Source organism: Notechis scutatus, chromosome 4 (assembly GCF_049901735.1).
Source record: "Notechis scutatus isolate UNSWTSFEM ecotype Mainland chromosome 4, rNotScu1.2, whole genome shotgun sequence".
NCBI classification, from domain to species: Eukaryota; Metazoa; Chordata; class Lepidosauria; order Squamata; family Elapidae; genus Notechis; species Notechis scutatus.
The window spans coordinates 130,440,301-130,584,479 of record NC_142012.1 but is presented as its reverse complement, the minus strand read 5'-3'; the positions used below and the strand labels follow the sequence as shown (position 1 = coordinate 130,584,479).

Here is a 144,179-nt window from a genome sequence, read left to right as displayed (position 1 = left end):
AGTAATAAGCTATATTCCATTTAATTTAATTTTGAATTCTAATAATTGAGAATTAAATGTCTGACTATAGACCTCAATAACATTCAACTTACTGAAAAATTGTGTTATTCTTTCCTGTTACCAAATTCAAATATTAACCATTTACCAACTTGCCTTGCTTTAATTTTTCAATCCCTTTTTGCAGTGTTATGTGGGGGATGGTAGGGGGAAAGAGTTATAACCAGGTGAATGTTGAGCTAAGCTGCCCCCAGCATGAATGTGGGCATGGCAAACCCTCCCTAGTTTCTTGGGCTGTACTTTCAGACTTTCAAGATTCTGATAATGTTAACCTTACAATAATTTGTTTATCTAGGTGTGCTTCTTGTCTTAATTACCTCACAAGGCTCATAGGTTTTCAGTAATTTGGTTTTATCTTTAAAAATGTTCTCTTTTTATAAAATACCCTGGAGAAAGAAAATGGGATGGGATAATCTGCTTCTGGGATGTGTGTAACTAGGACTTCAAAATAGTCTATTTGCTTTAAAACAATTGTGTTTTCAATGGTGAAATGAAAAAAGCATTGTCGGACCAAATATATCCACAGCAAGAATGCACCTCAAAACAACTGGGCAATAGCACTTAATCCTATCTTCCCATTACTGCACCCCCTCCCCCCCCCTTTTTTTATTTTGCAATGGTGAGCAGCACTGCAGAAACAGCTATGCTTCGTTCTGGTAATTTGCAAAAGGATGCCTTCATGGTTGTTGGATGGGAAGCCCGATTGATTTTGCTTCTCAGCATCTGGTCACTCAGAATAAGGGGGTAAAACATAGGTATTATGATGCTGGGGGAGGAAATGATGTCTCTTTTACTGAAAAGGAATGCATTTTTCATCACAAATGGAGTGAGGTGATACTAAGTTATGGCCAGTGGCTTGTTGTGGTGTATTTGACTGCTTACTTGCTAGTAAAAGCATAATCTGATTGGCTGCCAGTTTTCAGCATATACTGCAGCTTTGCAGTGCAGAAGTCACTGTAACATCCAGCTAACTAAAATGGTATGTGACCATTCAAACCTTGCTTCATTTCATTCATAGAATTAGAATCTGGAATGGCTGATCAAATATGATACTACTCAAAATTCCTGTTAAAAACCTGAATGTTATTTTTTATAACCAATTCTGAAGACAAAGCAGAAAACAAGTGTGACAACCATAAAGCGAAAATAGCAGTGCAGATAATAAGCTGCCTTTGCTAGTGGTAAGTGAATGAAGCAATACATGAGGCAGGGAAGTCACAGAGGTGCTTGCAAAAACGACAATATCCAGGAGAAATCAGCAAGGAAATTAATAGGTCAATGGATTTGAGAAGGAAAGAAAACTTGAGACAGATGATCAATAGCTTTGGCTACTATTAGACAAACTGAATTGTGCACGGGGTAAATGCTTATGTAAGACAACAAGTAAGCAGAAGTAATTTCCAAAGCATATAACTGAAATGTTTTGGCTGTACAAAACTGAGACTGAAAAATATTATTCCATAATGAAAAACCCACATTGTAATTAATCTCAGTGACACTTTCTGTAGTTTTAACTAAAATGAGACGTCAGAAATTAACTTTCTCAACAGTGCATCCAGAATGTGACTACATGGACTATCAACACATTGACTGACAACATCTGGAGATATGTCTTTGTGTAAGTTTTTTTTTTCTAGTTTCACATGTATCTGAGTTTCGTTTATTGAAGACATTGACAAATCACACTTTTCCCCAACAATTAACAAAGACTTTCTAGACCCACGCAGTGCAGCAACTATAATTTTTTACAATGATTGTTGGCTGCATTCTCAACTGTAATAGTGGGTGAAACCAAGCATCTATATTGTGCTTGGATGTGTATACATACACCTCTACACAGCTGTGTGTGTTAATGTATGTTTTATGTCACTATGAGACATGCATACACATGTACACCAAAATTACATACATTATCGCTTCGTCATTGCCAAGGTAAATTTATGGAGACAGACCATTTATTCTCTCTCAACCTTTGTTCGTTCATGCAGAAATTACTATCACTCATAATAATAAACCACCTTGAATAGTCCTGTTGGTTAAAAATGGTGATCTTACAGGGTAATTTTTTTTGAAGTTATAGTAATTAACAATCTGTTTGAAATTTGGCAACTGGTTTGAATGTTTTCATTAGAAGAATCTACGTTAAACAATTGAAAGCATTGCATAAAGATATTTGGGGAATGGGAAGGAGAAATATATGTTTTTCAACCTAAATTTAATGGTACTCTTACTGATAATGATTTATGCAGGGAATAAAGACTAACTCAGAGTTCCCTGATCCAAACGATGCTTGTAAATAGCAGCTTGGTTTCCCATATACATTCAATTATACATTTGTTCTAGGGCTTCCATTAAAGTTTCAAAAAGTCACACACCTGGACTATGTGACATACTTTAAACCATTTTTGATATTAAAATAGGATTGTGGAAGCTGTACATGCACCATAGATGTGCCAAGATGTTCTTTTTGAGAATGGGGTGTACTATGCAGAAAGACTGCCACTGTCATGAATTAGAATTCACTTATAGCTTTCTCTTCCTCCTCTTTATAGCTATAGAATCAGAGACCTGTATTATGTTATAACAGTTGCAATGGGATTGACTATGCTGTCTCTGGTGTATAAATGGTAATGCTCAGTGAACTGATCAGTATTAGGTTACTACAAGATGCAGCTATAGCTAACATGTTAAACTTTGAAATTAGACAGCCTGTATAATCTTGGGGTTTTTCTTTGTAAATTTTAGCTCAAGTTGATGGAGACTTGACTTTTATTTTTTACAAATATACAGTTTTAAAAAAAAGTGCCCCCAAAAGGATAAAAGTCCCCATGGCTGAAAGTTGTATACACACGATTAAAGTGTCTTGTGGAAAATTCTGAATTGTTTTGGCATTTTTAATAAAGTACATTATATTACAACTAAATAAAACAAAAAAGAAAAGGCTAGAGCCAGCTGTTGATTTGTGTTGAGCCTCCCCACCCTAGAGAGGTCTTGAGAGAGAAAAAATCCTCCCCAACCAATAACCCAATTTGTATTTTGAGGAAGCTAACCAATAGGAAGCAACACAACAAGCGTGGTGTCAAATGAAGCTGACAGATCCTGCATTCTGCATTAACAAGAACATCCACCTTCACTCGCTGGTGGTTCCTGTGGTTTGTCCAACTTTATGTCTATCACTGAAAAAAAGAGTTAAGGGAGATAAGCGAAAAAGTTATTCCTTTGGTCATTATGAAATAAGTGTATTTTTTGAGAGAACAAAATTTTGTTACATATTCCAGTAACGTGAAAACAGATAGTCCTTGACTTATGACCACAATTGAGCACAAAATTTATGTTGCTACGTCAGAAATTTGTTAAGTTAGTTTCTTCCCATTTTATGACTATTCTTGCCACATTTTAGTGAATCACTGTAGTAACATGGTTGTTAAGTTAATCTGGTTTCCCCATTAACTTTGCTTGTCAGAAGATTGCAAAAGCTGATCACGTGACCCTGGGACACTGCAACCATCATAAATGTGAGACAGTTGTCAAGCATCTGAATGTAAATTATGAGGATGCTGCAATGGTCATAAGTGTGAAAAATGGTCATGTCACTTTTTTCAGTGCTGTTGAAGGTGCACTATAGACATAGTGATGATTAAAAAACACTGCTAAGAATATTTATAGCAAAGTTCAGATGGACTAATCAGTTATCTTTTTCTTTATCCTGAAAATCTTAAGAGTGCCATTTCCATTTATCCTGTTCCCTTTAGAACCAATCCTTCACCAATCAGTTGGCAATCTATGATGGAGTTAGGAAATGGAGTTAGGAAATATAACTGATTATTACATTTGATATTCAGTTAAGCAGTGGTAGTAGTTAAAATGAAGAACCAGGACATAAAAGGAGACTTAAATCGTGCCACTATCCATCTAATGACTAAATCAGTGGAACTCAAAGTGAACATACTGTATATATTCAGGGAAGTCCTCTAAATATAAATAGTCCTATAAAAATAGGTGGAATTTCTTCCTGAACCACTCTGAAGGACAGATACTCACTTTAAAAAGCAATGCAAGTGACATTGTTAGCAATGTCCAGGTCATGCTTTCTGTATGTGCTACTAACATATTGGAATTAGAATTCTTTTTATTTGTCAAGTGTGATTGGACACACAAGGAATTTGTCTTGGTGCAAATACTCTCAGTATACATAAAAGAAAAGAGTCAAGAGTCAAGAATCATAAGGTACAACACTTAACGATAGTCATATGGTACAATAAGCAATTAAATCATACTAGGATATATTACTAGGATATATTTTTAACATATATTACTACACCACCTAAATGAGCTACCCTTTCCCAAAACAAAAAGTAGGAATTAGATTAGAAGACAGACATAGCGCTTTTTTTTTTTTTTTGCTACAAGGACTTAAAGCATGTGCCTTTTTTTCTGCCCAAAGAAATATTTGCTAGTCTGGGTTGTTTTTAGGCTTTTTGGATAAGTGAAAATTAGGCCCAGTGTACCTTCCTCTCTTCCGTGACTACAAAAGTAGACTGTATGGAAAATGCAAAAACTGCAACTTTCAAAACCTTGACTGTGGCCTCTATTGTTGCTGAAAACCACAAAGGTAAATGGAGCAATTTATGCGTGCTGTGGGCACTGTAACAAACCAAGGTCTTCCAGGTATGATGGGATAGGGAGCAGGCTTGGGTCTCCAGGATCACAGCAGCTTCCAAGCATGCTGTTGGGCCAGTTGGGCAGCTAAGATGGGGGGACAAGATAGGCAGGTAAGGGCAGTTGCAGCATTCCTGCAGTCAATCGTAAGAGTCAGCCAACTGCCAAACACTTGAATTTTCATTACATGACCACAAGGGTGCTGCAATGGCTGTAACTTTGGGTATAGGTTGTAAGTCAGCATGGTTTGTTCAGCAGAGTTATAATTTCAAAAGGTTGCTGAACAAACAGTTGTTAAGGGAGGACTACCTATAACTCATTTAATAAGATAGACTGAATGGCAAGATGTATATCATGTAAAGCCCAGGTAGAAAAAAGAATAATCCAGGCACATCATTCACACTGTATAAAAGGCACATGAATGAGCTGACACTTGATCAGAGAGCTTTCAATTTCTGATAACTCATTTGTACAAAATTAAGATTTTCAATTATTAAAAGAACTTGAAATATGACGAATGCCTCAGGAAAATAACCCAGCAGCAGACACTGCGAAAAGTTCAAATTATGTTTGTGATTACTGTGAAAGCAAATAAAATGGAAATGGAAGAAGGGAAAACAATTCCTAAATTGAACATTGAAATTTAGCAAAGGCACAACTGTTGTTCTGATTTGGAAGCTACTGAAGTGACTGACTATTTTTACAAAGTGAAGGCATGACATAAGGTCAACAAAAGAAATACATTTCACATTTGTTATCACTAAATGAACTAAAATTCAGATAGGAATGCTGAAATAAGATGTTTTTAACACTCTTTTAAAGTAGTGTTCATGTAATCACTCAGCATATTAGAGTCTGCTCGAGTTAATTTCTAAATCACATTTATTTGTTAAGATCAGCACTTCGAGGAGAAGGAGGACTTACACAGTCCTCTTGCATAACTTACAGAAAGAATGTTAACGTGGTATAAATTGCCATTATTTGGCCACTATCCATATGTATTCTCTATTTCCTGCCAGCCTCAGGGACAGAAGGAAGTCATTATTGCTGGGTTTCATTTATCTCAAATAAATAACAGTTAATTGAACAATATTCATTATTGCTGTTCTGTGCTAATGCTTTCCTTTGGTGTATTCATCCCATAACGGGAGAAATGAGATTCTGAGTTCATTTAATAAGGTCATTTTGTGTGTCTGAGGAATTTACAATAGGAAGTGGTTAGCCGATTCTTCATCTGCCTTCTGATACCTTACAATCTAGTGGTGGTATTCAATTTTTTTTTACTACCGGTTCTGTAGGCGTGGCTTGGTGGGCATGGCAGGGGAAGGATACTGTAAAATCTCCAGTCAGAGGGGGTATTTGCCAGTTCTCTGAACTATTCAAAATTTCTGCTACCGGTTCTCCAGAACTGGTCAGAACATGCTGAATACCACCTCTGCTTACAATACAAAGCTGAATGTTACCAAGACACAAAATTGTTGGCTTATACATTCAGTCTTTCCCAGTAGGAACAGCCAAAACAACATGAACCATTTTCTACACAACTGTGATTAAAAATTCTCGAGATATACAATTCTTGAAGGATTTAAAACAAATATAGAATTAGAATGTTGGTTTCTGACATTTTTCAAAACAATTGCCTTTTGAAATCCACATAGATGGAAAACTATATAGTGATGTTAAATTAAACTAAAAATGTTTGAACTTAAATAGCATTTTTTCTTGATATATGCTTACATTAAAATATATGGAGAGTTGTATTTCCCTATGATAATAAGCACCAAAAGTTCTTCACCAAGAAATGCTGAATTCTAAATGAGTGCATTCTTATGAGTTTGCTCGTTGTCCCTTCTATATTCTATGTTGACTGAACATAAAGGGAGAGACAAAGAAAAGTGCAAAACTTAATTTTGTGGGTACTGATACCGTGTTTCTCATATAATAAGGCCGGGTCTTATTTTTTTTTTGAGCCCCGAAAAAATGGCTAGGCTGTCTTTTCGGGGGTGACTTAATTCCCCCTACTTGCATCTTCGGGCGGGCGGGCGGCGACGGCTTGGATGTTGACCTCGGCGTTGGTGGGGCACTTCGTATCGGGGTCAACGCAGGCAGCACCATATCCGGGTGTGCAACAAAAGTACTTCCTAACAGCAAGCCCCCCGCCATTTCCCCCCATTTCGCATGTTTTAATATAGGCCTTAATATGGGGGGAGGGGCTTAATTTCATTTCATGCCTATAAAACATGCTGGGACTTCCTAATGGGGGAGGCCGTATTGTTGGAGAAACAAGGTAATTATAATCAGCCTGATATATTTCTCACTTTCAAGTCCTTCATGCCAACCACTAAGAACTACTTTTTATTTAAAAACACATCAGCATCATCCCAAATTTAATTTTAATGTAAACTAAAGAAAATTCTGGGGGTGCTGAGTTTGTATTGAGGCAATCCAGATAATTCTCGATTTACAACCATTTGTTTAATGACTGTTCGAAGTTACAAAGGCACTGTAAAAAGTGACTTATGACTGGTTTTCACACTTACAACCATTGCAGCATCCCCATGGTCACATGATCAACATTTGGGTTCTTGGCAACTGGCATTTATTTAACACAATTACACTGTCTTGAGGTCATGTGATCACCATTTGTAACCTTCCCAGCTGGCTTCCAACATAAAACCAATGGGGGAAATCAGATTCACGTAATGACCACATAATTCACTTAACAACTGCAATGATTCACAACAACTGCGGCAAAAACAGTTGTAAAATGATTCTTAACAACTGCCTTGCTTAGCAACTGAAAGTTTGAGCTCAATTGTGGTCAAGGGTTGAGATTACCTACATTACAAATGGCCTAAACCAGTTTTCTAGGCTACAGAACTTGATTTAATTATATTATGCTTAATGCATTAACTAAATTATTCCTCAGGTTTGATATAACAATTTGCATTTCTTTTAACTTCTGCATTCTGTCAGTCCAAAGGATACAGTATATTGCCCATGGCAAGAGACAGACCTTAGATTAGAACTAATATTCATTTTTGGACCTTTAGAGAACTTAGATATTTGTATTATTTTGGGTGGACCTATTAATTATTTCACACTTTAGATATTGGATTATACTGATTTAATAGGTAAAATATTTCTTGTTGCTCAACTGAGCCAACAAGTTCTGAGTTCTGTGGAACAGTGCCATATTATGCGATCCAGGTGACATGCCTTCTTCTGTGATAGTACCTGCCCAGCCTTCCCTAAGGTCTGCTTTGCCCAAATTTTGCCGGCCTTATGAAAGGATGTGAAGACCTGGCTGTTACCTGACATGTTAGGGCAAAGCTGCTAGAGAAGCTCAACATATAATTTCAAGGTGTGTGACTTGCTTTAAAGATGCCTCAGACTTTATATTCTGTTACAACTACTTTTAGAGAAATTGTACTTTCCTGTTCTGCATTTATATTAGTTTCCAAACTATGATTTGCCTCTCTGAGTTATTTGCTTAAGTAGCAAAGCCGTATACATTTTTAAAAATAAACAAATAATATTTCCCCAATTCCAACCATTAATAAAAGGGGTGGTGGTGGTATCAATGGAATAGCAGAGAAAAACTCTTCAAAGTTAAATTAATTTGGAGGAAGATATGTAACACATATAAAGTACATGTTACATATAAGACAACATACAGTCTTATCTCCACAATCACAAACCAACTTACTTGCCACTTTAGACATCCCATTTGTTATTTATTCGAATTGCCTCTGAGTTCCTAAATGGGAAATTCCCTTTGTGAAACTGCTGTTCTTAATTAATAAAGGATACTCCCTTCTTTACTCTTCTCTTGAACACTCTCCATCCCTGGTAGGGCTGATGCAACACGTCGGAAGAGCTAGAGATACCAAGGCCAATGGGAGATGGGATTAAACAACAAGAGAAAAAAAACAATCAGGACCTTTGCATCCATAATGAAATTGAAACTAGCAATAATACTGTGCATGTGACATTTATAAAAAAAGAACTCCAAACTGTCTTCCACCAATATGTTAGCTGAAGGTTACAAAAATGAGTGCTCTTCAGTTTAGTATCACAGGGAAAGCCCTTCTACTGAGCCACATGTTTCCAAGAGGTATCATTTCAATTTCTGGCATAGGAAGTAATATGCGTGGAGAGCCAACTGATTGCAAGTCAGGGATGAATTAAATAAAAATGATTTTTGTATAAAGGCTATTAAGCGATGGCATCTTGAAAATGCTCAGGTCACGAAGGCCTATTTGCTATAAACACTTTTTACCAACAAAATAACCTGGTCTCTGTATATTCTCTCCCCCAATAGCAGTAGCACTCAGACTTATATACCACTTTATAGTGCTTAGTGCCCTCTCTAAGCGGTTTACAGAGTCAGCATATTGCCCCCAACAATTCGGGTCCTCATTTTACAGACCTCTGAAAGATAGAAGGCTGAGTCAACCTTGAGCCTGGTGAGATTCGATCTGCCAAACTGCAGGCAGCCAGCAGTCAGCAAAAGTAGCCTGCAGTACTGCACTCTAACCACTGCGCCACCCCATCCTTTGTTATGTATCCTTTCTCATGTATGAAAAATGCAATTTCTTATGTGTACCCAAACATGTATTACCTGTTTTACATTGTATCCTGTTTTTGCGCTTGTTTCAATAAACATGACATTCAGTTCTTTAGCTCTCTGTTCCCCTTCTTCAATGGTGATTTGCCTAGAGTCAGACAAAGAGAAAATGGTAGCTGATTCAATGCAGCTGGGAAAGTGGTGAAAACAAGATGATATCTTGGAATTAGGGGCCACCTACTCCCATAACAAATGCAAGAAGAAATACCACCCTAGGGAATGTCTTCCTTTGACAAAGAGACCTTAGATGTCTTCCACTGTATAAGACTGACTGCCTTTTCTTCAACTTTTCTGTATACAGTATAAACAAATTAAGAGACACGTTCTGTACCTGCAATACTTCCTTTTCATTCTGATAGTGGGTATTTACCTTTTATCTGCAAGGTCAGTTTTGTTGCCCACTAACATAATGATGACATCACTTCCTCTTTCTGTTCTGACATCATCAATCCATTTGGAAGTTTGTTGGAATGAATTGAGATCTGTGAAGAAAAACCAGAAATTAGGTACAGGGCAAATGCCAATCTTTCCAACAGATAATAGAAATGGTTTATCCAAAGGATTTGAAGAATCTTTATGATTTTTGACAAGTCACAGTGCTGAGTGAATTTGAGAAAATCCACTTAGACTCAGGGAATGGAGAAACTCTGGTCCCCAAATGTTTTTGAACCACAACTCATATATTTAGCCAGTTACTCCACCTATATCTGGGTTCCTCCTCCTAGATTAATCAATTCAGAATAGCTGAATATTGAACATAGGCTAAAATTATTTATTTACATGTGAAAATTTAAGAGGGATTTTGCACCAATTACTAAAGCTATCTCATAGGATTATTTGGAAATTAAAGAGAAGCTGGATAGCTGACTAAATTTTCTTATAGAGAATCTCATTTCCTTAGAAAAAGGGTGAAATAGATAAAAGTGTACAAAGAAATTGTACAGTAGAGAAGCAATATCAACTTTTCTGCCTATGTTATGAGACTAAAGGAAGGAAGAAATAAAAGTGATTCAATGAAATCAAAAGTACAATGTTGGATACAAATTTCAGGACAGTTAAAGACAAAAGAGAAAAGATTTGAATAACAAAAATTACACAAGATAAGGAATTTTTACAAGGACAAGAATGGACAGGAAATGAGCAGAAGGTTGAAGACTTGTTGCTTTTTAATGCAACTATAGCAACCAAAGCAGTCCTCTCAGTTCTTCCAAAGCAATCCATTAGAAAAGGAGCATTTATATTGAGTCACTTCTGTCTGTTCGCTCCTCAGCTGCCTTGGCCAGCTGGAGCCACCAGAGGGAAGCAGATCCTCCTTTCTGTCACTTTCTGATCCAATTCCTTTCAATAGGAACAATACAATGGCGAGAAATGGCTTCAGAAAAAAGCGAGTGTTTCCACGCCAGAGCCTGGATCCAGGATTATAAGATCAAAATTATTTCATCTTGGTAACTCCTTCAGCATGGAGTCAGGTTTCATAGAAGGGAAAAAAATGAGTGCTATCTGAAAATCATCGGTCATTGAGGGAACTAAACTATGGAATTTGCCCCCAGGTTTGTGGATGGCCACTAACTGAAATGGCTTACAAATGGGAGTAGACAAATTCATGGGAGGATAACCAGTAGTACAGGTTAAGTAAGTTTATGAATAATTTATTTAGATGGTTGTGGTTATTTCAGATAAATCTTTCTCCAAACTACTATATCTTGATTTACAACCACTTTTTACAGACAAGGAAAAGATGCCATTGCTGATATTTAAAAAAATGTGCTTATGCAATATCAACCAGTATAGTTACAGACATCAAATATAACGTTAAATATTGTTTCCTGAGAAAATAGTACTGCATCTTTGTAGGGAAAAATAGTTCATTTTTTAAGTCAAAGTAATAACAAACACCTGTAAACACAAATATTTATCTGTCTTGATTGTAGTATATTTTTTAAACCACAGGCATGGGAAAAAAGTCAGCCTAATGGGCTCCTCTAGGAGTAGGTCAGCCAACCTTATCAGGCCCCCTAACATCTCTGTCTCTCTGAGTGATCATGTGGAAATATTCCTGCACTAGGCACTGGACTTTCGCTCTCAAGCTGGAGATTAAGACTTCAAGCCACCTTGGGCCAGAGAAATATCACAGTGATAGATACTGGAAAGGAAAACCGGAGTGCAATCGAAAGTACTATCACTCTAGATCAGGGGTGGGCAAACTTTTTGGCTCGGGGGCCGCATTGACTTTTAAAATTTGACGGACGGGCCGGATCAGCACAAGATACGATACATATAAAAAACTGCATTTGTTAACAGTTCCCCTTTTCAAAGCGAGGGGAGGAAAGAGTTTTGTTTTTTAAGTGGAAGAGACGCCTGCCGTACTCAGGGTAGGAAAAATAACTATTTTTTTCTCCGAGACACCCTCCAAAACTCAAGTTTGGCGTCATAGTTAAATTTGCACAACATAGATAGATAGATAGATAGATAGATAGATAGATAGATAGATAGATAAAGTGGCCGCGGTTACATACGGACCAATCTTCGGCGGGCCGCATAAAAAAGACCAACGGGCCGGATGTGGCCCACGGGCCATAGTTTGCCCACCCCTGCTCTAGATGCAAACATATTAAAGGGAAGTAAATTAATGTATCATTTAAAAAAACAAAGAACCACAAAAATTTAAACAGTCTATTTATAAAAATACTGATCAGAAGATATTCCAGTGTTTTCCTTGTTTATAAGTTTCACTCAGCCCATAAATCAGTTCAACTTTACCATATGGGCAAACAGTATTATATACACAAAAGGAAATAATGTACTCTTAACAAGATTTAAAAAGCATTAATTTAATTTCTCAGGAAGAAACCAGTGTATAGTTAAAGGATTCCTGCTTTACTGTACTTAGCATGAGACTTCCCAGTGGTATCAGGTCTAATAATAGTGGAAACGGAATTTGGGATTTGAGGATACATGTGGACTATCAAGCTACTTCTTAAAAGGCAGTTATTCTCAACTTTAGCAGCGTTAAAATGTGTGGACTCAGCACCTGACTAGGAATTTAAGGTATGTCTCTTAATATTCATTGAACCTCTTAAGAATTAGCCTTCGCCAATGTAGATGTACACAGCCAGTTTAGTGTAATGGCTATGGCATTGGGCTAGAAGCTGAGGAACTGTGAGTTCTAGTTCCACCTTAGGCCAGTTGCTTTCTCTTTCACCATAGGAAAGAGGCAATGGTAAACCTTGCTAAGAAAACCACAGGGTTTGTCCAGGCAATCTCCAAAAATTGATATGATTAAATGGAAGGAAAAAAAACCTTGGATTACAATTATCTACATAAGGGAAGCTCTACTTCAACAAGACTGATCGGTGCTGGAAGCTGCTAACAAGAACATTTAGAATTCCTGTATCCTACTGCGGCTTAAAATATTGTGGTAGCATAAAGGAGAACAGAGCCAAGTTCTCCAGTGTTACATCTCATATCCTTTCAGTACAATCAGAATAACAGGGTTGGAAGGGACCTTGTAGGTCATCTAGTCCAACCCTCTGCCCAAGTAGGAGACCCTACCTCATTTCTGACAGATAGTAGTCAGAAATCTTTCTAATGTAATCATTTGTTTCACTTTATATTGATCAATGTGATGTACTATGTTAATAGAGAGCACTGATACTGAACTAAAAAGTGCCTTCACGGTGTATTTCTATTTAGATAACTACATCCAAACTTAACTCACTTGTGATATCATAAACCACCACAGCTACTGTAGAGTCACGAATGTAACTGGGAATCAAACTTCGGAATCTCTCTTGGCCTGCTGTGTCCCAGAGCTGCAACCGTACCTGCCAGGGCCAGGGGAGGAGAGTAGCAAAGAGAAAAGCATATACATATACACACAGAGAATTAGGAAGAGCAACAGATATAAACAACAGGAAGAAAAGAAAAGTGAGAAAGAATTAAACAGAAGAGGCTTCTAGCCGTGTGTTTTAAATTGATCGTTTAATGCAGGGGTGCCCAACCTTGGCAACTTTAAGACTTTTGGACTTCAACTCCCAGAATTCCTCAGCCAGCAAAGCTGGCTGAGGAATTCTGGGAGTTGAAGTCCACAAGTCTTAAAGTTGCCAAGGTTGGACACCCCTGGTTTAATGTTTTATCCATGTGTGTTAGTTATTCAAAGTATTATTTGTAATCTTATGTAATGCCCAGACAAGATTACAAACATATAATTTTGTGTATTTATAATCTATAGAATATGGATGGGGAGAAAGAATTTCTATGTATATCTTGTACATTGGTTTTCCCCAACCTGATTTCCTTAAAATATGTTGGCCTTTGGAGGACACCAGACAGAAGAAAATCTGCTGCTTGTTAAAATTTTGGACATGCATATTATCTGCGTTGATATAGTTGTACCCCTTCTTCATGGAATCTTTGATCCAGAAAAGGTTGTACAGTATGTTTTAAAGTATGAGGTTGAAATATCTAAAAATTCTTATTTTAAAAATTTGGCATCTTAAAAACATAGTTACAAATGATATAACTATGAAAGTTTGATATAAGGAACAAAAAGGGGCCACTGAGATAGAAATTTGAAGGAGAGATACTGTAATAATTGGTTTTAAAAAGCAATTGGGATCAGGCGACAATAGTATCACAAAAGACACAGCCAGGTTTCATTGAAAGGAAGGCATGGGCAATAGACATTTGCATTGATTCATGAGATTTGCAACATAGTCTGTAGCTATCTGCATTATTAGAGGGATCAGAAGGATCAATACACCAGGAATATGTCATCATAAAGTACAACTGGGCACCAAGAGTTTTACACATATACAAAATACAAACTGACTCAGGAATATTTGTCAAAGAAATGCTTCACTAAATCTAGTCTGAATACAGGCAACCTACCCTATAATACATTTGATTTTGCTTCCCCTAGGGAAACAACTAGCTGGCATCTTCTGATGAAAGGACAGTAGAAACAAGAAAGCTACAGTATTCATCTTCCAGCCCCTAGATCATAGAGTCTGTGGGGCAGCGTAGGGAAATTTACCAGTACTTTTCCTCTTGCATTTCTATTATACTCAGCCTGTCATGTTCATAAAAGCAATTGGAAAGCCTTGGAAACAATCCATTAGGACTAAGATGAATGTTGAGATTGCATTAACACTGCACGAGATGCTACTGATTAATGCAGTGCCGTTGCCACTGCTTCTCTCTTATCATAGCTGACACCCATCTGTGTTGACATTGGATTATCTTTACACAAAGGTCCTCCCCAAATTATAAATTGTTTTTTTAAAGTAGGGACAATGACATTTCTAAGAAAATGTAGAAATCTCAAAACATAGGCTCTTAAGGAAAGCTTCCTAGTTAAGAGGCCATGTGTCCCTCTTTATAAAAATTGCATGCTCCATCTCATCGCAGAGATGGCAAGCAATCATGCTAGCAGCAAATAAGAAAATGAAGCCCTTGGATGGGAGACTTCCAAGAAATATAGCAATATTCTACACTAGAAAGTGAAAAATACATCCAGAAGAAAGTAATGACAAACTATTCTGGTACTTTTGCCAAGCAAACAATGTGAAGCCCTCTGCAATTAAGGTCACTTCACAGGTAACTTTATTTATTGCCATGGAAGGAATGCAATGAAGTTGCTAATCCCTAAACAAGATTCAGCAAAAATCCCTGATAAATGTTTTTTGGGGGGTTTTATTCATGGGATTTGTGGTCATTATTTATGGAAGGTGATAATTGCTAGATTGAATTCTGTTCATTTGTCCTACTTCTGCATCGCAAGGAGCAACAGCAGAATCTTGTGAAAAGCAAAAAGCGGCCACGTGGAAAAAGTGTGACTCCAATTTTTTTAGGATATCACTTTCTTAACAGGGTCCAGGGCAATATAACAAAAACAATCCTCTACTAGGTATGACATACTGTCAGTGGACAAATTAATTATCAGTTTGAGCATACAGGAGGGGTTTAGAATGGAAACTTGTTGTTTGTCCACTATTTCTTTCTGAACACAGAGCTTCATAATCTCAGCAGTTCAGCACTTCCTGCTACTTACTGTCCGATCTTCCAAATACATAGTTTTAGAAAGGAAGTCAATTCCAATTGTAGCCTGTGAGAAAGAGGGAAAATGGAAGAAATGTCAGTAGCTATTTTGATTCAAAATTCCTTTTGCATTATACTGCTTCAACGAAACAAGTTGAAACATTTCAACAACATCAATATTCAAGTATTGCAGCATATATATTGTTTGTTAAGTTTATTTGCCGTCTATCTCGCCATGGGGCTACTCTAGGCAGCTTACAACAGTAAAAAGAAATGAAAAGAGTATAAAGAGAACAGAAATAAGTTAATAAACAAAGAAAAAGAACACAATGAGAATACATCAATGCAATAACCAAAACGGATGTGTAGAGAGCAGAGAACAAAGGTGGGGGGAGGGTTAGTAAGATAATAAGAGAAACAGTAAGATTGTTCCCCTGTGCCGCGCGCCCCCCTTGAATGTCAAACTCCCATAGATTTTATAAACAAAATGTCAGAAAAAAAAATCTCAATTTGAAAAGTAAAATGGAAGGCTATTGTCGTTAAAATAAGCCCCCAATCCTCCTTGAACATCAAAGTAGATGCAGACTTCTTAGGATATAATTTACATAACGATGTTCTACATACACTATTCACAATCAATCACCTTCCCCAATCTAGCATCATTTACATTGCATCATCACTATACCTGCTGTGCTCCTTGGAAGTCTTTTTGATTTTTAAATATGGCTCCGGCTGAAAAATAATTACATCTACTTGATGTAATATATACAAATATTAGTTATTTTGTATTACTTGATTTCAAATTTGTTTTCCCAGCCAAATACGCACATTATAGCGGAGTACATGACAAAGGAGCTCTCCCACCTCATGACTACAAAGCTGACCAGGGTAGTTAAAAGGGGCTGTGTAGCAGAGCTCAGGTGGAGAAGTTTGGATTTCAAGTCACATCTGCTTCTGAGTTTAGCTGATTAATCAAACAGTGTGTGCTGCAGTCTGCAACGGCATTCTCTCCAGAGGCAGCTGGCCAATATTTACCAAGCCAACGCAGCAGCGACTCCATATGGTTAGCACTCAACAATGAGTTGCATTTATTCAGGAGTTTATTTTAGAAATGCAAAAAATTTTTGGAAAATAAGATGACAAAAATCCATCTTCTACTGCTGAACTCAGATGGCTGTTCTAACTACCGAGTGATATAGTTCAGACATCAAAGAGAGTCTTTCCAGTTACAGCAGAGAAAGAAATAGATGGAATTTCATTTGCACATTTTCATGCCCCTGGCAGATTAGTTTATTCTGCCCTGCCTATTATTGCTGTGAAAAGCAACAATAAATTGTAGTGAAGGAAAAATAAGGAAATACTCTCATGGCCAAAGCCATTCAATACTTATTTAGAACTTCTGGTTGCTGAAATTCTAACATCTCACTAAAATAATTGCATTTCAGAGGGATTAGTGTTTGCCTTCATCAGACTTCCATGGCAACTGGTAGTCTGGGTGAGCATGAATTCTGAGTAGCTGTCCTCCCACCTAAATATTAATGCCACCTTGTTTTTAAATTGCTCTCTATTGTATCCATACCATAATGGTACAAATATTTGATATATGATTCCTAATAAATGTAATAGTGAAGACCAAAAAGCAACAAAGAAGACATATACAAATGGCAGTCACCCAAAAACTCACAAGGGAGAAATGACTGGGGACAGAGGCAGGTGGGGCATCATCCACCCATCTCTGTACACTTCCTTAGTTCAGATTGGCTTAGCCTTATCTGGTGTTCACTTACATAACTGCTCTGAGAAATGCAGAAAGTGATGACTGAATTTAGATTTCAGTCTTTTAGGTTTCTTAGAATCCTGACTTTATGGTTTAATAATAGTTTAATTTCGTATTTTTGGGGAATGTTCTATATTCAGATGATGGAGAAAATGTCCTCCTACTTTTATTGATTTGCTTTGTAGCTGCAGCTGTCAGAAGGGGATAGAGTGGGATGAAAGAAAGAAAAGCAGTAGGGTCTGGAAGCTAATTAAGCTCCAGAACCTGATATATACAGTTCCTATCAGAAAAACAAGTAATCTTTTGAGTTTCAAGGCCTTTGAATCTCAGGAGTAAAAAGGCATTTGAGAAGAAAGTCAGACAGAACAACAAAAAAGGTTGGGAGGGCCACTGGGGGATGACTAGAAATGGCACCAAATCATTTCTCTGCAAGGGTCACATTGGAGGCGAGATCAGAGAAAAAAATGATGAAGGAGAGCCAGAAAATCTTTGCCAGACATCACTTTTAATACAGCAGAATTTAAATAAGTATGTAAGGGAATTGCAAAAGCAGGCCATCATCTTCTGAACGTTCTTGAAAAAATAAATACAGAAAAAAGTATATTATTAAAAAAAACCAGTAATAAATTCAAGACTCCTTCTCTTTTAGGATAATGATATATCTTCATGACACAAAGTTCACCCTGCTGTTGAGGTTAAGTACCTCCTTGTTGGTTCTAATTTTATACAAAATGTTACAGAACCTTACAAATTAAATTAAAAGGAATGTTATATCTAAAGAACATGCATTTTTTTGTATCCATAGGTCCTTCCATTGAGACAATACTAATAATTTAGAGTATCAAAAATCCAGTGTTGAAATTTCTATCTCTTTATTTCTAAATAACAATAATTCCTGCATAAACCTAATATCTGTATTCTTAATATTTCCATTTTCTTCTCTGAACAAGGATAAAATGCATATTTTAATATTGTTTGAGCTAATAAAACAGATGTTTACCTCCTAAAGATTGTCCACTAAAATTGTTAGGTCTTTGGGCAACGTTACTACTGTCTTTTCGTGTGGCCATATTCTTTCTTCTGTCCATAGATATGTATTTTAAATTTTTTGCTAAAACATTGGGATACAATACCAGTGCTGCATTAATTTCAAAATATTTTTTCCAACTCTACTAGAAATATAGTGTGTGTGTGCGCGCTCTCTCTCTTATGTATAATTCCATTTATCTTCAATATTTATATCAAGTTTCATTCTTGTAATTGTTTTACAGCATTGGTATACATTTCAGAGGTCCTTGATAATATACATTTTGAGACACTACCGTTTTAGGATATCCCTCTCATTTACTTCAAGACAACTTCCATTAAGTCACACCTGGATCTCCACTCACGCATAAATTGTTTCAACCCCATCCCCAGTTCCTGCTATTTCAAGTAATCTCTTTGGAATGGAAAAAATGCAGTTACTTTTCCTTGGTCAAGCTGGGAAAACCTATGTTACCCAGAAATTAAGAACATTACAAACAAAAACACTCACAGCAATCTTATTGCAATGCTTGATGAGCGCATGGATTCATCATATATTGTATACCAGATGCTCATAGTAAAAGCAAGAGAGAAAAATCTTTCTGCATTCTAGGAATATTGTCTTGCTTTTGCTTATGGAACATGCATGCTGCATTAAATGGAGCAGTATGACAATTCTTGTGTGAAATCCCTGCCACATGAGATCAATGTCAAAATCAGTTTGAAGCCAGAGCTGTTTGAAAGCATCACTTAGGCATTCCCCCGCCCCTTAAGATAGGAGGAGTGGACTTTTTCATGCACAAAGCTTAAAGCAGCTCTTTTTTCAATTGGGTTCTAATACACAATGTGCTTTTGGGTTGCAATGGCTGTTATTTGCCAGGAGACTCATTCAAATTGTAGATGACTCCCTTGTTTTTTCTTTCACGTTAATTCATTTATATCACCCATATTTCAGGGCAAGCTTTCCCAAGATTTCACAAGCAATAGCTGATTTAAAATATGTTTAACACAAGCCATATTACACATCAAATGAAGAATGAAGATTTAATCTCCAGACATAAATATTTTCAAGTGAAAAACAAGGAAAACCAAGAGTTTGCATTGCTTTTGCAGAAGAGAAGGAAATAGTATTTTGGAAATATGATTTAAATTAAATCCCCAAGGACAATATATTATGCAAAAATTGGTCACTTTCTAGTCAACAGCAAGAGAACCATGGTGGGATTCAATTTTTTTTACTATGGGTTCTGTGGGCGTGGCTTGGTGGGAGTGGCAGGGGAAGGATACTGCAAAATCCCCATTCCCTCCCCACCCCACTACCCTGCTTTCCAGCTCAGTTCCCCTGTGCAGGGCAACAAAAGAAGACCCAGCCAATCAGCTGGAACTCAGGAGGCAGAGAATAGATGGCGGCGGGGCCAGTCAGAGGTAGTATTTGCAGGTTCTCCGAACAACTCAAAATTTCTGCTACTGGTTCTCCAGAACTGGTCAGAACCTGCTGAATACCACATCTGAAGAGAACCAATAGAACAGAAACAAGTTAGGAACCTGTAGTCACTTTAGAGGCTTCTTGGCTGGTATGAGAAATAGCCATGTTGGTGGACAACAAGTTTTGAGAGGTAGCAACATCTGTAAAGCATTTTGTAAAGTGGGGCCATGAGCTAAACCAGGGGTCGCCAACCTTTGGACCTCAGGGACCACCAAACTCATAATTTTAAATCCCAGGGACCACTAACCGGTTCTGTGTGGCCCAAAGTGTAGGTGTGGTTTGGTGGTCATGTGACTGGCTGGGCATGGCTTGTATGTAAATATTATAAATATATATATAAATATTGGATATTTTTTAATAAAAAAAGAGCAACTTTTACCCAGAATCAGGCAAAGCAGGCAGGCAGATTGAGTTGCTCACAGAATCACAGATTCATTCAGTGATCTATCTATCTGCCATTGGATAGCTCAGTCTCTCAAATTTGCTTGCCGTGAGTCTGCATTGAGTCTGCAATAATAGAACCTTCAGTCCTAAGGGAGATTCGGCTGTACTTAAAAGCAGAGCCGAAGATCTAAAGACTAGCTAGAAAGCAAGAAATCCAACCATTTCCTGCTTCCTAGCTAATCTAAATCTCCCAACACAGCAGAACAGATGATGGTCAGAAAAAGGAAAAATAGCAATTTAGCAGGCAAGTTTGCCAGGTAAGGAGTGAGTGGGTGGGGAGGGTTCTCGCGAGGCATGTGGGCGGCACAGCCTTGTGTTTCTGCACAGCCTGGATTAATTGCTTTGGGGGGGGGTGCTATGGGGGTGAGATTTCTCTGCAGCCCACCAAAATTTTCTCACGGCCCATCAGTGATCTTTGGCCCACCGGTTGGGGACCGCTGAGCTAAACAATATTTCCCTCAACCCTTGATTTTCATATGTGCTGTTCCTGATAGCTTTCCTCACCCAGTTTCAGTTTAGCTGCTTCATGCATCTGCTTTATTTGCAAGATGTAGAAATTAAATGCAATTAGATGTGATTTTTTTTTTCTGAATACAGATGAACCTGCTTTCATTTCTGCATATCAGAACTGATGTCATTTTGTCTGCAGACCCTGAAAATGGCAAGGCTAAAATCATATATCACAAATCAAAAAGTTGTCCTACCTTATAGTCTAAATCAGGATGACAATGCTAACTGTGTTGTGCTGTTATACTAATTTCTTAGCCATTAAGGGAAGCAAGTTTTATGATCAGAATAACACATTTTTCCCTAGAACACATGACTTCCTCCTCTGCGATGAAAAGCCATAGAAGGAGAAAGAACAAGGACAAAGGCACATAACAAAAGAAGCCAGTCAAAAGATTAGTTGTATCTCTACAAATCCATGAGAAAACCTAACACAATGAAACATAGAGTGTAGCAAGCCCAGGAGTATATCACATCAGATGTATTGTACTTGGTGGATATATGAAAATTACAACATGTCCATTATATGCAGTTTTTAAATTTTGTAATAAGGAATAGTCACTCTGAAGTTACAACCCTTGAACATGCTACCTCTATTTTGCATGTTATAAAATATTCCAAGTTCATTTATCAAATCTGATTATGAAAATGTATGCTAAAATCTATGCAACTTTAGTTTACAATGTAGCCTGATCTATCCTGCTTTTAAACAAGTTCAGTAACACAATACATTTTTACAAATTCTTTTCATGATCAAATTCAAGTAGCCAGAAAGGAGTGTGAAAAATATTGTGAGAAAAGATACGACTCTGCAAAGCCCTGCAAAGCTATTCTGGAAATTGAAGCAGGGCTTAACAAGAAAATCAATCTACTAAGTTCACTCAAGCAATGCTCCTGCGATGCATTTTAAATTGCCTGACAAAAGGGGAAAGGGGAGTTTGTTTACCACATTAAATTGCCACCATGATTGAGTCAGGTGGCTCTTTAAACCTAGGATGGCAGAGAAAATCATAGCTGAAGGCCAACCGTCTTTTAGGCTTGTTGAAACCTGTTTCAAATTGTAAACTGTGAACACATGGTCATAGAAAGAGTCTTCCTAACTAGAAGCTATGTACTGGCTCTGTAGTTTAAGGGAAAATGATTAGCACAGCAGTTGGTTAACATATAAGGCACAATTAGAACTGCTTTTCTCACTCCTTCTGATTTCTTACTCTTGATCTGGATTAGAGGAACTTTTGCTTATTTTTGATTTTCAGTTCTTTTAATTTAGAGAGGCTACTTACCATTCAATAGAAGCCTTATCTATAGCAGGAAGTACCACTGGTTTATAGCATATTAACTTCTAAGAAACCATTATTTGCTATAACCTCTAACAATCTCCAGGGAAAAGAAAGTAATTAAAAGACAGAAGTGTATTGAACATGACTAACACCAATAACTGGCATTCTGGGCAAGACATGTTAGCTAGTTTGAGCAACACTAAACAATTAATTAGCTATCGTTTAACTTCCATAATGTTCCTGACCTTCAAATCTGCTTCAATTTGCTTGGATCCCTCCAATAGACTGCGGGTTGGGTGTCACAGAACACTAATTATCCAATCAGAACCAACATGGTTTGTGTGTGGCCTTCAAACACAACTGAATTTAATATGTTTTTAAAAACTTCCTTATGAGCCTCTAAAACAAGGGTGTTATACTCATGTTGTCACGTGACATATTGGGACGTTTTCCCTCTTTGCTAAACTGGGGGTGGGCATGGCCTAAACTGGGGGTGGGCATGGTGCATCTGGCCTGAGGGCCATGAATTTGACACCTCTGCTCCATCGCAAGAAAAATGCTGGAACCCAATAAGACCCAGCATCATAGGTATGTGTGTATGCTGATAATGTTCAGTTATATTTATTTTCTCAATGTACTTTTCCTATGGACTTAGAACTGGCTGTAGCATACTCTCCAATTTATCCAGGCATAAAAGAGTGAATGGGCGTTGGTACCTACCTGACACGCCCGTTCTCGTCGAGCTGCGTAGAGCATCCAGAGAGTGGGAGGTGCTCCAGTCTTCACTCTTACAGGCTGAGCTATAATTGAGGAACGCTCCTCCTCCTCCACGTGACTCCTCCATAGCGTTCCCCAGTTTTACGAAGACGAGAAGACAAACAGCTATCCTCTCATCTTAACTATTATACAATTCTCAACTATAACTGTTTGAATCATTGGCCGAAACAGGATTCCCCACCAGACGGATCAATTAGGGTGGGGCTGGATGCTCTACGCAGCTCGACAAGAACGGGCGTGTCAGGTAGGTACCAACGCCCATTCTCCGTAGAGCTGCTGCGAGCATCCAGAGAGTGGGACATACCAAAGCATGGCCTGTCCTACGAGAGGGACTCCGTCTGGCTCGGAATCTCCTCTGGTTCTCTCACCACTTGTTGAAGGACTCGCCTGCCAAAGGATGCTTCTGCCGAAGCAAATACATCGATTTTATAATGGTGAATAAAGGGTGATGGAGACGCCCAGGTAGCCGCTCGACAGATATCAAGTATCGATGCCTGAGTAGCCCAGGCTGCTGAGGTAGCCGCACTCCTTGTAGAATGAGCGGTTATTCCACTAGGAACAGGAAGCGCCTGGGATAAATAGGCCTTGGATATTGTAGCTCTGATCCAACGGCCAACAGTAGACGGGGATACTTTGAAACCCAGCGTCTTTGGTTGAAATGACAAGAACAATGACTCTGACTTCCTGATAGGTTGAGTGCGATTGATATAGATACGAAGTGCCCGACGGACATCGAGAGTGTGCCACTGCCTTTCCCTTTCTCGAGAAGGTCTGGGGCAAAAATTAGGAAGAATAAGTTCCTGTGATCTGTGAAAAACCGAGTTGATCTTGGGTAGGAAGGAAGGATCTGGTCGCAAGACCACTCGATCAGTGTGGAAAATGCATAGATCCTTTCTAACGGACAGAGCTGCTATTTCAGATATCCGCCGAGCAGATGTGACTGCTACGAGAAACACCACTTTGAACGTAAGGATTTGAAGTGACGCCTCCCTTAGAGGCTCAAAGGGAGGCTTAGTCAGCGCTGTGAGTACCTTATTAAGGTCCCAGGTCGGGTACCTGTGAACTACTGGCGGGTGCAGATTGGTGGCACCTCTAAGGAATGCTCGGTCATTTACAGAATATGTTCCAGGTGGCATTATATATGCGGGTGGTCGAAGGCCGTCTTGCTGCCAGGATGGTATTGATGACCTGATTAGACATGCCTTCATTTCTTAGACGGTCCCGCTCAACCTCAAAACGGCTAACTGAAGCCATTGCGGATTTGGCTGCTGAAGAGGTCCCTGAGATAGTGAAATCCTGTCTGGTGGAATCCTCCAAGGAGGGGCCACTGACAGGTTGCGAAGATCCGCAAACCACGGTCTCCTGGGCCAATATGGGGCCACCAGAAGAACTTCCGCCCTCTCGAGGATCAACCTTTGGATCACCTTGGGAATCAACGGGAGGGGGGGAAAGGCGTATAGGAGCCCTGTGGGCCAGGGACAACGTAGGGCATCGTGGTTCTCTGCCCCCTTGGTGGGGTATCGTGAGAAGAATCTCGGTGTCTGGGCATTGAGCGGTGATGCGAACAGGTCCACCAGCAGTTGAGCGAATCTCGCTGAGGCCTCCTTGAACAGGGAGGGGTGCAGGCGCCATTCCGACTGGTCTAAGGTGGCCCTGCTCAACCAGTCTGCCTGAACGTTTGAGACCCCCGAGATGTGTTCTGCCCTGATGGAGAGGAGGTTGGCCTCTGCCCAGCGACAGAGCCGCTCGGCCTCCTTCATGAGGCTGATGGAATGAGTGCCCCCTTGATGGTTGATGTGAGCCTTGGTCGTAGTGTTGTCCGTCAAGACCAGTACGTGGCGCCCTCGCACTTGAGGGAGGAAGGTGCGTAAGGCCAGGTATACTGTGTGGAGCTCCAACCAGTTGATGCTGCAGCGTCGCTCGGTTGCTGACCAAGTTCCCTGAGCTGAAAGTGACTGAATGTGGGGCCCCCATCCGGTTAGACTGGTGTCTGTTGTGAGGGTGACCCTTTGGGGCTCCTTGAAAAGATGTCCCTTGTTGGTCACGGTTCTGGTCCACCAGAGGAGCGAGGCGAGAACCTTTGGAGGAACCTTCACCATGGCTCTTGAATTGCTCCTTCCGGAACGCTGATAAGGTAGCAGGGACCACTGCAGGGATCTGGAATGTAGCCGGGCCCAGGGAACAATGGATATGCATGAGACCAATTTGCCAAGTACTTTGGATAAGTCCAACAATGAAGCTTTTCTTGCCCGTCTAATGTCCTTGATCGATTTCTGGATGCTGTGGAACCTTTCAGTAGAAAGGAAAACCCTCCCTTGGACTGAGTCAATCACGGCCCCTAAGTGAGCTATTCGGGTGGAAGGGGTAAGCTGACTCTTCTCCCAGTTTACGAGGAAACCATGAGCCTGAAGCACCGAGAGGGTGGTTTTAGTGTCCCTCTCGGCTTGACTCTGGGCGGGGGATAGTATGAGGATGTCGTCTAGATAGCAGTGAATGCGGATAGGGAAGTGTCTGAGGTGAGCCGCTAGAGCTGCCAATACCTTGGTGAAGGTCCTCGGAGCCGAGGCTAAACCAAAGGGAAGGGCCACGTATTGAAAATGTTGGCCGTTGTAGCAAAATCTCAAATATTTGAAAAATGAAGGATGAATGGGAATGTGAAGGTATGCTTCTGAGAGGTCAATGGAGGTGAGCCAGTCTCCTTTCCTGGTGCCCTGCAAAATGGACTGAAGTGTATGCATCTTGAACTTATGACGGACAATGTAGCGATTGAGCCTCTTCAAGTCTAAAATGGGTCTCCAACCCCCGGAATGTTTAGGAACTAGGAAGAGGAGGGAGTAGAACCCCTCTCCTCGCTGCGAAGGTGGCACGGGCTGTATGGCCTTGATTTCAGAGAGGTGTTTGATAGCGGATTCTATGAGACCACGCTTGGTACGGTCTCTGGAAAGAGGAGAAACCATGAAGTGCTCCGGAGGGGGGAACCGAAACTGAAGGGAGAGGCCAAATTTGACAGTGTCCCTAACCCAGCAATCAGAAGTGGATGATTCCCATTGGTCGGCAAAATATTTGAGGCGACCACCAATGGGATAAGTGGCTGAGGTCCTATCTGGGATGCCGGGACGTTTTACTTCCTGCACCCCGGAAGGGCCTCCTGTAGCTGACCCCCTCCTGTTCCTGTCCCCCGTGTCACCCCGGTCCTGATAGGCCGGCCGAAATGGCGGGGATCTCTGAAATCTGGGGGTGAAGGGTGTCTGAAAGGAGGCATGAAAGGAGCCCCTTCGAAAGGGTTGAGACACTCTGGACTCTTGCCTGCGAAAAAGAGACGGGAAGAATTTCTTTTTATTCCGGCTCTCCATCAGCAATGGTTCCAAGGCCGGGCCAAACAATTTGCCTCCCGAGATGGGAGCAGAAGCCAATTTAGCTTTATTCCTAATGTCGGCCTGCCAGTATTTAAGCCAAAGCAGACGCCGGGCTGTAACATGCGAGGAGATAGCCCGAGAGGAAAATTTCACAGAGTGAAAAGTAGCGTCGGCCGCAAATTCCGCTGCGGCCGTGAGCTTGGCAATGTCCTGATGGGCCCTGGTGTTAGATGGGGGACATGCTGTTTCAACTGTCGGATCCATCTGATGGAAGATCGAGTGAAAAAGGATGCGGCCGTGGCAGATCGAATGGCCCAAGCATCATATTGGTGCGCTCGCCGTAGCGCCATCTCAGCCCGTTTGTCCTCTGGCTTCAGCGCTTCCAGAGCATCAGTGGGGTTAGAGGATGATGCTAGCCTCACTATGGGGTCGTCCACCTCGGGAGTGTCTAACATGGCAGAGAAATCCGTATCGAGATTAAAAAATCTCTTATCCTGACTGGAAGGAGCGGGTGGGGGGGGGGGGGGCTATGAGGCCAACTGTCTCGCTACTAAGTCGGAGAAAATTGGTGGAGTAGGAATGACCTCGGTCTCTACGACCGGCTGCTTGAAAATAGAATCTTCTGGGTCCCCAGAGGCTGCTGGAGAGGGCTCAGAAGGTGACTGGAAAATGAGACCCGAAATATTTTTCGCCTTAAATAGCAAGGACTTGAACAAATGAGGCTTGAACAGGCCTACAAAAGCGGGTTGGTCAGGAGATATGCCCTCGTCCTCTGACATCTCTCCTTCCATTGGATCTACCTCGGAAAGGGGTTCAGAGTAGTGTAGGGACCCCCTATCTGACCCTTCCTCTTCCCTGAAGGGTTCAAAGCCCATTTCCTCTTCCTCCTCCTCTTCCTCCCCTTCTGGGAAGGGGAGCTCCCTTTGGGAAGGTACCTGACCATGGTGAGACTCCGGTCTGGAGAGGGATCGTCCGGAAACAGATTCGACCTCGGGTGCCATCGTTTGAGAACCTGGTCTGGACAACTGTTGGATACCTTCCGCGATCCCTTGGCGGATGGCCAGCTGCATCCATTCTCTAATACTGTCAGGGATGACGTCTGTGGAAGGACCCTCTGGGCGTAGACCTGCAGCGGTCGGTGTTAATGTCGCTTCAGGTGCTCGAGTGGCTTGTAGGCTCCGGGTGGGTGAACTGCACCTGGAAAGAGAAGGCTGTTCTGGCAGAGGGGGAGGTTGAGTAGAGGTAGAGGGGGTGGGAAGAGCTGGGGTTACAGAATGAGAGTCCCTGGAGCGTTTGTCAAACTCCTTCTCCAAAGCTTTGTGGCACCTTAAGGCGGCCCTTTGAGAAGCTTTGGATGAATCCTTGGCCCGTTTGCGCAAATGGTGCGTCTTTGACTTAGCCTTCAAAGAAGGTCCTCTGGGATTGTCCTCTGCCATAATAAAGAGCCAGATACAGAATGATATTAATCAAAAAGGCGGTTGGCACGCCTAGGAGTTCGACCTACAACGAAGGCCGGATGTCTTATAGTTGAGCCGTGCCCCCCTTTTGGAAAATTTTTTGGTTGTATTGTAATTTATTTATAATTTTATTTTATTTTATTTTATTTTTGGAGAGGGAGGAGACCAAAAAGGGCCTAACCACACTGAAGTGCTGGGGGGGGGGGGTATGCCAATTGAAAGAAAAAAATATTATTTTATTTTATTTTATTCTATTTTTTTGAAATAAATAACCAAATTAAGGAATATTTCTAATTAGCCAATAGACCAAATGAATGCTGAGGCCAGAAACAACAACAAGACAAAAAAACGAAAGGCCTCCTGAGGCAGCCTCCCAAACAAAATGGGAAGTAGGTGCCTAGCCTTCGCCTCTGAGTGGGCTGCGGAAAAATAGCCAACGGATGTTAATAACGGGGCAACAGGGCACAGAACCACAATACCCCCTAGAGAATTAGGCTCCAAACAGGCCTGCCGGTCCTGCTATGGGCCTTCAGAGTCGTCGCAGCAAGATCGTAAACAATCAAAATGGCGCCGGCCACGAGGCGCGCCCAAAATGGCCGCCGGAACCGGCGCGAAGACTCAGAGACGGAAAAAGCCCCTCAAACAACAACAAAAAGTAGCCTGAATGCAGGCGAAAGAGGGGCTGAAGAGAAGAAAGCTTGCCTTCTCTCAAATGCGTTCGTGGGGGGAAGGCACAACGGAGCACAATGGAAAAGCGCAACTACGAGACGCTGCTTAAGGGCAGGACGGCTTAATCACGGCAGAGACCAGGATGGGGGGGTGGGGGGAGCGAAAGGCTCTTAAAACCCCCGTATCTCCCCCCGAGGGGCAAAAAATCTCTCCTTTAGCTATTCCAAGACAAGCCAAATGCGCAGGGACCAAGGAGGAAAATAAGGGAAAGATCAAACCTGAGATTTATAGATAAAGAATCCTAAATCGGCCAAGGAAGAACTGCTAGTGCTGCCTGTCTCTTGCGAGGCTGAGCTAAAACTGGGGAACGCTATGGAGGAGTCACGTGGAGGAGGAGGAGCATTCCTCAATTATAGCTCAGCCTGTAAGAGTGAAGACTGAAGCACCTCCCACTCTCTGGATGCTCGCAGCAGCTCTACGGAGAATATGAGAAAATAAACATGAAACTGAATCCAAGTTAGATGAAGCTATAACGGGGAGCAGGGTTTGGACATTTTGGGGAATACACTATTTTGACGGAGCTGTAATTCTCCATTAAGTTATACAATTGTACCCTAAGGGTTGTCCAGGGTCCATCATTGATGCTGGATGGCTGCATATTATTAGTGGCAAGAGTGGTCTTTTAAAAGTTCTGACTGAAGAAAGCAGATTAGCTTTGGTAATTCATATACTTGTTTATGGAAAGGTTGGCTTACTGCGATGAGCTTTTTATTTGAAGATGATTAGGAAATTTCAGGCTTCATATGGTTAATAATAATAAACAAAAGACAAAAAAAGTCTGGATAGTGGACTAGCAGTACCTGGAGACAGCAGAAGAGAAGAGAAAGAACTGGAGAAGATAACAAAATACAAAGACCTGCAAATAGAAATAGAACTACTGTAGCAAAAGAAAGCAAAGGTAGTACCAAAAGTAATAGGTGCCTTGGTGCAATTCCAAAACAACTGGAGCGTTACTTGAATACCATCGACACTGACAAAATCACCATTAGTCAATTGCAAAAGGCAGTTAATGTTACTTGGAACAAATGAAATTAGAAAAATAAACATTCTTCTTATATCAATCCAAGCTTTCACGCCCACAATCTATTATCCCAAAAATATTCATCTTCATTTGCATACCTGATTGAAAATAAATGATTGAAAATAAAACAGCTAACCTGATATGTGTTGTCAAAACTGTCATACATGAATCTTGTGATCAGGGATGTCTTCCCAACTGTAAAGGAAAACAATAATTAGAGATTGAATAGTAGCCATGAATGTTGAGAGATCAGTCACAATCCTGTATATCCCATTCAACCCATAAGTAGGTACTGTAATTTAGAAGCATAATACTTATTCAAATCAGATGTGAAAATGAGGGTCCCTAAATTTATTTTCTATTTTTGAAAATTATTCACAAATGATCTGAGGATCAAAGAGAAAAAAATAACATTAAACATTATTGAAAAACATTCAACAAGGTTCCTCAAACCTGTAACTGTAAAGGATGATGGGAACAGCCTGCATATACAGACATTCCTAAGAACTGCATATTTTAGTCACAGTGAAATGGTTGCCAAAACAGTAGATGAAGGCCATCCACCTTTCCTTTTGAAATAGCCACCTTATTCCATCAATTGGCAGGTTCATCATAGTAAACAGGAAATGTTTTAAGCAAATATCCATTCTCTTTAAACCCCCAGAGTTCAAATACCTAAGTATATACTTGATCATTTTATAATAATGTAAAGCACACCAAAATATGCAGGAATTTTAAACGTCTAAGGTAGTTTAAGTTAAAGAAGTTGAAACTTTAGTAAAATTATTTTATGTTACTCCATCATAGATTGGGAAAAAATAAGATTAGAACCAACATAAAGAGTAGTATGAGAAGGAAAATAAGATGATAAAAAAACAAGATTAAATTTTGTTTTATCATGTAACTTGACTGACTCAAAAATGATTTAGTTTTCTCCTCTGTTATCTCCTCAAGAAACTCAAAGTGACATTTTAATTCTCTAGATACTGATGTCATAGGTATATTTTTCATAACTTCTTATTTTATGGACAGATTCTAATAATTACAGGCATTTTCCAACAAGACAAGTCATAACAATATATATAGGATGATCTGTAGTTTACTGTATTACTATAAATTATTTTGTTAAAGTAATTCTTAAAAATTTGTCTTCGTTGCATTCAAAGTCATTTTTTAGGGAATTAAAAATCTATCTAAGCAGAAGAAATGTTGAATCAAAGGCAGTTTACTGATCTTGCATTTAGTAAGGGAGAAATCACAAGATTAGAGCTGGTGTGTGTAATTCTGAGAAAACATGGAACATAAGATTTAAACCAAAAACATCTAAATGCCAGATATATGACTGATCTGAAGCTCTGCAAATTACCATTATGCCATATCTCAGGCCTATACCATACACTTCACTCAGGGGTGGGATTCAAATTTTTAAACAACCGGTTCTGTGGGTGTGGCTTAGTTGATGGGCATGGCTTGGTGGTCATGTGACTGGGTGGACATGGCTTGGTGGTCATGTTATTGGCTGGGCGTGGCCAACTCAATATCACTCACATCGAGGCATGCATCTCCTCACCTGGCTTTTCATGACTGTGGGGATGCTGCAACAGTCGTAAGTGTGAAAAATGGTCATAAGTCATTTTTTTCAGTGCCATTGTAACTTTGAATGGTCACTCCACACAAGCAAAGTACCAGCAAAGGAGAGAAAAATAACTCCAGAGACATTCCTGAGACAGGAAGTCTAATCCTGCCAAGAATGTAATAAGGGTTAACAGAGAGGCAGTTTCTATAAGCAAGACCAGAATGTTTCTTTCCTGCCTTCCTTACAGGATTAGGCCAGTAATTTCTCCTAACAACCAGTTCTCCGAACTGCTTAGAATGTTAACAACTGGTTCTAGCAAATAGGTGCGAACTGGTAGAATCCCACCCCTGACTTCACTTTCATCTTCTCTGGATGTGCTGGTATTTTCTAAAGAAAATCTGGTTCTTGGTGACCGGTATATTGTAGGCATATTATTGAACCATTGCTTACCCTACAGGACTGCAAAATTAGATATTCATCTTATTGGGCAATACTGATTTCTTTATCTAGATTCCTGATGGAGGGCCCTAAATCATACAAAACTGAAAATCAGGTATAATTGGTTTCAGACAGTATGGATTTAAATTTCTAGCCTTTATACCTTTAAGAAAATGATTTAATGTTTTCGGTGTGCTTCAATGTGGTCATTGATATAAGGAATAAGAAGCATACAGAGTCTACAGAGCAATGAGCTATGAAAATCTGGAAACAAAAAGCTACCAAATCAGAGAATCTCTAAGCAAACTAGTTTTTCATTTTGGAAGTAGCAGTTATATTGAAAAGTTTCTATTATTTAACAGAAAATCTAAAACCGCTCCCCCTTTAGCATATATAGTACTGATAAAATACACTGTTGGGTTTAATGTATTGATTTATTAATAGTTTTTGCATAATATTATAGGATGTGTTGTACTGTTTACCATTTAGAGCCATCCACATTAAAATATATACATTTTATAAATAAACAAATCCTTAGTCCCATCAGAGAACTGAGACAATAAAAAGTGCTAAGAAATTGGCCCCAATCTTCAATTCTTTATTCAGTAATCTAGTAGGATATTACTTATATTTTTTGTGGAATCCTTGGTGGTCTCTGACCTGGGCTGATTGCTTGCAGATGTTTCATTATTTAACTCAGTAATATAATTAGTGGTATAGTTATGTCAGCTTTGGAAATCATTTTCTTACTAGCCAACCAGTACAGGGGCTATGATGGTTAGACTGAAAAAAATAAAAATAAAGTACCATTTCCATCACACAAATACAAGTTATTTTATTATCAAGGCAGATGTTATTATTCTGTCAAAAACGGCTACTGCATTATTTTCAATTATTCTCATTACATTTGATAAGGTTGCATTCTTTGCAGTTTCAAAGTTTCCAGCATTTGTTTAGTTTTAAGATAGGTGAGTGACTTGTTTCTCACTAGGCAATTAATTACCTTTCTATAGCCTGCAGCTTCCTATGCTAACTCAAGAGAAGACATGATGGGGTCTGATCTATCTTTCTCGTGACATGCTTCCAAACGTAAAGCGCATCTCAAAAAAAATATATCAACCTTTCTACACACAACAATGAAAAAATCAGCACTTCTGATTATGCTAATTAAATGCATAAAAAGGAAAACATTTTAACTCAACCTTGGTTTAACACCATCTCCCCCCTAGGAGACATTGGTTAATTAAGAAACTTTACAGAACCATTTATCAAGAGCCTTAATTAAGTATGCTAATTCCCTCTGTTGTGCCTGCTGTAAAGATAGGAGTTCTCTTTAGGTTTAATGAGCATCCTATGCTGAGGGCACACCAGCAGGAGTGCAACAGCAAGGATCTTTATTAGCTGGAATTTTTTCACACATTTCCATTCCATCAAAACTCCTGTCGGAAAAAAAAGGAAAATACCATATTTTGCTTCAACACTACATTCAGTGAATAAGGCTTAATGTCAGCTAATTTAGCATCACAGAATTCTAGAGGTATATGATTCGCTTGTGGAAAAGAAGATAATTATTGTTTATAGGAATGATACAACCATTTAGCACTTATTTTAAAAAAACAAAAGTATGGCAAGATGGGGAAATACAGCAGAATGGTTTTCCTTTAATGGAAAAGGAGAGAATAAACAATATTGCCTCCAGCAGCCATTGCTATGGATGCCAGAGTCAATTTCATTTTAACACTAACAGGGACAACAGGAGGAATGATTCCTTGTACAATTGACTATTGTCTTGTCTGTTTCCATACTTCTAAAACAGGGGTATCCTAGAGAGGTTCTAAAAAGATGGAATTTCTCTGGATACTCATTTAAGAATTTTTGACTCACCTTTTTATTTTTATAAATAAGACAGCAAACATATCTAATACTTCTTTTCTCATATTTTCTTCACAAGAACACTCTTGTGAAATGGGTTGGGCTAAGACAGAGTGACAAGCACTCATCCTGCTTACATATCTAAGGCAAGACTAGAACTTACAGTTTCCTGGTATCTAGCCTGGTGCCTCAACTACTACACCAAACTAAGTTACTACTTAGTCTCCTTTTTATGTTTGCCACCATCTGCCATTGTAAAGAGATGAAAAACAGGATGGAGATATCTTACTGCTCCTCCTTTCATGATGTGATCGTCTTCTAGATTCCTTCAGAGTAGCTAGGAGCTTCAATTATTGCAACAAGACTGATTGAATTCTTGTCATCTTTTATCTTTATTTTTACTGATTTTATTGTAATTCTTCGTTGTGAATGGGTCAAAGTTGTTCAGAGTCAGGTGGCATATTAATTATTATTAATAATAATTAATCATTATTAATTATTGATTTAGCCTCATGTATCACCAGTGCATAATAATTAATAATTATGCACTGGTGATACATGAGACTAAATCAATACTCCAAGAGAGAAGCTGGCTAAGTTGGTCATGTTGTCTAAACACAGCCACTGAATCTTCAATACCTAAAACAGCCAACAGTTTTGTGGCATTTAAAATAAGAAAGATCCTTCATTCTAGCACATGAGTTATAAGATAAAGTTCCTAAGAGTATCAGATAAAGTTCCTAAGAGTTGCAAAGAGTATCATCTTCAAATGGGGGTAGAGATTCTTATCCTTGTTAAAGAATAGGTATTTGCGGACAAAGTGTGAGTCATGGTCTGGTTGGGCCAGGTAGTAGAAAATGAGAAGTTAGTTTACCTGATACTCTTAGGAACTTTATCTTATAACTCATGTGCTAGAATGAAGGATCTTTCTTATTTTAAATGCCACAAAATTGTTGGCTGTTTTAGGTATTGAAGATTCAGTGGCTGTGTTTAGACAACATGACCAACTTAGCCAGCTTCTCTCTTGGAGTATTGATTTAGTCTCATGTATCACCAGTGCATAATTATTAATTATTATGCACTGTTGTCAATTCTGCTTTTTCTTACCTTTTGTAGGTTCTTGTTAGTATGAAGTGGTTTACAATGCAAACCACTTCAATTTGAATGCAAACTCTATGTTAAAAAGTATAAAATAATATTTAGTTAAATAGTAATGTTAAGATGCAAAAGGAAAACAAAAAGAAATAATATCCATTCATATAGGGAAGTCTTGAGGTGCCAGTTTTGAGGTGCTAGAGGAATATCACTATTTGTCTGTCTTCTTGATCACCATGAAAGCCATTTTGGAAAACCAGCCCCATTCTCTCAAAATTCCAAACATGTCTTAAAGGTTGCTTGTCTCTGCCCTACATTGCAACTACTTCCTCCAATTTAACATAATGTTATTTCATATCCTTGCTGCAAGGCAAAAGCATGTCCAGGTATTTTTTAAATAAAAGTTTATCTTCTTTTAATATTATTTTGCCTAACCCAATCACATTTATTTTGTCTAAGAACTTTATGTAGGAATACTGGCATTGCATACTGCATCCCTTACACTCATATGGCACACATCCAGCACAGGATCCATGCACAGAATCCAAGAAAAAGACAAATATTCTGCTAACAATTTATTTAACACTTGCATCCACCAATCCAGTTCTTCAAAGTCCAGTCAGTCAAAAGAAAAGGTGAAACCTGCTTCATACATGCATTGCCTGAAAAACTGATGAACAGTTACTCAGCAAACCCTAAAGAGGCAAGCTATTTGTATTCCAGGCGCATGCACCAGCCAGAACTCATGCAAGAACACCAGAATCTTTCAAAAACTCACAAGAGGTTTTCTCTCTTAAGAATCTTTTATGAAAAGTGAAATAGATGCATAATGAAACAAGAGGAAAAAATTCAGTTCCAAGGGAAACCTAAATATGCAACAGTTTATCATACATCAGTTTACAGAGATTTGGAGATCTGATTTTATACTATTAAAATCTAGCTTATCTGGAACTCCAGATGATAATTTAGTATACTGCAACCAACCCAGATGTTTTATTCACAGGCTAGTGTACCCATGATTAATTTCAATAAGCCATTTTGGGGGCTTCATGGGATACACTAAATTATTGACTAGCAACAAGATCTAAGTTCAGTCAACACACAGGACTAAAATGGGTTAACTTCTTTATTATTCAGTGTGTCATGCAAGCAGGGACAGAGAGAATTGCCACTTCACTGCTCTTCTTGGGAAGATATCGAAGATAGGGAAAGAAAAAGAACAATTTTTATCCATTAGCCAGGCAGCCTAGCCAAATCAATACTAGATCAAAGGTGTCTAGCACAAAACTGTCTCAGCAATTCATCATGGAGGTCACAGGCCTCTGACATTATCCGTGGAACGCAGGAAAAATCTGTCCTGACTGAGCTACACTGACTAGAGGAGAAAAAAAGATATTGTGACTTTGAACAAATAACTGTTTTATGGTTTGTCTAGAGACAACTGTCTGCTTGTGATAGGCTGCTGATTTTGAACAGAGAACTACTCTTCTTCATCACATATTTAAATGGTGAAAATTTACAACAGGCTCTAGTATTCTCTGCAGCAGTGGAAATGGGGCTAATGGTTAGGTGCCTCTAAATAAAAGATACCAGCATACATGCCATTTTTGCAAATCTGCAAATCAAACAAAGCATTAAATCTTACAGCAATTTTAGATGAAATGATTGGGGACTGTCCAACTTCTTTTTTTTTTTCAAGCTCAAATTCCATTTGAAATGTATGACAATGGGTATTCCAAGTTTCCAATTTCCTGTTGGCAGGAACTAATGCCAATCTCTGCCTTGGAGGTTGTTTGTTGTCTTTTCCCACAAGCCATTAAGCTGCTTCAACGCCCCAGGGTCCTTACACAGGCTTTTAGGATGATGTTGAACTAGTCACCTAGATTTCTGGAGGTTTATATTACAAACACAAACATGAAATGAAGAAACAAGGGCGGGGATAGGTGATGGGTACCACTGGAGGCTGATTTTGATTCCTCCTTCTTGGTCAGTTGCTGCTGATTAGCACATTCTGAGTTCCTGTACAGTGAGAAAAAGCCTTGGGCCATTGCAATATTGTCTTTGAATATTTCTGACATTTCAGCTCAGTGCAGGAAGGGAGAGAATGGAATGGCCAGGAACAAAGATGTGATACTTGGTGTACCCTTTACATCCTCATCAGTTCTATAAATGTTCCAAATTCAAAATTATTATTTGGATGGAAAAGCATAAGGTATCAAGTATCTTGATAGCACCATTGAAGGATAATATTTATATGCAACTAAGAGAGATACTTCCAATTTATATTCATAACTACAAAGCAGCATATTTCTCCCATTAGAAGTCCTTGGGATCTTTTACTTTCAGTGTTCCAGAAAGCATTCTAATTTTTTATCTCTATGGTTGTGCTGGTCTGAAAATATTGTTCTGAGTTCACCTGAGAACTTATATTAAAACATTAAAGCATAAGCAGATGACACTTAACTATCCCCTTCTCACTGCATATGCTACAAAGCTTTCGGAGTCAACAGTCCAAATGAGAGCTCGTAACCAGAAGTTCGACAAGATGAGCATGATTTGAGACTTGCAAAAAACATAACTTGTTCAGAATAGGATGCCATTCATCAAGGATTATTTTCATGATTTAAAGATGCTCTTAAATGTTAAATTTATTTATTTAAATTGAAATCTTTTTTTATTATACTGCCTGAAATAGTTTTATATAGCTATATTGTTTCATTTACTGATTGATCTTGTAAAGTGCTCTGCAAATCCCTTGGTGCCCAAAGAATTGAATATTAAATTATTACATTAATTTGTGTATTATTCAGAGCATACACATGTAAGAAGAAATAACAAAAAATGTTACAGGAGTTCATAAAAGTGATAAAATACAGAGCAAGACCATTAGGATGATATGCTTAGTATCTTTTGGTAACAAATGGTTTTCCCATGTCATACCTAGAATTCCTACCAATTAATTCTGTGGTCCTTTAACTTGAAGATGTGCACCATTAACAGGTTTTTTTATGCAACTACACTTGCAGCTTCATTTCTCAGAATAGTCTTTCAGAGGTACATGGAAAAGGGAGTATCCAGGTGAGCTTTCTCCAATTTAGCAACCTCCAGAAATTGTGGGCAATGTCAAGTTGGGGCAAAATGTTTTAAACATCTGTCCCGAAGATCTCTCTTCTATTTAGAAACCTTCAATGTGATTCTTTCCAATAAAAAACAATTTCTGCTATATTTAATTAATGGGCTTTTTGTAATTTAGTTGAATTTTATTTATTTTTATACTATGGAACTACCATCTCTGACCTGCTGTCCTGCAGCTTTATTGGACTAAAATGCATATCATTTCCCAGCCAGGAACCCCAATTGCAGGGAAGATAAAGAAGGCTAAATGTTTCCCCGCTGCAGAATGGGAACATTTATCTGTGTGTAGGCCTGTCCATGTTGAGAGAGATTAATATCAAGAGAAGAATCTTTCAAGAACACTCACTATAACCATTACTATTTGTTATTGCTCTGGCAGCAACATCTGCCTATTAACATCATCCACCCTATCCCCAAGCTTAGTTTAGTTTACTTTATTGTCATTGCACCTCGTACAATGAAACCAAACACCACCTTCAGTGTCCTTGGGAAGGACTCAATCAGTGGATAAAAATGCCAAATCTGCTCTAAACATCTGGCTTAGTGTGTGACCCACCATAATTGCTTTGGTTGGTCACACAGTTAGCCAGATGTTTAGAGTGGTACCATGGTTAGAGGTACCATCATGGGATGTAAGCTGTTCCAAGTAAACTTGTTTTTTGCTTTTGACTGATGGTGAATTTGTCAGTGCTGATGTTGTTCAGGTGGTGCTCCTGAAGTTTTGGGATTGCACCCAAGGTGCCTATTACTATTGATATTATATTTGCTTTATTTTTCTACTGTCATTCTACTTCCACTTTCAAGTCTTTATATTTTGCGATTTTCTCCATCTTTTTTCTCTTTTGTTCTGGTTATGTTGGTTCATTGCACAGTCAGCCAGATGTTCACATTGGATTTTATTATCATTATATTATTTATTTTATTATTAATACTGTTGCTTTAGGAAATAGCAAAACCAAAATGGAACATCTACACTTTTGTCCTAAGCATTGAGTTCCAAAGATTATAAGGAACAGGGAAATAGAAGATCCAGTCAGGAAGAAGAAAAGAATTTGTGCAGTATGTGAATGCATGAATGAAAGAGTTAAACCATAAACTGACTATTGAGAAAGCAGCAGATGACAAGAGCTATGAAGGGAAACACAGAACTCACGAGAGATAAGCAGTGGTACTGCCAAATGTCCTGATGCATAATTAAAGCCCATCCTGATGTCTTATGGAGTGGAAACCACTCTTCCCATGTCTGCTCTCTCAATTAGTCATGCTTGGGCAGCAAAAGCATCTGTCATGATGAACAGGGCTCCTGGGATGGGAAGGTTATTCCGACACGCATTGGCAAGGGTGCAACAGCAAGCCATCCCATTTCTACGGCAGCACAGAATCTGGGGTGAAGAGCAGGCATCACTTCTGGCTGCTTACTCTGGCAGTTCCACAAGTAGCTGCTCTCCATGCAGTGGGCTGGAACAAATAACATTAAAGTATATGCCATTCATAGCAAACTGTACACCTTCTTCTCATCATACCAGCCAGCATTGCAGCCTCTTTAGCTGCACTTCAACTTCATCACAGTGGGAGAGAAATTCTTCCATTCACTTTGTGTAAACCACTGGCCTTTGGAAAAATGTGATCCTGACAGCAGGTACACAGATACAGAATGCTGCTATTCAGTTGCCAGGCAACAAGCGGTGAAGTGAGCAAGAAAGCGTTGAGAGGTCCGGGGGAGCCCTGCTGGTTGGTGATGAGCTTCAGGCCACTTCCCTGACATATGGGCAAAAACACCCAATTAATGTGCGATTCAGGCATGAAAATGCTCAGAGATAAATCTCACCCAGACTCAAATAGGACTCATTCGTATGCAAGAGAACAAGGCCTTACAACCCACTGCAATTCATTCACACTTATTAAGGAGAAAGATCTATTGAGCACCATGGGACTTTAAACAGTACAGAACACTTGTTTAGTTATCCTCTTGAAACTATTGAATAGGACTAAAATACTGAACTAAATTCAGTTCAGGGAAGTGTGACTTTCTCAATTAATAACTTTCTCGAAACATTGTAAGATTTGCCCAAGGGTGTAATAATGTTACCAAAGGGCTTCTTCAATCATGGAGACCAGGATGGGGAAGAGGTGAGAAGTCTTTATGTGGTAATCTGGAAAAAAAGAAAGGTACCCAGTTTCTCAGGCAAAACACTTCATGGTTGGGTATTAGAAAGATAATTCTTTGGCTAGTTCTGGAAAATATAAACTGTAAAGGTTTTTTTTATCAAGAATAGGAAGTGGTTTGCTATTTCCACCATCCCCAGATGTTCTTTGAACTTTCCAACTTATCTATGACTATGAGATTTCCTGATGTATCCTCATCCAAGGACAACCAGGTCTGACAATGCTTAATTTTTTTTTCAGATCAGCAAAGTTCACCATTTCCTATGGACCACAATCAACAGTGATATTTGCTGAACTTTCAGTAAGCTTTCATGTATGGACTACAACTTTCAGAAATCCACACATCTTAAAGTTCACAAGGTTGAGAAATACTGCATTAATATCTATTGCTTTAACGTTTGATTAAGTTTCAAAAATGATTAATATTAGCAATTCAGTTTTCCTTAAAAACTGAAAAGAATGATTTTTCCTCCTTAAATTCATCCTGACAAGAAAAAAAAATTTAAACAAATTGATTTACTGAGCTTCCAAATGCATGATCTTCTAAACATACTTTATTTGCAACAACCCATTGAGCAAGATACCACTAAAAGCAAAAATCTTAAAATGCATGAAAATTCAGTGATACCATTCAGAATCTGCACTACTCACATTATTATAAACAGAAATGACAAACTGAAAAGAATCTTGTATGAATATAGCTGCTATATAGAAGTGTAAAAAACAAACAAAAACAACAGCATAGAAAAACTTGTTCTGCTTTGTTGCAAATCAGTTGGTTCAGTTCAAACCCAGGCCTACTGAAACAGGGAGTTTAAAGTAGCCTCATGTCTTTGCCTTGGAAACTCATTTAAAACCGAAGTTTCTTAAATTTTCTTTAACAATTTCTGATAACCATTTACATTTGCCACCTAATATAGTACAAATAACTTTTTAGATGAATAGGATGGCTACCTAACTGAACAGTTCCTGATGATTTTTAAACATCTGGATGCTTGGATAAAGCTCTCAGCAAATCCTATATTGTTAGAGAAGATAATAAAGTTGATAAAAGACACCAGGAAGTGACACCGGCGACCGATTTCAGCATTTCTACCAAGAAAACTATCCAGCTATTCCCTTGTAGCCATCAGCATCTGAAGGTAATTTAAAGAAGACATTACGTTTTTAAGAGAGGATATAAGCCATCTATCTATTCAGACAAAGTAGATAAGAAAGAATAGTGGATAAGAAAAGTGGATAAGAAAGAATGCCAGATTTTTAAAGGGAAGTTTTTTAAATTATGAAGTTTAAAAAAATCATCCTTTTCATCCATTGGTAATCTTATGTTAGAAATTAATGGTACTGACAAAAAAGAACACTTTCAATTCACTAAAACTTTCATTATTCCCAATGGCCACAAATAACCAGGCCAGCCACTATTTCTTTACTAATCCCATTTTTCAGCTATTTAACTATATTTTAGTTTTTAATTCACTTAATCACATCCTCTAACCTAACTGAATAGCTGCAATGTGTCATGCAGGTTCTTCCAAGCCTGCTTTTGTCCCAAGGGATGCAGTTTGGGTTTGTTTCTTTGTTTTGTTTTCTTTTTGCCTGTTTTGCCTAAGCCTATCATGTTACAGAAAAAGGAAACTAGGAATAATGCTTAAAAACAAAGAAGCACGTTCTTTTATTGTATTATTTAACATTTTCCCTGATTCAGATTCAGAGCATGCATTGCTACACCACTGCAATTGTCTATCTGCCTTAAGAACTACAACAAAATTAAAAGGCCATCTCCTTCCACTTTTGGCCTCAGACAGCAATCCATGCCAACAACTTATTTCCCCCCCCCATGGGTCAAGAATATACAGTTGACAAGGAAATCAAAGCATGACACAATCAGGAGAGTTGGAGAAGAACAGGAAATATACCAAAGCTATTAATTTAGGGATTTCATCCCGAGGATAAGGAGGACTAGCAAACGCCAATAAAGGAAATATTTTTTGTTCAATATAAAGTCATATAATTATTTGAAATATAGCAGCCTATTTGATGCATGGGTGCAGGCAGCCAACCAAGGTCATCTGGCTTACCCTCTTCTGCTCTAACACAATTTTGAATGTAACACTTTCAAAATGCAATTAACATTCCTTCTGTCTCTGAGTAAGGACAGCTCAAAGAATTTTGCTGCTCAAGGCAGAGTGACGAAGGCGACCTCAGTGTTCTGCAGATCAAGATGCATAATATCCAAGGAGAAGAAGAACCCAGCGCACCCCTCCCTACCAGGCAGCAAATGCTTATAATTATGGTGGTAATAATGATCTTTCATGACACATTTGGTGACTGTACAAATTACCTTTCCTATAGTGTGATGGTTTGAGTAGATGCCACAAAATGCCTTCTGATGGGGCTGGCCCTGAAGAAAGGAGGTACTTGCTGATCCACACATCAGCAAAAAATAAATAAATAACCTCCTAATGTTTACATAGCCAATATAAGTACAGTGAAACAGGATAGCCTCTTACTGTGATTAAACACTTCATATATCACCATTATTGTGTTCACTAGTGAGACAAATTATTTTCCTAATTCTGGAATTAAAAAATGGAATGCAAAAATGCTTGATCACTCTGTGAAAAAAGATGGATTAAGATGGTCCAAGATGTCCTGTTTTTTCAATCTTCTCCAATCTGGAGATCCTCCAAATTCTGGCATTTCAGCTCTCTGAATCGCCTACTATACTTGCATGCAAGTTGGAATAAACTTGGAAAATAGCCAGGACTGGACCATGGCTAGCATCATATTGTAGCCAGCAAAACCAAGAGCTACATCAGATGGTAGCTGTGGACACTAAAGTCTAGTGTTTCTCTCTGTCTATGTTTCTACTGCAAGCTGTTGTGTTTAAAAATTATAGTTTGGCCTGAAGGTATATGAGTTTGCTATACAACAGAAAGCAGCCCTTAAATACTATTCTTTCCATTTTCAACACACTGCCTTCAATGGCACTTAAGATGGCTGCTGCCTTTCACTAAGCCCATTATTGTGCTTTCAACAGCATCAGAAATTTGGCAACGAAGAGGTCATCACACAGAAAAACAGAGGAAGTTCACCTGAGTAATTTTGTCCAGTCGGCTATTAAAAGCAGTAAGGAACAGGCACAAAAACAATGTGACAGACTTGTTAAGATGATTAGTTAAAGAATAATTGAAAATGAAAGTAATGCTATAGAGCAGGGCTGTCAAATTCCTGGCCCACTGGCCGGATGTATCACGTGCTGACCACGCCCATGTCTGGTTTAGCGTACGGGAAAAAAAGTCCTGATACATCATGTGATGCTGCCATGATGTGAGTTTGACATCCTTGCTGTAGAGTACAGTTGCATTTCTCAGCACCCTGCACTCTCTAGCTCAGGTTTCCAAGTTGATTTGGAGCACAAGGAGTGTCGATGTGGCACCTGTCTCCAATTTCTTAAAACATCGTACATTTTGAAGGAATCATACTGGAATACTGGAGCAACTTGAATAGAAATGAGAAATCCTCAGAGTTTCTGTGGTCCAGATACCATTCAGGGAGTTCCAGGCTATAGAAATTACTCTGGATATGGATTTGAAAGCACTGGAAACAGCTTCTGAAAATGAAATATATTATTTACTAAAGCTTTCTTATGAAGAAAGGGGATCTCTGGTCTAAAATATAGGAGTGGCTTGGTTAACAGACTTGATGTAGCAGATGGGTGTTTCTGTGCTAAATTTTAAAAAGGAAGGTTGGGACCATAGACTAACCTATTATACTGCTCATCAAAGTGATTGTCTGTGCTTCCTCCCTTTGCTGTTTTTTAATTGTTATGATGTAGATATTATCAAATGGATGCTCAATTTCAAGAAAGAAAAAATGATGGGTCTCAAGAGTCTTTGAAGTCATGTGCTCCATATTCCATATATGCAGAAGCTGGTTTGTGGTTTTTCAGCAGTGGGACAAGGAGGCGACATACTGGAGCCAGAGACAAAAGTAACAATAGGGCCATAATTCAAATTGCACAGATAGAAGGCTCCAGATTCAATCCCAGTACTCCTAAGTATTATTGAGGCTGGATAAACATGCATTAAACATCTGCCAGATCAACAGCACCAGACCAGATGCACCAATGGTCTAAATCAGAAGCTAGGATTGCATTGTACTAAGTCATAGTTTGATTGTTAAATCACAACTGGTTGTGTTCAGCCACATTAGGCAATAAACCATGACTTATTGACCTCAATGACTTTAGCCAAGCACATCAAATCGCAGGTTTATTTGTTCAACATTTGCCTAAAATGTGTTTAGAATTTGTCAGTGTAGTTTGCAAAGCTAGCCAAGATAGTTACACTGTACTTTAATTTGTTCAAAGATTTAATGCAGGTATGTTACAGTTACAGTTATGCAAACAATACAGCCTAAGGCTAAGCCAGATGTAGAAATCCAGCCATTATAACAGCCTAAGGCTATTTTATGGTCCTCAGGCCATATCCAGCCCTTTGGCTGTTAGAGTCCAGCATGGATAGATGGCCTCCATTTTGAAGATGACTCCTACTTTTCCCTCAATTTACATATGAGTGTGCCTGTATGCCCACGCAACTTCACAGCCCTATGAAGGCCTACACCAGTGATCCCCAACCTTTTTTATGCCACGGCCCGGTACCGGCATCAGCTGGGCGCCGCGGCCCGGTACCAGCATCAGGTGGGCGCCACCATCTTTTTTTGATGAAAAAGTGCTTCCAGTGAGCTTTCTACCCGGAAAAGCTCACCGGAAGCACTTTTTCGTCAAAAAAAGATGGCGGCGCCCAGCAACCAGCGGCCCGGTAGGAGTTGTTCCGCGGACCGGTACCAGTCCGCGGACCGGTGGTTGGGGACCCCTGGCCTACACAACAGTCCCAGGTTCTCATGTGGGCTCTTGAGAAAATTAACTGCCAAGCACTGCATTATAAGCAGCTTTCCATTTCTTCTATAGGCTCTTGACAAGTCTTCTCTGGAGCATCCTATTGGAAAACAGGATGCAGATGTCTTCATGGTCCAGTCTAGCTAGGCTGTACTCTCACTCCCTTTACACAATACATGCAACAAGAACCAGCTTAGAGAGAGTGCTTGCTAGGATCTTGCCCAGCTGGGAGGTTCCTTGAGGGCCTTCAAACCTAACCCATGTTCAGCCCTGCAGGCTGCAACAGCTGTCCTTTCCCCTTCCGCTGCGAAGTAGCCTCCGCAGACAGATGCGATAGGAGGAAAGGTTTCTGGCCTCTCTCCCTCCTTTCAAAGCCAACGAGGGAATGATAGGGGTGGGGGGTTAAGCGCGGGGTAGGCCTGAGGCGGAGCGCCCGGAGCTCTCCTCCCTCGCGGCGGAGACAACCCAGGAAGTTCTCTATCTGGTCGCAGACGGGGAAGGGGGGAGGTGAGACTTGACCAGCGGGTAGGGTGTGTCCTCCCTCCCGTATCTTGCTTCCTGCTTTATTTGCGCAAACCTTTCCCAAAGGAGCAGCAGCCGGTTAGAAGAGCGGGGAGGATGGTGGGGAGAGCGGGAAACCACCTGGTTACAATGCTACCTGGGAGGTAGAAAACCCGAGAACCACCCGAAAGGCGAAAAAATAAAATAAAATAAAAAATAAAAAAATCTAAAGCGTCTCCCTGCACCCGTCGCCGCCCCCGTGTCTTTTGCAGGAGATCACAGGGCTTCTCCATTAATGGCAGGTTTGCCTATTAGCCATCGCCCCCGGATAGTTCCCACAAAGCCAGACGGGGAGGCTGCCTGTTTCCAAAGACGAAGCTACAGCGGACCGGTGGGAACCCACACCCAGGCTTCTCTCTTTTCCCGTTTCTCCTTGGCGCGCTGCCTTGGCGAACAGCCCGGCCTCCAACTCCCCGGATGCTCCTTCCCAGGCAGAAGCGACGTTGCAGCCCACCCGCCAGCCCAGAGAAAAGGGCGAAGCGGCGCCCCAGCGACGGGAGAGTTGCCGCAATAGAGTCGGCCAGGACCTGGCTCGTCTTCCCTAGCCTGAAAGGAGAGCCGTCGGGTACATCGCGCAAGGCTTGAGCAGCAGCCGCCGGACGCATCCAGCCCGTCCCTGTCGCCGCGCACGCAGCAGCAGAGGCTTTCCAGGCACCTGCCGCAGCAAGCCGGGGACACCGGGCGCAAACGCTCCCTTCGCCGCGGCTACTTTGCAGGAGGCGAGCCGGATGGGGACGGGAGAGAAGGCGAGAAAGCGCGCCCGGCCACTTACCGCTTTGCTCCCCTAGGAAGACCAGTTTGAATTTTCTAAGCGGGTTCCCGAAATCGCCTCCCGTAGTCATGGTGCGCCTGGCTCGGCAGAGGGCTGCGCCGGGAGGAAAGCGAGGGCAGGGCGGGGAGAAGCAGCGTCTGCAGACTGGCTCCTTTGCTCAGGGCGACCCTAGCGCTCCCCTGCCCTGGCCACCAGCAGAGGGAGGCTCCGTCCTCGGCGTTCTACAGGGGAGCCGCCAGAGCCGGGCACAGCCTGCGGTTGACGGGCAAGGACGCGAGTCCGCACCGGAGGAGGGCTGCGGGAGATGCTGGAACGAGCGCGCTGCTCTCGGCCGCCGGCTGCCGCTGCTGCTCCTGGATGCCGCCTGCCACCCGCTCGCCCCCTCCCCAGTCCGCGGCGCCTGCGCTCTGGCCCTATCCCGGCCAGCCTGATGTCATGCTGGAGCGCCAACAGTCCAATGCAGTGCTGCAGGACAGGGTTGTGCTTGTGCATATCCCGGCCAGCCTGATGTCATGCTAGAGCGCCAACAGTCCAATGCAGTGCTGCAGGAGTGGGGTGTGCTTGTGCATAGAGGGGCCCGGATGGCTGGAGGGGCTCGCGGGTCTCTGTGATCCTGAGGAGACGGTATTCCTAACCCCCGAAGGAGTTGGCTGCACCTTCCCGAAGGAACAGAGGCCTAACAGCTTTTCTCGCCTCTCATTCATACCCATCTGTCGTCCCTCCCCTCCCCATCTAACCGGCACCTGATGGGAGTAAGCAGGTGCGACAGAAGCCACAAGTGTGTCTCTTGAGTAGGAAAAGGCAGACGAATTGGCTGGTTGATGATGAAATTTTCCCAGCACTAAATAATCCTGAATTATAATTCTTTTCTGGTGGTTTTAGCAACACCAGTTACTAATGGAGATTTTTATCTATCTATCTATCTATCTCTATCTTTTTTTCTATCCATCCATCCATCTCTTAATAGAGATGGGTAAAGAGGTATACTGGTAACACGCCACAAGTCTGGCATTGCCTGGCTGTATTTGTTGGGTGTGGCAATAGAAATTAGGGGCAGTGACCAGATGAGACAGATGGGCAAAAAGTGTGAGTGTTAGTGACCTATAGATTAGGGAGTAATCCTTATTAAATTCATGCATGAATATGCATATTTTATACTTGTTCAATGATATAAAATCCTTTCATATTTTTGCAATCAAATAACATGAAATAATATCTCTGTGTTCCTAATGACAGCCAGTTTGGTATAGTGGTTAAGGCACCAGGCTAGAAGCCAGGAGAATTCCTGGTTTCTAGCCTGGTGCCTTAAATTCTAGTCACACTGTAGGAACAAAGCCAACAAATGACCTTGGTCCAATCACTCAATCTCAACCCTAGGAAGTAGGCAATGGCAAACCACTTCTAAAAAATCTTGTCAAGAAAACTGCAGGGACTTATCTGTGAAACAACACTTATTCAAAGTCATTGCCTTCCCCAAAAAATTCTAACATAAATTGGGCAGCACTTTGCATTTTAATAGTCTAAACTAATTGAATAATGGAGTTGGAAGGGACTTGGAATTCTAATCCAACCCCCTGCTCAAGCATTCCAGACAAATGGCTGTCCAATCTCTTCTTAAAAACTTCCCATGATGGAGCACCCACAGCATCTGAAGGCAAGCTATTCCACTGGTTTATTGTTCTCACCGTCAGGAAATTTCTCCTTAGTTCTGAATACCTGCTTTTTTTAACCTGATTCACTAGAGAATTGTATCAGGTGTAAAAAGTCTTATTTTAACATTGGTAGATATATGCAAAGATGGATTCAAATCATCTGAACACAGAGTCTCATTGAAACCAGTCAAACGGCAGTAAACTTGTAGCTATATAAAAAAAGGTCAGAGATTAGCTCACTTAAGCTTGCTTCGGTGAGTTAGTGGTGATAACCAAAAGAAATCATTCAGGTCAAGCATGAACTGCGAATGATGAAAGTGTGGAGGCAGAAATATTGAGGGAACGATCAGTGGCACTAAACTTTGCACTCTTCTACTTACTTGCATTAGAATACTAGCTACTGAACTTCATAAGACTTCTGAGTAGATATGATTGGGGTTATATTAACTTACACTGGATCCAACTAATGGATAGGGAGGTGTTTAGTCTTGTTGATTGTATTTAAGGTGAAAAATAAAGTAGTTGCTACAAAAGTGGAGATAAGGATCATAATACCCTTTCGTATCCTTTTTAAAAAGATATCTTGAGCCTAAAGTCTGTTATTAAAAAAAGATTTCATAAGGCAGGGTAAAAACATTGATTACTTACATATATGATATTTTTGTTGATTTGGTGAATTCCTTAGAAAAGTTTGGTTTTTCACCCACTCCAATGTGCATCAATATGGTGTTCCTGTTTATGGGAAAATCTATACATATTTATTTGGTGGCTCGGAATCAAACCAGGAGCCTTTTAAAAAACATGAAAGCAGGAGAGAAATAAGTGAGAATGATCTTTGAGCCACATACACATCTTTTCCCACTTCAGTTACTTATCAATTGAAGTTAGTTCAACCAGAATAATGGAATATGGTGAAGAAAAGTATCAGTCTGATTGTTTCAAATAATCATATTCTGACTGGGATCAACTCCATGTGTTAAGTAGGGCAATTGCTTTAAAAAGCCAGCCCCAAATCTGTGAGAGCTGGGTTTTTTTTTTCATTATATCACAATGAATGTGTATGTATGTGTGCATCTCTGTCCATGAAATTAATCCTAAATTAAAAGTGCAAGTCACAACAATAATAATAGCATGTAATTGATTTCAGATGATCTTGAAAAAGCTAAGCCTGGTTAGAGCTGGTTATTATGTGTGTGGAAGACTACCAGACAATCTCAGGGGTAGAGAATACACAGATATTTTTTTAAAAAAAAAATCTCTGAAGAAGGTAGAGGAGAAACCACTTTCATATGATTGCCAAGAAAACAATCCAGACATATCCATACAGTCACCAGGAGTTTGACTTGAAGAAAATGATGCTTTTAAGTGTAATGCTCACTGAGTCCAGTTTTAGGCTATTTGAAAGTACTATTCATAATGATATAAGGTTCCCAGACATATAACAAATCTTACCTGCAGTGAACAGGTGTGAGACATTTCTGTAGTTTTTGCAGTTGAATTAAATCTGGGGTGCCTTGGACTTGGTCTGGTAGTCTACCAATATTGAATGACTTTCTGTCAGTCCTTGGCTGCTTATAATGTAAATGGGCTATGTGTAGTCTGAGGACTGACCAGACCAACTTGTGATGTATCCACACTCAGAACTTCACATGCCATGGGTGATGGTGACATCTTTGAAGATCTCACTGACTTACTATGACATATATCTCAAATAGGTGCCAGTGCTTGGATCTGGCAGTTTTGTACTTTTGTACCAACCAGGTAATTTTGTACTTGTTGGCAAGTCTGAACATCGTGATGCACAAGTTGCATTCAGCATATTTGCTCATAAACAGGCCATTCCCATTTTGTTTTTCCACTTTGTATCTTCCAAAGATTCTGTTCCAGTTGTCACTGTCTGTGTCCATCCTAGCACTGAAACCCCCCCAGAATGATGAATTTATCACTGCTGGTGGTTGTGTGAACAATCTGCTCCAGGTTGTTGTAGAAAGCTTCCTTCATCTGGACTTGTGAGAGTTGGTGCATGGGCACTGAGAATGAGGAGAGTTGCTGAGAGAAAAACAGAACTTCATTATGTGTTTAATATTCCAGTGGTTCAAGTTGGGATGTTCTTCAGCAGAACACCTTTGATTGCAAAATATCTGTTCTAAAATGCCTTGGCCTTCTCCCCATGTGTAGACTCAAAGGAGGAAAACACAAGGTGTAGGTACAATAGAGCTTGCTAAGTAAGGCATTGAGGAAACACCAAATCCTAGCCATTAGAATATTCAGTTAGGATGTACAGTACTCTCCTAATTACTGCATGCTTCCTATTCACATTTTAATTAACTGTTCATTTTGTTGGGTATCCAGATATTTCCTGAAATATATGAAGGTACATCCTCAGTCTGCTGGATTTCATACTGTTTGTGAATGTTATTTATGACTGGAAGGATGCCCATAGAATAATGGGCATGTATCAACAGGAAGCAATAAATGAAGAGGGGAAATGCTACTCTCAACTTCCTTTTAATACTGCAGCTTGGAGTTAAAGGGAAAACAAGAATGTGAAAGAATTTTAGTATTTATTTGAAAGTCAACAATGGGATTGATTATTCTTTATAGAACACACTTAAAAACTTTGTTCTTGCATAATTATATAACAAATTCTGTTTAACTTTAGGAATCACAGTTGGATCTATTAAATACAGTATAAATAGTGTGAACTGCATAGGTAATGGAGCTCTGTGGTCCAATCTAGATTTGCAGCACATTTTCTGGGCTTTCTTTTTCCTTTAGAAACAGCCAAGATACTGATTTATCTGCTGTTTAGCAAAATCTAATGCTTGTTTGTTAAGTAAAGCAAAATGATTGTGCACGTTGTATAAGTCAGATGTTAACACAAATATTTCTATTGCAGGAATATCTCCTTTTCCAGCACTCCAAGTTCAATTTCTTGCTGCTGTAAATGAAAATAAACAAATATTTGAATTCTCATTGTTCACTCAGTTTCAGTTTCTTGTTGAATTGATACATTGCCTTTTTACAATTTACTTTGGCCCTCTTTCTACTCTTCTATTTTTCATCACCTACACATAGTGCTGCACTTGACAATATCTGATTGATTTGCCTTTCTTTTCTCTTCTGATAAATAACTTCCCTAGCCAAATGTTGAAACTACATGTTTTAGAGATCTTGAAAGGATTTTTGTTTGATATGGCTTTTCCCCAATTAGAACAACAGCAACAAAGGACAAAGTAGCTGAAAGGATCTTTTTTCTCCCAAGGTCATAAAAATAATAGAATGCAAGCTGCCCATTTAGGTCACAAGATCAGAACCATCAGTGCAATTATTGTCCCAGAACAGGACTTTTTGAAGTGGTGAACTATTTTTAGCATCTAAAGTGAACAATACCCAGACATGTTAGTAGGAATTTCGATACGGCAGTTCTGCATTAAAAATACTGTCCTCTTCTCCCAAAGTAAGTTGCAGAAAAAGGGGAATGCTAAATTATAATTTAACTACAACCTGTCATGGATGGGCTACTTGGAGAATGAACTGTCTAGCTGTTGATGAATTCTAATCCCTATCAGCCCCAGGCAGAATTGCCAATAAAGGTACACATTTTTCTAGTTTAAAATTATTTGGAGGCATTAGAATATGTGAGAGAACAGGACTGTGAAATGGGTTATTCTGGATGTTTAAAAATAAACATCAACTAAGTCATCTAGAAATAATAAATATAGGAAATGAGAGATTGGCCAAATGTTTCTGTCTTTGATTTTATTTCACTTGCTGTGCAGCAAAGATATGTAACAGTACTGAGCGCTCATGGGGTGGAAGAGCAGCCATTCTGAGAAAAATCACACAGAGGCAAAAAAAAATAGAAACACATTTGTATAAGCTAGCTTGATCAGTTGTTTAAAAATGTCTAGCAGAAAAGTTCCTGTGACACTGAGGAGGCAGTGGCCTGCTGTTTGGATATGAAAATTATCCGACAAACCTTGAAAGCAAAATCCAGTAGAAATAAACAATTCTCCAGTTACACCTAACCATAACGTAGACTTGCCCTTAGCAACATCTTTTTTTGTAATGTATTGTCATAAAGTTGCCTTCATATCATCCCTGTCTGTACCAGGGGCTACCTGAAATGATCCTTAGCTATTTTGATTTTAAAACATTTCCTCTCTTAAATTGGCCACTATCAAAGGTGTGAAAATATGATTATTCTCAATTATTCCGCAAGTGGCTCAGCTGAGCGACCAAGTAGAACTAAACATGTAAGAACTTCCAAGATGTTGAGGCCATTTATTCCTAGACTCTTATATACTATTAATTTATTACATTGATAGCGATCACAGATGCATTTCCGGTTTGCTTTCTTTCACACTGATCTTCCTCGGCCCATTGTTTGGATGTGACGGAACTGACCTTATCTGCCCTTTTGCCCACCTCTCCCCAAAAAGTAGGCTCTCGATAGCATGATATCTGCAAAAATTACATGCGATACACACTTTTCCTAGTAGTTGGAGAATCACACTTGCCTGTTGAGTGGCATAGAAGAAGAAACCGCACTCTAAAGAAATGTGGGATGAAGCCAGAACAGTCAGAAGCTGTCAGGATTCTGGCAGTTACCCCAATTAAATCATGAGTCTTGAGCCAAACTTTCAAAACTTCAAAAGGATTTATTGGGAATTAACATGTCCAGCACTGCCTGGGTGTAGCCGACTCTGAGACACATAATTCATGGTCACACTTGACCCTGGTTTTCCCCCACCCCCTGGGTGTATCATAATTCATATTCTCCAATGAGACACATCCATAGCCAAGAGTCATCAATCATGTTCTCCAGAATTTTATGCAGCAGAAACTTCAGTCACCTAGTTACTATCTTTGAAAAACTATTTATGGAATGCACTTTCACTTTCCAAGCAGCTGCACTGCTCTTTCAACCCCTTTCCCCCCTCTCTTTCTGTTTGCAACTCTAAAAAGACCATAGAAATATTTTATGAATTGACAACTAAATTGTATTTCATTTTATTTTTAACTGAAGTTACTTAAATATAATTTATATGAGTCCATATGAATTTTATTTAATAAATATTTTCAATAAATTTATAGTTTGGTAACAACCTTGGTACATTTGTTTCATTCCAAATTACAGCTTGTGATCTCAGCTTTTGAATTTTGGGATTATGATTTTTTTTTTGCAGGAAAAGACATCGTGTCATGCTGTGATAGCACCTTACTTGTACTGAAGTAAATAATAATACAGGTTTGTCTCCCATGACTTTCAGAGGGCACATAAGAATGCTATGCTCATTGGACTTCCAGTTTGGATCTCTTCAGCAACAGACTGAAATCTGCGACCATGCGTGGTTTCGATCTGTGCTCGCTGCTGGAGCACCCCAATCCTTTGGATTCGGGGCTGAAGCCACCCCGTAGAGGTGGTGAAGAGGGGAGAGATTGCTAGCCAAGTGGAGGGGAGCCGCATCTCTCCTCCTTGGCTGGTCTAAACTCCCTTCCCCGAAGGTGGTTGCAGCGGTGGTCAGAAATGGCCATCTCAAAGAAGAACCAGACTGGATAAGATTGTGCAGGAGGAAGACAAAGAGGAAAGCAGGACAGGGCTAAACAACAGAGGGCTAAACAACAGAGAGCATCTAAGCAAGGTACCCTGAAGTACCTAGAGGGAGACTTCTGAAAGAAGATCTTTAAGCGGTGAAGGAGAAAGAAAAGGAGGTTAAAAACCCTTTTTTTACCTTTATATTGACAATTACAAATGGTATGGAAAGAAATTTATATTAATCTATTTTGACACTAATAGGCAACCTTAAGCTGAAATCTAAGTGTCAAAAGGAGAATAAAGATTTTTTTCTTGGTCATTTTAAAGCCCTAAAAAGGAGAAGAGTGGAGGCAAAAGGGTGGGACTAATGGAAAAATGGAGTGCCACCTGGAAAAATAAAGAGGATTAACAGTGAAACTTTGAAAATACTCCCGAGGATACACTGTAACTGAAATCTTATTAAAAGATACAGTAGCCCACAGAAAGGAAAAGTAAAGGAAAGAAACAAGAAGGAACAGTCTGGGATCATTTGGTGATTTTAAAAAAAGTTTTTGGCATTGGTTTTTTCTTTCTTTTTCTGTTTTTACTTAAAGTCAATTGGGTGGTTGTTCAAAAGTATTTAAAATGCCATCACTCCTGGAGGAACTGAAGATGAGTCTTAAAAAACAGAAAGAAGATGCAGAAAGGGGAGGAAGATCCTTTGGCTTTGTATTTGAATTTTTTTGAAATGGAGATCATGAACTATGAAAAGCAAAAGGAAAAGCTTCAAGAGCAAGAAGAAGGGCGGGACAAAGAAGAAGCCATTTTCAATGATCAAATAATGCAAAGTGTGGTAATAAGGGGAAAAAGGGGGAAAGGAGTTAAAAATTTGAGATCAAAGGGAACAGCCAAAAAGAAAAATAGTCTTAAAAAGAAGTATAACAGCAAGGAGAAGCAGAAAAGAAAACTACAGAAGGGAAAATTAAAGAGAGAGAAGGGTATAAAAAAGGGGATGAGAAAAAGGGGGGAAGATAGAAAGGGAAAGAACGTAGGACGGACAAAAACAGGAAATAAAGAAAAAGGGGAAACGTACTAGGATTAAAGGTATTTGCTTAGCTAGAAAACACAGAGACAATGGTTAAATTAAGTTAAAAGTGAGGATTCTGCAAAGGTACAAAAGATAGTGTTGTGACAGTAGAATACTGTAATGAGTTAGAAATGAAATAAGTAAATAATCTATGAGATAAAACTGTATTGTTATGTAATGGTATGTTTATTTATAATTAATGCAATAATAAAGAAGAGAGGGAAACATTGCAATTGGTTCTAAAGATTGATAAAATATTGAAAAGAAATGTGAAAGATTTATAAGGAAATTTATACCAGTTATTAGAATGGATTTGAATAATTATTTTGCTTATTAATAGTAAATAATTTATAAGATAAAACTGTATGACTATCCAATGGTATGCTTATTAACAGTTAAGTAATAATGAAGAAGGGAGGGAAACATTTCAATTGTTCTCAAAGATTGATAGATATTGAAAAGAAACGTGGAAAATTTACAAGGTTCATACCAGTACTAGAATGATTTTGAATAACTATTTTGTTTACGTATGTGTGTGTGTGTATGTATGTATATATATATATATATATATATATATATATATATTTATTCTTTTCGGGGGTGACTTAATTTCCCCCCCCTCTTGCATCCTCGGGTGGGCGGGCGGCGACAGCTTGGTGGACTGGAGGGAGGTGGCTACGTGCCCCCCGGGCTGCTTCAATGCAAGGTCCTGACTTGCAGCATCCTGCCGTTGCCGCCGCGTCCTCCCTCTCCGACTGCAAAACTCGTGTGCTTCACCAAACGCTCCGAGCGAGGCGAGCTCTTTCATACATAGAGAGAGAGGGAAAGACGCCGGCGTGCTCCGAGAGGCTGGCTCTTTTCTCTAGCCGAGGCTGACAGGAAGTGCCTCCAGGGCCGTGGCAGGCAAGCCGCGGGTGTTTCCTGGTTCTGCCCAGCACGCGCGGCTCTTCCACGGCCCTGGCGGGATGAGCGGAGGGCCCGGCGGGGAGGCACTCGTTGCCTTGGTGACATTTTGGGTGCCTCCGCTGCCTCCTCGCCCATCGCAGGTGGCGGTGCGGGGGCAAGCGGCGGCTGTCACAGTATCATCTCATAGCGGGGCAAGGCTGGCAAGCTGAGGTGGCCGCACCAGAGAGCGTCACTGCCGACCCCGTTGTGAGGATAAAGGAGCGGGATAGAGATTCAGTCAGAATCGGCTAGAGAAAAGGGGTCGGCAGTGACGCTCTCTGGTGCGGCCACCTCAGCTTGCCAGCCTTGCCCCGCTATGAGACGATACTGTGACAGCCGCTGCTGCCGCACTCCCTTCTCTTTCCTCGCCTCTCCTCCCTTCGCCGGCAGGAGTGTGCGCGCCTGCTGCCACTGCCGCCGCTCCTGAGGCCATCTGGGGTGGGCAGGTGGGAAAGCAAGCAAGGTGGCTGTGCTGTCTTCTTTTTCCCTCAGCGAAGCGCCGCCGCTTGCCACCGCCACCTGCAATGGGCGAGGAGGTGGCGGAGGCACCCGAAATGTCACCAAGGCAACGAGTGCCTCCCCGCCGGGCCCTCCGCTCATCCCGCCAGGGCCGTGGAAGAGCCGCGCACGCTGGGCAGAACCAGGAAACACCCGCGGCTTGCCTGCCACGGCCCTGGAAGCACTTCCTGTCAGCCTCGGCTAGAGAAAAGAGCCAGCCTCTCGGAGCACGCCAGCGTCTTTCCCTCTCTCTCTATGTATGAAAGAGCTCGCCTTGCTCGGAGCATTTGGCGGCACACGAGTTTTGCAGTCGGAGAGGGAGGACGCGGCGGCAACGGGCAGGATGCTGCAAGTCAGGACCTTGCATTGAAGCAGCCCGGGGCACGTAGCCACCTCCCTCCAGCCCACCTTGAGGATTTGCCTTTTGTTGTTGGTATACTTGGCTTCAGGCGCTCCTGTGGCGCCTTCCCTTTGCCTTAGAAGGTAAAGTGAATTATTTTAAAACCTCCGCTCATCCCGCCAGGGCCGCGGCAGAGCCGTACGGGCTGGGCAGAACCAGGAAACACCCGGCTCGCTTTCCCGGCTCTGCTCAGCTCGCACGGCCCTGATAGGATGAGCGGAGGTTTTAAAATAATTCACTTTACCATCAAAGGCAAAGGGAAGGCGGCCACAGGAGCGCCTGCAGCCAAGTGTCTCCTCAGGGCTCCGGTTGCAGGGAGGAGCCCTGACTGGCTGCATGTGGCTGCGCCAAACGCCGCGGCGTTCCTGTAACGCTACGGCAGCAAGGGAGAAGGGAAATTAACAGTGGCGGAAGGTCTCCCGATATGAAGTGCTCCACCAACGCAGGCAGCACCATATCCGGGCATGCAACAAAGTACTTCCTAACGGCAAGCCCCCGCCATTCCCCCCCCCATTTCGCATGTTTAATATGGGCCTTAATTTGGGGGGGAGGGGCTTAATTTGATTTTATGCCAATAAATCATGCTGGGGCTTCCTATTGGTGGAGGCCGTATTGTTGGAGAAACACGGTATATATATGTATGTATGTATGTATGTATGTATGTATGGCCTTCAGCTTTGTTCGGGTATTTTCCCACGTCATAGTAGTGGTGTGTTCAAACCCCGAGACCAATAAACACAGACCAAGACTCCCAACCAATCAGGATGAAGAAAAAACCATTCTGGCACAGCAATAAGCTGCCCCAAATTTAAATCTGAAACCACTGTAAAAGTCTGACTCACAGACGGACACAATACAGAAGCCTGATGATGGCAGATGAGATTCTGCTGAAACGCTGCTACAACTTTAAAAGCACCACTACTATGACGTGGGAAAATACCCGAACAAAGCTGAAGGCCATACATGTAAGTACCCGCGAAAACTTAAGAATATATATATATAAATGTTATGTCCCACCTTCTAAAGTAAACAGATAAGGCTGAAAGCAACAGTCCTTGTAAAGAAAGGCAGCAAACAGGAATTTTCACAGATAGCTCCAATAAGTAAAAGTTCCAACGAACTAAATCCAAGACTCAACAAGATTCTTCAGATCAAAATCCTTCACAAAATAATTCCAATAAGTAGAAGTTCCCACGAATTAAATCCAAATCCCAACAAGATATTTCAGATCAAAATCCTCCAAACTGTGCTCTTCAGTTCTCCTTGCAAATAGACACTTTGTTCCGGACAAAGTGCAAAGTCATATCTCTCCCTTTATAGAGTAACTAATTAGTCTAATTGCTGGTCTGCTCTCCTACTGTATCCTCGTTGGTTCCTCCTTGTCAGGAGACGTCTTGTCCTGACATCTACCCAGCAATCATCCAAATTATCATCTTCTTCACCTGAAGATATCATTGGTTCCTCATTATCACCCGTTCCCGGCTGACCACCTAATTGAAGGGTGGAGGAGTTTGAAGGTTCAAGCCGATCTTGCAAATCAAATGCATTCATCTCCTCCTCATCGTTAGAACTTGCTGGTTCATATAAGTCCTCCTCGCTGGAGCTGTCATTCAAAAACCTGTAGCAGATGCCGGAATCACAACACTATCCCTCACCGCAGGGCCCTTCCCCGGGTCTGGCGATCCGGATGCGGTTTCGAAGGGAAGCGTGCATGAAAGTCTCGAAGCAGATCCGAAGCATGAAGTGTAGACGCATCCGTCCAGGAACAAACCTCCGAGTCATCTACCCTCCTCCTGATCAAATACTGGGCGACCTTTGAGCCAACGGGAATCAAGGCGTCGACCACCGTATCGTCAACAGCAGGCTCCTCAGAAGGCAATGATAACGGACCCGATTCAGCAGAATCACGTAATTGACAAACAGAAGAATCAGGAATCAAAAGAGATCGATGAAAGACGGGGTGAATACGCATGGATCGTGGCAAAGTGAGGCGGTATGCCACGGGATTAATAACTGCCTCAATCGGGAACGGACCAATAAACCGATGATCAAGTTTTCTAATAGGGCGATCGACCTTCAGATGTTTTGTAGATAGCCACACTTTATCACCCACAACTAACGGAGGTGTATCTCGGCGGACCGATCTGCAAACCGCTTATAATCTTCTTTTGCCTTGTTCAATTGTTGTATCAGTAGACGGCGAACTGCGTGTAGTTCTTCCAAAAACTCTCGGGTCTCAGGAACCGGGAATCCATCATAGTTAATGGGAAGAAACGCGGATGATAACCCATATTTGCAAAAAATGGCGTGACACGGGTGGAGGTATGCTGCGAGTTGTTAAACGCGAATTCTGCTAACGGGAGGTATTTCACCCAATCGTTTTGTCGCAAAATTAACAAAACATCTCAAATATTGAGTAAGAATCCCAATCACCTTCTCCGTCCGCCATCAGTTTCGGATGGTGCGCTGACGCTAAACATACTTTCACTTGCAAAGCTGCCATTAACTGTTTCCAAAATTCTGCCGTAAACTGGACCCCACGATCAGAAACCACTCTATCAGGCAGTCCATGTAGACGGAAGATATGTTGCAAAAATAACTGAGCCGTAGTGCGGGACGATGGTAATTTCCGACAGGGAATGAAATGGGCCATTTTAGTCAACATATCCACTACCACAAGCACTGTTGTGAACCCCGATGAAGACGGTAAATGTGTCAGAAAGTCCATAGAGATCGCTCCCCATGGTCTACTTGGAGTCGGCAAGGGTTGCAAAAGTCCAGGAGGTGCACCGGATGCTGCTTTCGCTTGCCTACATTGAGCGCAAGAAGCGACGTAAGAAGACACATCATGACGAACTCGAGGCCACCAAAAAGTCCGAGTGACCAAATGCAAGGTCTTGTGTAATCCAAAATGACCAGCGGCTGGGTTATCATGACATTGTGTCATGATGAGAGCCCTCAACGGTCTGGTAAGCACATATAATAAACCCCGATATTGAAGCAGATCGTCTTCAAAAGACCATGGAGAAGTTGGGCCAATGTCCTCCCGTCTCTGCTGCGTCCACGCATCCAAACGTTGCGCCTCTCGTAGTTGGGCCCGTAAATCTACCGGTTCCTGCAGTACAGCTAGAGATTCCGGTGGTAACACTGTCCGTAAAGGAAGAGGATCTTCGGCACAAGTATACTCCGGTTTCGAGATAATGCATCCGCCCTCCGGTTCTGACCACTTGGAGCGTAAGTAACCGAGAAATTAAATCTGGCAAAAATAACGACCAACGAATCTGCCTTTGATTCAATTTCCTAGCCGTGGTCAAATGTTCCAGGTTCCTATGATCTGTCCGAACCTCCACCTTGTGTCGAGCTCCCTCCAAATGATGTCTCCAAGTCTCAAAAGCAACCTTAATAGCTAACAACTCTTTTTCCCAAATGGTATAGTTGCGTTCCGAAGCTGTAAGCTTCCTAGAATAATAAGCGCAAGGAAACAAAAGAGCACCATCCTCCGAAGCTTGTAACAGCACTGCTCCGATAGCGACATTAGAAGCATCTGTCTCGACCACAAATGGGCGATCCGGATCAGGATGCTTCAATATGGGTTCAGTTATAAATGCTTTTTTCAAAGTGTCAAAAGCCTGTGGTTGTGGAGGCCCCCACACAAATGGAACCTTCTTACAAAGAAGCTGGGTTATGGGATCCATTATCTTCGCAAAACCTGGAATGAAAGTCCGATAATAGTTGGCAAATCCTAAAAGTCGTTGCACATCTTTAACCCGACGAGGAGCTTCCCAACTACACAACGCCTCAACCTTTTTGGGGTCCATAGCAATGCCCACAGGAGAAATAATGTGTCCCAAGAATTCGATAGATGACTGAAAAAAGAAACATTTTTCTAATTTAGCATAAAGTTTATGTTCCCGAAGACGCTGAAGCACTTGGCGCACCTGCTGAAGATGTTGCTCTTTAGATTTTGAATAAATCAAAATGTCGTCCAAATATATGACAACAAACTTATCCAACATGTCTCGAAAGATATCGTTCATTAAATGTTGAAATACAGCAGGAGCGTTGGTCAAACCAAATGGCATAACGGTGTACTCGAAATGACCATAACGAGTGCCAAAAGCCGTCTTCCACTCGTCTCCCTTACGCATCCGAACCAAATTGTAAGCTCCACGTAAGTCAAGTTTCGTGAAAATTGTAGCTTCCTGTAACCGCTCCAACAATTCGGAGATGAGCGGTAAAGGATAGCTATTTCTCACAGTGATAGCATTTAAGTGTCTATAGTCACAACAAAGACGAAGTTCTCCGACTTCTTCTTGACAAAGAGAACGGGTGCTGAAAGAGGGGATGACGAAGGTCGAATAAATCCCTGAGCTAGATTTTTATTCAAAAATTCTCGAAGTGCAACTAGTTCAGGCTCAGACAAAGAATACAACCTCCCCTTTGGTAATGGAGCGTCCGGTATCAAATCCACGGGACAGTCGTAAACACGATGTGGTGGTAATTGATCTGCCTCCTGTTCACTGAAAACATCGGGAAATCCGACAGCTCTGAAGGAATCGAGGCAGCAGAAGCGACAATATGTTGGCCTGCGCAGACATGTCTCAGGTGGTCCACGCATTGCAGGCTTGGAAAAGAAACAGCGTTCTGCGCCCAAGCCACCAACGGATCGTGTAGACGCAGCCAGGATACTCCGAGCACCAAAGGAAGATGGAGGTTCGAAGTGATATAAAACTTATCGCCTCCTCGTGATCCCCAATACGCATACGCAGTGGTTGGGTGGCAAAGCGAATAGGTCCCGACTTGAGTTCGCGCCCATCTACGGTTTCCACCTGCATGGGGGATTCACAGGCACTAAAGGAACTTTGAAATGTTTTACAAACTCATAATCCATAAAGCTAGTCGTAGCCTCTGAATCCACCAGTGCCACGGCAGGGATTCCCTCCTTCCGAGATTGCAAGAATATGCGAGTGTCCAAAAGTAAATGTCGAGGAGGGCCAGAATTAACTTCAGCAATTTGAGATGAAAGTGAATACTGTGCCCGACCTAGGGTTTCCCTGAGGTCGGGCCTACCCCGTTTCCCGACGGACCAGCAATGGGTTTTGATACAGGTCCACGAGTCCCCTTCCGAGTGCAGGAATTTGCAAAATGTCCCGAACCCCCGCAATAAAGGCACAAACCTTCCTGAAATCTTCTCGATCGTTCCTGAACTGTTAAGCGAGAGCGGAGTGCGCCTATCTCCATCGGCTCCTCTGCTGGAATTCTGGATTGGAAAACCCTCATAGACGGGGTGCGTGAACGAGGAAACACAGGTGGCTCTGCAACGGTCCGTTTACACCCACGATGTTGTAGGCGAGCTTCAATACGTAAGCATTGAGTAATCAATGTGTCCAAAGTTGAAGCACGCTCTGCATGAATTAGTTCATCCTTGATAATGTCGGACAAACCCTCTTGGAATGCTGCCATGTGAACTGGTTCATTCCAGGTGGAGTCCATACACAACAAGCAAAATTCTGCAACGTATTCTTGCAATGAGTGTTTACCTTGAATAATATCCCTCAATTTTCTGTCCACAGTTTGAGATTTAATTGGATTCTCAAACATAACGTTCATCTGTTGAATAAACCCCTGGAAATCGTCCAGTAATGGACTATCTTGTACTAATAAGGAGTAGCCCATTTGGCAGCCTGCCCGGTTAACAAACTAATAATAAAGCCAATTTTAACTCGATCGGTTGGAAAATCCTCCGGCCTCACAGAAAAATACAATTGGCACTGACCCAAAAATGTTGAAAACATGTCCGTTTGCCCAGAAAATTTATCTGGCATAGCTATCGAATTTTTCTCACAGGGGTGCAGGGGAACTCCAGCTGCAGCTGAAACAGTTTGAGAATTGTAACGAACGATAATAATTGTGTTACCTGATTTTGAAGGGATACGTTGCTCTGAAGTAATTGATTTATTTGCATCTGTTGCTGCTCCACCAATTGTTGCATTTGAGTTGAATCCATCGTTGCAAAGATGGTCTGTTGGTCCGGAACAAAAATGTTATGTCCCACCTTCTAAAGTAAACAGATAAGGCTGAAAGCAACAGTCCTTGTAAAGAAAGGCAGCAAACAGGAATTTTCACAGATAGCTCCAATAAGTAAAAGTTCCAACGAACTAAATCCAAGACTCAACAAGATTCTTCAGATCAAAATCCTTCACAAAATAATTCCAATAAGTAGAAGTTCCCACGAATTAAATCCAAATCCCAACAAGATATTTCAGATCAAAATCCTCCAAACTGTGCTCTTCAGTTCTCCTTGCAAATAGACACTTTGTTCCGGACAAAGTGCAAAGTCATATCTCTCCCTTTATAGAGTAACTAATTAGTCTAATTGCTGGTCTGCTCTCCTACTGTATCCTCGTTGGTTCCTCCTTGTCAGGAGACGTCTTGTCCTGACATCTACCCAGCAATCATCCAAATTATCATCTTCTTCACCTGAAGATATCATTGGTTCCTCATTATCACCCGTTCCGGCTGACCACCTAATTGAAGGGTGGAGGAGTTTGAAGGTTCAAGCCGATCTTGCAAATCAAATGCATTCATCTCCTCCTCATCGTTAGAACTTGCTGATTCATATAAGTCCTCCTCGCTGGAGCTGTCATTCAAAAAACCTGTAGCAGATGCCGGAATCACAACATATATATATATATATATATATATATATATATATATATATATATATATATATATATATATATATATATATATATATATATACACACACACACACACACACACACACACACACACACACACATACATATACATATACATATACATACATACATACATACATACATACATACATACATACATATTGTTTTTGCTATGTTTTTAGAATTTTTCTTTTTACATTTTCAAGGGGAAGTACCAAGCAGAGTCTGAATGATGAGATCTACATGATATAAAATAGATATTAGAAATTTGAATGTTATAATTTTAGAATGCACAAATTCAATATTTAATGAGATTTCATATGATAATAACAATAAGATTTAAAGGTGTTGCACTTCGATTGGCAATCATAGGGGGAATTTTGCTTCTTAAGAATGTTGGAAGAGAACATATGAAATTGTAAACAAGACAGACAAAAGTATAAGTACAATGAATAAAAATATATAGAAATTTACGTAAAAGAAATACAATTGAATAAGAAGAAAATGAGATAACCATAAAAGAAAATTAAGAGAAGTAAAGGGAGAATTAGTGAGAAGTTGGAAAAAGAGTAATAAGATATGAAGTTGAATACATAAGATGAATATGCATATGAAATTGTGTCTGTATGGAAATGTGATAATCCGGAACCATGCTGTACTCAAATAAGAGGTTTTATTTGTTTTGTTAAAACTCAATAAAACTTTATTAAAAGAAAAAAAGAATTCTATGCTCATTGTGCACCCCCATTTTCTAGCATTTATCAAATTTGAGAATAAGTAATGCCATTATCTGCTTGCAACAAACTCTTGAAGCTGTTCTTCCAGTAGCTAGATCAAATGGAAGTCTCTTCACTCTTAATCAGCTGAAGTAAGATTTCTTTGCTGAGCTAGCCGTTCATTTCAGTTACTTTTTAGTTATTGGTGAGATAAAAATGGCTCTGTTGAACAGCGAATGACATAGTTATCAGAGAGGCATTGAAGAGAGTTAATGAAGCACCTTGCTGAGCAGATGGCCTCTAATCTTGATGTTACAGACACCTTCATACAGATTTGTCACTTGCACAAGTGTTTTATTAGCTTCCTTTGAAATACTCACTGGAACAGGAAAACCATACTGGATACATATCACAATGCACACACCCTTCTGGTAATGGAATCTTAGATGTTGCAGACTTGTATGAGGACCATTGAAGATGAAGGCAATCCATAGCCCTGAATGAGCCAGTAGCCAAGAGCTTTTCCCTATCCATTTAGTTTCAACCCGATTTTTCCCTTTCATTCTCCTTCATCACTACATTCTTATTCTTTTTTATCCTCTTTAAATTTGAGGTTTCCACTTATTTCCATAATATCAAAGAAAATCCATTCTTGCTCTTATTGGCGGTATGTAGTTTCCTCAGTCTGAAGTCCTGTACTAGAGACCTGAGAATTTGCAATATCTTAGCTGTTCCTAATGCTGCACTCTTCTAGAAAGAGAGCTTTGATGTCCTGGGATCTGTTGTAGGAGTCACAGATTCTACCACTACTGGGACCTCTTTGGCTTTTACTTTCCATATCCTCTTTAATTCCTTCTTCAGGCCCTGTTACTCCTCCAGTTTCTTGTACTACTTCTTCCTGATATTGCTGTCAATTAATACTGCAACATCCATTACCACCTCTATCTTTGGTTGGTATATAGGTAGACACCTTGTCTATCACCACAATGTCTGGTTTATTGGCCAATACCTGCCTGTCCATCTGGATCTGGAAGTTCCATGGGTTTTTAGACTTGTTATTCTCTATGAGCTTCTAAGAAATGTCCCATCTGGACTTGGTAGGGTTTAGCCCATACATTGGTTTAGCTCATCATGGACACAATGCCAGCTACTCGATTGTGCCAATGTATTCTATTCCATCCTGCATTTCACACCCTGTCCTTATTTATTGGACTGTCTCTGGGGCCTTTCTGCCTGGGTCTCTGAGACTCTCTCCCTGGGTCTTATCTCGCATGTTGGACTCCTGCTTTTATGGATCTGAATTTTGATGCCTGTTCTTGTGCTGCTTTGATTAGACTCTCACTGTTGTCTTTTAATCCAGCCCTTTCCAGCCAATGATAAGATTTCCCAATGTCTGACACCTTAGCTATCTTTGATAGTACATCCCATTCAGGTTTTGGCTTGCCACCACACTTCCCATGCTTGATCTTTCTCTCATGTCTGTTGGTATCTCAAGCATTCTTTAGCAGCTCATCTTTGGATGCAATCTTACCAATGTACTTCTGGATGCTCTGGGTTTTGTCTAGGACAGTGGTTTTGAAAGTCACCAAACCCTATCTACCCTCTTTCTGGTTGGTATAAAGTTTTTGGGTATTGGACTTGCAGTGGAAACTTCTGTGCATTGTGAAGACTTCCCAGGTTTTCACATTGGCAGGTTCTATATCCTCCATATCCTCCTCAGTAATCAACAGATTATCTGATAACTGGCAGGGAATATGTGTTGATTGTGTGATTTTTTTTCTTTCTTTCCATTGAGCTGGCATTCAGGACTTGTCTTATCCTTTGTCGATACTTGGTACTTGAATGTTGCTGTCTTCCTTATATCTTTCTCATGGTTCCCATGTAGTTATGGGATACCAAGGTACTTTTAGCCGGTCCATATGTCTATCATGTGGCCCATTGGTAGTTGCCCTCCCCTCCATCAGTGTTAACTATATTCCCTCTCTTTATTACCATCTCCAGTCTAAATGACATCCCAATGTCCTTACTGTAGATCCATGTAGGTGGATCAATGTCTGTCTCTTAGCATACACTTGACCTCATCAATATATAGGAGGTGGCTGATTGTAGTTCCTCTCTTGAACGAATACTAATATTCATAGTATCCAGTCATGATAATCCAGCTGAGGGAGTTTAAACATATAAAGAGGAGCAGTGGGGAGCTTGCATTACCTTGTTATATGCCTCACTTAATAGCCACTTATGTCAGCTGTCTTGAGTTGATTCTTAGTGTTGTCTCCCACAATCCTCTTGAGAAAGATCCTTAGCATCCTGTTGGCTTTGTATAGTGCCAGGCATCCACAGATCTGTCTGTTTTCCCCTGAGTTTGCCCCCAAGTTGTATGCTCTCTTGTAGCAATTCAGGTTGTGCTCAGGTTGGTCTGTCTAGACCTTGAGTGTTGAAGTTGTCTATATTTATCCATTAGCATCTGTTGTTTTGAGCCTCTGGTGTTGTTCCAAGTGCCTTTCTGAACTGTGCTCATGGAGTGACCCATATGGTCCTGTAGCTTGATGGCCACATAGGACTTCCCATGTTTTGTGGAGATAGGTTAATGGTCAATAGTTGGACAGTGCCGTTCCTTTGTGGTGATCTTTTATGATCAGCAATATCATTTCTTGTATTAGCCAGTCTGGGTGGGACCCAGGTGCTAGCAGCTGGTTAATCTGTGCTACTAGGCATTCATGCACTGCTATTAGCCAGTTGATGTAGATCATGTCTGGATCAGGTGCTGCATAGCATTTCATGTTCTTGACTTACTGTTGACTATCTGCTATTGTAATCATAACTTGTTCCTGTTTTGGGAGATTGTATGCTCTGCTTTCAGGTCCTGTAGCCACTTGGTGCTATGTGTCTTCTATTTCTCCCATGTTATTCCAGTACTACTGTTACTGTGTTGCACTGCAGTTAGGTGTACACCCTGGATGGTTGTTTGGGAACAGGACAATTGTCTTCTTGACATCTGTTTCTCTAGTGTTATCTCCTTAGGTTGGTAGCAGGGCTGTGAACTTTTGTTTAGCAGTCTCTAGGGCTTCAGATGGAGTCAGGTTCTTGTGTTTTTTCGGTAACTGAGTGTTATTCTTTCTCCCCCTACTATTTTCAACCTAAGATTTCCACTTATCTCCCTGACATTACACACACACACATCCATCCATTCAGTTCAGATTTCCTGTTCCTCACACCACAATCTGTAAAATATGATTTACCATTATATAAAGCTGGGTTTTTTAAAATGTCAAAGTAATGGAGACAGATTGTAGTAATCAAATTATATGCTAATAAAATTATATGCTTTCAAACAGCAAATGCTTAGAGGAACAGCAAGAAGAAATGGGAAGTATAAAAGTATGTTATACAACACAATCTAATCTATATGGGTGCAGAGATGCTGCTATCTTGGGGTGAATAAAGATACAGCTGCCAATCCAGTAAGCTTCTATATAGAAACAGGAACATCCCATTTACTTATGTAGCAACAAGGTTTAGTTGCATCTTTTTCTCTGATTCAGCAATTCTTTTTAATTCTTGTTCCCTGAAATCTGACTGGAATCTTCTATTGATCTGAATGTAATTTCAGTTCCCAAACCTTCTAAGATCTGCATATCAAGCTATTTGTTACAAATCCAGTTACAAGGAACGTTTTTTACTTGTATTGCAATAAAATTAGTTTGCTTTTTAGAAATGTGATTTAGACATATTATAAAAGCACAGAAGATTGGGCTGAACATGTAATGCTAGAATTACAAGCGGTGGCTGAAATAATGCTTTAGACGCAGTTTTAGGACCCTGAAAATGTGGCAAATTATTAGTAGTTTCATATTTTTATTAAATTGAATACTATTTAACTTTTCTTCCAAATGTCAAAATTTTCTTTATGGTTTTCAGATATGTGGATTTTGCAACTATAAAACATGCAATAATTAACTACTCAACTACTTTGCTTTTAAAACAAATTTATTATGTATATCAAAAGTGTATGTTGTACATGTAGTGTGTTTACAATAGCAGCAGAAGGAATGGTACTGTACATTTGAACATAAAAACACATATAACTCTCCAAACCATTTCCCTCTTTCAAATTGTACTATTTTATTTTGCCGTCATAGGGTTCCCAAATAAATGTTAAACTTAGTAGAAACTAGAAACGAGGGGTGTATTGTTTGGGTCAACTGAACAACGAATAATGTTTAAACTCCCATTGCCAACCCAACACCTAAAATTACATCTTCTTATGTCTTGCAAGTTAAAATGACTCGTGGTTTTCTTTCACTGGCCCTGTTTATAATATGTGTTTCATTTTCTTATTGTTCATAAAACCAAAAATCACCCCCCCCCCAAAAAAGCTGCATTTTAAATTGCTCTATTGCTCAGCTTTGGCATGCAGTATAAGAAAACAACTCTAAATGTTTAAGCATAACAAAATATATCTGGCATAAATCAATGGCCCACTAGGTGGTGGTACAACATTTCTTTATGGTACGTTTTTATTTTTATGCAGATATTTTTAGAAAAGGTTTGAAGGAACCACAATATTTATGAAAATGACCTATACTTTCCTCAAACTTTATAATTTTGTAAACACATGCAAACAATTGTTTGCCAACTGTGCATCTTTCTCTTTAAGGCATGCTTCCTAATCAGTTTATTAATCCAGTCATTTATTTGCATCTTGCTCTTTAGTGTCCTCAAGCAGAATAGAGAATAGAACGCCACCTTTGATTAAGTGGGTCAAATCTCAAGCAAATATATTGCAGCATAACTAAACAGATGTTAATGGTTTTAGATTTAAGAAGCTTAAAAGACTTTTTCTGTCTGTCCACCCAAGTACTCTTCTGTTTTGGGAGGTAGACCAAAATCACAAGTTTTAAGTTGAAGAGAAGATAACATGAGAAATGAATTATTTCTTGATGAAATGTCATATATTTTCATTACTGTAATTAAAAGCTGTCCTATGACTAAAAAGATTCATAGAGTTAAAATATGGATTAGTACCACGTCAGAAAATTCCAACGTCAAACACAGTATGCCTATAGCAACAAGGAGGCTCAAAAGCAGGGAAAATATAGGAAAAAAGTGGCTTCTTCAAAATCTGCCAATAAAAAAACAGAACAAACTAGAAAAAAGTTTTTTATTTAAAAGTGTACATGTCATAACAACCAATTTTATACATTGACTGGGATTTTTATCTGTTCTTGACTGTATAGTAAAGGAAGTAAATGAAGAAGCAAAGGCATGAGAGAGGGCAGACAAGTTGAGATTGCTTCTGCCTTAGTCCCATCCCTTTGGCAAGCCTGGATAATGCATCAAAGTTGATTGAGTAGAACAGTCCAAGACCCATAGCCAAATTGGATGGCTTTCCTCTGTTAGCAACTCTTAAGTGATTCATGCGGTTTTTTTAAGGCAGGGGTCCCCAACCACCGGGCCCCGGACCGCGACCGGTCCGTGGATCACTTTGTACCAGGCCGCAAAGAAATAAAAAATAAAATAAAATGGCGGCTTACTTCGCCTTCGGTGAATGCTGCTGGGATCAGAGATCAAGAACACAAAGGAGAGAAGGGGAGGGAGGAAGCAACCGAAGCCTGTCCTGCTCTCCGGCTCAGCGGCTTCGGTTTCCTCCCGCCTCGTTCCTCTCTCAGTTGCTCTCTCGCTCCTCCACCAGCCCAGGAAGAAACTGCTTCAAAGAAGCCGGCAGGGTGGCTTCCTGTCAGCGCAGCTCCTCCGAAGTGCCCGTTCACCCCCACACAGTCGCCCGCGGTTCAATCGAGTGCTCCGTTCTGCCTGCCTGCCTTCATTTCTGGTTGTTTCGGAGCAGCTTCGGCTGAGAAAAAGAGGCGAATAGTTATTATTCTCAGCCGAAGCTGCTCAAACAACCAGAAACGAAGGCAGGCAGGCAGAACGGAGCACTGGATTAAACCGCGGGCGGCTGTGAACGGGCGCTTCAGAGGAGCTGCGCCGACAGGAAGCCACCCTGCCGGCTTCTTTGAAGCAGTTTCTTCCTGGGCTGGTGGAGGAGCGAGAGAGCGACTGAGAGAGGAACGAGGCAGACACCTGAGGGATGAGGCTGAGGAAGGGAGGGAGACACCTGAGGGATGAGGCTGAGGAAGGCAGGGCCGAGAGGCGGGGCTTCTCAGCTGTCCTGCAGGGACTTGTCCTGAGCTGCGGAGACAGCCGTGGGCCGCCACCGCCCAGCGCTCAGTTTTGAAGGCGCTCCTCAGCCAGGCGCAGTTCCTGAATCTGCAGCTGAAACCCTCCGTTTTAAATGTCCCAATAGAAGAGAATATCTGTCGCTCAGGGTTGCAATGAGGAGGCACTGGCGCTCCCTGAACTTGGTGGTTTGCTGGCAGACGTTTTATTATCCGACTAGGTAACAACATCAGATGTTACCTAGTCAGGTAATGAAACGTCTGCAAGCAAACCACCAAACTCGGACTCCCCCCGGTCCTTGAAAAAGTGTTTCTGTGTGAAACTGGTCCCTGGTACAAAAAAGGTTGGGGACCACTGTTTTAAGGTATAACACTTGCCATTTCCATTGTTTTGACATAAAAACAAGAGAACCCATTGTCTTCCAAACATCTGTACATCTCTGGTCCAGTCTTTGAAGATGCCTCTACCACTGTTGCACCCCCCGGGGGGGGTCCCTTTTGCTGGCTCTGGGTATTTTCATTTCAATGCCTCTCAATGAAATGAGCTGGCTGTGTGATCTCCGTTCCCCAGCACAAACATGTTCTTTTAGCTGGACTACATGCAGCAGAAACTGTTCATGTAGGAGTTCAAGTTCAGCTACTTATATACAATGGTGCCTGTATTGTAAAAAAATAAAATAAAACAAAAGGCACAAAGGCCAAGGTAAGTAAATTTAAACATCACACAAAATGATGCTTGAAGCGGGTCTTGTTGTAGTGTAGAGCTATTCTAAGTCAGCAGCTTTATCTTGCACATTGTATTGCTTGTTCCTGGTCAGCTTCCAGCTGAGGAAAGATAATAGCAGAATTCCAATAATTTTGTAGCCAACCTGGAGGCCTAAGTACCTGGAGGAATAAAGAGAGAAAGAGAGAGAGAGAGATCATTTCTTTTGAAATGCAACTTATCACACTTGTAGGGATGCAATAATAAAACTTTGCTGAATGATTGAGAAAAAACGAGTGATTTGCAAAACATTACACTAACCAATGCTGAATTTGAAACAAAACATTTTGAACTCCAAACAGTTACCTGAGTGTGAAGCAAATGTTCCACTGAAACTGGCTATTGCAATAATTTTTAAGTGTTTCAAAATGCTGTTTTAAGTTCTGTACACTTCCAAAATGATTCAAGTCAGATCTGAATGCAGAAATGAAAACGGAAATTCCATTTCGGCTTCTATGAAAATGGAAATTCCAGATCTGGGTGTGAGTTTTGACAGTGAGAACAATTAACCCAGTGAAATGGCTTGCTTCTAGACATTGTGGGTGCTCCATCACTGGAAGTTTTCAAGAAGAGACTGGACAGTCTCTTGTCTTGAATAGTACAAGATCTCCTGTTCGAGCAGAAGACCTCCAAGGTCCATTCCAAACCTGTTATTCCATGTGATTCTATGTTGTCAAGAAAAGAAGATTGGGGGGGGGGGGGCTCCTCTTTTAGGGACAAAAAGCAGTTTCCCTCCAATAAGTATCCCAAAAGTGTTGTAATATTTATTTTGGAGACTTAACAAAGAGGTGGAGATAAATAGTAATTTTTCAATCATTTTATGAAGTGGAATGTTTCACCTGGCTGGCATTACAGTAACAGGATCAAGCTGTCTGAACTTCCAGTCATATGGTTTTTCAAAAAACAAACAAACAAACCAAGGTTATAAGGTAACAGCAATACTATACAGGTGAGAAATTCATAGTTACTTAGTGAAGCAGTTCCTATCATGGCAATTAAGGGTTAGCATGTGTGATTCAGTGTGCCCAAAAGTTTTCTGCTCTCTGGAGATCATAAGATGTGCAAGCCAAGTTAATGATTTATTGTTATAAAGGCAGGAATATGCTTGCCCCATTTTATTTTCATTTTAAGACAAAATTCCTTCCTTCCTTGAATCCATATTGTAATCTTTCCAACCACCAATGAGATGTGTCTCCAATTTCCATCATGTACAAATTGGTAATGCTACATGTGTTGGAACTGCCAGCCATAGATTTCTGACCATTTGGAGACCTCCTCTACAGATGGCTTTGAGTCAAGTGTCTGCATTTTGAGTAGCTATGGAACTGTGCATTGCTATTCACTCCCCATTCAGTTGGCTCAGGGGTCTGCAACCTTAAAAACTCAAAGAGCCACTTGGACTTGTTTTCCACAGAAAACACCAGGAGCCACAAAACCTGGGTGGGCGTGGCCAATGCAACATCAGTCACTTCCACCCAGTCACATGACACCCCCTCCCCCCCAGCTATGCCTACTCAGGTTTTGTGGCTCATGGTATTTTCTTTTCTCTGGGAAACAGCTCTCTCTCTCTCTCTCTCTCTCTCTTTCTGTGTGTGTGTGAGTCTCTCTCTCTCACATCTCTCTCTTTTTCTTTCCCTTTCTCTCTCCCCTCTCTCTCTTTCTCCCTCTTTCACTCTCTCTCATCTCTGTCTCTTTCTCCCTCCCTCCCTCTCATCTTTCTCCCCCCTCTCTCATTTCTCTCATTTCTCTCTCTCTTCTCTCTCTCTTTCTCTCATCTCTCTGTCATCTCTCTATCATCTCTTTTTCTTCCTCTACTTCCCTCTCATCCCTTTCTCTCTCATCTTTCTTCCTCTGTCCATCCCTTCCCCTCTTTCTCTCTCCCTCCCTCCCTCTCTTTCTCCCTCTCTCATCTCTGTCTCTCTTTCTCCCTTTCATCTTTCTCTCTTTTTCCCTCTCTCTCATCTGTCCCATCTCTTTTTCTCCCCCCTGTATGTCTCTCTCTCACACATCTCTCTTTTTCTTTCCCCTTCTCTCTCCCCTCTCTCTTTCTCCCTCTTTCTCTCTCTCATCTGTCTGTCTCTTTCTCCCTCTCTCCCTCTCATCTTTCTCCCCCTTCTCATCTCTCTCATTTCTCTCTCTCTCATGTCTCTTTCTCCCTCTTTCTCTCATCTCTCTGTCATCTCTGTTATCTCTTTTTCTCCCTCCTATCTCTTTTTTCTTCCTCTACTTCCCTCTCATCCCTTTCTCTCTCATCTTTCTTCCTCCGTCCATCCCTCCCCCTCTTTCTCCCTCCCTCCCTCCCTCTCTGTCTCTTTCTCCCTCTCTCATCTCTGTCTCTTTTTCCCTTTCATCTATTTCTCTCTTTTCCCCTCTCTCATCTCTCTTTTTCTTCCTTTCTCTCCCTCTCACCTCTGTTTCTCTCATCTTTTTTCCTCCATCCTTCCTCCATCTTTTTCCTCTCTCTCTTTCTCTCTCTCCCTCTCTCATCTCTTTCTCTCATCTTCCTCTCTCCCTCTTTCTCCCTCCCTCTCTCATCTCTCTTTCTCTCTCTTTTTCATTTTTGTCCCTCTCTCCCTTTCTTTCTCCCTCTCTCATCTCTCTCTTTCTCTCTCTCTCTCTTTTTCATCTCTCTGTCTCTCTCTCTTTCTCTCTCCCTCCCTCTCATTTCTCTCTCTCTCTCATCTCTCTCTCTCTCTCTCTCATGTGTGTGTGTGTGTGTGTGTTTGTGTTTCCTCTTGAACCATTTCCAAAACTAGGCAAGGGTTGGGTTTTATTGTTTTTGCTGATGTTTTTTTTTCCCTTTGGGTGCTTTTTACCATATGATTTAAATCAAGAGTCGTTTCAGGTTCCCAGATAAATGAAGCTCTTTTGTCCCCCTGCTGTGGCTCCTTGTTGGCTGAACCCAGTACTAGCAAAAGGAATATGGGGAGACGTGCAACTTTCTCTCCACCCCAAGACACTGACATCGCTTCTCTCGCCACCTCCATGGCCTGCTCACTGCTCTTGCAGCACCTTGCGCAGCACGCTTAAACATAGTGTGCTTCACAAAGGGGGGGCAGTGTCCCCTCCTCCTCCTGGAGCCCATTATGATGAGGAGCATCAGCTGCAGCTGGCCCAGACAGTGTCTTGGGGTGGAGAAAAGTCGTGTGTCTCCCCCTCTGGCCAAGGTGTGTGCAGCACCAACAAGGGCTGGAAAAAGAGGCAAGTAGAGGGTCGCTTCGCTCCCACTCCGTAATACAGAGCGAGTCTCCATCCACCACCGTTGCCCTTCCCTTCTCAGGGTAGGCGAGGAGTGACTGCAAGTGGAGGCTGAGAGGTGAAGCCAGCCAGTGGTGGGATCATCCAACAGGGAGCCGCAGGAGAGGGCCCAAAGAACCGCATGCGGCTCTGGAGCCGCACGTTGCCAACCCAACGTTAGCCCCAATCAACTGCTCTATTCTAGGAAGGGAACTCACCTCTACCTCCTAGTTGTTCCTTGGAAGTAGGAACGAAGAAACAAACAGAAAATCTTGGCTGAAGCTACACTCAATGGATTCATAATTCACTCCCACGGCTGGTTTGCTAGGAAATATTTGAGATTCCTTGTGAGGTGAATCTCCTGACACACCAACAGGCCAGTCACTGAAGAATGTGGTAAGAGATGCCAAAGGGCCATTGTAAAGATTTCCTTTGTTACTGATTAAAGTCTCAAAGCTTAATAATTTTGGTTACTGGAGTTTTATTGGGTGGGATGGAGGGAAAGCTCAACCCATCTGCATCCCAAGGAGGAAATTGCTAATGTACTGACAGCCAAGCTTGTTTTCTTAACTTCACCTAGCCAGAGACAGGCATGAGTCAAGGGCAGAAAGGGTATACAGTATGTCCCTGCTCTTGAGACAGGCTTCATGGAACGTTACTGGGGATTTCCTGGCAAGATGCATTCCATTTTTTCTTATCTATTTGTGTTACTCAAATTCTCTATTGAGGTTCTTCTTTTGCAAGTGCTGTGCACCACAGGAGTTTGCTTCCCTTGTAGATGGCAGAAGCCTGAGGATCAAGGCGAGGACATCCTCATCCTCAAATTAAATCTGTGAGAATATACTTTCCCAACACCCTTAAAGGGCCTGTCCTAGAAATAGTTATTTAGTGATGAATAGCCACATCTAGTTCATGTTCATAATACACAGAACTTTCCTATCGCATTCCATACACAAACATTTCCCCAAAAAGCCAATATACGGTATTTCAAAACCATGCAGGGGGACAGGTGGCCTTCTCTCATTTAATTCAATAACCCTACCAGACATTTTGAGCAGAGGGTGACTGAGTGGCAAAAGTCACCCAGTAAACTCTAATTCAAGTAGGAATATGCATGTGGGTCTACCCAGACCCTGTAAAATACACTAAAATGGCAGTTCATATATTTTCCCTGAAGCCTGTGACAAATATGCTTAAAAATAAGTGAAAAAGGTGGCATTTTTGAGAAGACAAGAGTATTTTTGCATTAGGATGGGGGGGGGGGTAGTTCCTCTCAGACGAGTGATATAAGGAGATTGTGCTTACAGAAGAGGCACATGGCAAAAGTTCTGAGAAAAGGGGATGGGGGAATTCCTGGGAATTTACCTTCCTCTCAAAAACCAAGTCAAAACAAGTCTTCTCAAACGATGTTGTGTGCATGTACATAAAAATCCTAAGTGGTTGTAAAGGAAGGCCAAGACACTGACACATTAGGCTCCAGGAGCATAAATAATTCTGTCTCCCCCAAAATAGTACATTTCTTAAGCTGATTAAACAACAACATCAGCCTTCATATTCAGCCAATTCCGATGCAAAGGCAGAGCAGCAATCAAAGCAATGGGGGGGGAGGGGCGGGGGAGGGCTAAACATGAACAAGAAGAGTCAAGAAGATTCAGGTATCAACCACCTTTGTTCATACATAGTCAGATGCAGAGATAACTGCATCAAAGTCTTTTAAGAGACAACCAGAACAAAGCCACATTATGAATTAGCAGGTATTCCTGCTATTGCTTTAAGTTTCATAATTATTAATTTTTCATCTTGCTTATATCACTTAAAAGTGATTTTAGTGCAGCAGACTGATTGCTAAGCACAATGCAGAAAATATTGGGCAAATTACTAAGTTAGATTATGCTGCAGATACTACTACTACTACTACTACTAATTTATTAATAGACATTAGCCTTTGAAGGGCCCAGTAAATACCAGCTTTATGATATGATTTATAGAAGGCAAGCTGCCCATCAGTTCTATCTATCTACCCCAGATAAGAAAAGCCCTTGTCTAATTCACACAGAGAACTATCACTATCTCTTACCTGCTGCGGAAGACGCCATTGTTATAATAATGGCAGGATCCACTCTTTCTGTTGCAGGTTTGCTTCCACCATATGCAAGAAGAGTCAATCAGGATGCCAAAGAGGGTAGGAGCTGGCAACCAGGCTTGGAAAGAAAGAGAAAGGAAACCTAATAGTATTTCACATCCCAAATACACAACACCTTTTACACATTCACAAAAACCCCAATGGGCCAACTCAATAAAACCTTTTATCTGTTAGTTATATTTCCTCCAAGGGAAAAATAATCAAGGAATCATCTGAATCAAGATTGGATCCGGATTACAATTAATTTAATATAACAGTTCATATCATTTTCAAGGATACGAAAGATCACACTTCATTGATATCTTTCTCGATTTGGATTTGAAATTACAGTAAAACAAAACAGTAACATTGAAACAAAACAATAATTTACTCCAAATCCAACAGCAAATGAAAATTATCCCCCTAACTGAAATTATATTTCAGAAATGTGAACTGTACTGAAATATGAAGAACAATGGAATTAAGTTAATCTGCACCTGATTTAAAACCCTGGAAGGAAGACAAATGTGCACCTTTGCATATGAATAAACTTTTTACTAATATTATGGGAAATACAATCTGAATGCTTTTATGTCATCAAATTTTAATTTATTGTTTAAAACTTGAGTTTATCAGAGCATCGATTGCTTTCAATTTTTGTTTTATCTTTTTTCTTTGTTTTGGGATTATTAAAACTTGTGTTTAGCTAATTTCTTTTCCTTTATTTGTTGATTAAAGGCAATTAAGGTATTTTATAAAGAAAACTTATCACAGTTAAGTGCAATATGTACATCCCACCAATGAGTTTCTGAGTTGCCATCTCCATTTAGAACACACTGTTTTCAATAAGTCTTTGGCTCTTTTCTTACCAATCCCAAATCTATATTTGGCCACAACATTATTTTCAGCATAACAAAGAATTGGAGAACTTACTTAAGGATTGGTAATTACTGGTATTGTCCTGGGTAGAAAGAAGTTACGTATTTGCCGGCGTATAAGACGACTTTTTGCCCTAAAAACATGCCTCCAAGTGGGGGGTCGTCTTATACGCCGGTAAATACATTGTCACTCGGTGCAAGAGCGACGGGGCGGAGCTCCGCAACTTGCGAAGCCCCTTCAAGCCCAGCCGAAGTCTCTCTTCCTCCTCCTCCCACCCACCCACCCACCCTCCACCCAGCTCGGGCGCTGCGGAGGCCAATCTGGAGGTGGGGTGGGGGTGGAGCGGGAGGGTCTCTGGCGGGCTGCTTCGCCCAGCCAGCCCCGAGCCGCGTAATGGCCCAGGGAGTGGGGGGAGAAGGTGGTGGGGGTGGACTGTGGCGCCCTCCTTCTGGGCAGCGGGCGGGGGCGGCAATTTACTCCTCCGCTTCTCCCTCCCTCTTTGAAAGACCGGGAGGGCTGTGCTTGGGGCGGGGGGGTGTCCTCAGGAAGTTCCTGATGGGACCCCGCTGGGCAGGGCCACCCGGCTCCCGAGCTGCTTTCCAGGGTCCCCTTGGGAAGAAAAGGGTCCGGTGGGCGGTGGAAGAAGGCGAGCGCCCTCCTCCGCCCCCTGTCCCGTCCCGTCCCTCCTCTTGTCCCCTCCTCCCCCCCGCTTAAGAGAGAAAGATCTGCCTCCCTGCACCGAGCTTCCACCCGGCGCCGCGTCTCCCGGCCAGCGCGCGCTGCGACTTGGGAACCGGCCAAGCGACTTTAAAACCGAGCGGAGGCCAGAGATAGCGGAATTACCCTCCACACCACACACACACACACACACACACACACACACAGAGAGAGAGAGAGAGAGAGAGAGAGAGAGAGAGAGAGAGTTGGCAGCTGTCCATCCCCCACCCTTGGAGTCCGATGGCACGCACGCGGGGCTGTCACAAAGAAAGGGAGAGGAATGAGTGCCAGCCTGAGAAAGGCGAAGCTGCCTCTCTAAAGCATTTTGGTGGCTTTGTAAGTTTGGGGAAAGGGGTTGGGGTGTCAATCAAGAATTATATCCAGAATACCCCAAGTGTTACAACTTACCGTTTGCCGGCGTATGAGACGACTTTTTGCCTTGAAAAGCATGCCTCCAAGTGGGGGGTCGCTTATACTGCAAGTATATAACAAAAACTATATTTTGAGTGGAAATGTTGGGGGCTCGTCTTATACGCCCAGTCGTCTTATACGCCGGCAATACGGTATATGTGTGTGAAATGAGGGGGGAAGAATTATTCAAATGTGGTTGAAATCTAATTCTCATTATTGGAGTTCTGACTGTTAAGCTAGACACTTGTATTTAGATAATTGAATTTCTAAGGCTGTTCAACTTTACAGTGACTTTGATCGCATTTGAAGGAAGGTGCAGCCCAACAACATCTAGAGAATGTTAAGTCCTGTTCTGAACTAAATGTGATGTCTTCAGACTAGAATACAGAATTTATGCTCTCGGTCCTATTAATTGTGGCTAATTTTCTAACACTACAGTAGATGCAGTTCAGTTATGGAACAAACTACAGAGAACTTTCTTTTACCTCACAATTGCAAGCATATGGCTAGCCATCCAATTTTCTAGAATTCTTTAATTTGGATTCTTGTACTAAATAGGGGATTGGGCGTAAGGGCCTCAATGGACCCTTGCAATTTTATGAGTCTATGGAATCCAAAAACATCTGGTGGGCAGAAGTTTCTCAATCCTCATTTTTTTAAAAAAAATCTCCTTGGAAAAAAAATCAGATTTAACTCCTATCATGTTTTTGTCCTGCTCTCCCCCCTCTTTTTAAAAAAATAATCCTTAGTTCATCTTACCAGGAATGACCATAGGAACTACAGGTAGTCCTCGACTTACAACAGTTCACTTAGGGACTGTTTGAAGTTACAAAGTGACTTATGACCTTTTTTCACACTTATGACTGTCACAGCATCCCCATAGTCATGTGATTTACATTGGGATGCTTGGTAACTGGTTCATATTTATGATGGCTGCAGTGCCCCAGGGATATGTGATGACCTTTTGTGACCTTCTGACAAGCAAAGTCAATGAGGAAACCAGATTCACTTAACAAATGTGTTACTAATTTAACAACTGCAATGATTCACTTAATGACTGTGGCAGGAAAAGTCATAAAATGGGGCTAAACTCACCGAACAAGTTTCTCACTTAGCAACATAGGCTCAATTGTGGTCGTAAATTGAGGACTACCTAAACACATTTTTGATAATAAAAAACCTTCAAATAGTATTACTAACAACCTTTGCATGTGTACTCAAATGTAAATTCCTACTATGTTCAGTGTGGGTTATTGCTTTATAAATAACTTTAGGATTGCAGACCTGGGCTGACACTCACCCAGTAATCTCATCAACAGGAACTGGATTCCAATAGCAAAAGACTTTTCTTCATAGGACACCACTCTGTTTAGAGTCAAGATACAGTAAAGTATGTCAGAAAACCAGATAGGGAGAGCAATGGTTTGTTCCTGCTTTGGGAAAAGCTAAAAAGCTTGAGGATGATTATGAATGGTTGTGAAACAGCCACAGCAAATTAGTGACATATTTATTTAGCATATGGCATGTCATACATGGACTAGCAATATATATTAACATTTCACCTAGATTAGTAAAACACAGTATAAATACAAATGTTAAAGAGTTCTATATTGAAATACCAATGTCAAGGCCATCTGGCCACTGAAGTGCAGCACTGTTTATATTTTTAAAAAATCAGATACTGGACTGGTATATGCCTCAAAGCTTACAGTCAGTCATAATCTGCGATCTACAGTTTGACACCCTGAGGGGAGGATACAATGCCTCCTTTATACAGAGAGTCCCAGCAGATGCCGTGTGAGGTGCAAATCCTCTTCAGGATTGTCCATTGCTGAGGTGGTAGCTCAAAGCCTGACACCTTTTTTTTGTGGGGTCATATATATGCCTTCCTACCGTAAGTCTGAGTGTTCAGTAACCCATTTGGCTTAAGTTGTTTAGTTTTTTAGTCATTTAGTTACATAAAAAAGAGGGTTAAAATTGAAAAGGGCCTATAAAGCAAAATATTTCTGGTGGCAGTATTCCATAAATTCTATACTTTGAAAAATAAGACTAGGTGAAAGCGAATATTTATTACTTTCAGAAGGCACCTGGCTGCCCTGCTGATAGTTAGAGTTTCAATTTCAAGGTATTTCAGTGAATAATGGTTCAGGAATGTTGGAAGTTGATTCAAATATAAGTACAGCGTACAGATTGGGAAAAGCTGTATTAAAGCATATCAAGGTTTTATTTTATTTTATTCCATATTGTTATGCTACAGTTGGCAGTTGTGTTTATTACAAATTGCAGATGTATTGCATGGGACTATCTACTAAGGCCTAGAGGAATGTTGTCCATGGGGTCACGATGGGTCGGACACGACTTCGCAACAAAACCAATCTACTAAGGCCTTAGCCCCTTCTTACCGTAACACCATCATGTAGAGAGGGTTGTGAGATAGACAGGCAATCAATGCAGAAAATGAGATGACGAATATAACAGGTAACAACAGATGGGCACAGCTAACAGAGCAAGATCCAATCTTTGCTGAAGATTGTCCATTCTTGGTGGAGATACAGGAGCAATTTGTGTAGATCTAGTTCAAAGAAAATAAGGGAAATCAACCTCAGGAAACCAATTCACTTCAAGATCAGACCATAACTACTTATCAGAATCATAAGTTCAATCATAGGTTCAATCCCTGGCTTTTCTACCTAAAAGTACAAATGTTAAGAAAACCTCTGTCCTAAATGCCCAATTGCCCCATCAACATAAAATCTCTGCTCTCAGCCCTATAAAAAGGTAAAGGTTTATCTGTCAGTCATGTCTGACTCTAGAGCATGGCTCTGATTTCCGTTTCTTGGCCAAGGGAGCCAGCATCGTCCAAAGATAATTTCTGTGGTCATGTGACCAGCATGACTACATGCCAAAGGCATACTGGAAGGCTGTTACCTTCTCACCAAAGTGGTACCTATTAATCTACTTGCATTTGCATGCTTTCGAGTCCAAAATTATTATATACTGTAATTTTTATTATGAGAATATATTTATTATTTAATATTTGGAGAATGAACATATTTACAATATTTTAATTTACTGATCTGATGCTAAATTTTAATTTAAACAACAAAATCAACTGTTCTGTCCTGCCCCATTTTTAAGTGGAGTGTCCCTTCTCACCATACTCCTCAAAATTAAATGTATCTCCTGGCCTGAAAAAAATTGTTTACTTCTGTTTGAGAGTAATTATCGAGTGTGATGAAATATTGAAGAAATGGATTCTTCTTAAATAAATAGGACAGGACACATATTAAACTTGGGGACATTAAAAAGCTAGTTTTGTCTTGATACTACAAGTAAAGCCATCTTATTGTACTACCACCATCTATTTTTTTATTATTTATGTTGAATAATGGTATTTCTTCATTTTTTTTCTTGAGAAGTAAAATAATCAGAATTAAAACTGAGATACTCTGCATGAAAAGCACATATTCTGAGCAATGAATCCTGCTCTAATACTATCATTAAGGAGAAAGCACTTGAAATTCCTGTAGAATGCATGGCATATTGCCTTCCTTATCTATGAGTGATTTGGCCATACTCCCCGCCTGTCTATATGATGAGTGCTAGATAGATTTGAATCCACTCTGCATCCTTAACCTCTTACAATTCCAGATGCTGAAGAATTAGAGAAGAAACCAGTACAGCCAGCGTGACAGGGAGAGAGGTACTCCACACCATCATCTCCACAGACTGGATGGAAGAGATACTTTGAGCAGGAGCAACGAAGGTTACAAGGATTTTGTTCTGGGGAACTTGATGTACTGCCAGAAAAAATGGAGACAAAATAACATGGAACCAATGAGTGAAATATGTTTTCTTGAGTGGACTGGTGATTCCCAGCCTGTTATTGTTGGGTCCTTGCCATCCTGAATCTTGGCCTATTGCCATCTGAAGATATTGCTAATGTTGTTTAGTTAAATCATATACAATTATTACATATGCAAACATGTAGATAATTTGGGGAGCAATTCATCTGATTTCTGAAATAATCTATCCAATATAAGCCTGTCAGTAGAAATCAAATGTCAAAATGATATTGGAATTAAAATAGAAAAGCTTCTTAAGGCAAAAGTACATTCTCAAGGCAGAATCGCATTCTTACAATTATCTTTTTGAATTGGACCTGTCATTCCCCAAAAAGTAGGAACTCCTGACCAATGATAATTTAACGTTATGAAACAATGGAACGCATTACATAAGCTTTCTCAAGAACTAAGAGTGGAGCCACTTTCATTATAAGCACAGATCATATATTCTATGAGCGTTTATCTTCTAAAATATAATAGGAAATGCCTACTAAATATTGGGATTTGCTTGAAACTCTTCTGGGAAAGAGCTTATAACCTTTTGAATGAACAAGACTTCCCTCGTTTTACCTTCTAAATGCTCAAGTTCTTGAATGGAAGAGTTAATGAAAGCTGATACAGGTAGTCCTCGACTTACAGTCATTCATTTAGTGATCGTCTGAAGTTACAATGGCACTCAAAAAAGGACATGACTATTTTTCATATGATCACTGCAGCATTCTCAAAGTCATGTGATCAAAATTCAGATGCTTGGCAATTGGTTCATATTTATGATGGTTGCAGCATCCTGGGATTATGTGATCACCTTTTGTGACGTTCTGATAAGCAAAGACAACAAGGAGGCCAGTTTCACTTAACAACCATGTTACTAACTTAACAGGTACAGTGATTCACATAACAACTATGGCAAAGTAACATTGTAAAATGGGGCAAAATTCACTTAACAAATATCTCGCTTAGCAACAGAAATTTTGAGCTCAATTGTGGTCATAAGTTGAGGACTATCTGTATCGCTTTCATGTCTCTAAATAGTTTTAAATGAATAATTTGCAGCTTTTTGCAATATTATAATAAAAGAACAGCTCTACTAAATTGAGGCAAAAATTCATGCGAGTAGTTTACCATGGGAATTACTGCGATATTCACAGGCAGAGCTTGGACATGAACTCTTGCTGGTTATCTCAAAGCAATTTGCATTAACTGCCTTCATGTCCTGGAATTGGGAAGACCAACTCAGCCATCCCAACTGACAGTTATCTTTTCCCTCTACTTACCTTTTAAAGCCTCTAAAAACAGTGGCAATTCCACCTAATTCCATAACTTAATTAGGGGTAGTCTGAATATACACTCTATGGACAAGAGTTCATCCAAATATCACACAGTGCCAGTGATATGAACCATAACATGCAGCAAGGAGATGTGTAAGCATCATTGGAAAACAAAGATCATTTTAGTGATACCCCTGCCCAAAACAATTCAGCAATATGTCAGAATTAACAAGTCAGAATAGCAAAAACAATAAAACCGCAATGAAACACTGACTAAAGAATCTGTTTCAGAGATTATCGCTAAACTCAGTGAGCATATTTGTTAGATAAGGAGGAATGAAATAAATAAATAAATGAAATGAAATGAAATAAAAATCTAAAGGCTGGGACAAGGAGAAATTGTCAATTCAAGATAAAGAGAAATCTCTGTGGCGTGATTTTATAGCACTATGTTCTAGTTGCCACAGAGTACTGCTATTACCTGGACAGATTAATTCTAGCCACGGTCTGTGAAGAGCAGCCCATAAAAAAGAGAGGAAGATAGCAAAGGGTGGAGATAAGTAACACCACGATGGTGAAACGTGGGATGGCTTTGAGTGAGAAAGCAAAACGTTTCATGATGAGCCCTCCGATGAGCATCCCTACGGCAGCTGCAGGTAAATTCACAGATCCTACAAAGGAAAGGAAGAGATTGAGTTACAAATCCTACAACTGAAGACAAAAATCTCTTGATGGAAACAGGATGAAATCAGTCTTAAAATAGGTACAGAAGGGATTGCATTTTTTTTGCATAATAAACATTCTTTATTTTTATTGCGAGGATCGGATAATCAATTCCATTTCTTAGCTATTGCACTTTAAATTACTATTGGTTTTTTTTTTTAATCTGCATATAAATCTGAAGAAATCTTGCACACTAAATATTCAGCAAAAGGTAGACAACTTATACAGGAAAGGCAACTGCAAACACAGGAATGGGCAATTCTTTTGCAGAGAACTTCATCTGGGTTTTCACACACTAAATTGTTGATTTGCCTCTTTAACTCTTTTCAAAGGCGGAGAAAATCATGCAGGGATTTTTATTTTAAAGACATGAAATGGAAGCCTTAAGGTTTTGCAAATTAAAACATTCATGCAGTACCTTCAATCCCACCCCCTCTTCATAAAACTTAAATGAGTAGATAAATATTTATGCTTTTCACTTAAAAAATGTCTTGGGAAAGTACAAATGGTTGCTGTAAGCTGTAGGCAACCCTTGCATGTAAACCAGGGGAAAATGACATTATCTCCTTCCAACATAACATTCTCAGTGATAGGGAAAACAACGAACATGCTCCGGTCATTAAACGAGTCCTAATTCACTGCTGCTACATGGCAAAAGAGGAGCAGTACTGAGCCAATTATTTTTTTTCACAGTAACAGCAACAGCAAGAGAGCCCTAGGCTCTACCCTCCTATACAGTATCTATTTGCTGTATAGAAGGACATTTAATTTATCATAGGGATATTGAGTTACAAGGGGTCCTTGGTGCTTTCTGAGGTTGGCTGTTTTCTTGTAGGTGTTTCATCATCCAAACTAGGTAACCTCATCATTGCTAGGAAGGAGTGAGCACCAAAGATCCCTCATTTCAATCCTAAGCTAGAAATATTTTCTTTTATCGATACTGAATTATTTTATTGATTTAATTCAAAATGTCTCTTAACTATTTAAGGCAGCCATACAGGCCCCAAGGGTAGAGTTGCACAGCCACTATATCTTTTTTTAAAAAATAACAAACATATCTATATAAGGAAGGATTTTGGATGGATTGACAACTAGAATGCGTACAAATGCTTGATAGTTACCTGTAACCATTATACTGCTGGTGCATTCAGAGCAATATTCTTGGCAAAAGAATTTTTAATGCAGATATTAAAAAAGCATGGTTTCAGCCTGACATATTTTAAGATTTATCAAATCAAGTTGTACTTCAATTTCTAACTAATTTTCATCGCCCTCAATTTAGTGTTGTTAACAGATATTTGGTGGCACACTGTTGGCAACCCACAGAAGATTATTTGCTAATTTTTCTATGCCTTCCAATTTGTCAGATTAGGTTTTCAATCTCAATAGTGTGGTTGTTCTCTGGTACATTACCAGATAAAATGAATATGGACTGTAGCTAAACATTCTGTTTAAGTAGCCAGTGCTTTGTTCTCAGAAAGACTCAGCCATTAGCTCAAATTAGATGAGTTATTCTAGTTTTCTCACCAATGAGGAAGTTAGCATAAGAGGGGGTAGCACCAAATTGTTTTTCCAGGTACTTGTTGAGGAAGGTAGAGAGCCCAGCAAGAACAGAGGAGAAGCTGCATTGCGCCAAGACCAACAATATGAAGAGTGGATTGAGGAGCAGTTTTAAGAAGCCTTGCGGGAACTCTGAAAATAAAAATAGAAGAGTTTGAAGAATAGAAATAAAAGGAAAAGGGCTTTAGGACATGGGTACACCCAAAGGATTATTATAGCATCTTTTAAAGGATATGAATTGCAACAAGAAGACCAATTCTTAAGGTAGGTCTACTTGGCTTCTATTCTTGAAGATGATGATGCTTTCCTAGACTAAGGTTCTCCAATCTGAAATTTTTCAGATGTATTTAACTAGCTGAAAATGTAGGGTTGCAGTCCAACATATTTAGAAACCACTAGACTGGGGAAGACCAGGCTCAATTGATTTAAACTTTAATGGCTTTCTGCTAAATGCTCATGGAAAAAAAAAGACAAGAGCTCTTTAGAATCTTTTCCCCACTCTCTGTCTTCTTTCCCCTCCATCTGACAATAGTTCAAAAGAAATATATAAGATAAGTAACACAGATAACATTTACTCATACTTTCACTGTCTTATGTTCAGAGATATCTCTGAATTGGAGCCTAAGGAGACTTAAGTCTAAAATTCTCAAACGGTTAAGGCACATATCTCACTCAGAGCTATATTCCTCTACCTTGTGGACTTTTCTCTATGTTCATCAAGTAAAAGTCAACAAGCAAAACCAATATCAACAAAGTATAAAATTACTTTAGGAAAGCAATCATAAGACGGGAAGATGGAACCAAGGTTATAGAGTAATCTCTAAGATCAGCTCTCTATATCTCAGCAGAAACTTCAAACTCAGATGCTGTATGGAAAGTTTTCAGGTTAAACTTTTTTTCCATTCAATCATGTCTGATTCTCGGAGATTGCCTGGACACGTCCCTGCAATTACTTGGCAAGCCCCTCCCCTGAAGTGGTTTGCCATTACTACCTTCCTAGGGCTGGCTTTTTGCCAAAACTGGGACTAGAATTCAAAGTCTCCCGGTTTCAAGTCTTATTCTTTAGTATGCCAAACTAGCTCGATTAGATTTATCTTATACGGGTGGTCCTTGACTTATAACAGTTCATTTACAGACCATTCGAAGTTACAAAGGCACTTGAAAAAGGGACTTATGACTATTTTTCACACATGACCGTGGCAACATCCTCATAGTCATGTGATCAAAATTCAGACATTTGGCAACTGATTCCTCTTTATGAGGGTTGCAGTGTCCCAGGGTCATGGGATCACCTTCTGACAAGCAAAGTCCATGGGGAAGTCAGATTCATTTAACAACCATGATACTAACTTAACAAGTACAGTAATTCACTCAACAACTGTGGCAAGAAAGGTCATAAAATGGGGCAAAATTCACTTAATGGCTGTCTTGCATAGCAACAAAAATTTGGGGCTCAATTGTCGAGGACTACCTGTATATTATGAAAAGTCATGCGCATATACATTATCTTACAAAGAACAGAACACTTTATTTGGAAATGAGATTTCTATTTGGGGGGAAAAAATCTATTAGAAGATATGTGCCAAACAGCTGAGTTAGCCATCAGTTGGAACTAGTGAACAATTTTCTATACAGAACAATTACTATACAGTATGCCTAAATGATTATTAGAGCCATGTTTTTTCAACCATATCTCATTCAGTGTGGATTATCTATTGTCTCTTGGAATAGAATTTGAAAATTCCTCTACCAGCTAGGCCAGCTACTATATTGTCACCTAAAAAAACTGAAAGATGGGTCGATTAGATGGCTAACTCAAATCATAATAGAACGAGTAAGAAATAAATAGCTATTTTTAGTTATCCTGCTTTGAATGAAATCTAGTATGGGTTGACCTGAAATATCCAAACAATTAATCCATATTAAACTTGCAAATATGAATAGGATGGTTGCTATTGTAGATATTAGGAAATGTTGCTGTTTTTTTCCCTAAATAGGTGTAATTATTTAACAAAGCAATCATTTACTTTTACTGGAAATACACTTCCATTAAAATCACTTTACTTTTGATAAAAACCATCAGGGACTCTTCCTTTGCTTTTTCAATCTTCTTCAGGATATCTGCTTCAGATGCTTCCTGATGGAAGAGAAAGATATATTTTTTTTAAAAAAAAATCACTGCTGCCGGGCCCAGTTAATTTTTTTTCCAGGTTCTGTTTTAAAGCATTACCACATTTTTGGGACTACTCCTGAAGACCCGAGATTGGTAGGAAGGACTGTTAAGGAGTGAGTAGCAGAAAGCAGAAGATTAATGTGATGGAAAAAGATTAATGAAATAAGGCTTTTTAATGTAATAAAACAGAAGGTCATTTGGAAGGTCATGGAATATAGAGGGACAAAGAGTTAATGAAACTGCAGCGTGTCCAAAATGCAGTATTCAAGATTATTTTAGAAATCTCCTGGTGGCCTTGTACAACATTGGCTGCATTGGCTTCCAGTTGCCTTCCATCTCAAAATAAAAGCATTTGTCTTATTTATAAAACCCTATATGGCTTTGCTAACATGTAGTATCATTTTTATCTCTTCATTATATCTGGATCTATTGTTATGTATATCAAGATGTTTGTCTGTGAATTTAATTTATGTATTAAACTAATCACAGGCAGTTTCAGGACAGTAAAAAAAGAGTTTATTATTTTTTTAAAATGGCTAATCCAAAACAAGAAATAATCATTTCTCACTGGCAAAGTGGAAGTAAATAGTTTTTTTTCCTCTTATGTAACATGCTACATTCCATTATGGACAGGACATTGGCAATTTAGCAAGACCATCTCCAATTCAATACTTGAGACTTACCTTCCCTTTCAGCATATATCGAGGGAAGAAGAAATAGGGAATGGAACAGAGTAGCAAACAACCAGCAGCAACGAGAAGACCCAACCACCATGCTCCAATCCAACGTGGGTCATTTGGCGTCAAGTTTACATCCTCTAAGAGATAAATGGGAAAAACAAATCACAAATATCAAGAAGTGAAGTCACCAGACTAGACTCCTAACCTAGCATTTTTCAAATGTACTGGATCTGCAATTCCCCAAATTCTCAGGAAGTATGACCCATAATCACCTTGCAAATTGCAATCCCATTGTATCTGGAAGGTACCAGATTGGAGAAATCTCAACTAAGTAATTTGTTACCAAGAAGTTACATTACAATTCTGCCAATACATAAAATATGATCCTTTTTCTTCAGTGGCCAAATGCCATGAAATTCTAATTATTTCTACTGTTAGAATCTATTTTCTCAGAGACCAATGCATCCCAGGATTTCTTTTAAAAAAGAAGCCAGCAATGCTGACACATTTGATCTATGGTCCTGTTTCCCATCCCCCTTCTTTAAAGTTAAGGTCAACCACAATTATCTATGATTCAGTAATCCTAACCCTAACAATATTTCTTTGTTTAGTTAATTGGATTATAATTGTCATAATTCCAACAAACCTTAGTAGGGCTTCAGCAAGTATTAGTTAGCATAGCTTTTACATTCTAATAGTGTTTTACAAATCCTAGTATTACTTATGCTTTTTTATAGTTTCTATCATTTCTATCTTAGTTATCTATAGTATTTAGTTGATTGATGGTAATATAGATTGTAATTTTACAAGTCTTCCTCAAGTTTTGATTCCTGTATTTTGAAATTTTACATTAATAATTTTATTTTACCTTATTTTGTTATGATTTTTTAATTTTTATTTCTGTTTTAGAGTTACTGTTATGTTGTTAGTTTTATGCTGGTCTGTGACTGAAATGAAATAAATATATATTATTTAGTATAATTTCATTAAGTTGGGTTGAAGAAGTGATTGAATTTTTAAGGAAAAACTGCTCTAAAATAATTGACAGGAAATATTATCTAACATCAATTTCTTCCATAAAACAACCTCTAATGGAATAAAAGAGCATAAATAATGGGGAAACTGAAAGAAAACCTACCTATAGGACTGGGCACCAAATATGAACTTTTGGTGAGGCAGAAAATTGTGGAAACTTAGTAGTATCACGTGGTGAAAGGCATTTGTTTAAAGTACAGACTTTTAACAGTATACTGCTGAAATGTGAGGCTGAGGGAGGCAATGTGGTATGTCTGATTCACTTGTGGAATTGCAGTATTAATTATAGAAACCATTCTATTCCCAACAATTTTTTTAGACACCTAATGGTTTTTTAAACTAATTATCCAACAATATAAATAGTCAATGTAGCTGGAAATATTAACTGCCCTTTCCCTGAAAATAATCTCATTAGAGCAGCTGTCTTAATAAGGCCAACATTTGGAGCTTCTACTCTCCTGAGATCTTAGAGAAGAGACCTCAAATCAGTGTATTTTGAGAGCGGACATCCTCCCAGCAGGAGGTCTTGCTTCAAACAGGCAGTAGATCACTGAAGCTGGCATAGAAAGTGTCGCTCCACATTGTTAATGAGCAGGAAGGAATAAATAGCAATCTTCAGACTTTTCCAGCTCTGTCCAGGTTTCCTGTCCTTCAGCATTAAAAGCATGCAGACAAGAAGAGCCCACACCCCATTTAAACAATGGTGCAGCTTTCCTGGATGTGACCAGCCCACTTAAAATTGGGTGACATAATCAAGGGGCAATTAATGAAAAGAAACCCATTGCCAGTTCCCGCTCTCAGCTCATTTATTTGCTTAATGAAGAACAAGATGTCAGCAACCACTCTGAAATTTCAGTCTGCCTGGATGTCTTTGGCATGGGGATATGAGAAAGAAAATCTGTGGACTGATAGAAAGAACCCCGTGTACCCCAAACTTGTATATATGTACTAATGCAGGGCTGCCAAACTCGCAACATCACATTGTTGTCATGTGATGGTTCGTGACTTTTTCCCTTCACTAAAATAGGGGACGTGGTCAGCGTGTGATGCATCTGGCCCACGGGCTGCGAGTTTGTACCAGTGACTGAAGTTTGTACCTTCAGATTTACAAAACTCTGTTAATTAGCTTTATTAGTAGCAGAATTAATTCAATCTGTTAGCCATAGAATAAAGTAGAACTGGTTCATCTACAGTAGTTATATTTCCTGTCTGATTTATCTGGGAGGGCCGACATCACAACTTTTCTGCTGCTGTTTTTAACTGCCTGATCAATTAGAGCAGGTCCTTTGTAAGTTTCTTCCTCTGGCTGTTAAGCCACTGGGGGCTCCTGCCTTTCTTGTCTGATTCTTTCCTATGCATCATTTTTCCCCCTCATTTCCCAAGGTCATCCCCATGTTGCATTACACTTAGGCTTATAAGTCCAAATTCTTAATTAGATGCACATTCCATAAAACATATTATAATAAAATGGTAATTTCTCCCTAGAAATCCCATTATAAACAATAGAGATGTATCACAAAATAATATTATGGTTAGATCAGATATGAGAGAATTGGACTAGAAAAGATGGAAGCCGACCTGTCCATTCATTGTAGCTTAATTTCCAGATCTCTGATTATTCAAAGCTTATGTGTGAGAGCCCATGGCTTCCCTAAATTAGATCGAACACTTACTTGAGCTAACCCGTCCAAAATCTACAAAAATCCTCAATGCTGCAGAGCCAAGTAGGTAGCCAAAAGCTGGACCAAACACTGAGATGGAAAATAAGATTGCTGAAAAGAAAGAAAAAAAATGAAAAAGTTGATTATTTTGTGTGGAATAATTTTTTTCAATTGATTAGTCTTAATTCTTCCCAGACTGTAATGAAGTTTGATCTGAATATTTATTTTGTAGTACAAACTAACTGTGTAAAGTACTGTGGTAAAATAAATTGTATAATTAAGACTTACTGCAGTAGATTGTTACAGATCTTCTTTAGGAAATCCACTCTTATTTGCCACTGAAAGAAACCCCAAACAATTTTCCTAAAATAAAGAGTATCTCCCACTTTAAATGTACAAAATCACATAGTGCAATGCAGGGCAGGAACACCAAGGCTAGCTGGAAGTATTTGGATTTAAAGCATACTTGCAACTCATTCATTTTCAGCTGCTAAATATAATGTTTTGCTCATGAAGCCTTTCAAACTAATCTTCTGCATGCATAAGGACAACCAAATCCCTGAATAAAGAGTTGAAAGTTCCCATTGTCATAAAAATGATATGAAATGGCACAAGAGCAACAATAACTCAAGGATTTTTTTGTTTTGAGGAAGCATCCTTATGTTATGCCAAATAATTTTTCCTAGCATATCTAATTGCTGAGCAATCTTTTTTGCATCATCATCATCATCATAATATTGTATACATCTAATGCCTAATTAACTGGGCCAACTTTAAATCATTTTTAGCTATACCATTGTTAAAATAGTATTTGTATCCAGGGTTTATATTTAGGTTGTGGATACAATCTGATGTCCTTCACCAGCTATTTGCTGGTGGTGCAGGAGATGTATGCAGCCCAGGAGCTGTTATGGACTTTATAAACTGAATTGTCCCACTGTGGTTATATTTATAAGCTTGAATAGTGGCTAAAGAGCAAGATGGGGTGGGGAGAACTACACAGTGAAGCAGGGAAGAGATGGTCCTTTCCCACATCTGTCAAATGTTGTTTTGGCTGCTTCTGAATCTTGTTTTAGTGCTTTTTGGGAAGAGAGTTAAGCCTGTATCTAAAAGTAACTTGACTATCAGTTGTTTTTCTTTGAACATACATAGGCCAACTACTTGTAAAAACAACCCAGAGTGTTAAACATGGGGTCTAGCATCTGTTAAAAACTTGCTTTCTCCATGTAAAAGAAAGTGATTGGTGATGACTTCCCAATGGAACTGGATGTTTAATGGGAGTCAAAGGAAATGGCCACTTGGCATTACCCTTAATAATTCTGAAACACCATGACCACAAGATATGCTAGTAATGTGCTTCTGGCAGGATCAGGATCCCCAAGTGGGAATAGCAAATGTTATGCTGGTATTGTTTTCTCCTAGCATAAGGACTGGGAACTAACACTGGCATACCAATACTAAACAGAGATGATTGATAGATGACCAAAGAATCATAGAAACAAAACCAGGATATAACTGATTTTGTCAGTTTTGAACCATACCTCCTGTATCTATTCCATTTTTAAATCATTTTTTTAAAAGGCTGAAAGTAGGTTTTTTTTAAGAGGAGGAAAAAGCCTTTTGTCTGTGTCTTTTGTTAAAAAATAACAAGCCTCCTCAAACTGAATCCAAACAACAAACAAATGCCTTGTTTTAATTAACAAATAGCAAATTAAAACCTGTGGTAAAATTGCTTAAGAGCATTTAGAGCTTGACTGGTGTCTAAGCATTTGTACAACGTGTCTTTATGCATATAGGTCAGCGTTGTGGCTACAGTTTCTCCCCTTCCTCTCTTTTCCTGCTTAAGCTTACCAGAAGTTGCATCTAGTAAGAGAACCCAGGAGCATCAGACGGATGGACAGCCTGTTTTATTGTATAGGGCCGCGGGTTATTTTAAAGAGGTAGCAACACTAGTGCTACAATACAGCATACAATGCTGCAATTGCTGGATAAGCTGCCATGAGTTGGTATCTAGCGGTTGCCAGAAGGCTGTTTGTTACCAGTGAAGGCAGCAAAACATCAGTTCTGGAGGAGCAAGTGTGCAATGAAACTGCAAAAACCTTACCATACAAAATGCCAATGGTCACAGGTATTATAAACCTCTAAGTTTATTTCTTAAGATTATATTCATAAGAAAAGTTCATGAGGCAAAAGCTGCCATTACCTACAGGAACAGACTTTTAAGTCTGTCATCATGTTGTCAATAGTTCCCACAATTGAATATGGGCCTCACCTCCTTCCTGGATAGCGGGTTTTATTACAAGATTATGTCCCTATCTTATGTTACATCGAAACAGTTCTTCTACATCAGTTACACAACCGTGAGACTTTGCTTAGCAGATACCTTTTCAGCCAGCACCAAACTGATATTAAAGTAATACAAACCAGACAATAAGAATGTTACAATACAACTTTCAAGCAAATATTTACCTATGTACAAAGGAGAATTGTTTGGCTCAGCAAAGTCATCCACATAGGAAATTCCAAAAGGCTGGATAGGGACTGTTCCAATTCCAGCCAAGAGTTGGGCAAGTATCATTAATCCCCACATGATACTGGCCTCTGCCTTGACATTCACAGTGGCATTCGAACACTTAAATCCTCCTTGACAGAGCTCTAACCTGGGCTGGCTGCTCTGGTTATCTAGAACAAAATCAACAATAATTTTAGAGGAACACACTGGGAATCAACTCTTTTTGATAGTAAGTTCTTATATTAAATCTTGTGTTAGAATTTTTGTTTGAAAAAGAAAATTACTACAGGTAGTCCTCGACTTACAATAGTTCATTTAGTGACTGTTCAAAGTTACAACAGTTCTGAAAAAAGTGACTTATGACCATTTTTCAAACTTACTGTATGACCGTTGCAGCATCCCCATGGTCACATGATTTACATTCGGATGCTTGACAACTGACTCTCATTTATGATGTTTACAGGGTCCTGGAGTCATGTGATCCCCTTTTGAGACCTCCTGATGAGCAAAGTCAATGGGGAAACCAGATTCACTTAACAACTGTGTTACTAATTTAAGAATTGCAGTGATTCACTTAACAAATGTGCCAAGAAAGCTCATAAAATGGGGCAAAACTCACTTAACAAATTTCTCACTTAGCAACCTAATTGTGAAGCTCAATTGTGGTTTTAAGCTGAGGACTACCTGTATTGTATATATAAAAATGGGTAAACAGCAAACTTGAGAATCAACCTGCAGTAGGTTATTCATACATAATCACTTGCAATGCTCCAGGAGAAAAAAAAGAGCATTGAGGAGGTAGCACAAGCCACATTTCCCATTGTTATTGGTATGCATATTTAGGGTCCAGATGAATAGAGTAGAGTAGAGTAGAGTAGAGTAGAGTAGAGTAAAACAGAACAGAACAGAACAGAATATTCTAGTCCAAACCCCTGCTTAGGCAGGAAACCCTACACCACTTCAGACAAATGGTTATCCAACCTCTTCTTAAAAACTTCCAGTGTTGGAGCATTCACAACTTCTGGAGGCAAGTTGTTCCACGAATTACTTGTTCTAGCTGTCAGGAAATTTCTCCTTAGTTCTAAGTTGCTTCTGTCCTTGATTAGTTTTCACCCATTGCTTCTTGTCCTGCCCTCAAGTGCTTTGGAGAATAGCTTCTTTGGAGAATAGCTCACTCTTCTTTGTGGCAGCCACAGGGATGTTGGACTACTGCTATCATGTCACCCCTAGTCCTTCTTTTCATCAGACTGGACATACCCAGTTCCAGCAACCGTTCTTTATATATTTTAGACTCCAGACCCCTAGTGATCTTTGTTGCTCTTCTCTGCACCCTTTCTGAACAAAGAATCATTTAACAACAGAGGCTCCGGGTGCATAATAACTCTATTTGGGATCTAAAGGCCTCACAAGTGGAAAGTGAGCATTTTGGAACAGGAGAGGGAGGGGGAGAAAACTGAAAAAAAACTGCTATGAGCACCTGAAGTACCTTATGCTGGCTAACATCCATTCAGAATCACCCTTTGTAACAGCAACATCATGGGTGGTAACAACTGCAATTCTTGTAATCTCAGGAATCTACTAGCAAGATCAAGCTAGACACGAAAAGTGAATTATATCCTTAAATTTGCTTAATGATTTCTCATTCCTGGATTGCTGGAGAATTGCCAGACCTATAAACTTCCTTAGTTTAATTAGTACCTGTCATCAATTTTTCTGTCAAGATATGATGGCATTGTTACAGGGGTATAGTCAGAAAGATTTTTAGAACCTGGGTTCTGAGGGAGAAGGGAGGAAAAGGAGAGAGAGACATCAAAAGATAAAAGAGAATAGTTATTACATGACCTAAGCAAAGTTAAAACACACACAGAGTCTTTGCTCTTCATCCAGTTTTCCTACATTCTAGAACTTGTTATTTGTATTTTCACTGTTGGTTCAGATATTACCACAAATTTTCATCATTTAATGAATTACCATGCAGGTTTGTGTACTTCTATGAATTTGAAAGTGAGCAAAACAAAACATGCTGAGCAGTTAATGAAGGGAATTCAATAAGTACATTGTACTGACATAAATTCATTACAGCAACAATATTACAGCACAGGAGCCAAGGATGTAATTCCAGAATGCAGGAGCCTTCACAAAAAATTCATATTTATTTGTATAATTCAATTCCCACAAGACCATATTCGAGACACATTTCATGACAAAGTACAATATTTAATACTGAAACTGTTTGGTGGTAAATGAGAAAAATAATACAATCCAACAACTTCTTTTTTGTTTGTTTACATAAATGCTCTTAATTTTCACTTCCGAATTCTTACTGAAGAGATTCTGAGAAGATCAGAAAGGATCTTTCTGGAAAAGAAAATAGTTTACTGCCGTCACACACATACAATTGAGGTAAGTATGTTTAGATATACATGTGGAATTAAAATAAGTCTACAAATTGCATTTAAATGTTAACTAAGAATTGTTAATTAGAAACAACAGACAACCCTTCTTAGAAAAGTATACTGGAGGCAAACTTATAAAAATGAATACAGTCCATGATGAAGAAAACTATATTTTAAAATATCTCAGTACACCTAAGAATATATTCTATTTAATAAGGAGGTATGATCCACAAGATCATTTAGCCTGAATATCTCTAATAAACATAACTAAAAATGCCCAGTCTCAATTCCCAGAAATACCCAGAAATTCCTCGACAGACGAGAGAGGTCTTTATTGCCTTTACTAGTAACAAGTGAACTTTGCATAATGACTTTGTCTCCAGAGAACTGATTACATCTTCTCCAAGATCTTCAGAACCTCTTCATTTAGTCTTAATTCGTGTTTCTAAAAATTGTTGGCATGATCACTTGGATGAAATGGTTTCTTCTGATTTTGACTGATAATCCATGGTGCACAATACAGTAACATTTTGGAACCATTGCCTGCAGTGGAATAGAGCCCACAAAAGTCTTCATACAACTTGCCAATTCTTTATTACTGGACTCCCTTTAAGTCTCATGCAATTCTGCTAAAATAATAGAATTCACAGCCAATTTTCTTTGCTTTTCTTAGCTTAATATGAAATGGCAACTTCATTTTACTGAGAATAATGTGAAGCTCGTGTGTGTGTGTGTGTGTGTGTGTGTGTGTGTGTGTGTGAGAGAGAGAGAGAGAGAGAGAGAGAGAGAGAGGTGGGGGGGAGCAAGAGAGAGAGAGAAGCAGGGAGCCGCTTTCAAACCAATTGTGCAGGTTTAGACTAAGTTTCTTTAATGATTTTAAAAGAGATATTTCATACATGCTTTCATGTGTTCTGAGGCAATCTTTTGAAAGATTTACAGAGCCATAGTAAATAAAAATCCACAATCTAGGTAATAACATTTTTGCTGAATCTTCTGCCAAGATCTTTCTTACCAAATTCATCACTTTCCAGTGATTTTATTCCATCATTGTTCTGCATAAAGATGGCTCTGTAAAATGACAGCTATAACAAAAAAAAAATTCTAGTACAAGAGAAAATGCTGTAAGATGTTATACTTCTGATTGTCAGTGACTGTGAATATCCAGATTTCCTCTTCCAGGAACAAATGAGTTTTCTTGCATACTTGCTGGATACTTTATAGATAAATATCATGACCGCAGAATTAAAAGATACTATTACATGATTCCATGTATGATTAGAAGGTTTAAGAGAAGCCAAATGTATCTGCTAATGCTTCCTAAATGAATTCTTTTACCCATCATCCTGTGTTGCCTTTTGATGAATAGCATACTGTTTACAAATTCAGAATTTGAATCCAAATCCTTGGCAACTGAGCAATCAAATCCAGTTGATGTCACTAGAAACAATTGCTCCTGCCAAGCAGATGTTGAACTCTTTTTGAGTAGAGTACATCAGGCTCTTAGTTTCTACCTGATATTAAAAGGAAATGTGGGAAATGCCAGAAGGCAAGCTGACTATATAATAAATCAATGTATAAATCAACAGTTTCCTTTTAGGTCTAAATTGAAATGAACAATAATATGGAAGTTTAAAACATACTGCACTATAGCAATATTAAAGTAGAAGAAAAAAAAGAACCAAAGAGAGATGGTAATAATACTTTTTTTCTTAGACATATGTTTTATCTTTTTAAATTTTTGTTTTTAATTTTTATATAATTGTATCAAATCTCATCTTTTGAATTGTCACTTCAATCTTTATCTCAATGTAAAGCTTATATATCATCAATTTATCTTAAAAAAGATAAATAACATAGATGAGTGATATATATATATATATATATATATATATATATATATATATATATATATATATATATATATATATATATATATATATTGCTATGTATCTACGTATATGTATTCTGTTCCTTTCCCTTTTTTTCTTTGTTTTGTTTTTCCTGTTGATGTTTTTCCTTAATACAGATAAAATATGTATCATATATAGATTGAACATTCTCTTTTTATAAGACTTTGACCACAATAAAAGCATGTACTATGCAACAATGTCCTGATTACCCTTACTTCTCTATCTGCAGACAATTTCTACTCATTTTGATAGCATCAAAGAATCCCGATACATTCAGAGCACCAATTCAATACATAGAATAATCAATGACACCCAAAACTTGCACTGCCTCAGACTCAACTGGTCCTGATCCAGCTTGGCATGCTCAGAGTAGACAAGTTATTACAAAGAGACTGCACATAGCCCTGCAGGGAATGTTGGAAGTTAAGATGGCCAAAGGCCAAGTTACTTTAACATGCAAGTAACCTTCCTGACCTACCTGCTAGGGAGAATCATATACTACCACACAGGATTTAACAAGAACAAATCAAGAATTTGGGGATCGTTCCAAACTGAAGGTAGGAAAGAAAGCAAAAGCAAAAAAAAAAAAGGTAGGGAGCTCCATTAAACTTTAGAATATCTACAAAGGGCTTGGAAAAGAAAAGAGTTCAAGAAAGTTACATACTAATTTGTGCTGAAGAATATTCATATCGTCCAGAAAGGAAATGTGGAAGAGTCAAAAGGAAGGCCCCTAGTGCCAACAGGAGACCTCCCAGGCCAATGATCCGAGGTCGATGAACTCGACTACCAAAGTAGCTCACAAAGATGATGAGGATGACATTGCCAATCTGTAGAGAGACAAAAATATACAGATGTGTTAGGAGAGTCCCAAAGGAAGACATCTGTTAGTGACTCCACATGATGAAGAGGAGAAGGATCGTCTGGATCTTTTCCTCCTTCATTTGCTTGTTTTCTGTCTTAGAACTAGAACAGATTTTCTAACTGTGAATACACACACACACACACACACCACACCATTAATACACATACACACTGTCATTCTTTCTTGGTTTTACAGCTGATGGAATCGTTTTTTCAATATACAATTTTATAAAAGATTTTTTTTAATGTAATACTAATATAAATTAATATAAAGTAGAAAAGATAGAAGATAGAAATCAAAGAGAAAGCTAAAAATGCAAGGAGAGAAAAGTTAAAAAAAAAACAAAAGAAAAAAGATGCAAAGAACTGGCTTCTGGTCTTTACAGCAGTTATAAATACAATTACAGGTTTACATCTTCTTCTATTACTATACCATAATTCTCTTTTTTCTATAATTTATTTAATCGTCAAAGCATAAATCATAAATTCATTATTTTCTGTTTTAAGCAAAAAGCGTATAAAGTGCTTCAGTCAGCAATTAATGTAGATGTTATCATTTCTCTGATCAAAGAAGTCAATTTAGCCACCTCAGCAAGTTCTATCGTCTACCATAATCATTCCTCTATTTGCGGATAGTGCCAAATCATTCCATATTTGTACATATAATAATAATCTTGCAGTTATCACATATAAAAACAAGTTCCATGTTTTTTCCCAACTGTTTGTCCATGAATCCTAAAAGAAAATCATCTGACTTCAATTTCATATTAACCTTTAAATTCTCTTAGTTAATGAATGTATTTGAATCCAGAGTTTTCTAGCTTTTGACACATCCATCAGGGATGATAAAATGTCCCTTCTTGTTCACATTTCCAACATTTTAAGGGTCTTTATATATTATGGACAATCTCTGTTGACATATACTAATAGTTTTTAGTTTAAAAAAAGATTAACAATGTAAATTTCAACCCTTTCATCCACATATTTTTCTATTATTCCATCTGTACATTAGAATATCTTTTTTGGCCCAGCTGTTGGAATCATTCTAACACATAACTGAGAAATCCTAGTCATCAGGCAGGGGAGCTTATAGAAAAAGTATGAAAAATAGTTCCAAGCAAAAACATATGTATTTGGCAGGACAGTAATGATAGCTGTTTGTGGGCTAGAATAAATGTGACCATGAAGAAATTTTCGGGGAAGAACATCACAAAGCAGACATCATGGTGACCCTTAAGAGTAAGACCATGTCTTTTTAATATAAAAAATATTTTAAAAGTTCCTGTGTTTCCTACCGTAAATGAGGCAATGTGCTTGGAGTTCTGTTGGAACAGCTTTCCTCTGGATGTCATCCAGATATGTGGACCACCTCCTAACATTTCTTGCCAGAATGGCCTTTGCTGACAATTCTAGGAATTGTAGTCCACACATCTGGAGGCTGTTCAGCTCGAGACAAAGTGTTTTGATGTTTGTAACATATTAATTGCAAAACATTTCTACTGAGTTTTAGAACTGCATCTGCAGACAATTTGTTGAATTTCTACATATTTTATACTTTATATTTTACAGAATAAATCACAGTGGGATCATATGACAAATCCAAACAAAACACAATATGTGTGAATTCAATATTTACATGTATCAGCTGGTATTAATGGAATGTGTTTCTACATATACAGTCTTTGGATTGCACTATAATATATAAGCCCAGTTTCAGGACTTTCAAATGATCGTCTAGAAAAGCAAATGACATGGAACCAAAATTGGCAGAGATGTGTAAAAACCAATGTGTACTCAGACACACCTAATATACCAACATCATCACATGGTAGTAGCTCTCTAATGCCTATTTTAGGATGCTAACAAATGAACTTTGGGCCTTCTTCAGGAAAATCATGTCCTCTGACACTGAGCTGCATACTCTGCCCTTCCCAAAATAAAACTCTCAGCTATAAACCTCTATATAGGAATAACCTGTATAAAATAACTCTGGGAATTATGTAAAAATAAAAACAGTCTCAGCTGACCATTGCAGTTGTCTTCTCAGAATGTTTGATCACTATGGCCAAATATAAACCCTGACTGGAAATTTTTCCATCTAAATGCATCTGGACAGCCATAGTTAGGGAAGGGTACCCTAAAACAAACACGAACAACACCATAATACTATGGTGTTATTTCACAATAAAAGGTAAAGAAAACATTTGTCCCTACTTTGCATCTTAGGAAAGATTTATTGTCACTTTTAAGTCCAGAGAAAAAGTCCTTAAATTTACTGCTCAAAAGTGGATTATTCTTTCCAACCTACCCAAATGTGGGAAACAGAAACATCTCTAGAAGCAACGATTTGGAATCTTGAATAAAATAGGTTAAAAAGAAATTAGTTGAAAAGGATTTTAACTCTAGCATTTTGTCCATCCTGTGTTAGTGAGCAATCTGAAATAAATGCATTGTTATTGTAATTATCAGAAACAAAAGCCAGTAACCTCTTAAAATTTAATTCCCATAGCTCCAACCATCATGGTCAACTAAGGAATTATGGAAACTAATCTGAAGCAACTGGAAGACACAAATGTGCACCCTTAATATCTGGAGAAGGTGAATGAAGAAGTTGGATATCAGAATGACTAGTTTACTCTAAAATAGTCTGGATAATGGAATGGGAAACATATTAAGGGGAACAAATAATATTTTTATCCTTATAAGCATGATCCCTGAGAGATTTTGAATTCTGCAGCTGAAGGAACAGGCCAACTGAAACCGTCTGATGGTTTCCTGGAGGAGCAGGAGACAGATAATTAAAAACCAGATTGTAGTCTTTTCCTTGGTGTGAAAGGAATCAATACATAAGTACAATAAAATATGTCATAAGATGCTGGTATCAGTAATAACAGTAGTGGAACTTAAAGGTACCTGATCATCCCATAGTTAGATCACCTCATGTATTAATCAGTTGCTACATTTTGCATGTAAAGAAAATGCTTTTATTTACATTGCATTGTATAATTCTTATGTATCATTTCAAACTGTATATAATCTGTGAAATTTCAGAGCTTTTCTGCATTCCTTTGACAAGGAAAGATTGTAGTTGTGCATGCCATTAAAAGATATTTTGTTGCATTTATGTCCAAGTACTATGGTTCCTTATATAAATGGGCATTTTTCCTATTACAATATCTAATGAGAGGTGCTGTTTAAAATCTAGCTGCTTTTATGATCAATGTGAGATTTAGAAATTCTTCCTTCCTTATGGAACCATGCAACACTCTTATCTTAATTTCTAATCAGTGATTCTGCTCTCATTTTTATTTTTTCCAACCTACCAAAATGTGGAAAGAAATTATGTAAAGGACTCAGGATGCCTTCCACCAGCAAATTATCCCTTTGAAAATCGAACAGAATGGTATAAGAGAAATCAACAAAAAATCTATTTTTTTTAATGGACTAGATCAAGTTTGAAGGTGCAACAAAAAACACTCCAGAAAAAAACATATCTAGTTAGAGGCATATCTCGAGGTAATGCCTCAATGCTTCTGATTCCTCTATTCTAAGATCATTTCCATATTAGTAACCTATAGCATGTTCCAAACCTTTATTTTTTAAACTCAGCATCTTTAAGATGTGTGGATTACTTCAAGTTGGCTGTGGAATTCTGGGAATTGAAGTCCACACATCTTAAAGTTGCCACAGTCATCCAGCCATTGCTATATCAATCTCATGCCATAGGTGGCTAGATGATAGCAATAGGGTTTATGTACCGCTTCACGGTGCTTTACAGCCCTCTCTAAACAGTTTATAGACTCAACATATGCCCCCACCCAATAATATGGGTTCTCATTTTACTGATCTCAGAAGGATGGAAGGCTGAGTCAACCTTGAGCCGGGTGAGATTTGAACTGCCAAACTGTAGGCAGCAGACAATCAGCAGAAGTAGTCTGCAGTACTGCATTCTAATCACTATACCACCACTGCTCTAATATGATGCTACAATATACTGTAATTCACTGACATAGAAATTACCTAAGGCCCCTGTCCTGAATGCATTACCCAGAGTGGAGTGCCTGACTCCACTCCCTATGCTTCCCAGTGCACATGTACATGCAGTTAGTCCATTTTTGTAATACTACTTATCACTTATTTTTAATTTAGATGCCATGGAAAACATGGTATCTTAGACAATCCGCACTGCATAGAAAATAGATAATATGTGACATATATAGTAGTCTCTATGCCTCATTTTTATATTCTCAGATTAATCAGTGTGAAAAAAATGTATAGCCTATATGTAGCCTATTAATCCAATGTACAGTAGATACTGGTACAACCACATTTCCATCACATTTTGGAAGTTCAGCTAGAGGAGGGCTGTCAAACTCCCGGTCCACGGGCCAATGCATCACGTACTGGCCCTGTTTAGCAAAGAGGGAAAAAGTCCTGATATGTCACGTGATGCCAATGTGACGACATGAGTTTGACACCCTTGAGCTAGAGTAAGTCTACCACAGATTCACCCTGAAGCAGTTCAGCTGACACAATTACCTCATGTAAACTGGAGATAAAGCCAGAGGACAAACTGGAGAGGCCAAAGCGCTTCTCGATGGTAGTCAAGCTACTCTTAAAGTAAGCACTGTAGAGGAGTTGAGACAGCTGCATCAGGCCATGGCAAAACACAAATACCTGTCAGCAAGAAGATGGATAATTAGACATACACTGCTCAAAAAAATAAAGGGAACACAAAAATAAGACATCCTAGATCTGAATGAATTAAATATTCTTATTAAATACTTTGTTCATTAGATAGTTGAATGTGCTGACAACAAAAATTATCAATGGAAATCAAATTTAGCAACCCATGGAGGTCTGGATTTGGAGTTACACTCAAAATTAAAGTGGAAAAAAACACTACAGGCTGATCCAACTTTGATGTAATGTCCTTAAAACAAGTCAAAATGAGGCTCAGTAGTGTGTGTGGCCTCCACGTGCCTGTATGACCTCCCTACAATGCCTGGGCATGCTCCTGATGAGGTGGCAGATGGTCTCCTGAGGGATCTCCTCCCACACCTGGACTAAAGCATCCCCCAACTCATGGACAGTCTGTGGTGCAACGTGGCATTGGTGGATGGAGCGAGACATGATGTCCCAGATGTGCTCAATTGGATTCAGGTCTGGGGAACGGGCGGGCCAGTCCATAGCATCAATGCCTTCGTCTTGCATGCTCCTGATGAGGTGGCAGATGGTCTCCTGAGGGATCTCCTCCCACACCTGGACTAAAGCATCCCCCAACTCATGGACAGTCTGGTGCAACGTGGCATTGGTGGATGGAGCGAGACATGATGTCCCAGATGTGCTCAATTGGATTCAGGTCTGGGGAACGGGTGGGCCAGTCCATAGCATCAATGCCTTCGTCTTGCAGGAATTGCTGACACACTCCAGCCACATGAGGTCTAGCATTGTCTTGCATTAGGAAGAACCCAGGGCCAACTGCACCAGCATATGGTCTCACAAGGGGTCTGAGGATCTCATCTCGGTACCTAATGGCAATCAGGCTACCTCTGGCGAGCACATGGAGGGCTGTGCGGCCCCCAAAAGAAATGCCACCACACACCATTACTGACCCACTGCCAAACTGGTCATGCTGGAGGATGTTGCAGGTAGCAGAACATTCTCCATGGCGTCTCCAGACCCTGTCACGTCTGTCACATGTGCTCAGTGTGAACCTGCTTTCATCTGTGAAGAGCACAGGATGCCAGTGGCGAATTTGCCAATCTTGGTGTTCTCTGGCAAATGCCAAAGGTCCTGCATGGTGTTGGGCTGTAAGCACAATCCCCACCTGTGGACATTAGGCCCTCATACCACCCTCATGGAGTCTGTTTCTGACCGTTTGAGCAGCCACATGCACATTTGTGGCCCCCTGTATGTCATTTTGCAAGGTTCTGGCAGTGCTCCTCCTGTCCCTCCTTGCACAAAGGTGAAGGTAGCAGTCCTGATGCTGTGTTGTTGCCCGCCTACGGCCTCCTCCACATCTCCTGATGTAGTGGCCTGTCTCCTGGTAGCACCTCCATGCTCTGGACACTATGCTGACAGACACAGCAAACCTTCTTGCCACAGCTCGCATTGATGTGCCATCCTGAATGAGCTGCACTACCTGAGCCACTTGTGTGGGTTGTAGACTCCGTCTCATGTACCACTAGAGTGAAAGCACCGCCAGCATTCAAAAGTGACCAAACCATCAGCCAGAAAGCATAGGACCTGAGAAGTGGTCTGTGGTCACCACCTGCAGAACCACTCCTTTATTGGGGATGTCTTGCTAACTGCCTATGCTTTCCACCTGTTGTCTATTCCATTTGCACAACAGCATGTGAAATTGATTGTCAATCAGTGTTGCTACCTAAGTGGACAGTTTGATTTCACAGAAGTGTGATCGACTTGGAGTTACATTGTGTTGTTTAAGTGTTCCCTTTATTTTTTTGAGCAGTGTATTACCATGTTATAAAGAAGATGGAAAAATTTTTTTGCTTGTGTAATTGTTGTAGCATGTCAGACTGACAGTGGATTACGCAGTATATAGACTGATTGCTGAAGGCATTGCCTTCTGATGATGAAAACTGTATGATACCATCATTAATTTAGCTCTTGTTTGACATAGGGATCATGTCTTCATGGTCTGCTTTTAACATGAAATAAAGCTTGTTAAAACAAACAAGGATATAAATCTGGCATTAGGCTAAAAATACCTGGACTTATGTTATTCTTTCACTCCAACTCTGTGATCCAGCAAGCCATATTTTTCCTCTCCTCTGCTGCAGGATTGCTCTGAGTTTGTTTGGAGTTTTTAAAATTTTATTTTATTTTATACATTTTTGTAACTTTGGGCTAAATTTTCTTTTTCTTTCTTAGTGGTCTCATTTTGTCCGTACTTCGTTGCATACACTGCATTTAAAAGACTTTTTTAGGATTGGCAGCTACAATCACAACCCAAAAATACCTGCTTGTTTGAGATGTGTTATATTAATAAAATAAAAATAAAGCATGGCTCCTTGCCATCATTTAAAAAGATGAAATATGGAAGTGACTAGACCCCTACCCAATTTGAACATGTCATTAAAAACAATAGAGAAACACTGTAGCAAAATAATAGAGATTGTGACAACACCATATGTATCATAGAAAAATCAGCAATAAAAGTGAAGTGAGTTTTAAAAAGAAATAAGATAACATGTAAAATAGAACCACAGAATCTGAAGGAACCTTTTGGTATTAAGTCCAACCTCTCTTCAATGCATGAATGAAACGTAAAGCATTTGGCTGTCGAGTCCTGCTTTAACACAACCAGTGATTATAATTCCATCCTTAACTGCTTATTCCTTCCACTCTTGCGTTGCTCTTACTATTACATGTTTAATAGTAAGTAGATTTATAGGATCTTGTCTTCCTTGTCCTGAGTTCCAAAAAGACAGACAACAGGCCTTAATCTTTTTCTCTGTGACATTCTTTCAGATATTTAACAGGTGCTATCCCATTTCCTCCCAGTCCTTTTTTAGGGCTAAATATTCCAGTTCCTTCATGCTCTTCAAGGTACCTTCAAGGTACTTTCAAAGTACAGGTACGCAAAATATGTTAGGGAGATCTGCTGTTCTACTTACAACTGCATTCTCCCCTCCTTGAATCAAACAAATTTGGCTGTGTTGAACAAATACTGGCTTTTAGTACCGCTTGGTATGATACTATGCAAGTTTAATGGCCAAGTACACTGGTTTTCTTTAATTTCTTTCTGGAACTTTTATAAAGAGACCAACTGTGGGAATATTTGATAAAGAGAATGTAGTAGTAAAATCTTTAACCAAAAACGGGCTTACTTGCTGATGGTGACTGCTTATTAGACATTATGATCTTGCTTGGTCAATTATGGTAGGGAAAGGCATTGAAATATGTCAGTGGTGGTATTCTACCGGTTCAGTAAAAAAATTGCTACCAGTTTGGCCAAACCGGTATTTCCGACGATCAGCTGTGCGGCAATCAGCTGTGCTGCGCGATTCAGATTAGCTAGAAAGCAGGAAATCATCGGATTTCTTGCTTTCTAGCTAATCTAAATTGCACGGCACAGCTGATTCCCCCTCCCCTTCAAAATGCTGCTTTTTTCAGCTCCCAGGAGGCTTCCCTGAGGCCCACTAGGCCAAAAATGGGGCGCAGGGGAGTGCTGCAAAAAAAAGAGAGGGAGGGGAGAAAGAAAAAGAGAAAGAAAAAAGAAAAAGAAAGGGAGGGTGGGTGGGTGGGAAAAAGGAGAGGAAGGAAGGACCACAAACCTTGCCAGTAGACCAAGGGTCTTCAAACTTGGCAGGTTTAAGACTTGTGAACTCCAACTCCCAGAATTTCTGAGCTAACATGACTGGAGGAGGAATTCTGGGAGTTGAAGTCCACAAGTCTTAAACCTGCCAAGTTTGAAGAGCCCTGCACTAGACGCAGCTTCAGAAAAAGCTTTGAAACAGCACAGCAATCCAGGGCTGGAAGGTACCTGGAGCTCATCCAGTCCAACCCCCTGCTCCAGAAAGTGAGTTTCTGTCTTTTGACCGCCTAGTCACATGACCACATAGCCACACCCACCCAGTCACATGACCACATAGCCATGCCCACAGAACCGGTAGTGAAATAATTTGAATTCCTCCATTGAGTGAAAGAAAAGCCAAAAATGATATAAAACATAATAGCAGGATAAAAATCAAATAAATCACTAAATAACCAGAATCTGAAATTTGAAATGCAAGAGAGCTTTAAGGCCATAAATTAAGACTCTGTATTGCCCAGCTGGTAATAGATGCATATTTTAAATAAATATTAACATGACATATACAAATTAAGTTAAATAACACTTTTCCCAACTCTCGGCTTTTCTAATTCTCAATTTCTTGTTGTTGCCAACTGGTCTTTTTTAGGAGGGTTATCATAAACATAATTGTTTCCACTATTTGTTTATGATTGACATAGAACAGCCATCCATGACATCCTTTGGTCTCTGTTCCAATGCTAAGGCTGGCAATAGTAATTATATTTTGTGTGTATGTGTGTGTTTGTATGTGTCTGCATACACGCCAATCTAATTTTTGCATGACATTTGAAAGACAAAAGAAAAACAGGGTTAGAAAAGGAAGGGACAAAGTAGAGTTTCAGTTCCTCCTCTATATTGTTACTTTTAAAAATTCTGTCCGGTATCTTATTAGTAGTTCTCTCAAAACTCTTTTCTATATAACAAAAGTGGCTGCAATGGCTAGTCACTTTCCTGACACAACTTATTATTTTGCATCATTAACTGCAAAACAGCTTATTGCCTTTTTTACTCATGAAAAAGAGTAATCTGTATTTACTCAGCTCTTATAATTTGGTGAAGATGTTCCAATGTTTTTATGTCAGCATTATTCACACATTACTTATGAATGACAAATAGGGAAGGCTACAGTTTAAGAAAAAAGGCTGTGTTTGTGAACGTCTCCCAATATCCATGAGCAAAGTATACATGAGAAAATAGAGGTACAAAACATTATCCTGGCCCAGGAAACAGTGCCTCTTGAGATAAAACAGCATGGCCTACAGGAATGAGATATATTGGGAAGCTGATTTATGTGTATAGAAAGGAAAATCAAAAGCATTTGCAAGATTTGGATGCGATCAAAAAAGCAGACGCTACAATTTCTTAATAGTATCCAAATCAGATTCTTGGTTCTTTTCCTGACACTACAGGAGCATAGCCTAGATGATACTTGCTGGTGCAATTTTAGTGTTAGTTTACAGGAGCATTCTAAACTTGTCTACTCAGTCAAACCCATTGAATTCAAAAGTATTTTCATGTAAGCAGGTAAACATAAAACTAGAATAAAGAATTATTTTAATCTTACATTAAAAATTAAAGATATTTCCTCCTACAGAAAAAAAAGACAGAACAAGCAATAATGGGAAACAGAATCCAGATGGGCATAGCAGTTAACTTTTCCCTGAAAGTAAGTCAAAGGAAATATTTTTTTTTTAAAAAAAACCTTACTACTGATATAAAAAGTATCCTGATTTTAGGCAGATGCATTTTAAAAGTCGAGAGAAAGGGGAGCCAAATTCTCCATTTGACAGAAAAAGACATTAACTGTCCATTAAAAGGCATCTGGCTAAAATCAGTTAAGCTACCTAGGATTCTCAACGGAAGTGAGACTAGCTCCTGCTGAGATATATTAGTATTTTTCCAGGAAGCTTGTTTCTTTTCATTAGTACAATCAACTATAGAAAATAATTTTTGGTTCTCTTTGAACTGACCGGTAAAAATAAGTCAGTGTGGTCCTAACATATTAGGAAGGCAGTTACTGGGGAAGAATAATCTTAGTAGGTCATAAAACATGCTCCACATGGAAAATTCAATCTGCTATTCAGCTTTGTGAGTGGGGACAAGTCCTACAGCTGATGGTTTTTCATATGAATTGACCCAGGAAAACTAGAGAAGCTATAGGTGTCAAAAAGTATAGTAGCTCTAGGTAATTCTTAGATATCTCTAGTATAGCACAGAGTCAGTCCCCAGGCCAAAACAAGGGTCCGATACATTCAGGAACATTTGAAAAGAGTCTCAAAACACTGTCACCCAACGTTCTACATCTGTGTTTTCTTAAGTCCCCTATTTATTGCCTGGACGTTTATTTGAAAGTTGGACAAATCACCATAACTACAAACTGTTTATAGAAATAGGTTAATTCCAACCACAATTTATTTTTAAAATGCCTACTTTCTCATGCCCAACAGTAGTACATAGTACATGCCGTTTTTAACAGTAGGGTTAGTCACACCCCCTTTGTGACATCACTTCTACTCCCCACTCCCTTGGAGGACTGTGACATCATAACCCTCCATCCCCTTTCTTACCAACAACCCCTTGTTCTGGAAGTAGTGTGACATCTCTGCTCTTTATGCCCCACGCTCTCTTTCATCGGAAGTTCTGTAACGTCCAGGTTTGGCCTGGTATCACCCATAATTCCCCAGTAGAGGCCTTTCACCCGGAAGGCTTGTAACAGCTTCGGCCCATCAAACAGTCCCCATCATACGGAACTATGTCTCTGTATTAATTATTCATCAGGGAGAGTTTTAATTGGTCCATAGTTGCAGGGCTGCGATTGGTAGCTGCCTCCTATGACAGTGCACAGGGGAGTGTTCTCATTGGCCCATATTTGCAGGGTCACAATTGGTAGCTGACTCCTATGATGGTGCACAGGGGAGCGTTCTCATTGGCCCATATTTACAGGGGTTGCTATTGGTAGCAGCAACCTGTGACGTAGCAGTTTTGCCCCAGAACAGCTCCCCATTGGCCAAATCTAAAAAATGACTGTTAGAGCACGAGGAATACTAATAGAAAAATTAATAAAAATTAATAAAGACAAAATTAAAATAATAACCAAAATTTGACAGAAAGTCAGAAAAAAGAAATGGAAGAGAAATTGGGATTACAAAGTGTCAGAAAGCTTAAATAACTAGGAATTTGGCTAATAGGAAGATGCTCTTTTAGGACAACTACATGAAATTACTTTTACAGATAAAGAATGATTTGATTAAATGGGAGAAATTACAATTATCACTATTGGGCCGGGTAGTGGCTATAAAAATGAATATATTACCGAAATTATTATATTATTTCCAAACAGTACCTATAAAATTGGACAAGGAATTTTTCCAGCAATTAGACAGGGCAATTATGAAATTTATATGGATGGGGGGGAAAGCACGAATAAAATTGAAGACATTACAAGATAATAGAACCAGAGGTGGCCTTGGACTCCCAAAATGGGAAATATACTATCAAGCAGCAATTTTACTATGGGTTAAAGAGTGGATAAATTTAAAAAAATAAAAGAATCTTGGCAATAGAAGGTCATGATCTCCAAATTGGGTGGCATGCCTTCCTATGGGATAAAAAGAATAAGATTCATTCTTATTTTCATAAACAACTGATAAGGGACTCATTATTACAAACATGGGAGAAAGTTTTTTAAAAAGCACTATCTGAAAAGACCAAACTGGATCTCACCTATGGAAGCTATATTATATCCAAATATGAGGGATATTAAAAAATGTTTAGATATGAAGAATTAATAGACGAACAGGGGACCTAAAACATTAAAACTAAAAGAACAAGGTATAACATTAGATTGGTGGGCATACTTGCAAATTCAAACCAAATTTAAGAAAGATGTAAAGGAACAAGGGATAGATAACGATCTACAAAAATTGGATCAAATCTTGACAGGCAATGATACAAAATTTATAACATGAATGTGTTTATTTATTTATTTATTGTATTTATTGGAAGTGGAATTAGAGGAAGAAATTGTAAAGGGATCAATGATTGCCTGGGCAAAAAATGTAGGCCACAACATAAATCTAGATGAGTGGGGAAAAACTTGGACCGAGAACTGGAAGCTGACTTTGTCTATGGCATTTAAGGAAAATCAGTATAAAATGTTTCGTACATGGCACTTAGCACCAGCAAGACTGGCAAAAATGTATCCAAATATGAAACCGGAATGCTAGAAGTGCAAACAAAAAAAAAGGAACGTTTTTCCATATGTGGTGGCAATGTATAAAGGCTAAAAATGTTTGGAAGAAATACAGAGATGGCTGTTTGAGATTATAAAATATAGATTGAAATTGGAACCAGAAACGTTTTATTGTACACATCTTAACTGCAGCAAAAATTATTTTTGCACAAAGATGGAAGAGTGATAAAACACCATCAGAGGAAGCTTTAATCCAAAAAATAATGGATTGTGCTGAGCGAGACAAATTCACAGTGGAATTAAAAGGCAAGGATGATTGTGATTATTATGCGATATGGGATAGGTGGCATGAATGTGTGAAGAATAAAGATAAAAATGATGTATAGTCACAGAACGAGAAACATGTATATACAATGACACATTTACTGTTAATGGAAATGAGAGTTTTGTATTTTTGGTTTTAAAGAATAAAAATTACTTTAAAAAAAGAAAAAATTAAAAAATGAAGATAAATGAAGCGGGCAGCTTGAGCAGCGCTCAGGGTATCTGAAAGACTGTTCATGTGCTACAGCTCCGAAATTAATTAAAATGCCTGTTTGCTCATAGCGAGGTGTAAACACATATGCCTATGTAAAGTAAGATGACCCCCCATCCTGTCCCTGTTCTGTGACCAGTTACCAGTTGTAATGCAAGGAATCTGGGAGAAGCCTTCTTTGTTCTAGTATGTTTTACAATGCGGAGATGTAAAAAAAAAAAAAAATTTGCAGAAAGAACCCATTTTTGCTTTTTTTCAGGAACAGACTGGGCAAGGGTAGCGCTAAAAGGATTGTAAAATAAAAGAAAGATAAAGTAAATAAATAATAAAAATGGATGGTTATAAGCATGCATGCTTATGACTACAGGACAGGTCGGGACATGTTCCAGACAGTGTTAATGTGTGGGCATGTGCTGTATATGCTTGCTAGAGAGCATGCATGTGATGCGCATGATTGCATGTGTGACACATGTGTTTGGGGCATGTTCCGACTTGTCTCAGGTGTGGTCTGCTGTTCACGGCCTGATAAAGAGGACCTTTGCAGAAGGGTGACAATTCAGCCGCTCAAAGCATAGACCATGTTTAACAGTATCATGGGTCCTCGCAAAGGAAATAATAAAAAGGTTGTAGACCCTTCTACATCATGGCCCGAGGCAAGGCCTATTTTGAAAGATTGCCATAAAGTATGTTGTATTATGTTTGATGGAAGACTTACATTACTTAAGGCCTATTTTGTTTGGATGTCGTCTACCGTGTTGTAACATGTGGGATACAGTACAACGTGAAGATGTGTCCGACCTTTACAGTTCTTACCTAGAGGGCTGGGAAATGACTAAGAGATGTTCTTCATCGCTGGTCCAAGGGACAGGCCTGAGTAAGTAAAACCCTGTTATATATTCAAATGTGTAAATCATGATAACCCAGTTATCGCCAAGATAAGTAATAAATTAATATATTTTCCAGGTTCTGTTTCAAGTTATAGCCATAACACCAGTGACTCCTTAATAACGAACATTTCAACTGATGAAGAGTATGCAGGAGGCTGCTTAGGTAAATGAAACTAAATTGTTTTTTTACTACACCTATTGATGATAATTTTATATAATAAATGGTCTGGCCTTTTTAAGAAGTATCTTAAGCGAGGACGAATCTACAGATGACAGTGGAGATTGTACTACGAAATCTATTACCAACTTGTTTACTGCTGATGTTAATGATGAAGTGTTATGATTATCCCTGTTGTCTACCAGTGGAAGTTAAAAGAGACATTTCAAATGAAGATAATGTTGCTGAAGGATGTGCATGTGGTACTGTTGATTGTATTTGTGTGATGACTACAGATGTTGAAGATGCTGATGATGATTATAATACTATAATACTAATGATGAAGGTTATTATTGTGTTAGTGAACTTAGTACGAACAGTATCTAAATTACAAATAAAAGGTTGTGCTAAAGAGCAAAGTGTGTTTATTGTTTGGTTTGAACGGTGTGGAATGAAGTATGAAAATATTCTAAAGGAACTGTATTATACACCCGAATGTACGGGTAGCTATGGGGGTGTAAAAGCCCTATTTAAGTCTGGGAGGAAGCACTTTAAAAACTTAACCTTGAAGCATGTCAAGACATGGCTTTTCAGGCAAGATGCTTATACCCTTCATAAACCTGCAAGAATAACATTTCCTACAAATACAATAATAGTTTCTTGTGTAGACTGACCTCGTGGATTTATCAGGATATGCCTCTGAAAACAACAGTGCAAAATTTATTTTAACAGTGATTGATGTACTATCCAAATATGCCTTGGCTGTCTGTTTATCTGATAAGTCTGGATGTGGGGTTGCCAATGCTTTCCAGAGCATCTTCCAATCAGGAAGGGGCCCCAGAAAGTTAAGTCAGATGTGGAAAAGAATTCCTAAATAAACACCTGAAGAAGCTTTCGGAACATTATGGCATACATCATTTTGTCACACATAGTGAAACTAAAGCAGCAGTTATAGAGAGATTTAATCGAACTCTGAAAAATAAACTCTGGGGATTTTTGCAGCTATGTGGATGTTTTATCAGCAGGGCTACAGCGGTGCTTAGCATTGCAGTATGCAGACAGCACCCAGTGGGGCATAAAGGGCATCACCCTACTTCGTGTTACAGCACATCTTGGTATCTGAAGCACCCTTAGCATTAAAGCATAAAGCAATCAAATCTGTTTCTTTGGTGTTGGGTATCAGAGTAATGTAAATCTAACCAGTCCACATCAGACAACCCAGAATAGCTTTTGTAAAGTAACACAACCAACAACTTTGCTTACCCTTTTAAAGGCAACGTTCAAACATCTGCTATAAAAATATAAGCACTGTTGAACATTTCCAGAAATTTGGCAGAAAAAAGTCTGTGCCATTGTTGCAGCATTAGCTAACAAAAATCAAAGTTCGTGTATATAGTAATTCCCCTGGAATTAATTATGAAGAAAATTCTACTATGGTTTAGAGTTAAAGGCTTTACTCTCTGTGTTTCCAGAAAAGCAACTTCCCTTTTATACTTTTATATCAAGTCAGAGATCAGGAGTAAAGCATAGACTCAACATATCATGCAAGATAATGTTATGAGGCAGAACAGTACAGAGCAAATCTTAATTTAGCATAAAGCCTTCATTTGAAGAATCTTTGCCAGAGGAAAAATAGAGGGAGGTGGTATCTGAAAGCTTTCTCATCATCTTGAGAAACAAAGAACCAAAGACTATCATTCTTATTTGTACTGTATCTTTCTAATTTAAATATGTCTAAGTAATGCAAAGGGAATTGTTGAGGTATAAATATTACCAAGCTGTGGGAAGGAGGAGCTGTAGCAAAACATTGCACAAATACTTAAAGAGAGTTAAAACATTCAAGCATCTAAACCTTTTCAAAAGATTGTAACAGATGATCCTCACTTAAATTGAATATTTGGGATTTTTTAAAAAATGTTATCACTAGTAATTTATACCACGTCTCTTTCCTTCCTTCCTTCCTTCCTTCCTTCCTTCCTTCCTTCCTTCCTTCCTTCCTAATATTAAAAAAAAAAAAAATAAAAAAAAAAAAAAAAAAAAAAAAAAAAAAAAAAAAAAAAAAAAAATAAAAAAATAATAGCACACATATATAATTCTCTTTCCACCTCCTATTTTCCCACAACTACAATCCCATAAGGCAGGGCTGTCACGTGCCCGGTTTAGTGAAGGGGGAAAAAGCCGTGACGACATGAGTTTGACACCCCTGTCATAAGGTAACTTGGGCTGAGAGAGAGTGACTGACCCAAAGTCACCCAGCTAGTGGAACTAGAACTCACACTCTCCTGGTTTCTAGCCAGCATGTTAATCACGACACCAAACTGCCTCTCTCTTTTCTTACTAAAAGGCTGTTGCATGAAATGTTTTGGAACTTTACTTGTGGAAAGTTTCCATCTCATTGTCTACTCAAGAGCTTTAATTGTCAGTTAAATCCCTCAGAATTAAGTTTATACCAGAAAGTGTATGTTTTTCTTGGTTTAAGTTTTACATGGGGTCCTCAGTGCTCTCTGAGCTTGGTAGTTTTCTTGTAGACATTTCATTACCAAACTAGGTAAAATCATCAGTGGTTTGCTAGCTAGGAATTTGTACTTAGGAACAATCTTGGAATCTGAACATTTGTCACCTTTTCAAAACTTTAGTAGTTTAGAAAGTATTGCATTCCTCATTCTATATGTGAGTTACTAACAAGGTGTGGGTGAAGTAATATACCTGAGTTTGATCCTTCTTTCCACTGGAGAACCAAGTTAGTCATTTCACTGAATTGACTTTCCAGGTATTTCAGTACTAAGAAAGAAGTTGACATAATTAATTATACAATTATAACAATAGAGTCTAGAAAATAGATCAGAGGTTATATGAGGATCCCAAATCCATCAGACCCATATTTATAACCTCTGGCACAAAAAAAATTATACTCTTTAACACAATTTTGGGGACATTTTAAAGTTTGTTTTAAATAATCAGACTTGTAAAGAGATCAGAAAACAAGATAAAAGGGAACATGAGTGAGATGTGCGGAGTGCAAGAGCAACTCCAGACACTGTAGCCATAGAAAGTCTAAGGAATGAAAAATTGGTGCAAGTTATTTTACAACAAAGCTATGCTGGCTGGAGAATTCTGGGAGTTGAAGTCCACAAGTCTTAAAGTTGCCAAGTTTGGGGACCCCTGGTTTAAAGCAGGGGTCCTCAACCACCGAGCCACCGGACCGTGCAGGTCCATGGAGCACTCTGTACCGGGCCGCAAAGAAAAAAAAAAAAAAAATGGCGGCTTTCTTCGCCTGGTGAATGCTGCTGGGATCGGGGATCAAGGACACAAATGAAAGAAGGGGAGGGAGGAAGCAACTGAAGCCTGTCCTGCTCTCTGGCTCAGCAACTTGGCTTCCTCCGCCTCGTTCCTCTCTCAGTCGCTCTCTCGCTGCTCCACCAGCCCAGGAAGAAACTGCTTCAAAGAAGCCGGGGTGGGGTGGCTTTTCCTGTCGCCACAGCTCCTCCGAGCGCCCGTTTACCCCCACCCGCCCGCCAGCGCTTCAATTCAGTGCTCCGTTCTGCCTGCCTGCCTGTCTGGTTGTTTGGGAGCAGCTTCGGCTGAGAATAATAACTATTCGCCTCTTTTTATCAACCGAAGCTGCTCCGAAGGCGAAGGCAGGCAGGCAGAATGGAGCACTGAATTGAAGCGCGCGGCGGGCGGGGTGGGGGTAAATGGGCGCTCGGAGGAGCTGCGGCGACAGGAAAAGCCACCCCTCCCAGCTTCTTTGAAGCAGTTTCTTCCTGGGCTGGTGGAGCAGCGAGGAGCGACTGAGAGAGGAGCGAGGCAGACACCTGAGGGAGGGAGGAGACACCTGAGGGATGGGGCTGAGGGAGGCAGGGCCGAGGCGCTCCCTGAACTTGGTGGTTTGCTGGCAGATGTTTTATTACCCGACTAGGTAACAACATCAGATGTTACCTAGTCAGGTAATGAAACGTCTGCAAGCAAACCACCAAACTCGATTCTTCCCCCTCCCCGGTCCTTGAAAAGTGTTTGTGCTTGAAACTGGTCCCTGGTACAAAAAGGTTGGGGACCACTGGTTTAAAGGATAATCATGTTTTCAGAGTGAAGATCAATGCACCTAAGATCAAGTTTCAGTAAAGCAGAAGTAGGCAAATAGGTAAGATTACTACAGAAAAAGATGTTTTGGAACAACTCATGAAGCAATGCTATTGGAAAGAATGGAGGGAACAGCAGCTCCAACGTTTGGAAAGCATCAGGTTGTCTGTCCCTGCAGTCATGCCAGACTAGTTAATTTTCAACTGTACAGCACCTGTTTGCTACTTGACCTGAGGCTGTGAAATTATACTGTACATCACTTGAAAGAGAAAACCCGACTGTTCCTTTAGGGAAACGGCAGCAACAATCTTTTAAATAGCCCCTTAATACTCTTCTATCCCTTTACTATATCCCAAATCAGTTGTGCAAAGTAGCTGCCACACTTTGTCAAATGACAGGGCCAGCTCTAAAGTTCAGTAACAGATCCTTAAAATCAAAGGTTTTTTATTTTTAAAATTTTATGCATCTTTCCACGTGAGCAACATGTTTCCAGGTTATAACATTTGTACAGTCATACTTTCATTTCCATTAATCTTATATAATATTAACTCATATCATTATCCATTTTACTCATCTTTAAATAAGTTTGCATTTCATATTTCAATCCATTAATTCAATATCAATATCATTTCATCCATACATAAGTTTTCAAATCTTTATCCCTATTATTTCCATTTTCAGCTTCCCACCTATTTTATTTTACATTACATGTCATTGTTATCCCTAGTTTTCTCTAAGCTGATATATAATAAACAATCTAAAAAGAGTAAAAATATAGATAAAACCAATATATTTAGGATCCACATGGTATTTTCCATTCCCCTACTTTAATCATAATAAGATATTCTCATTGTACAATTCTAATATCCATTAAATAATCAACTGTATATATAGTCAGCTGTATATATCCCCTCCAATAAATCACTAAAATAACTTCTTAATATCTCTCATTTTATCTTCACTTTACTTATAATCATTAATAATCATATCTTTTTTTCCATTCATTTCCATTCCCTTGTTTGATCCTCTGAAAAAGGGGGTTCATAACAACACATTTTATATACAGTTAATATTCATATATGTAATTATTCATTCCTAAAATATTTCCCTACAAGTTTTAAATTAAACACCAAAGTATGCTCCATGTGGTATCCCCCTTATAAAATCCCTAACCCTTATCTCTAAATTTTTCAGCTTTATTGTTTATTTTAATTTTAGCCAACTTTCCCTTTTTTAAATTTCTCTGGTCTTCCTTCTTTCCTTCTAACATTTCACCCATCTTCTCCACCCCCTTTCCTGTTCCCTTTTTTGAAGTTTCTTCTTGTATAATTTTTCCTTCTTTTGTTTAATCCTGGGGGCATTTTCTCTTTTATTTGTTAAGTCTGTCATCAATATCATAGTTTTAATTCCTTTAGTATTTTGGCAAAGTCTCTTGTTCTCCATGTCTGTCTGAGCCTCCTTCTTCTTTCTTTAGCTCCGCTCACTGGAATTTCTTTGTTCTGCAACCATCACCATTATTTTCTTTTCCAATATTTCCAATAATTCCCTTCTTTCTTTGAACATTCCTTTTACCATTTGTAACTCCAACTTAAAGTCTTTGCTTATTTCTTCCATTTTTATAATAAATTGTTAATATTCAAAGTCTTTTATTGCAATCCTTGCCAAAAGTCTCCTTTTATCTTTATTTCTTTTGTTAATCCCTCTGTCTCTTTGTCACAACCAACCCCCAACAGTCCCAGGAAGTTGCATCTGTATATCCTCTTGGTAGAATTTCTTCCCCTTTTCCCCAAATTTCCGGGGTTCTTATTATTTTATTTGTCTTTTATTCCATAACAATTAGAAGTCCAGTAAATTTCCATATAATTTTGTAGGGGGGAAAAATCTTTGACCATTAGATGGCGCTCTGTATCACTTTCCACTTTTTAAAGTTCTTTTCTTTTCTCTTTTAATTATATTAAACATTAATTTCCAACCATTTCCACAATTAATTTTCTTAGTATTAGCCAATTCCAGGCAAGTCCAGCATTTAATCTAATGCCTAGTTAATGCCAGTTTGTATTATTCAAAGTTTAGTCTCTGATTCCATTGTACCTTTTATAAACCAATTTTGTTTACCTTTTATTTTCCTCTTTTTTCCCCCTGTTCGCCGCTGTGTTACTCTTACGCGAGGGCACTTTCTTTCTATTTCTCGGGGTTGTTAAGAAAAAATCAAGTTCTTTATCTGGTTGCACGTCTCTCACCATTTCACCACTCCAGTGCAAAACTTAAATCCCGGCAGCTTTCCATCTTTAGGGTAGCAAAGAGCTCGTTCGTTGTTCGGTTTAAAGTCAGCAAACTTCTTGGCATCATCCTCATTAGCTGGATCCCATGCATTTACATCCGGTGGGTCTTGAACTACATTCCATAAACCTTCTCTACGCAGAAGTAGACTGCACTTCATAGACCAAGAAACATAGTTTGTTCCATCCAACCCGGTTATCAGTGAAAGACTTGTTGAAGTGACTTGTGCCATTTTTACCAGGATAGTAAACCACAATTAAACAGTAAACAGCTATCTGTATACAGTACTGTGTATTCACACCAACTCTCAGTTATCTGAGCCTGGTATGGCCTGGGCCCATAACCAGTGTTGAGGTAATTCCCCGTTAGGAGAATGAGCACATACAGGGAGACGTATTTGAGAGTAGTGTTTGAATAATACACACACAGCACACAGATACACTGTACAGTAAATGTAAGTTTTTACATTTTAAGCAAAGTTCAAACACAGTCCAAAGTCATTCACAGGTAAGATCAATCAGTTTTCAGTCCAGGGATAATCCAATATCAAAGTCCAGTATCAAAAACAGTTCAGTATCAGACTTACATCAAATCCAGGAATAGCAGTCAATTAGAAGGAACGGCAATACTCTCCAACAGAAGGAAACAGAGACTCACTGAGACTTCTTCTGAGACTAAGACTAAGACTACCCAGGTTTTTCGCTCCATCTTATGGCCGTTTGAGAAAACACACCCAATTACAATTTTTGCATTCTTACAGTATTAAAATGTCTATCCTGGTTTATATATTTCCAACCCAAATAGCTGTTAGGTGACTTACATTCCTAACAACCCCCACAAAGCAATTAATCCAGGCTGTGCAGAAACACAAGGCTGTGCAGCCCACATGGCCTGCGGGAATTCTCCCCGCCCACTCACTTCTTACCCGGTAAACTTGCCTGCTAAATTGCTATATTTCCTTTTTCCGACCATCATCTGTTCTGCTGTGCTGGGAGATTTAGATTAGCTAGGAAGCAGGAAATGGTTGGATTTCTTGCTTTCTAGCTAGTCTTTAGATCTTCGGCTCAGCACAGCCACCTCCCTTAAGACTGAAGGTTTGCTTTTTGCAAGCAAATTCAGTGCATACTTACGGCAAGCAAATTTGAGAGACTGAGCTAGCTGATGGCAGATAGATAGATCACTGAATGATTCTGTGAGCAACTCAATTTGCCTGCTTTGCCTGATTTGTAAAAGTTGCTCTTTTTTTAAAATAAAAAATTCAATATTTACATGCATGGTGTGTTGTGAGTTAATTTTATGAGTTTGCTTGCAAGCAAATTTTATGTAAACGGACTGAGCTAGCCAATGGCAGATAGATAGATCTCTGAATGAATCTGTGATTCTGTGAGCAACTCAATCTGCCTGCCTGTGTTGCCTGATTTTGGGTAAAAGTTGTTCTTTTTTATAAAAAATTCAATATTTATATAAATAATTATAATTTTTACATACAAGCCATGCCCAACCACTCACATGACCACCAAGCCACACCCACAAATTAGGCCATGCCCACAGAACTGGTTAGTGGTCCCTGGGATCTAAAATTATGAGTTTGGTGGTCCCTGAAGTCCAAAAGGTTGGCGACCCCTGTGCTAGAGTATGAATCCAGGCTCCTTAAGTCAAACCCCCAACTGGTTACACTAAATTAACTCTAATATTCCAAATCATATAGGCGCACTGGAATCTGTTATTTACCTACAATCATCTTTTTTCCCATTCAGGTTTTGAAGCCCAAGCTGGTTTGTTCCCTAAGGCAGTATTTCTGAACCTTTATGGTATGTGGACTGGCTAAGGGAATTCTAGACGTCCACACAACTTAAATTTGCTAAGATTGAGAAATACTACTCTGAGGCTTGATATGTTTCTGATTACCACTTGCTTTCTCAGAAGTGGAAAGAGGTGTTGACTAGATAGAAGGCCTAGGTTGAAATCTTCTTTCAGCCATGGGATTCACTGGGACAAGAGACTACTTTAGTCTGCACATTGCGTAACAGCGAAATGATATTTGATTTTGGCTTGTAGTGTGATCTGAAAATCCAATTTACGTGATTTGTAAACAGAAGTTTATCCGAAAAAGTCAATCATGCATGAATTCAGTCATTATTAACCCAATTGAGAAAAGGCAGGAGAAACCCATGCAAACCATCCTGAATTCTATGAGTAAAGGATAAAATTATAATGTATAAATATTCTGCCACATGCTGATTACAGAGTCCAAAGTTTCTTTCTGAAACCAGTAGTATAAACCTCTCAGCTTTATCAGTAATTGATAAAAACATTTCCTATTGCTGTTGTTAAAAACAGCCCTTCAGTTTCAATTTGGTTTAGTTGCAAACTCACAGTTCCTCCCTGTGTATGTTTTTAGTCTGTTTTCCCAATATATATAGTGTTTTTTTGTCATTTAGAAAATAAACGGCACTAATTATAGTCTCCTCTTAGTCTATAATCTTTCAGTTCAGTTTCATTTCTCTTCTCCTAAACCTGATTAACCTTCCTTCTCCTACTAATATCCTAGAGTCCTAGACTTTGCTCCCAGCTACTCCAGTATTAAATAACTTATCCTTCCTTATTAGGCTAACCTTATTTTGGAGAGGTATTCCTCCCTGAGATTTAAGACTTCAGAACTTGGAATATGCCTTTAGGCACTGAGAACACTGTTCAACATAGGAATCCCAATTAAAACATTCCCAGTGACTCTTTTGCCTTTATTTGAACACATCCACTCCTCAGGAATTAATTCCGCTTGCAAATTGCTCTGTGAGAGAAACAAGTTCCTAATATGCAATACAATCTTCCTTCATAGAACTTCAATTTATTATACTGAATCTGGCATTCTGAATACATACAGAAAAAAACTTGATTTTTTCTGTTTGAAATATGTTGTTTTTTTGAAATACATATTCTCTCCCCAACCCCAATTCCATTCCCAATTTCTTTACTTTTCATCATAGCTCTTATAATATAGTCACTATTATTTCTCGTGACTGGGTATAATATTTCTGTTGCTATAACCTAGAACTGCATTTGTCATTTTTGCAGCCATAATTACACTTCTCATTAGTTTGAAATCTATTCCCAAGATTGTTTTCATAAGACACCTCCCATTCTGTACTTGTGCATTTAATTTTTGTTTCCCCAATGAAGAACTTTGTGCATCTTTTATTATTTTCAGCTAATTCCTCTAACCAATAAAGATTATTTGATTTTTATGGGTTTTTTGAGGAGATTCACTAATTCAAATTTATATCTTATATAAATAGGGCAAACATTCCCTCCACATCTTCATCCAAGCTATTAAGAAAAGAGCTGAAGGGTAGAGAATTCAGGAAGGATTCTTGTGGCACCTTACTTGATATCTTAATAAGTTCCAGACAAGGCCATGCCACTGTGCCCACACTTAACTAGTTTGCTAATAAAGGAATTGTGGGGATACACTGCCAGATGCTTTGCATATATCAAGATTATTAGATCTACATAAGGGCAAGTTTGGTGTAGTGGTTAAGGCCCTTGGCTAGAAACTGAAAGATATGAGTTCTACTCCCTGCTTTAGGCATCAAGCCAGCTGGGTAACCTTGGCCAGTTATTATCTCTCAGCCCCAAGAAGCAGGCAATGGCAAATACTTCCAAAAAGCCTTACCAAGAAAATTGCAGGGACTTGTCTGGGCAGCTGTCAGGAGTCAATACTAAAACAAAGGCACACAGAAATTTAAAAAAAAAACTTCTACAACATTGCCACAGTTTACTAAGGTATCCACTTAGTCAAACATTTGATTAAAATCAATTTTGCAAAACTTGTGAAGTCTGTACTGTTTTCAATGTGCTTACAGCTGAATGTCTTTATATCTGCTCTAAAACCTTCTCAGGCATTGCTGTCAAACTGACAGATCGGTAACTTCTTAGATCCTTTCCCCTTATTTTGAAGGAGAACAAAGTGCCCTCCTCACTGGTCCTATGGGATTTCTCAAAGATAATATGGAAAGAATTAGCCTTTGTGATTTTGTTTTTCCAAAATAAAAAATGAGCCACAATTTACTGCTCAATGGTTGCCCTCTCTCTTTCCTTCCACAAGGACTGCTTTTGTTCACTGGATAGGACTTAAGGACTAGAGGGCAGACATGATGCTTAAATGGAAATGCAAGAAATCAAATAAAAAGGTGCTACAGTTCACATTAGGAAAAAACATTATCAGGGTCCAAATGCTAATAAGTTTTATGGGACAGGGCTACTCATAAGCACTGGAGTGTATACATCCTTCAGACTGCTCACATTTACTCTAAGCGATCTGACTAAAACTACAGAGCACTTATGGGATTATGTTGCTTCTTGATTACTAACAGCCCATTAAAATAATAACAACTCATTAAACATAGCAGGACAAGCTAACGGAGCAAGACAGCTTCTCTGAGCAAAGGAAAACAGGGCATTCTCTACCTTAAGTATTTTATTGATACAAATCTACTTTGCTATGAACCATCCCTTCTCCGTAGAACTGCGTAGAGCATCCAGAGAGTGGGAAGTGCTCTAGTCTTCACTCTTACAGGCTGAGCTATAATTGAGGAACGCTCCTCCTCCTCCACGTGACTCCTCCACGCGTTCCCCAGTTTTAGCTCAGCCTCGCAGAGACAGGCAGCTCTTTTCTATCGTTCCTTGGCCGATTCAGGTTTCTTCTGTTTTTCTGGTTCAGGTTTGTCTTTCTTTAGTTCTCCTTGTCCCTGCGCTATTAGTGTGCCCTCAAATTTAGTGAAAGAGCGAGGTTTCTCGCCCTCAGGGGAGATAGGGGTTGGAGCCCTTTGCCCCCTATTCCCTCTGCCTGTATTCCAAGCCGCGCTGCTACAAACCAGCTGCTTGGCTCTGCGCTATTTTTAGCGCTGTTTCTTCGTTGCGTCTTCCCCCACGAACGCCTTACAGAGGAAGGACTGCTTCCTCTCACAGCCCTTGGTTCTTTCATTGATTGTTTTTCGCTGTATTAAGGGCTGGTGCGTCTCTGAGTTAATAGTGCCGAGGCAGGCGGCCATTTTAGGCGCGCCTCGTGGCCGGCGCCATTTTGAATTTTTGCATTATTGTTATTTCGGGCTGCGATCGTTGCAGGGGCCCTTAGCGGGACCGGCAGGCCGCATGGTGCCAGAATTGGGAAGGCACTGTGGCTCTGTGCCTTGTTGTCTCTCCCCTTGTTTTTGTTGTTGGTGTTAGCTACCGCAGCTCGCTCAGAGGCACAGGCACTTACTTCCCATTTTTGCTGGGAGGCTGCCTCAAGAGTGTCAAGAGCTGCCTCTTTCTGTGTGTGAATTTTTTTCTATATATCAATTTCTGGCCTCGGCATTCATTTGGTTCCATTGGATTCTAGATAATAGATATAGGTGTTTAGTAATATTTCTTGATCCTTATTGGTGTTTTTTGGGCTCCGCCCACCCCTAAATAATAATAATAATAATAATAATAATAATAATAATAATAATAATAATAATAATAATAATAATAATAAATAAGAAAAACATTTTTTTGTATATAGGTGTATAATAGTTGACTAAGCTATAGGACATAGATAGCTAGTAAAAAAAAGAAAAAAAGAAAAGAAGGAAAGGGTCAAGCAAGCACAAAAATTTTTTTTATCCAAAAGGGGGACGTGGCCCAACTTTAGGAAAACCGGTTTGCGAAAGTAGACCGAACTCCTAGGCGTGCCAACCGCCTTTATTGGTTATCTATCACTTGGCATCATGGCAGAGGGTAATATCAGTGGTTCTTCTTTAAAGGATAAGTCAAAGACACACTATTTACGCAAAAGGGACAAGGACTCCTCCAGGGCTTCCCAAGGAGAGCCCATGGCCTAGAGGTTAATACATCTGCCTAATATGTAAGTGACCTGGGTTCAGATCCCAGAAGGGTATAGCTAGCCTATGAGAGCTAAACAGCTTGAAGTAACTATATACTAGTCTCCCTTATTTCTACCAACACCCTCCTCTGTCAGGGCAATCTTCTTCCAGGTGTGGTTCCACTGCCCGAAGTCGCCAGGACTCTTGTACACCCGAAGTGACCTTCACACCAACTGCAGCGAGCCTACGCTCTACAGACCCGATCACAGCCATTATTCCGGACAGTATTAAAGAGTGGATGCAATTTGCCATCCGTCAGGGAATAACTGAAGGTGTGCAACAGCTGTCCAGACCAGGCTCTCGAGGTATGACGGCCGAGGCCGAGTCTATATCCGGAAAATCTCTCTCCAGGCCGACGCCACAACATGGTCAGGTACCTGCCTAGATGGAAGCCCCACTTCCGGAAGGGGAGGAGGCCCTAGAGGAGGACGAACTGGGATTTGAGTCCTTCAGGGAAGAGGAAGGTTCGGCCTTTGTGGGCCTTTTTAAGCCTCATTTATTTAAATCCTTATTAATTAAGGCAAAAAATGTTTCCGGTCTGAACCCCCAGTCACCCTCTGAACCATCTCCAGCGGCCCCGGGGGGGCCCAGAGGATTCAATATTCAGACAGCTGGTTGTTGAAACTGTGATTATCCCAACCCCCCCAATTTTTTTCCGACCTGGTCGCAAGGCAATTGGCTTCTGCGCCCCCCCGCCCCTTCTAATCAAGACAAGAGATTTTTTAATCTCGACCCGGAATTCTCTGCCTTGCTAGACACCCCGGAGGTAGACGACCCGATAGTGAGACTGGCCTCTTCTTCTAATCCCATTGACACTCTGGAGGCGCTGAAGCCAGAGGATAAGCGGGCAGAGATGGCGCTCAGGCGAGGGAGTGGTGCAGTAGCCTAGAGGTGGAGCTGCTGCCTCACAATTAGGAGGCTGTGAGTTTGATCCTAGCTAGTGGCAGACACCCTAATCGGATGCTTGGGCCATCCGGTCGGCCACAGCCGCTTCTTTTTTCACTTGATCTTCCATCAGGTGGCTCAGACAGTTGAAACAATACATCCCCGCGTCAAACACTAGGGCCCAGCAGGATATTGCGAAACTCTCGGCTGCGGCGGAACTTGCGGCCGATGCCACCCTTTTCATTCTGTGAAATTTTCATCCCGGGCCATTTCCTCGCACGTAACTGCCCGAAGATTACTTTGGCTCCAGCATTGGCTGGCTGACATTAAAATAAGTCCAAGTTAGCCTCAGCTCCCGTCTCGGGGGGAAGACTGTTTGGGCCGGCCTTAAATCCATTACTGATGGAGAGCCGGAATAAGAAGTAGTTCCTCCCGTCGATTTTTCGTAGACAAGAAGCCAGAGGGTCCCCATCCTTTTGGATGGGTTCCTTTCGCCCCTCCTTCCAGCCATCCTTCACCCCTAAATACCAGGGTACTCCGTCATCCCGGTCAGCCTACCAAGACCGGGGCGACTCGGGAGACAGATCCAGAAGGGGAGGCAGTTACAGGAGGCCCTTCAAGGATTCGGGGAACAAGAAGTCCCGCCGACCCAGGTAGAATCTCAGCCCCTCATCCCAGTGGCGGTCGTCTCAGGCATTTTGCCCACCAGTGGGAGGCATCCACTTCGGATGCATGGGTCAGGGACACGATAAGATTCGGCCTGTCTCTCTCTCTCTCTCTCACTCTCCAGCGTCAGATTGCTCCTCCGGAGCACTTCATGGTTTCTCCCCTCTCCAGAGACCCGACTAAATGGGCCCTCATGACACCCGCTATCAAACACCTCTCTGATATTAGGGCAATCCGGCCCGCACCACCCTCGCAGCGGGGAGAAGAGTTCTACTCCCTCCTCTTCTTAGTCCCTAAGCATTCCGGGGGTTGGAGGCCCATCTTAGATTTAAAGGGGGTCAATCACTATATTGTCCGTCATAGGTTCAAAATGCATACCCTTCGGTCGATTTGGCAGGGTATCAGAAAAGGGGGACTGGCTTACATCTATTGCCCTTCTGGGGCATATCTACATATTCCCATTCGCCCCTCGTTTTCCCAAATACTTGAGTTTCTGCTACAACAATCAGCATTTCCAAAATGTGGCCCTTCCCTTTGGCCTCGTTTCAGTCCCGGGGACTTTTACTAAGGTATTAGCAGCCCTGGCGGCCCACCTCAGACACTTTCCTATCCGCATTCACTGCTATCTTGACAACATTCTTATTGTATTCCCTAACCGAATTCAAGCCTAGAGTGACACTAGCACCACTCTCGCAGTACTTCAGGCTCGCGGTTCCTCGTGAACTGGGAGAAGGGTCTACTCAACCCTTCCACCCGTTTAGCTCACTTAGGAGCCGTTATTGATTCAGTTGAGGAGAAGGTTTTTCCTTTCTCGTGAGAGATTCAGCAGCATTCAAACATCTATCAGAGCTATTAGACGGTCTGGAAAGGCCTCTGGGCTTGCTTTATCCAAGTTGCTTGGAAAGTTAGTTTCATGCATATCAAGGGCTCGCTTACATTCCAGATCTTTGCAGTGGTTCCTCCTGCCGTACCAGCGTTCCGGAAGGAGCAACCCCGGTCTCGTGGTGAAGGTTCCTCCAAGGGTCCTCGCCCCCTCCCTATGGTGGACAAGGCCTCTATCAACAGAGGTCATCTATTCAAGGAGCCTCAAAGGGTCCCTCTCACGACAGATACAAGCCTTTCCGGATGGGGGGGCCCACATGCAGTCCCTTTCGACTCAGGGAGTTTGGTCAGCTGCCGGGCGGAGCGGCAGCATCAATTGGCTGGAGCTTCATGCAGTATACCTAGCACTGCGTGCCCTCCTCCCTCAGGTGCGAGGAAGTCATATACTGGTCCTAACAGACAACACTACTACCAAGGCCCACATCAATCGCCAAGGGGGCACTCATTCCATCCACCTCATGAAAGAGGCCTAACGACTGTTGGTGGGCAGAGGTGCACCTTTTATCCATCAGGGCAGAACATATTTCGGGGACCTCGAATGTCCTAGCAGACTGGCTGAGCAGGGTCACACTGGACCAAGCGGAATGGCGCCTCCACCCACTCTTGTTCAAGGAGGCAGCAGCGCTATTCGGTCAGCCTCTGGTAAGCCTGTTCGCGTCTCTGCTCAACGCACAGACGCCAAGATTTTTCTCACAACACCCCACCATCGGGGCAGAGAACCGCGATGTCCTGCGTTGCCCCTGGCCCACCGGGCTCCTGTACGCCTTTCCCCCGCCCCTGTTGATTCCCGAGGTGATTCAGAAGTTGATACTCGAGTGGGCGGAGGTTCTCCTGGTGGCACCGTATTGGCCCAGGAGACCGTGGTTCGCAGATCTTCGTGATCTGTCCGTGGCCCACCGTGGAGGATTCCACTAGACAGGTTTTCACTTTCCCAGGATCCTCTTCATCATCCAGGCTCTCAGGGACTCCAGTTAGCCGTCTGGAGGTTGAGTGGGAAAGGCTGACAGAGGAGAGTCTGTCGGCTCAGGTCATCAGTACCATTCTGGCAGCAAGGCGGCCTTCGACCACCCGCATTTATAGCGCAACCCGGAACAGTTTTTCTAAGTGGTGCCTTAAATCCTCCTTCAATCCGCTCTCCCCCCTCAATCGCGCAAATTCTAGTTTTTCCTATAAGACGGCCATAGACAGGGGCCTCTCACCCAACACCTTGAGAAGACAGGTTGCGGCCCTATCAACGGTGGTTGCTAGTGGCTCTTCTGGCCCACTTTCCCACCACCCTCGAATCAAGGCCTTGTTTAGAGGGGCTTCCGATTTGCGCCCCCCAGTGGTTCACAGATACCCGACATGGGACCTTAATAAGGTTCTTATGGCGTTGACTAACCTCCCTTTGAGCCTCTCAGGGAGACGCCACCAGTTTTTCACCTTCAAAGTGGTGTTTCTCATGACAATAATATCGGCGAGAAGGATATCTGAAATAGCAGCTCTATCCGTGAGAAAGGACCTGTGTATTTTCACACTGATCGGGTGGTTCTGCGACCAGACCCTGTCTTTATGCCAAAAATCAACTCGGCATTCCACAGAGCACAGGAATTGGTCCTACCTAATCTCTGTCCAAAGCCTTTGCGCGAAAGAGAAAGGCAGTGGCACACTCTCGATGTTCGAAGGCATCTTCGTATATACATCTATCGCACGCAATCCATCAGAAATTCAGAGGCCTTGTTTCTGTCTTTTCAACCAAAGACGCTGGGCTGCAAGGTGTCCCCGTCTACTGTCGGCCGATGGATTAGAGCTACCATATCCAAGGCCTATTTAGCTCAAACTCTTCCAGTCCCTAGTGGGATAGCCGCTCACTCTACCAGGAGTGCAGCTACTTCGGTAGCCTGGGCTACTCAGGCTTCAATTCATGACATCTGTCAGGCGACCACCTGGGTCTCCCTTTATACGTCACTATAAAATCGATGTTTACGCCTCGGCTGAGGCATCCTTTGGCAGGCGAGTCCTGCAACAAGTGGCGAGAGAGCCAGAGGAGATTCCGAACCAGACGGAGTCCCTCCTGTAGGACAGCCATGCTTTGGTATGTCCCACTCTCTGGATGCTTGCAGCAGTTCTACGGAGAATGGGCGTTGGTACTTACCTGACACGCCTCTTCTCGTGGAACTGCGTAGAGCATCCAGCCCCAGCCTAATTGGTCCGTCTGGTGGGGAATCCTGTTTCGGCCAATGATATTTCTTGTTTATAGTTAAGATTTGTATAATAGTTCAGTTTAGAGGATTGTTGCTGTCCTCTCGTCTTCGTAAAACTGGGGAACGCGTGGAGGAGTCACGTGGAGGAGGAGGAGCGTTCCTCAATTATAGCTCAGCCTGTAAGAGTGAAGACTAGAGCACTTCCCACTCTCTGGATGCTCTACGCAGTTCCACGAGAAGAGGCGTGTCAGCTAAGTACCAACGCCCATTCTGTTAGCAGAGCTGCCAAGTCAGACATATGTCACATCCTGACTCAATTTCCAGTGATCAATAACTCTGCTTTTCTACCAACATCTCAAAAGAAGCTAAGGACAGAAGTGGCAGACATGCTTCAATTGTGGTTGCAAGTCCAGGGCTATCTATACACCAAACTGACCTTCCTCCCTATCTAAAGTTCAAGAAATTAAATGCAGTTTTGGAGATAACCAGATAAAAATGGACTTGCTGGGTGATTCAAAGTCCACCTAACGCAGCACACTGGTTATAACCAAAAAAGCAGGCTTCCTAAAAGGTCTTGTGGGGAGGAAATGGGTTCAAAATGAAATGACACCTGGATGTCACTTTAACATTAAATGCATTATTTACAACTTAGTTACACATTAAACTTTTATTCTATAGCAGTTTCCCCCCCACCCAAAGTTAGCAGCTTGAAGTAATTTGAAGAGGGGTGGACTTCAACTCCTGGAATTCCCCAGCCAGCATAACATAGCAGGTTGTGGAATTCTGGGAACTGAAGTCCACCCATCTTCAAATTGCTAAGGTTGAAAAATATGGTTATATAGCATTACTTAAGAAATATAAAGAATAATCCTTTTAGTTATTTATAGTTCTGTAAGCTATTCAAAAGCAGCTGACATATACTGGTATAAATAACAAATAAATGAAATGTGTTATTAAATCCAGGTCTTCAATTCTAGGATTCCAGTAGTATTTACATTTGCCTTGGGATTTCACAATATACATTTTAAAATTCATACTTAATTTACATTTAATTCAAGAATTCGAAGAATTTATATAGGACTAATTCTGCTAAGAATTGAGTTAGATGCAATTCTAGCTGTCTCTTTTAATTTAACAATTTACATTCTTTTATCTCTTTTGCTTTGTCAACTCAACAGTCACAAAGACCTCGATCCAGATTAGGACAATATCTACAGGGATTTGTTTTTTCCAAAACTTGTAATTCCAGGAGCTTTTTTCAGTTCCATGCTCTCAACCCCCAAGAGTGTCTTTTAAAGCATTTTTTTTAAGTCCTAGCAACTATAAAGATACATTTGAAACTGGAAGAAAGCATCTGGTAACATTCAAGAAGTTGAGAAGAGCTCCTTAACTATTTCTAAGCCTAGTAGAAGCAGAATATATCAATACAAAGCAGATTTCAATTCATATAAATTACCAGTCACCTTTCTGGGTCAGAATTGTTACATTTTCAATATGAGTCTCTGTTTATGCTGATTCCTATCAAACAAGGAAGTAGTGTTTCCATCTTCACTGCTGCTGTGATTGGTTATATCTGAATATATTTCAGTAAACAATGCCAGATAGTACTGTTATTGTTCTATTACTATATTTAACATTTTCTCCTTCCAACTCCATGTATATGAAGCATGGAGGTCACGCCATTCCTCTAATTAGCTCAATTCTTCCAAAGTGGAATGAAAGTCCCAGATTCCACAATAGTAAAGATTTTATTCATGCTGTGTAGAATTCTGGGAGTTAATACACCTGAAAGGCTATTATGTGAAAGCCAGTAAGATAATTTATTTAATCTTTTAAAGGTGCTTAACCGTTCAGCCATCTCCTGTAATCAGCAGGCTATGGGTACTCCATGTTATTTGATTTAGCCTGCTTCTCTTCTAAGTGCCGAAAGGCAAACTAGATATGAACTTTTCATCATCAGGACTCGTTGCTTAATCATTCAGCAGTCTCAATTGCCAATTCCCCACTCCACATCTCTTGGTGCCGCCCATGATTCCACAATTCAGATAGCAGATAGAGAAGCAACATGATATAAGAAGACTTTTTTATTTCTTTAATTATAAACAGCTCAGTTACACTGTACAAGTCATGAGGAAACGATTCAACTGTATGGTGAGGTTCATTCATAAGTTTAAACAGGGAGGGGTGAGGAAAATAAGCTCTGCGTGCGAGGTTCTGTGCTAAATCAATGTATATTGTTGCTGGAGTAGCTCAAGAAAGGCACTTTATAAACACCACTACAAAACAAACAGGAACTCCATTATCTTAAGCTAACAGACCTCAGATCGTGGGTGCCCTTAAAAGCAGTAATACTGTGCATTGTAATGATAAAAATGGACTTATGAAAGCAATGGCATTTCCTTAGCTTTTAATAGAGCCAATGTGTTTAGTACAGGTAAATTCTTGATGCTGGGTCTTTCTTTTACACTGAGCTAACAACGCAGAGCTGTTGGTAACTGCATGGCATGCTGACATGCAAGTCCAGATACTGCTCCCTTGTAAAATGCACTTCCTATGGGATTAAGATTATTGTACCAGGTGTACAAGCAAATAAACGACGTGGGAAGGAAGCCTTGGAATCAATCCAAGCTAATGAGAGCAATTATGCCATTCTAAAAGATAAATATGAAAAATAATGAAATAATTCTATCATCAGAGCTTCAGCTCAGAAAGGGAAACCACAAGAAACAACAGAAATACTAAGCAAATAATGAGTCAATGTCTACAAAAAACGTGGGTATATATGCTGCAATGTATGAAAACATCGTTTCTCTTGATAATGCTATATCTGAACGATTGTACACAAGTACAAGAAACATTTGCAAAGAATCTCATTTGTTGAGAAACACACGTTGCTCTGGTTTTTTTTAATGAAAAAATGATGGTGTAAAAATTCCATTAATCTGATAAATGCAGAATAAATGTACCAGACAAAACATTGTTTGAGATTGAATGGAAGTTCTCATCACTACAAAAACATTAGTGTCCATAAGAATCTACTTTCTTGAGAAGACCCGTGTTTGCATTTTGTAGAAAAGATGTTGTAGGACTACAATAGTTCATTATATTTCATAATATTGTCCACAGACTCTAATTTTCATTATGTATGTCATTGAAACATGTAGGTCTACGCAGAACACTGCACTAGTGTGCTTGGTAAAAGAAGAATGCAAAGCAACACAGAGCAGTATTTCTCAATCTTACCAACCTTAAGAGGCATGGACTTCAGTTCCCAGAATTCCTCAGCCAACAGTCCATGCATCTGAAAGTTGCTGAAGTACAGGAACACTGAGTTAGAGCAATGGTATATATTCCCAACAAAGAAAGTTTTGTCAGGCTTTACTGACCCTTATAGTAATCCAACTTTGATACACTTCGGTTATTGGGTCAATTCCAATCTTGAAAATGCTGGGGACAAAATGGATGTTTACTTTTGATCCAAAATAATTCAAGACCAGAGACATTTTGTTCTGTTTATTTGCTAGTTTGGAGAAACCAGTCCATGCAAAGTCTCAGTTAGCTTTGCCCCATTCCTGCTTGCATGCTTTGATTAATGGCTATTTTCTTCAATAGCTGGTGGCTTGTTGAGGAAAGAATAGCAGCAAAACCAGAGGATAAAACCACTCACCCTGCCTATAACAACTGTCACACAAGCAATACCAATCCATAAAGACTTAAATTATGCAACAGAGACAGAACAACAAATGATTTGCTGGAATTTTATTAAGGATAAAATTAATAAGGAATTTTCCTCAAGGATAGAACTTGGGTGGTATCTGACTCTACCAATTTGGTAGTAGGGAAAAGCCCTACTTCAGGACTTTCCCAGTTTTGACTGATTCAAACACGCAAAAACCCCAAACTTAATCTCCCTCTTGATCAACTACACAGACTTTGATCTAGAATCTGTCCCTCAGATTTTTGACCAATGGCTCCCAAAAATTGTGCACCTGATTTTGTTTCTAGTATTCTGGTGTTCACTCGGAGCAAATCTGGTTGATGTCTACACAAAGATCCATGCTATAAAGTTCTGGAAGCAATTTATTTAGAAAATGTCAACTTTGTTTCCTTTTCTCTTTCGGTAACTTTTAAAAAGTACAGAAAATTAAATTCAACACAAAATGTTTCAACTGCAAATACTCATTGTTATATATGCTATGACCTGACATTTAAAGAAGAGAAAATGGATGGGAGGGGGTGGGGAGGTAGGCTATGGGTAAAAACAGACAGACAGTTACATTCATATTAATTGCAAAATTTGATCTGCCAGTAGTCTGGCATATCACTTTTTTTTTCTGTGGAAATCCCTTTTCCCCCTGTTCCATTGCTCTATCTCTATTGACCAGCTATTCATTATCAGGAGAGTGACCTAGTCTCATTTTTGCTTCTCCCAGCTGCCCTGTCTCCCCCAGCTGAAACTCTATCTATCTATCTATCTATCTATCTATCTATCTATCTATCTATCTATCTATCTATCTATCTGTGGTTATTTGGGTTTTCTCCCGCGTAAAATTGAAGTATCTTGGCGACGTTTCAACAAAATCTCATTCGTCCTCTTCAGGCTTGTGTCTTCAGCTTTGTGCTTCTCAGAGTAATGTGAGCTTGCAGCTGCTTCTTCCTTTTAACTGCTAGTGGGGGTGTGACTTGATTGGGTGAGGGCTTGGCTGTGTTCTGATTGGGTGGGGGTTTGTTCTGTTCAGGTGGGGGCTTGGTTGTGCTCAGGTTAGTCTTAGATGCTGGGGGATTTGAGCTGGTGAGCTGTGATCCTGTTGTTTGGCTTCGCATTCGTGGTCATGCCACATCTTCATGGTGGGCGTCCATTCGTTTCATGTATGGGTCGGAGGGGTTTGAAGCGGGTAGTGAGGTAGCTGCGGTACGGCTTCTGCTCCGTGGTCATGTCTCATCATCTGTGTGGGTGTGAGTCTGCTTTCTACGTGGAAGTGTGGTGGTAGCATCTTGTGTGGCCCTCGTGGGTGTGGGTCTGGTGTCATTCTTCATGTTAGGTACTTGTTTGTTAATGAGGATGTGTTTCCAAATGGCTGGTAGGCAGGAGGTATCATCTCGTTTATTCATGCTGTGTGGGCATTTTTCTATCTCTATGGCTTCTCTGATTATTCTGTTGTTGAAGTGTTCAGTTTTGGCGATAGTTCTGGTATTTTTAAAGTCAATCTCATGTCCTGTGGCTTTGAGGTGTTGGACCAGGGAAGAAGTCAGTTCTTCTTTTTTGATTGAGTTCTTGTGTTCTTCAATGCGTGCACTTTTTCTTCTGTTGGTTTGTCCGATGTATGTGGTGGGGCAGGTGGTGCATGGGATTTCGTATACCCCTTGGTTTTCTAACTCGATTCTGTCTTTAGGGTTTCTTAGGATGATGGATATTTTTCTGTTTGTGCAGAATGCTGTTTTAATGTTGTGTTTTTGGAGGATCTTGCTGATTTTGTCTGTAGTGCCTTTTATATATGGGAGGAGAGCTTTGCTGTTCTCTTGTCCTCTGTCTTGGATTTTGGTTGGGGTTTCTTTTTGGATTAGGTGGGTAATCTTCTTTCTTTGGAATCCATTGGCTGTTAGTACGTTAGTGAGAGTGTGTAGTTCAGTTTTTAGGTATTGTTCGTTGGCTAAGCATTTTGTTCTGGAGATAAGTGTCTCAGCTACAGAATTGATCTGTGCTGGGTGGTGGTGTGAGAGTGCGTGTATATAGCGGTTTGTATGTGTTTTCTTCTGGTAGATGGTGTGTCCTAAGGAGCCATTGGATTTTTTGTATACTAAGAAATCTAGGAAGGGAAGTTGATTGTTAGTTTCTGTTTCCATGGTGAATTGTATTTTGGGGTGTAGCCTGTTGAGGTGTGTGAGGAAGTTGTTCAGTTTTTCTTTCCCATGTGGCCAGATTATGAAGGTGTCATCTACGTATCTGAGCCAGAGTTTGGGTTTGTGATCATATTTTTCTAGAGCTTGTGTTTCAAAGTGTTCCATGTAGAGGTTTGCGATGACAGGTGAGAGGGGTGATCCCATGGGTGCTCCTTCTATTTGTTTGTATTTTTGTCCGTTGTAGGTGAAGTATGTATTGGATAGGCAGTGGTTGGTCAGATCTAGGATGTGATTGTGGGGGTTGTATTTGTTTTGGATGGCTGTCAAGGCTTCTTTTATAGGCACTTGGGTGAAGAGGGATATGACATCAAAGCTCACTAGTAGGTCGCTGGGCTGCAAGTTTTGTTTCTTTATGATCTCAATGAACTGGAATGAGTTTCTTACGTGTGAGTTGATAGATTCTACATAGGGCTGCAGTTGTTTGGCAAGAAATTAGGCTAGGTTTTGTAGAGGTGAGCCTATGGAGCTGACTATTGGTCTAAGTGGAGTTCCTTCTTTGTGTATCTTGGGGAGACCATAAAGCTTAGGACATCTGGATGATTTTTCTCTGGGTATGATTCTTTGCTGGATTTCTTCACTGATGGGGGAGGCTTTTATTTTGGATCTGGTGGTTTTTTCTAGGTATGTGGTGGGGTCTGTGTTTAGGGGTTTGTATGTGGGGTCTTGGAGTAGGTTGATTAACTTGGTTTGGTAGTCAGATGTGTTCATAACCACTGTTGCGTTGCCCTTGTCTGCTGGTAGGATTATTATGCTGGTGTCTTCTTTCAGGTTAAATAGTGCAGTTTGTTCTTCTTTGGATAAGTTGCTTTTGGGTGATTTCCTGGTGCAGAGGATGTTGGTGATTTCAAGTCTGATTCTGTTAGCATCATTAGAGTTGGTTTTGGTCAGGCTGGTTTCAACTCCACATATAATGGTTTCTGTGGGGATGTGTTTGGGAGCGACAACAAAGTTGAATCCTTTCGAAAGGACATGGGTTTTGGCTTCGGTGAGGATCTTGTCTGAGATGTTGTGCACTGTTTGTTTCATGTGTGGCTGTGAGGGGGGAGGAGTTTGTTTCTGGCGTTTTTGTAGTTTTCTGAGTTTGTTGGTGTGTGTGTGTGTCTGTCTTGAGGGTGGTCTGTGTTTCGGCTCTCCAGACAGCGAGTTGTTTGGATTTGTCCCAAAGTGCGGGGTAAATCTTGTTGCTGAGTCTGAGGTGAAGTGTGAGGAGATTTTACGCGGGAGAAAACCCGAATAACCAAAGATCCACATACAAATACTCACGAAAACCCCAGAAAACAAATGTATGTATGTATGTATGTTTTCTTAAGTTTTCGCGGGTACTTACATGCATGGTATTCAGCTTTGTTCTGGTATAAGATGAACAGACCTATGGAACAGCTGTCCTGCCCTACATAAGAGGTACTACAGACAAAATCAGTAAGATACTACATAGGCATCACATCAAGACTGTGAAATTCTGACTCACAGACGAACACAATATAGAAGCCTGATGATGGCAGGTGAGATTCTGCCGAAACATTGCTACAACTTTAAAAGCACAACTATAATGACGTGGGAAAATACCCGAACAAAGCTGAATACCATATACACACACACACACACACACACACACAGAGGGGGGGAGGGAGAGAGAGAGAAGAGAGAGAGAGAGAGAGTAATGCAAGACAGAGACTACATCTTTCACCACTTGTACATTATTCTGTCAGCAAGAGCACCAGCATCTACAGCTTTCTTTGAATGCCACTGTTATTTGCACATAAGGGACAGGATGCATGCATTTGGGAATGGTGCCATGGTGCTAAATTCTTCAGGCAATTCTTTCAACTTTTTATAGAGGAGAGCCATAACTGTCTGAACAGCATATGTCATTAATTCAAGTGTTCTGATCTGATTAATGCTAACACAAATAAAACAGAGGACAAGTTATCCAGATGGCAAATGTCCTGAAATCTTCAGTTCCACAGACAAAACCATAATTCATCTTGGCAATTTGTTATTCAATAAAAATCTAGTTTCTGGGTAAAAATAAAAAAAGAAATGTTTAATGTATGAGTATTTGCCATCTCTAAAAATGTTTTCTTGTTACTAATTATCTCGTAGGATTAATCCCAGGGGCTTACTATTAATATCACAACAAGGGAAATGTTACGATCTTCAGTCTTTTTGTCTCACTAAAGCTACTGAACCTTTCTACCACAACAGTGTCTCTTTGTGTGTTTTCTTGGTAGAATACAAGAGGGGTTGCCTTTTTCTGTGCAGTATGAAATTACTTTGCCATTGTCACAAAAGTTATCATATACCTCCAGCTTCTTACTATGTCACTATTATCCAATATAAGCACCTGCTTCCTTTAACTCCGGATAACTAAGATTATCTTTATGCTTTGGGTGACCCTACTGGGACTACATACGCCTGGTATACACTCCCAAAATTCTTTGCTCAAACCTCCCCAGGCATACTTCTCTATCATGATAAGATAGTATGTGAAGACTGGGGGAGGATTGGAGGAAGAAAGAGTAATAATCTGCATATACTAATGATGCTACTTTGACAGATGAAAATGCAAGTGATGTCCAAACTCTAGTCAAAAAAAAATTATGAGCACAATTAAAAATGGAACCATGATTACATACAAAAAACAAATTAATGAAACCAGGTATAACAGACAGCCTTAATTGGCAGTGAAGATACTGGAGTTGTTCATAGCAAAAATCAACAACAAATGAATTAGCAGTCAAAAAATACATTGCAGAATAGCACTAAGCAGAGTAGCAATTAAGATATTGGAAAGTATTTTCAGATACTGTGATTTATCTATAGTACCTGCAAAGATCAGAATTATGCAGGCAATGATTTTCCTGGGATATTCCATGGAAGTGAACCTTGGTCACTGAGAAAGCAGGATGGAAAAAGTACCGTATATGCCGGTGTATAAGACAGTTTGTTATATTTTTTCGCCCCCTCTTCCGCCCACGCCTTCCACTTTTGCACTTTTTTTTTTTTGAGGCACTTTTTTGTTGCACGGTGGAAAACGAATCCCGTGAAGCCGAAGGAGCAGCCAGCCTTCTCCAGCTCCCAAGGAAGCGAGGCTCGCACCGCCCGGGCTCCGCTGAGTTCGCTGGGCTGTCAGGAGTTTACCGCTGGCGCGGCTCACGCCTCCAGTCCGCGCCTTCGGGAAGGGAAAGGCAAAAGGAAGAGCCGCGCAGGCGCTTGCAATGGCAGCAGCGGCTCCTGGTTTTGCCTTTCTCTCCCGAGGCAACGCCGGACTGGAGCTGCGCGGAGCTGCGCCAGCGGTAACAACTCCTGACGCCCCAGCCGGATACCTCAGCAGAGCTCGGGCGGTGCGAGCCTCGTTCCTTGGGAGCCAGGGAGAAGGCTGGCTGCTCCTTTCGGCTACGACCAGGATTACGTTTCCACCGGTGCGCAAAGTGCCTCAGCCGCGGGCAACCGCTTGGTGCTTCCCAATTACTATTGCCGGGCGTATAGATTTGACCCGGCATATAAGACGCAACCCCAATTGGAGGCATGTTTTCAGGGCAAAAAGTTGTCTTATACGCCGGCAAATACGGTATTTAATTTTTGGAATGTTGGTGTTAGAAAAGACTTTTATGATTATAGCATGGATTGTCAAGAAATAAATTGAGCATAGAATTAATCAATTCAGAATTGTCATATGAGGCACAAAGGACCAGTTTAAAATTATATTTTGAATATATTATGTAAAGATCTTGAAAAATATGTAATGCTAGAAAAGATAGAAGGAAAGAAGAAGCATGATCAATAGCAAGACTGATGGACTGAGTTACAGCAATAAGTGCATCCATAGAGGACTTGAATGGCCAAGTTGTTTCTTTAGAAGTACTGGTTGCTAAAAACTGACACTGACTTAATGATACATCAATCACATCAGTGAGAAAAACCAGCAGGCGCTCGCTGTAGGGAAATCCTTGCTGTTAAAGCTAAACCAGGAGCGGCAAAACTAAAAGTAATCCACAATGGAGGTGAGAGTAAATAGGATTCTGCATTAATTATTGAAACATACCTACTATGGCATTCCAAAATTTCTTCCAAACTGGAAGAAAACAGTGGAAAAACACTTCTGTGTTTCTGTCAATAAAACTTTTTCAACATGGCTGGGTTGAGATGTCAGGTGATGAGACACAAAAGAACTCCTCTATTACTAGAAAACACTCTGAACTTCCAAAAAATATATCTAGAAATTATCACATACCCAACTATAAGAAAATCTGATCATTGATCATGCTAGTAATGAAAAGTTTCTCAATTTTACAAGAAAATTTAAAATCTAAGCAAGGAGAAGCATGAGCAAGAAAAAGTTATGTTATCAAATAAAGCAGGAATAGGTAAACATAATTTGCTACTCTAACGCACATAATTAAATGATTTAGCCATGAAACCATATGAAAGAACGAAGTAGTAACAATCAAACAAGATACTTTATCATAACTCAATGACTACCGTGAGTTATTTGTAAAAAAATAAAAGTGGGAAATGAATGAATGAATGATCGATCAACCAACCAGCTAGCTACACCTGATAGAAGAAAACTTTGAGGACTTATTTGGCTAATTGCAAGAGTTCCTAGATGCACTATGAAGAAAAGGCACTGATATTTGATTTTAAGGGAAATGGGTGATGTGGGAGAACCTGAAATAACTGAAATAATTAGATCAAGTAAATCCAATAAAGTACAAATACAGTACATACTGTAAACAGAAGAAAATCCAATTGACAACACCTTCAAGAGTGTCAATAAACACTGGGTGTTAGTAAATATATACAATATCAGAATCAAGTAGATTATATAATAGAAAACAAAAAGGTAGACAAATGCACTCCAGTCATCCAGTATACTACCAAGGGCAGATTGTGGAATAGACTATATGGATTAAGTTTAGAAAGCTTAGAAAGCTAAAAGAGGAAGTATGCCAATAAAATGAGATCTAGACCATCAAAATATAAATACAGAGTACAGAGTAACAATAGTTGAAAGGGCCCTTGGATGTTTTCCATTCCAAACCCCTGCTCAAGCATGATACCGTATACCATTCATGGACAAATGGCTGTGCAATCCTTGCTTAAAAACCTCCAGGGAAGGACCACCCACTACTTTTGGAGGCAAGCCATTCCACTGGTTAATTGTTCTTGTTATCAGAAAATTTCTTCTTAGTTCTAGGTTGGATCTTTACTTGATAATTTTCTGTAATTCCAGTCCTGCCCTCAGGTACTTTGAAGAATAGGTTGGCCCCTTCTTCTGTGTGATCACCTGACATCTTCTGTGTGATCACCTGACATCTCAATCCAGCCTTATCCAGAAAGTGAATATTTAGCCCACTTCATTTATATGAAACTAAAGTTGAGGATATATGAGAAGAGAGAGACACCGAATAAAACTAGTGGAAAAAAGTGAAGCACAATAGTGGTCAGGTAGGAAAACATGATTTAATGTATACTTTAAAATGGTTTAAAGCTACTAAGATACTAAATTACTACTCTTTCAACACAGACATTATACAGCCTAGAGACAGAAAAAGATTAGAGTTTATATGTATGGCAGAGAATGTGCAAATTACTGAACTACTGATTTCTTATGCAAACAAGTATCTTAGAAAGAAGCCATATAGGGATAGAGAAATCCCAAATGAATAAGCAGATTTCAGAAAAAGCAGAGGGACCCCAAGAACAGGTAGCTAATATAAGATGGTCTCTTTTTGTGTATAAAGTAATATAAAAAAGATGAGTTATCTTTGCTTTAGTAACAACAGCAAAGCTTGTAGTTAATATCAGAATAAGCTAATGGATATCAGAATATATAATATTTTTTGGAAAGATCTTATAATGTATAAGAAAGTACTGTAGGAACAGAATTTGAAAGAGTTCAGAATTGCAAAACACACAAGAATCACTTCCAACAATTTTTTTACCAAGAGGCTGAAACATCAATTTAAACCGTGTTCATAACCCTACTTTGTTTGCCAAAAGAAGAGGTCATCTTAAAGAGTTCATTGTGAAAGCAAAAGTGGGGAAAGCAATACCTGATTTTGTGTTAAAATATTAGGAAGTACTAATGCTTTGTGGACCTACAGTGGATGACAGAAAATGAAGTTGCTGGATAATTTTATTTTCTTGGACTCGGAATAAGATAAAGATGGACAACCTTTATCCAGAGAAAGGATATTCTGGAAAGGATGTCAATGATAGATTTCAACAAGAACATGAGGGATATCCCCAAAGATTGAAGAAAAAAGCTAAAATAATTATTTTCTAGTGCTAATATACAACCATGAAAGCTGGGCATTAAGTAAAACTCATAGAAAGAAGTTAAATGACTTCTAGAGATGGTTCATATAAGAACAGACTACAAGAAGAACTATGTTGGAACAAATGAAGGCTGATTGTTCCTCTCAGGCAGTGACCAGTAGGCAGCAATTCAGACCATTTGGATATGAGATGCAAACAGATGATGAACATAAAATAAAACCATGCTTAGGAAAAGGGAAAGGGGACATCGGAGGATAGCAAATAAGGTGGATGTATGATGTAAAAACAGGACAGCATTTGGAGTAGTGCTTTGACCTGAAGATAGGCCAAAGAGGTGAGCATTTGTCTGTATGCTCACCAAGAGGCAAACCCCAATTTGATGTGTCACCAATACTCCAGCTTAATTAAACTGTGAATCACAGTAAAAGCATATAGGTATGATGGGCAAGTAAAAAAATTTTGGTTTTAAAGAATTTTGGTTTTTTTGCAATATAGCATCTGTTTTAGCACACTGCAAAAATGATAATTATACCACATACGTACAGAGTAAATACATTGTTTACTCAGAAATGAATACCAGTTGTTGATTTCATAAACTTCCTATCTAAATTGCACAGGATGGTCTAAATCTTACTTGTCACGAAAGCTTTGTAATATCTTAGGCATTTCCTATTAATTTACTTCCCAGTAAATCAGGAATCTTATTCCTCTTTCGCAGAACGTGCCCTCTGGAACAGCATCTCCCACAAAGCACCTCTCCTGAGAGGATTTAAAGCATTTTTTTTTCTCCAGGGCTTGAGCCAGAATGTGTAAAAAGCCTCCTGCAGTGTAAGACGTTGCATGTTTGCTTTTTTTCTTCTTCTAGACATGCATCGGTCCTCTCTGTTTATATTATCATTTGTTGTTTTTAATGCTACCTGTCACTCAGAGTTCTGATAGCGTTAGGGGCCCTTATAAATGTGGCAAATCAACTAGTAGATAAGTGCACAGAGAGGACCATAGTCTTGATGTACTATACTCAGTTCAATGGCTGTATACAACTTCCAAGAAATCCATTAGGTTTGGAAGTCTGAGTAAATAATACAGGTGGATTTTGCCTATTAGTCTTCTCACAATTGAAAACCTGACCATTTTCAAATGAACTTGAAGGTGGTTCGGATGAGACCGAAAGTGCCAGGCAAGAGGGGCTGTGCTGACAGGGGCGAAGAGCAGCCGGGGCATCTCGATCCCGCTCTGTCCCGAGAAAGGGGGTGGGGGACGGCGTCGATCCTCTGCGAAGCCAGCGGCGAGGCGGGTTGCTTCCCCAAACCCCCTCCCGGTTCCTCCTGTCGGAGCGAAGGTCCTTCTTACCTTAATGTTACAGAAGACCTTGCCCGGGCAGGTGTTCAACCTCGGAGGCTTATCCTGGGTTGCCGAAGCTTTGCTGTTTTCGGACTGAAGCCCCATTATCTGCTCAGACTGCCGAAGCGGCCGCCCCACTTCGCCCTGAGTCCGCGCTGCGTCTCCGCGGCCGGCCGAAGAAATCGCAGCAGCAATCGGATCCCGCGCTCGCTTTGATTCTCCCTTTCCATGAGCCCCTATGGAAAGAGCGGGAGCTGCAGTTCTTATAAGCCTGCCCTACGCTCCGATGTGCTGAGGAGACGTGGCTTTCCCCTCCCTCTTTCCTCGTCTACGTAAAAGCGGTCCGGTTCCCAGCGGCTATTGCGGAGATGCAGGTGCGGGTTTCAGTTCGGCTCTTTCTGGGAACTTTTCGTAGCCCCTCCCGACCTCCCGCTTTGTTTGGCTTTACTTGCAGAGCTTAGGAAGTTGGACGGACCCTATTGGGAACGTCAGCACAGTCTTCCCCTCCGAGTCCCGACTTCCAATCCGCCGCCGAAGGGAGACACTGCGGGGATCCCGTTGGGGAGAGGGCGTCCCTTCCAGTCTCCGGGAAGCGCGCTCACTCCGCACGCACCTTTCCTACGGTTTCCGGCTTTTTCGCCAACATACGCATCTCGATATGCGCCTTGTTTAGTTCAGCGGGCTTTCCTTGCGAACAGTCACAGATAAGGCAGCGCGCGGCCTGCGTGTGGGGGGCGGGGGGGCGCTGAAAGCGCGCGTTAGGGTCCAAGTAGCCCGCGCACGTCCCGCGCTTCTTTCCCTCACTGCCTCGGTTAGGAAGATTTCAGCCTGCGACCTGTGACCCGCTGGGCTTGGTTTGCAAACGGCCCGGCGGGGACACTCTCGCTGCTTGGAGATTTACGCAGAAGTATTGATTGAAGCCGCTTTTACGCAAGGCCGGCAGCTCGGTCTTTCACCAAAACGCCTCCAACGGCAAGAGACACACAAAAAGAGAAGTGCCCAAATCACATGAGCCTCGTGGCTTTTCGAGGTTCCCGGTCCCTATCGAGGAAGGCGACCTGCGTATTCTTACAAATCGTAGAAAATGTCTTGCAATATTTCCCTTTGGCACAGATTTCATGGCTTTTGCAACAACAGAATGCTGTTTATTCTTTCATTTAGACTTAGAAAAAAATGTTTTTGAATTTTTATTTATTTATTTTAACAACAAAGACAACAAATAAAACCCTCTTTCAATTTTACAGTGTGTCGGTTGGGTACATATATCTTGTGCGCATAATACTGTTATACCTTATACATTTATAAACCATACTAATCAGCATTTTATATCATATTGTTCAAATATTATATTATCATTGATATAATTGTTATCTTTTAAAAACATCTCATTCTTACTAAGTTATATTCATTCTCTTACTCATTCAAAATTAATTATGCTACATTATAATTATTACCACATATTTC

The 144,179-nt window shown here is 40.1% G+C and overlaps 2 protein-coding genes and 1 long non-coding RNA gene across 5 annotated transcripts; 1 reads left to right on the top strand and 2 right to left on the bottom strand.

The window, feature by feature from the left end:
* Positions 1-1,664: 1,664 nt before the first annotated feature.
* On the bottom strand, positions 1,665-46,190 carry RAB6B (RAB6B, member RAS oncogene family). The gene is made up of 8 exons (XM_026692192.2): positions 45,761-46,190; positions 29,382-29,440; positions 15,399-15,452; positions 13,065-13,170; positions 9,717-9,828; positions 9,341-9,434; positions 8,530-8,596; positions 1,665-3,233 (listed from the first exon to the last, which is right to left on the bottom strand). Exons 1-8 carry the CDS (start codon positions 45,828-45,830, stop codon positions 3,169-3,171), a joined length of 627 nt encoding a protein of 208 aa, XP_026547977.1. The 5' UTR covers positions 45,831-46,190; the 3' UTR covers positions 1,665-3,168.
* A 23,942-nt stretch (positions 46,191-70,132) lies between these two features.
* SLCO2A1 (solute carrier organic anion transporter family member 2A1) lies at positions 70,133-143,689 on the bottom strand. 3 transcript variants are annotated; one of them, XM_087964923.1, is made up of 15 exons: positions 142,725-143,687; positions 132,436-132,499; positions 102,752-102,889; positions 98,016-98,178; positions 93,003-93,215; positions 90,546-90,644; positions 87,841-87,974; positions 87,049-87,121; positions 84,952-85,116; positions 83,183-83,372; positions 81,232-81,388; positions 79,991-80,160; positions 78,889-78,953; positions 75,537-75,660; positions 70,133-70,344 (listed from the first exon to the last, which is right to left on the bottom strand). In XM_087964923.1, exons 2-15 carry the CDS (start codon positions 132,487-132,489, stop codon positions 70,224-70,226), a joined length of 1,866 nt encoding a protein of 621 aa, XP_087821049.1. In that variant the 5' UTR covers positions 132,490-132,499; positions 142,725-143,687; the 3' UTR covers positions 70,133-70,223. The 3 variants fall into 3 exon arrangements, with proteins under 3 accessions (XP_087821049.1, XP_026547671.1, XP_087821050.1); XM_026691886.2 differs by lacking the exon at positions 132,436-132,499 and having other exon boundaries at positions 142,725-143,689; XM_087964924.1 differs by lacking the exons at positions 102,752-102,889; positions 132,436-132,499.
* Positions 96,225-101,337, top strand: LOC148130912 (uncharacterized). The gene is made up of 2 exons (XR_015749460.1): positions 96,225-97,132; positions 100,722-101,337. It is a non-coding gene; the product is annotated as an uncharacterized LOC148130912 (long non-coding RNA).
* Positions 143,690-144,179: the final 490 nt, after the last annotated feature.

What these genes read in the sequence shown, in the direction of transcription:
- SLCO2A1 (XM_026691886.2), bottom strand. Translation starts at nt 142,820, where the DNA reads ATGGGGCTTCAGTCCGAAAACAGCAAAGCTTCGGCAACCCAGGATAAG. An exon ending in GATATATGCTGAAAGGGAAG is followed by an intron (nt 87,122 to 87,840) that starts GTAAGTCTCAAG and finishes CTCTTCCATCAG; the next exon opens with GAAGCATCTGAAGCAGATAT. An exon ending in CCTGTTGATGAGATTACTGG is followed by an intron (nt 75,661 to 78,888) that starts GTGAGTGTCAGC and finishes TTTCTTTCCAAG; the next exon opens with CCTGGTTGCCAGCTCCTACC.
- RAB6B (XM_026692192.2), bottom strand. Translation starts at nt 45,830, where the DNA reads ATGACTACGGGAGGCGATTTCGGGAACCCGCTTAGAAAATTCAAACTG. An exon ending in GTTTTGACAACACATATCAG is followed by an intron (nt 15,453 to 29,381) that starts GTTAGCTGTTTT and finishes TCTTTCTCACAG; the next exon opens with GCTACAATTGGAATTGACTT. An exon ending in CAGGATACAATGTAAAACAG is followed by an intron (nt 8,597 to 9,340) that starts GTAATACATGTT and finishes TGGTATCTCTAG; the next exon opens with CTCTTCCGACGTGTTGCATC.